At 44.4% G+C, this 144,179-nt stretch overlaps 1 protein-coding gene across 1 annotated transcript; it reads left to right on the forward strand.

Moving 5' to 3' along the window:
- Positions 1–27,358: 27,358 nt before the first annotated feature.
- Positions 27,359–118,219, forward strand: HS3ST3A1 (heparan sulfate-glucosamine 3-sulfotransferase 3A1; the record flags this gene model as incomplete). The annotated part of the gene is made up of 2 exons (XM_080826782.1): positions 27,359–27,957; positions 117,481–118,219. 2 exons carry the CDS (start codon positions 27,359–27,361, stop codon positions 118,100–118,102), a joined length of 1,221 nt encoding a protein of 406 aa, XP_080682908.1. The 3' UTR covers positions 118,103–118,219.
- Between the last annotated feature and the right edge of the window lie 25,960 nt (positions 118,220–144,179).

Raw genomic sequence — 144,179 nt, forward strand, 5'->3', positions numbered from 1 at the left:
CCTGCCTTTCCCAGATCCAGGGCTCAGGTCAAATGGATCCTGGTCATTACCAGATGTCCATTCTCTTTTTTTTTTTTTTAAGATTTTATTTATTTATTTGACAGAGATCTAAGTAGGCAGAGAGACAGGCAGGGGGGGGGGGGGAAGCAGGCTCCCAGCTGCGCAGAGAGCTCGATGCGGGGCTCGATCCCAGGACCCCGGGACCATGACCTGAGCCGAAGGCAGAGGCTTTAACCCACTGAGCCACCCAGGCGCCCCAAGATGTCCATTCTCTTAAGGCTCAGTTCAACTCAGAGTTCATTGCCAGATGCCGGGCTGGGGATACACAGAGACACCATGGGAATTTTTTTTTTTTTTAAGATTTTATTATTTATTTGACAGAGAGAGAGACACAGCGAGAGAGGGAACACAAGCAGAGGGAGTGGGAGAGGGAGAAGCAGGCTTCTCGCTGTCCAGGGACCCCGATGCAGGGCTTGATCTCAGGACCCTGGGATCATGACCTGAGCCAAAGGCAGGTGCTTAATGACTGAGCCACCCAAACGCCCTGCACAGAGGGAATTGAGAGGGAAATGAAGAGGCTGGCAAGTATACAGTGATCGCGCATGGCGGTTGGTAGGGAAGTTCAAGCCCAGCGATGTGGGAATTCAGACAATAGTGTGGTTAGGACGGTCTGGGGAAGGGGGAATGATGGCCAGCAAAGTGTTGAGCACTTCATGTATGTAATCCCATGTAATTCTTAAACCAATTCAAAGAGATAAATACATGTAAATTAATTTCGCAGATGGAGCTTAAATGAAGAAAGTCAGGTACTCAGAAGGCTGCAAGTAGAAACTGGGCCTCTGTGGAAGCAAGAATCCAGAACTTCACTGCTATATTCACATTGCTTCTGAGCATTTATGAAGCGCTAGCTGTGTACCAAGTACTCTGTGATGCATGCTGAACATGCTACCTTATGCAATCCTCAAAGAATCCTTTTGAAATAGATCTTATTAGTCCGATTTCTAGTAAAAGGAAGCTCAGGTAACTTGCCCAAGATCATATAATAAGTAAAAGGGCAAGATTTGAACCTGACTTTGTCTAGCCCCAAAACTTGGTCTCCTTTTACTGCACCCTGATTTTTCCCTTTTTCCCCTATAATTTTTTAACAAAGCATTTCCAAATTTGATCAGGAGTTTAATGATGCATGGCCATCTATGCAAATTAGCATATTTCTCAAAGTCATTACCAGACTTTTCCTTCTTGGGAAACAAATGCTACCTCTCTAACCCATTACAGATGCCTGATCACATCACTTCCTGGGATAGAGGACTCCTGGGTCAAGTAGCTCGGCAATGCCGTGACCTTCACATACCTTTCTCACAACCACCCCCTCCAGTCCAGAGTGAGACTAACCTCCCCTCCACCTGTATCCCACAACCCATTAGCTAACAGATCCCTGACTTTCAAAGGCAAGTCTTCTCTTTTCAGATACTATCTCAGTTTCAGGAACTCCCCCAAACTATATCTCTGTCTCCAATCTCTCCTTTGACCCTAAGATCCATATATAACGTCCTATGGAGCGGCACAGGAGATAAATCTGGACAAAGCAGCACGGTGCCCTAACTAAAATATGTAGAGTGCAGACATGTAGATTTAACTGCTTTAGTGATTCTCTGCTGAGGTTAGAGAAAGGTGACAAGGAATGTACGGTCTCATCCTGAGTCTGGAAAGAAGCTTCTGGGTCTTTTCTTTAAAGGCAGAAAACACTTATTTGTCAAAGGAGACTTTTTTTAAAAATGCAAAATCCTTGGGACTCTTCAAAGTTGCTGTTTTCTTTTTCTTTTTTATTTATTTATTTATTTATTATTATTATTTTTAAAGATTTTATTTATTTATTTGACAGACAGAGATCACAAGTAGGCAGAGAGGCAGGCAGAGAGAGAGGAGGAAGCAGGCTCCCCACTGAGCAGAGAGCCCGATGCGGAACTCGGTCCCAGGACCCTGGGATCATGACCTGAGCCAAAACAGAGGCTTTAACTCACTGAGCCACCCAGGTTCCCTCTTTTTTTTTTTTTTTTTTTATCTCTCTCTTTTTTTCTTTTCTTTTTTTTTAATGGGTTTCTTGTTTATTCCTTTTGTAGCTCTCTGTTGTATTTGCATGATCAAAACTCTCTCTTTGGCACTCTCTCTTTCCTCAACCCAGTAGGTGTTGGGACATCAAGAACAATGCCAGCCAGACAAGAAGGAGAGCAGATCAGTCCAGAATATCCAAATTGGCCCCACGCCTCAGTTAGAGTGACCCGTTTGTCCCAGTTTGCCTCTGGGGAAGTTTCTCAGTTTTAGAATTACAGGACCTGCTCCCTGGGAAACTCCAGGGACTCCGGGCACATCAAGACGGTTGGTCGCCCTATCTTACTGAGATGATAACATACAAGGATCTGGATGCAGAATTCATGTGAAAACTCAAAGTCCTTTGCCAAGATTTTCTTTGGAATGAGGAGAACATCTCCAGATCAGAATGCCCCGGGAAGTGTATCAAAGACACCGATGACTGAACCCGCTCCAGAGTCTGGATTCAGGAGGACAGGGTAGAGCAGAGAACCGACATTCCTGACAAGTGGTCATCCAAGGCTGATGCTGCTGGTCCAGGCGCCAGCCCCTGAGAATCCTCACTCCCCAGTTCCCAGAACTTTCCTGCAGAAAGTGCAGGACTTCTCCAACTGGGATAACGCCGGAACCATCTTGCCACTAAGCCTGACCTTGTACATGCCCAGTGAGCCATTTTATTCTTGCTAAAGTCTTTATTGTTCGCAGACAGAAGAGTGAGAGCTAGACCCGCAACACGGCCGCCATTGATTAATGAGCCCCCTGCCGCCCTTGTGGCTTTGGGAGGCTCTGGCATGAAGCTTTTGCCCTCAGAGCCCTGCATTTGGGGGGAAAGAAAGAAGAGGTCTCTTTAGAAAGGCTTGGGGGTGAAGGCCGGAGGGGCTGGGCAGGGCTACAGCTCACTGGAGAAATACCAACCTGACCCTCTCCAAACCCACAACAAAACCTTTTCTTGAGTGATTAGCCCCAGAGAAAGGTGATTTGTTAAAGCCTTGGGTTCACCGCTTTTGTGTCCTGGGCTTAGGACATCTGGCAGGAGCCAGAGAGCCCTCTGATACTGGGCTCGATCTCCATTCTCATCCACTGGACTGTGCATCATTGAAACACTGGCTACTCATTCTCATGCTAATCCATGAACCCGGAGAGCAGATGTGAAACATTTCATTCTGTTCCTGCTCACTTGTAAAGAACTAATGCCACTTTTTTTTTTTTTTTTAAAGGCAAGGGCTGAGTTGGGCTGAGAGAGGGGTGACGGTGAAAGGGGAGAGGGAAAGGAGGGGACCGGGGTGAATTCCAGAAAGACATAAAAGCTTCCTTTAAATGATGGTCTCTCCTGGTGGGCAAAGCGCTACAGTTTGTGAACTCGGGGCCAGATCCACAGAAGACGGGAAATGCAAATTCATATTCAAGGAGTGGGTACCTCCAGCTTGCGATGAGGGTAATATTTATAAGATACAGAGACAGAAAGATTTCGAAAGTTCTCTGCAATGGGCTCCCATGAGTCTTTTCCTCCCTGCCTTGTCCCAGAGCTTTATCTTGTGGGGCCCGGAGACGTCATTGCCTCCCGCAAAGATTTGCTTGACAAAATACTGGCTCACTTCAACTCTTCTCTATTTCGAGTACCATTTGAGAATGGAGGCAAGTTTAAGTGCAAGGTGGGAGTGGTTCAAAGGAATATATCTATATTTCTCTTTGTCTTTCCTCTTCTCTATGGATAGAAAAACATGTATAGATTTATGAAGAGAGGAACAGATAAATAACTCCTCAAGCCGTCATGCATTTCATACTGTTACTCCTATGCGCTCCATTGGACTGAAGTGCCTATACTATTGATTACATTGTAAATCTGGTAATGACAACATTGATTCAGTGGAATATCTAGATTTGTTTCCGACACTGTCATCAGAAAAATTCTCGGGGAGAAAGACTTATGATACATTTGCTGATGGCAGACTGTCCCTCTTGCCCAGGATTTGTGGCCTGTTTAATGCATGCCACAGACACAGGCTGACATCTGCAGAGCATTGCCAACTCAGAATTGTTTACAGCTCTCACCCGAATGTCCTCTGCACGCTACCCCTTGCATCACTCACTTGAACAGATCCGCTGTGTCAGGAGCCTCTCTGCATGCTAAGTGGCCAGACCTCCACCTTGCACCTTTTGAGAAATCCCTTAAATCAGTGTTGTCCTAACTTCCTTGGGGACAAAAGTAACCCAGAGGGCTTGTGAATCAAAGACCTTCCGCTGGACGTTCTTAGTGGACGTGGGCAGGCAGGGGTTCTAGCTTGTCTAACGAGCGTCCCAGGGGAGTCTGATCAACAGGAAGTTCTGGGTCACATTGTCCACGCTCGTCGAGTGCATTTGTGGACAGCTTCTGGGTGAGCAGCGTTCTAAGCTCCAACCTGAGATGCCCACCCTCTGCCCCTTCTCTCGTGCTGTCTGTCTACCTTGGTAGGTCAGGTGTTTTGGGGATCGCCTTTGACCTTGGATACCTTGGGATGCCCATTTCTGCTGTAGGGTCCTTGCCTGTCCTTCTTGGCTTCTTGTCTCCTGGTACCTGGCGATTTGTTCTTTTTCCTATCGGAGGCCCTATGATTAGAAGGAGAGGCACAGGGACGTTTGATGATTACGTTTGTTCTTCTACTCCGAAGATATGCTTTTGTTTGTTTCGCATTGTTAAATTCCAGAAGGGTCTCAGGTGGTTTAGGCTGTTTCTGTTCTGGATGTATCTGTTCTAGAGAAGACCTCGAGAACACTAAAGATAGACATGATCAGTCTTTCCATTCTTTCTTCTTGGTTTCTTTCATCTTCTTTCTCATATTCTCAATTATGCTTCTTTTTTCTTCCTGCCACCTTGGAATCACTTCTTGACTTTACTCTCAATTTTCTAATTCTATCTTCTTGAGGGATGAATTGCAGGGTTTTGGTATTTTTTCACTTCTGGGAAGCAATGTCCCAAGGAAAGCTACCACCCAGAGAGACCCCAAGAAGAGGGTAATTGGATCACAGTGGGACACGGCTGTTGGAGTCACCACCTCGCGACTGCTCTGTCCCCCAGTGGAGCCCACACATCACAGTCCTTCTTCCCTCATGGTGATTGTCTCTCACTAGCCTCCCTCATCTGTACCTGTAAATTAGGTACACAGACACACACAGACCCCTTCCAAAATTCCAGAATTCTCAGACATTTATAAACAGTTAGCCTTACCCCTGGAACAGGTGCATGCTACTTTTCAAAAGGGCTCTTGGGCTCGTCAAAACCAGAAGATGTAAGATGTTCTCAAAGAACAAAAAGATGCCTAAATTTCAAACACATTTTTAAACAATAAAGAGACTTTCCAGGTGAGCAGTATTATAATTTCTCCCGTTTTATTCCTTCCTTGTTTAAAAGGGTAACGCACACAAGTCAGGGTCCTGTTAACAGCAGGAAGGGGGGAAAAGAGGAAAGATGGCGTGAAAAGCTCACCACCATGAATGGTTATTTCCACTTTGTGGGTGTGTAGAGGACACTGTAATATCATGGAGTGTTTAGGGTCATGGACCCTGGAGCCAGACCGTGGGGCTCAAATTCTGACCACCTCCCCACCGTTTAACCTGCTTGCACCTCCGTGGTCCCATCTCAAAATGGGAACGATGATTATTTCACAAGCATCGTTAATAAAGATCAAAAGACTTGATATGTGTGAACAATCTAGAACAGCCTTAGGTAAATGTAAGTTATTCTTTTATATAACTCCTCAGTTCCTCATCTGTAAAATGGGGATGCTGGATTCAACCTGATATACCCGAGTTTATTTCTCCCATGGGCAGGTGATCAGAAATTCACCTGTGTCTAAGTGCCAAGGATATTTTAAAAAATGATAACTTTACCAAATTGAGAGTGTCTTAGGAATCGAGTATTTGCTATGGCTCAGCCATGATTCAAGTGCACGGGAAGGTACACTTCGTACCTATTTTCCTTCTGCCCACCATCCTTCATTATGTCAGTTTGATGATGTCAGTTGAATGGAGTTAGACTTCAGCCGCTTAAATTTCTTTGAGGAATACCATTGCACTTCCGTTATAATTGCTACCTGATCCAAGTCTGCTAGAGGCACACATGGCAAGGTCAAGCTCTGCACAGGAGCTGTGGGCTGGTGGCACATGCTTCCTGCCCTGTAAACTCAAATGCAGCGGCCAAATGCGTAAAAGAACATTTGCTAACAGGTCTTCTGGGGCACCTCTGTGGTCCTCAGTCTACCGCAGGTGCAGTAGAGGGGAAAGAGCATAGCCAGAAAGACCTGGAACACATCCCAGCTCACCCTGGTTCTATGTCTAGCATTTCCAAGATTCCCGTAAGAGAGCTGTGAGGTTGAGAGTTGGTAAAGAGAGAGTACCTAGCAATACAGCTAATACCTAGTGCATGCTCAGTGCATGGTCCTAGTGTGTGTTAAAGTTAAATGTAATCGTGAATAAATATTAATATCAACAGGAGGTGGGAATTGTGTGGACTTGAGTTTTCGAGTTATCCAACCAGAAGTATGTGTTCAGCTCCACCATTTTCTAGGTCAGTGACTTTGGACAAGTTACGCTAGATAACAAACCCTCAGTATTCTCATCTGCAAACTGGGAATAATCCCTGGAGGGCTTATGGTGAAAAAAAAAGTTGGAAATAATACAGGTAGCATGATTAGCTGAACACGTGTCATAATCAATGTTTAGTAGAAGGAGATGGCCGTCCTTGAGTTTTCTATCTTGTGTTGTCCTTTCCTCTCCAACCTCTGCATATCACTGGTCTATATTATTTTTATTCATAGAACCCATTCAATATTTGAACTTATTTATTTCTTATCTTGTCTTGTATCTTTCTTCATGCCACCTCTTTGGTGAGAGCCAGATTTGCCCACCATGTTCAACATTACTCCCTCCTGAGGACCTCACGTGTGTAAGACACATGATAAATCCTGGCTAAATAAACAAAATAATAATAATAATAATAATAATAACTATTGTTATCGATATAGATACACAAGACTAAAAGAATCCTGCAGATTTTCATATATTTAACTGTTTTTTTGTATTAAAAGGAGTTTTTGACATTTACATGAGGATGATCATCTCAAATATCTTACACTCTAGCACAATGTTGGCATGCCATTTTGCCTAAAATTCAGCAATTCATAATGTATGCATTCTTCTGTAAATAGGTCCTATTAACATAAAATACATCTTAAACATCTGTTCTCATACCTCTGTACTTTAATAATAGTGATCTGCTTTTAATCACTGAACATTGATGACAAAGGGACTCATGAAGGGGGACTTAATCATGGTCATGGATAGATTGGATTAAATAGAAAAACCTAGCTTTGCTTTCAAGAGATTATTGGGCCAATCATCATACCCACCAAGAAATTTAAGTGGAAGTCTTCCTTAAAAGCCTCCTGACTTCTGACTTTGGCAGAGTCGCTAAGAGGCAGAGGACCATGGGAAGGCGAGAATGTACAAAGGAAATGAATAGAAGACATTCCAGTTTTAAATTTATTCCCTGCAGAGAAAATACTATTTGGCATTGAACAGCATCAATTCAGTGACAGTTCGTTTCATTGACCCTTTTTTTGGTCTTTTTATGCCCCCAAATTTCTATAATGTCACATTGAATTTGACCAATAGTAGCATTTGAACTAATTGACCCAAGTGATTGTCCTTAAAACAAGCTCTTTCTCCACCTTATCATGCTAAGCTCATTTTCCTCCAACCCCACTGGTTCTTTCTTCTCAAATTTCTTTTCTGAGTCCCCTTCCTTTACCCAGTCTTTATGGGAAACACCATATGGAACATCAAAAGTCTCTGAGCCTCGTACTCTTCATTTTCTTAATTTATGCTCTTTCTTCAGGCCCTGGTTAAATATACTTCCATAGTTTTAAGTATATTCCATAAGCTAGTGGCTTCCATATTTATGCCTTCAGTCCCAACTTCTCCATTGAGCTCCAGGTATGTGTCTGTTTGACCTCTCCTTGCAGAGGTCCAATGAGCATCTCAAACTTGGCAAGACCAAAACTCTACTCTTGATTCTTGCTTCCAGGCCATTGTGGAATCCTTGTTTCCCCATTTATGTAAGAAAAACAATCAGTCTCTGAGTTGCTTAGGCCAAAGACCTAGAAGCCAAGCTTGATTCCCCCCTTTCCTTTGTGCCCCACATCGAATCCATCAGGAGATCCCATTGGCTCTACCCCCAAAATACATTTCAATGTCTTCTCTTATTAGTACCTTCACCAGTAATACTCCACTCCGCAGAACATGATTTCTGTCCTGGAAAATGATAAGAGTCTCCTCAATGGTATTCATGTGGTTTTTCTTGTCCCCCAGATTTTATTCACCAGGCATCACTTGAGTAATCTTTTAAGTATGTAAATAATATCCTATTACTTTTACTGAAAATTCTCCATGGTTTTTCCTATTGCACCTAGAATGAGCTCCATACTCCTCTCCCTGTCTTAAAAGATGCTAAATGATCTAACCCATACCTCTTCAATGTCATATGCATTCAATGAATGAAAGAGTAGGTAAATAAATAAATGAATAAATAAAAGGAACAGAGTTGGTGGTTATGAGTGTGGGCTCTGGTATTAGATTACCCGTGGTTGTATTTTGGACCCTCCAACTAATAGTTCTGGGGTCTGTGAGATTTAACTCTCCAAGGACTGTTTCTCATTTTAAGTGATAGAAACTAGCTGAAATCACAAAAGAGAATTTATTAGCTTGCTAAATCCGGAAAATTCAAGGGGTTCTCCTGGCTTCGGGTATATTTGGTTATAGGTACTCAGATGCTACCATTAGGAATTTGTCTCTTCTTTGCCATAAACCACCACTGATACCTCATTATTGTCTTCAAACTCAGGCAAACTCTACCCACAATGGGGCAGAGATATCTCTGTTTTCATTTTGTTATGTAGTTGACAATTCTATAGGAAAGACATTTTTTATTTGGGGGGAATTTTAGCAAGTCTTTTGAGTTTTAGAAAAACTCTAATTGGCTTTGGGTCATTTGCTTAATCCTGAATCAATGACTCTGGCTAAGAGATGACTAGTGTTGACTCCTGTACCTATCCCTCAAAATTAGGCTGGATCCATTCTTCCTAAGGATATAAGGGAGGGCCAGCTCCCCAAAGAGCTGTTTTGGGTCCTTCACATGCAAAATAAGGCAAGAGTTCCTCCCTTGTATATATAAGGCTCATAACACAATGCCCCGCATACAGTAAGTAATCCATTAGCCAGATACAAACACCACATAGAAAAACTTTGGGGTGTGGACCAAGTTCTACTTAGATAAAACATTATCGTCCTAAAAACTCCTACCACTGAGCAAGAAAGACGTGAAAATGAATAAATATGATTTCTGTGTTTGCTCCGTGTTCTGGAACATCACCACAAAATGTACCTAAGGAAAGAAGAAAGGAAATAACAAAGTTACAAGCAAAAATCAACAGGTCAGAAAACAGAAAATGGTAGTTGTACTTCTCAGTTGCCTTTCTGAACAAAAGAAATAAATGCACAGAACTCCAGCACACTTAATAAATGGGGGGGGGGGAGAAACAGGGGTGCACTAAGTAAGAATTAGAATTATAATATAAAGAGATACCATGTTTTTTAAAATTAAAATTTCATGTATATACAATTTGAATAACTTGATAAATAGAATAATTTTAGCCTGCTCTTCATGTTTATTACACAAATATCGTACAGATAAAGCTTGAATACATTATCACAAAAGAAATCATTAAGTACATCAAGAAAAAGAATGTCTTCTTTTCACATTTCTTTGCTTGCATTCTTCTTAAAAATAATCACTTTCAGGAGTTGGGTGTTCATTCGTTTCCCCCATGGATCCATTTACAAATGTATGGATTTATGCCTTCTGTGTTATATGGAAAAATCCACATGTGAGTTAATATTATCCATACCGCTCTGAAACGTACTTTTTCGCTTAAGCAAATGAGTTGGTGATAAATCGAGTGCTGACATATGGGTCTATCTCATCCAACATCCCAGCCTTAGAGCGCAACTCAGGAAGGTCTGCCTTTTAAATTATTTAACTGCTTCTCCGTTGATGGACATTTCGGATGTTAACAATTTTGTTATTACAAATAGCATGGAAATCGAGCATCTCTGTGCGTCTTTGCATACAAGTGCAAATACTTATTTAGCATAAATTCCTGGAAGGATTTATCGTTTTTATTTTGATAGAGGGTGGCAACTTGCCTTCATAGAAATCAACACCAATATAGTCTTCGTAGAACTGTTTTAGATTTTCTATTTTCCGCTCATTCTTGAAAACACTTTCTATCACCGATGTTTTCGCTCTGCTAATTGGATGAGGCCACCCCATAATTCATTCTGTGCATTTCCCTGCTCCCCAACAGCAATCTCTACTCCTCATTGATCAGAAGAGACAGGGAGAGAAAGGTGCCCTCCTCCATTGTATTCCCTCCTGACTTGGGAATATTTGTAAAAATTCTCAGGATTATGTCTGTTCACCGGAATGGGTTCTGGGGATTGAAAGGCAGAGACAGGAGCAGAATCAAGCTTTATTACCCTGCGCTGTTCTGAATGAATCAGATTTTTTCTTCCTTCCTTCCTTTCTCTCTCTTTCTTTCTTTCTCTTTCTTTCTTTCATTCTTCCTTTCCTTTCTTCCTTCTTCCCTCCATCTCTCCCTCTCTCCTTTCTTTCTTTCGTTTCTTTCTCTCTTTCTAACTGATGAAGTTTGGAATGGGAGAGAGGTAGGTTGTTCCTTCATTTTTTTACTCATTTCTGCAGGTATTGGGAAAGAGATTTTCTATGAAGACATTTCAATTTTTAAAAAAGATTTTTTAATTTTCTTTATTTGAGAGAGAGCAAGAGCGAGAGAGAAGCAGATTCCCTGCGGAGCAGGGAGCTCGATCCTGGCCTTGATCCCAGGACCCTGGAATGATGACTTGAGCAGAAGACAGACACTTAATGGACTGAGCCACCCAGGGACCCAAGACACTTCAATTTTAAGGCAGAAATCTAGTTGATTTTTTTTCTATGAATGCAGTAGTCTCTTGATCTTCACCGATGGTATTAATTTCCTTTTTCAAAAAAAGATTTTATTTATTTATTTGTTAGAGAGAGAGAGAGAGAGCGAGTGCACAAACACGGGGTATGGGCAGAGGGAGAAGCAAGCCCCCCACCAAGCGGGGATCCCAACGCGGGACTGGATCCCAGGACTCTGGGATCATGACCTGAGCCAAAGGCAGACATCCAACCAACTGAGCCACACAGGCACCCCTTAATTTTAGTTTTTAAAGTGCTTTTCAGGGGCGCCTGGGTGGCTCAGTTAGTAAAGGGACTGACTTTTGATTTCGGCTCAGGTTATGATCTCAGGGTCCTGGGATTGAGCCCTGAGTTGGGCTCCTGCTCCGTGTGGAGTCTGCTTGAGACTCTCTCTCTCTCTCCCTTCTCCCCCACCTCCACCCCAAATACGTAAATCAAGTCTTAAAAAAAAGTAAGAAAGGTCTTTGTAGATATTTCCTTGGTCCACCATTTTACCCACAGATATTGTTTCTTCTTTTAATGTGATTAAGTATTGATCTGTCCCGATGGTTCAAAGCAGGTTAAACCAAATGTCATTACTGATATTCAGCTGTTTTGTAACCTACAAAAATAGCAATTTAAGTCTGGCTTATCTTTAAGAATCTCTGTTTTTCCGCCTAAGCTTTTCTCTGCGGTTTGGCCACCGACGGGGGGGTCAGGAGCTGTTTTCCAGGTGAGGTGGGTTGGCCCTTCTCTGAACCAGAGCCTCTGAGGGCTTCCCCACGGCTGGGCCACACAGCAAGAGTGTGGATGGAAGAGGCAGAGGAAGAAGGTTGAACATCATTTCCCATTTCATCCCCCCGATGAATTGCCCTTCGCTTTTTGAACCCACTTGTTGCCTGTGACATTGGGACTACGGGGGATCACTCTTATCTCCGAAACTATTCTTCCTACAATATTTTGGACTGGCTTGGCTCCACGTAACTAATCTATTTTTCTGTCTTGCTTTCATCCATTCTGCAACATTTCCAGTCTCCTTGTTACATTTTTTCCTTTTCTGGCGGTGGGGATGGTGGGGCAGGGGTGGGGCTTAACGTTATTGATTCACTTTGAGTGGGTGAAAATATGGATGAGCTGCTGTTTACCATCTTGATCTCATTTCTCATGAATGATTTTAAGGAATAACTACTGACTCAAAAAATGCTAGAAATTCTGAATATAACAGCCATGAAGAAAAGTTTGAATCGTCATTGAGTACCCTTTTCTTTTCTTTTTTTTTAAAGATTTTATTTATTTATGTGACACAGAGAGAGAGAGAGAATCACAAGCAGACAGAGAGGCAGGCAGAGGGAGAGGGGGAAGCAGACTCCCTACTGAGCAGAGAGCCTGATGTGGGGCTCGATCCCAGGACCCTGAGACCATGACCTGAGCCGAAGGCAGAGGTTTAACCCATTGAGCCACCCAGGCGCCCCTGAGTACCCTTTTCTATTAGGATCTCGATCTGAATTGTCATATGGATAATTTTGATACTACTTTCAAGAAATATCTAATCTCTAAATGATTTATACTCTCGCAGACCACTTAAAAATATAGAAAGTTTTCATGTCATTTTAGAAATCCAGCTTAGAAACACTAGAAAGCACCTGACAAAAATGGAACACAACAAAAGGCTGGCCTATTTTTTTTTTTAAAGATACTATTTATTGGGGCACCTGGACAGCTCAGTCCATTAAGCAACTGTGTTCAGCTCAGATCATGATCTCAGGGTCCTGGGATCAAGTGCCTGCTGGATCCTCCTTGCTCAGCGGGGAGTCTGCTTCTCCCTCTGCCTCACCCTGCTCATGCTCTCTCTCTCTCTCTCTCCTTCAAATAAATAAATAAAATCTTTAAAAGGAAAAAAAAAGAAGAACTAAAACAGTCTTTAGAAAAAAAAAAAAAAAGATCTAGGGGCACCTGGGTGGCTCCGTCTGTTAAGTTTCTGTCTTCAGCTCAGGTCTTGATCCCACAGTCTCTGGATCCAGACCCACATCACGCTCCCTGCTCAGCGGGGAGTCTGCTTCTCCCTCTGCCCCTCACCCTGCTCATGCTCTCTCTCTCTCTCTCTCCTTCAAATAAATAAATAAAATCTTTAAAAAGGAAAGAAAAAAAAGAACTAAAAGTGCCTTTAAAAAGTTTCTTTATTCATTTTAGAGAGAGAGCATGCACACGAGGGCGGATGGGGACAGAAGAAGAAAGAGGGGGAGAAAGAAATCAAACGCAGATGCCACACTGAGTGTGAAGCCCAACCCGGGGCTCCATCTCCCAACAGCGAGATCATGACCTGAGCCTTCACTTACCGAGCCACCCAGGTGCCCCAAAGGGCTAGACTTTAAAATGACTACAGATGCAAGAAAATAAAACCTTAGCAAAAAACACGCAATAGCAAAATAAAATAAAATAAAAATACCACCACCACCAAGGAGGCAAATGTGAGTACACTTCAACATTAAAACAAATAATGTGGGACGCCTGGGTGGCTCAGTTGGTTAAGCGGCTGCCTTCGGCTCGGGTCATGATCCCAGGGTGCTGGGATCGAGTCCCACATCAGGTTCCTTGCTCAGCAGGGACCCTGCTTCTCCCTCTGCCTCTGCCTGCCACTCTGTCTGCCTGTGCTCACTCTCTCTGACAAATAAATAAATAAAATATTAAAAAAAAAACAAAAACAAATAATGTACCTTAAATATTGCTCAATCACACAAAAATAAATAAATAAACAAAACAAAGCAAGACATTCCCCTCCACCCCACCAAGTATCTTAGTATCTATTTCTTAGTATTAGTATCTGCAAAGGGCCCTAAATAAAATCCAAACCAATTTATAATGAATGTGTGTTTTTAATACTAGAAATGAAGTTAGTTAATTCTTTAATGAGAGGAAAAAAGTGGGAAAAAAGACAAATGCCATACTTAACGATCGAAGTTTAGAAGCATTTCATTAATAACATAAGCAGAAGAAAGATACATGATATTTTTAGTATTATTCCACATTATTCTTAACAGTTTTTTTTTTAAAAACAGTTTTTTTTAAAATCAAGGATTTAATTAGTTAATTAATTTAGTGAGAGGAAGAGAGAGAGTAAGCAAGGCCGGGGGCAGAGGGTGAGGGAGAGAATCTCAAGCAGACTCCACGTTTAGTGTGGAGTCTGATGGGGGCTGCATCCCATGACCTATGAGTTCATGACCTGAGTGGAAATCGGGAATCAGACACTCAACCGAATGAGCCACCCAGATGCACTGTACTGTTAGAGTTTGAACCAATGCAACATGGCAAGAAAAATGAATGAGTTAGATTTTTGGGAAAAAGGATTTAAAAATGTTTACCAACTAGAAATTAGGTCATTGTCTACTGAGAACATTGAAAGTAATAGGTGTGCCCAGTAAAGGTGCCAGTTACTGGAAATATTTGGGAAAGTTCATAGCCTGCATAGATTCGGGGAGGGGGAAAATCATGAAAATATCATGGGGGAAAGATTCATCCCCAGAAGAGTCATTCATCTAAATCACTTAGGAACAACCACAGCAAACAATGCAAGGAATTTTACGAAGGCAAGGAAAAATTGTCCTGTGTCATACAATAGAATAAAGTGTTCCGTGTTCCTTGAAGGGGTCAGAATATATTATATTATAAATAGGTGAATTCCATCCTCTTCCCCCCCAAGCAATTAATAAATGTAATGATAGACCAATAAAAATGTTAACAGTCTGTTTTGGGGGTGACTGACCTAAGAAGCCTAAAACTGGGGGAAAAGAAATATGTGAGAATAATCAAGATACGTGAAATGATAGTATTTGGAGTCTTCGAGTGAAGGTGTATAATAAATACCAATATTGTGTAGTTCCGATGACAGTGACAGATCCATGGACCGAAATAAAATGTCCCAGCACAGATTCGAGTACATATCCATTTAAAGACAAGATAAATGTGTCATTTCAAGTCAGCTGAGGAAAAGAATAAGTATTAGGAAAACTAGTTCATCATTTGGGGGAAAAAAAATTAGATGGTTATGTTATTACAGACAGAGAAATTGCTTAGGTTAGAAGCTCCCTCAGAGGACCTCTTTCTTGGCAACCCTCCTTAGTCTCGCCCTTACTCCCCATCTAGGAACAAAAACAAAGAGATCTAATCATATACAAGCAAAGAAGGGACTGTTTCGGAAATGACTCTACAGCCATGTCTAAAAACATTGTTTTGTCCTGTGTAAAGGGTCTTTAAAAGTCACATTCTTATGTAGGCTGGGATGTGAGTTCTTCTAAGTCCTTTAACAGAGGGACACCTGTGTCATAGGTCAAGCTGTAAAAAGCGTAGAGGTGAGCTTGGACATCCAGTGTTTTAACTAGTAAAAATAAGTAACTTCTTTGCAGTTTCAGCTTATATTATTCCAGCAGTTAAAGGACAGAATGCTAACAGAGAAGAGGCGATCAGATTGGACGCGATGCTCCTTTACCCCCCAGAAAAGTGACATTGGCAAAATCCGTTTCTGTTTCTCATCTTCTCTCTCTCTCTTTCTCTCCCACCTCCCTTCTTTCCTTCTCTCTCTCCCTTCCTGTCCCCACTCTTGTCCTGGAAAGACTGCAAAAATTATGGAGGCGATCAGGGACGCAAGATCATCTTCCAGTCTTAGGAAATGAGAATGATAAGAATGAGCAGAAGCTCCCAGAGGAGAAAGCCTGTAGGAGTTCTAACACCTGAGGACTTTTCTAGAACACTTAACCGTTGTGAACAAGACACAACAACGCCCTTCTGAGCTACACAACTTAGGGCATGTTTCCTCATCTTCCTCAAGCCTCAACCTTTCCATCTGTCAAATAGGACTAATAAAACCCACTCTCACGGGAGAACCAAGGGAAACCCGTTGCGAGTCACTTAACACAGGGTAAGAGCTCATCAGTATTAGCTATTATCAGTAAGCCATTGTCTGCTGTGGTTTGAATTGCGTCCTCCCAAAAGTCATGTTCAAGTCCTAATCCTTAATACCCGTGAACGTGATCTTTTCTAAAAGTAGGGTCTTTACAGCTGTAATTAATATTTCGGAGGGAGTATGGCTCTACTGACACCTTGATTTTGGACTTTTAATCTCCAGAACGAGGAGAAAATAACTTTCTGTTGGTGAAAACTACCCAGTTTGTGGCTATTTGCTGTGGCAGCCCTAGACAAATCATACAGTGTATGGTGATTAATCTTGTGCTTTTATTTGCTTAGTGGTATGACTGAAGAAGCTATGTTATTGTGTAGAAAATAATAATCAGGACTAAAGAGAAAAGGAAAAACCATCTGCGGAAAGACGTGCCGTTCATGGGTGTTTTAAGACATGCCTTCTAGGGTCTCATGAGAAAACCGCAGGTAGGGATCTAGACCCACATCCGTGAGTGCCTCAGGGACAAAAATCTCTGGCTGGGAAGTCAGGTGTGCCAAAGAGAACTTTCCTGTGCCTTTGAAAACTGAACTGAGTTTCCATTCAAGCGCCCATGTTTCTAAGTGGTAGAAATGTACTCTCAGTCCGTTCTCGATTATCTCAGGGTCACTTCCTGTTCCCTTGTCCCCGAACCCTTGTCAATCTCTCAGCTCCTACCCAGTGTCTCCTGTTTGGTCTTGGAGAGCCCCAAGATGTCATAGAGAATATGGGCTTTGGCCATCGTTACCCACTCATGGGGCGACTGATGAGCTGCCCTTTTGCCCTACCTGTCACTAGCCCCTCCCATCAAGGTCATGTTTTATGCCTTGTTCTAGTCAGCCAGCCTTCTCCAGATTCCACTCCCTCCTCCAGACCCTGCTCCTTCTCAGTTATTCTGGGTCCTTCTCCAAGCCTCTAGAGCTTCGAGGGACCCCCAAAGAGTTGTTGTGGGTGCTTTGTGAAAAGGAGCACCAAAGCTTTTCTGAACCCTCCTTTGCTCTCAGAGTCTCAGGCTCATTCCATGTCTCTCCTCCAGGTCCTGCTGAATGGATGCCTTGGAGTGGAAGGGACAGGACATTGGCTCTTGCTCAAAAAGCACCAGCATGTCACTCTTCCTTTCCCTCTGATTTATCCCCCTTAAAGCACAAAGAAAAATTTTGAATCTCCTATACGTGGGGAACCAGGGAAACTCACTCAGACCCCCCCCCCTTACATTTCAGAGGTATTATTTATATCCTACATCCTTCTCAAGTTCACTTAAAAGATTAACTTAATTTTTATCTGCTATGAAAAGTGAATGTTATCTTTAAAATAAAAGAAAGCAGAGCACCTGGGTGGCTCAGTGGGTTAAGCCTCTGCCTTCGGCTTAGGTCATGATCTCAAGGTCCTGGGATCGAGCCCCACATCGGGCTCTCTGCTCAGCAGGGAACCTGCTTCCTCCTCTCTCTCTGCCTGCCTCTCTGCCTGCTTCTGATTTCTGTCTGTCAAATAAATAAATAAAATCTTTAAAACAAAATAAAATGAAAGAAAGCACCGATATTACCATCAAACAAAAAAAAAGTTATGGACTCAGTGTCTTCTACGTTGAGAAAAGAAACTGAGGATGAATAAAATAATCACATAACCTTCCATGAGCCAAATTTTAGCTCCATGTCATTTATTTAAAGAGGTCCCGTTTTTCAGCAAACAGTTGTTTCCTCTGATGCCTTACCAGGATGGTCAGCCTGTAGCACAAATGTCTCCTGACGCTTTTGCGTGCTAATTCAATTTTGGTTGGGTGTATTTTGAAACCTGCACCCCTTTCTTTCCATCTGGGAGAGAATCTGAAATAATTGAGCCAGAACGGAAGCAAGACGCAGGTCGGGGAAATCTTTATGTAATGATCAATCTTCCCTGTTATCTTTGGCCAAATCAATAATTCATGAAAATTACCATTTGTCAAGTCCTTAGATAAAACCCCATCCCTTAGGGGCAGTGGGCCCCTGGAGAAATTACAGAACAAAGGAAATCCCAGATACTTGGTGGAAGTTCCTCCACCTGGTCTCGAAGTAAACCAGGCTCTCACTATAGGCAGCTGAGACCCCGCTATGTTCACAAAACATGTGCCCTCTGAGGTTCCTAACAATATCAGGCTCCATACAGTTTAGGATTATGTTTCTGGACCCGTGTTCCTCAGAATAATGAATGTCACTAGATTGGACATGGGTAAAGGGAATCGTGGTCCTAAGGCTTGAAAACGTGGGATTAAGCGAAATCTGTCTTCTTTACTGAAAAGTCATCTCGGAAACTATAATATGCTAATATTTAACAGGAATCCCCCAGACTTCTTCATAGTGCCCCGTAATAATTTTTGTTTGTTTGTTTCTTGATCTAGAACAACCACTGTGTTCCTCTTCCGGTGCAAAACTCATACTCCTTCTTCAACAAAGACCTTCTAAATTCCACCTACTTTAGGAATTCCTGGTCATCTCTCTATCTGATTTGAACTCTCAATAACTCACAGCGGGGAAATCACAAATTGTTAGTCATCGTCTCACTCGCAATTGAGAAAACCATTTTTCCCCCGGTGTGAGATGAGTGAGGACCACATCTGACTTAGAGGACAATCGAGAGTCCCTGTGACCTCGTTTCCAGCCTGCCTCATCGTTTGCTGAGAACTGACTCGACACCAAGGTTGTATTGTCAATTCTGAATGGGACTTGACCTAGCTTCCATTCCGGCTTGTCCCTTTGACCGCTACCTACCTCACCCCATCTCTCCAGTCCTGCTGGCGCATCTCCAGGTCAATTTAGAGCGAGGAACCAGCCTACATGACTGCAGAGATAGAGAGAAAAGCCAACTGGCAAACAAACACCAGACCAGCCAGGCATGGACCAATTCAATGGCAATACTTCGGGTCGATTCTGACTTCTGTTTCTCCTTCATCTGCTATATCTACTCTATCACGTTTCTTGCTTTATGAGATGTTTCAGATTTTCTCTTCCTCTTTGTGCCCCCTGCAGACACTGTAGTTTGGGATTCTATGATTTTACGGTGAGTATTTATTTAATTTTAGCTTCTTCGCTGACTTGTCTGCTTCAAGCTTTTCTACCTTATCCAGCATTCAGTTCTCAAAGTCATTTTCTAAAATGCTACCTTGATGAGTGCTGGGGCTGCGAACAAGAAATCGGGCACTTGAGTTTGAGGTCTGAAGATCCCGGACCTTTTTTTTTTTTTTTTTTGGTCTCTTTGTTTTTCTCTGTTTTGATTAGAAGTAAGCCCAAGTATGTGGGACCAGGTAGTTTTATGTCCCAAGCAGGGATGTATCAACCTTCTATTCTCTTAATATTGTTGTGATTGAAATCAGTTCTGAGAAGCAAAAGGCTTCCATTCATGAATGATAAAACTTTTAAAAACTGTGTTGGAATGATGTGCACATAAAAGTCAGAACGATCGGTATATTTGTTGCATAAGAGTCATTGATTATTGGGTTTCGAAAGCAAACATTTCTATAGCATAGTAAAAAAAAAGAGAAAAAAAAGTCAGTAATGTGTCAAACCTTTCATCAGGCAAATACAAAGATGACTTAAAATATCCAGATTACCCTACACGTCTGAGCTACACTTTCTGGAATCAGGCTAGGTGGTGAACAGTTGAGGCCTGGCTGGTGTGTGGGGGCAGATGAGGGACAATCCGACACCTAGTAGGTCTCACTTGGCAAGCACACTAGGTACAAGCCGGGGTTATTAGTAAGATCACCAGTGGCACCGTCTGGTCACGTGGCAAGAAATTCTGTATGGTGGAATAGGAAACGAGATCTGACGCTCTTGAGACAAGACACGCTGCCTAAAATCTCAAAGAACATTGGACAGAACAGAATTTACTCCAGTGTGGAGATGAATCAGGACTCGGACCAGTTCTCCGGGAACTGACCTCTCTCCGTGGCTCACCTTTGTTTCCTGTGATAATTTCTTCCTCAGGTATGTTCTTCCCTCCCGGAATAAAGGATGGTGGTCAGCAGCTCCAGATGATCTCTTGTCCACCTAGGGCAAGGGCACAGATTTCCAGGAATCCCACCCAAGTCCTGTCCTTGAACCTCTGGGTCTGGCTTATTTACTTGCATCTTGGAAAACCAGGTGCTGCCCAGACCGGAAGACAGATTGCTCTGACATCAAGAAAGTCGAGGGGTGAGTTTAGCAGTGTTGAGAATTTTATGGCATGAGTGTAAGAAGGGAGTTTTTGCCAGGAGGACAACCCAGATGCTGGTTTGAGAGAAAGGGCAGACAAACATCATAGGTGACCACTGCCTTCCTACCTTTGGTCTGAATGGTTGGAGGTGCTTTCTGGTCCTTCCCAGGACCTCATACATGTCACAGGCAAACTTCATCCTGGAGACTTTCAGCACCCATCTAAGTGCCCATTCACATTGTTCAAGGTGCTTTGTCCCCAAAACACTGTCCTGCCTTCTGACAGAAAATTGTCACCATGAACTACAAAGCGGCAATGACTACCATGCCGATGATGTCTCCTGGGATAAATCAAGGTGGGTCAGACCTCTACACCCAAAGTACGGCCCATTGCTGATACTCCTTCAGTCCTCACGTTCCCCTTTCTGATGAACAGTGCATTTAAAAAAAAAAAAGATTTTATTTATTTATTTGACAGAGAGAGGCACAGCAAGAGAGGGAACACAGGCAGAAGTGGTGGGAGAAGGAGAAGCAGGCTTCCCACAGAGCAGGGAGCCCGATGTGGGGCTCGATCCCAGGACCCAGGAATCACGACCCGAGTGGAAGGCAGATGCCTAACGACTGAACCACGCAGGTGCCCCATAACAGGGACATTTTTTTTGAGGCTGTTTTTGACCAAAGTTGATCCTGAGGGGACTTTAAGATAATTCCTGGATGCAAAATGTCTGATGCAAGTGTTGAGAGGGAGGGAACGGAGGGTAACAGCAGCATTGGGTGAGACGGCGATAAAAGGAACAAGGCCTCTTATCTGGTGACGTCATTCTCAGGAAGGGTGAGTCCCTCAAAGAAAAGACGAGAGATGTGTAGTTAAACAGAGACTAGCCTATTGCCAAAGCCTGAGACAAGTCGTGAGGCTACCGGAAGCACACTTCTGCTTCTAGGAAACTTTTCTCAAGTGAATAGATGAATAGAAATGCTTTCTTGGGGACTAAAATCCGTCTAAATAAAGATTTGTTCCGTTATTAATTAAACATTTACTGCCACCCTTGGTTGTGACCGCCACATTCGTACTTAACGCTCTGCGATCCCCACTCCCAACCAATTCCTCAGGACCTATTTTGAAATCCACCACCTTCCCCAAGCCCCGCTCCTAATTTCCAGCTAATTGTGGACTGTCACAACGGCTCTGTTCTAGGAGGGTTCAGTGACTGGGCTGGCGCAGCCCACCCTCCAGTCTTGACCCTGCTGAGAAAGCTTTTATGGGAAGAAGTCTTCCTAAGAAAGCAAGTGTTTTCCTGTCGATCTCCGCAGATGTCCGATAAAAGTAGACTCTAGAGGAAATCACACAAAGCCCTCAGCATCTGGCTGCTGCTTTCTTCTCTATGGTCATTTCTGGGTCACTTCTGGCTCCCTCCAATGGCTTCCCCAGGCCAAGCCCACACTTCATTCATGCTGAAACACGGTTAACAACACACAGCGCCCTGTCTTGACTTGACCTTTCTGTGAGGTGCTCTCAGACAACTCCATATTTTCCTGGGGTCATTAGTTCGTCCACATACCTTTACTGGGCATCTCCTTATACCAGGTGATACTACAAAGGAATGGTTTTAGGCTCTGTGGGGTGCTTACACTCTCAGGGGGAGACATAGCACAGGCGCGCTCTGATAACGTTACCAAGCCTCATAAAATCTGTAGGGAAACTACTGGGGACTTGGAGAATCTGCCCTAGGAGGTTTGCTCAAAGCAGAGGCGGGGCGTGGACACGAAGGGATCCTTGAAGACGTGTTGTTCCAGCTGATAGCTGAAGGGCGAAGGGGATGTGTATAATAGGCAGAGACACCGTGGACCTTGAGACAGTAAGGGGAGGGCGTAACCAAGCACTGACAATGAATTTGGTGAACACAAAGTCTGGTATGTGAGTTGAACACAACGCCAATTTGCATTCTAAGGACTGTGTGTATGTGTCTCGTCTCATTCAGGTTATAAGCTCCTAAGGCTCCCGTTCCCCCATTTGTGGGACATACTCTGCTCTGTCGGATGCATTTTACCCCCTGTTTCTGTATCTGTGGGCTCCCGGCCTCTCTGGCTTCCATGCTGGTGTGGCGAGTGGGGTTGGAAGGACATGGCAGGAGGGTTGGAAGTAAGGGACAGACAGGAAAAGAATAGGACAATGGAGGGCCATAGGAATGTCTTCTGGGGGTAAGGGGAGGTTAAAAAAAACAAAAGTCCAAATGAGGCACCCAAGTTGAACAGGACCATTCGTGGGTCTGTTATTACAGGCCAAAGGATGCTCTCTGTATTGTCCACAGTGCTAGAAAGTCTTAGTATTTAAAAAAAAATTTTTTTTAAGATTTTATTTATTTGTCAGAGAGAGAGCGTGAGAGACCACGAGCAGGGGGAGGGATAGAAGGAAAAGCAGGCTCCCCACTTAGCAAGGAGCCTGATGTAGAACTCGATCCCAGGACCCCAGGATCATGACCTGAGCCAAAGGCAGACGCTTCATCAACTGAGCCACCCAGCGCCCCAAAAGTTTTAGTATTTTTATTATTTAAAAAAATTTTTTTTAAAGATTTTATTTATTCATTTGACAGATAGAGATCACAAGTAGGCAGAGAGGCAGGCAGAGAGAGAGGAGGAAGCAGGCTTCCGGCGGAGCAGAGAGCCTGATGTGGGGCTCGATCTCAGGACTCTGGGATCATGACCTGAGCTGAAGGCAGAGGCTTTAACCCACTGAGCCACCCAGGCGCCCCATATTTGTAAAGAATTAGTTTTAATTGGGTGCCTGGGTGGCTCAGTGGGTTAGGCGGCTGCCTTCGCCTCAGGTCATGATCCTGGAGTCCCAGGATCCAGTCCTTCATCGGGCTCCCCGCTGGGCGGGGAGTCTGCTTCTCCCTCTGACCTTCCCCCTCTTGTGCTCTCTCTCTCTCATTCTCTCTTTCTCAAATAAATAAACAAAATCTTTTTAAAAAATTATGTTTGTCTGTCTCATACATACCTACATCCACCTCTCTCTCTATATATATTTATCTCCATATAGAGAGAACTTGTGTATATAACATTATATAGAAATGCATATAAATAACGTATATGACATAGAAATAACTAGCCAATATATTAATCACGGTCATCTCTGGGCAATAAAAATGGAAACTGGGGATATGATTTGTTTTATTCTTGGTACTTTTTTATGTACCGCATTTTAAAAATAGCACGCATTCTTGCTTCTGGGGCGCGTAGGAGAAAGGCATCTGTAAAGATTTTCTTCATTCTAAAATGTAAACCCTCTGTGGGTGGGGCATGAGAGAAGATAAGCGGGGGTCCTCTGTACGGTGGAGCGAATGGGTTTGTGGGATCCAGGGCTGGGGGAGGCCTGAGGGTAGGACACTGGGTGAGGATGCTGGTGCAGGGGTGGGTACCCACTAGGGAGAGAGAAGAAGGAGGCTGGAAGTCACCAAACATCAACCTCACCCATTCACCCCTGAATACAAGATCAGCTTCTATGGTAACAAAAGCTTTTCCTAGCAGAACCCTATCACTTTTTTTTTTTTTTAAGATTTTATTTATTTATTTGACAGACACACAGAGAGAGATCACAAGCAGGCGGGGTGGGGGGAAGCAGGCTCCCTTCTGAGTAGAGAGCCTGATGTGGGGCTCGATCCCAGGACCCCGAGATCATGACCTGAGCCGAAAGCAGAGGCTTAACCCACTGAGCCACCCAGGCACCCCCACCTTGTCAATTTTAAGGAGTAGCTATGCACTCTAAGAAGGAAGGATGGAAGAAAGTGAGAAGTAAGGAGAAATTGCAACATAGTCCATTGTGCTCCTTGGTATTTTCATGGCCCTTGTTCCTCTTGGAAAGCACCCGTTTAATAATGATGAGCTGGAATTGTTTTCCACTCTAGTAAATACATCAAGTGGATCAAAGACAAAGCATATTCTAAGGAGTTGTAGGGGAGTATGATTCTCAGTAATGTTATCCAGAGACTTTAATCAGTCTTCTCCATGTTTTTCTCATGATCAGACATAATGCCACATACTTCTCCCCTGATGTTTTGTCAAGAATCTTTCTTTCCCTCTTTCCCTGGGACATTGTACTTCTTTTGCAAATATCTGCCCCCCTCCCCCGAGTTATCCTGATTTGAACGTGCTGTTTTCTGTTTAGATGCTGAGAGATACATGTCTTTCACCAAAAATAACATCCCCGTTGATGTTGCCCAGAATGGCAGCCAGTAGCCACTTGTGGATATCGAGTATCTGAAATGTGGCCAGTCCCAGTAAAGATGTGTTGTGAAGGTAAAATACACACTAGATTTCGAAGCCTTGATAAGAAAAGAAAGAACGTAAAATGATCTCGATCATTTTTGTATTGGCTACAGGTTGAAGTCACGTTTTTAGATATGCCGGAGACATTATTAACATTGACTTCACCTGTTTCTTTTTTACCTTTTTCAAGGTGGCTGGTAGAAATTTCAAAGTTGCCTTTAAGGCTTGGATTTGTGGCTCAGAATTTGTTTGGGAGGCACAGCGCTGCCCTAGACATTGTGCGTGATCCTGAAACCGTGTCTCCTCTACAGTGTAGGTCTTCAACGTCCCCGTAAAGAAAATACCTGTTTGAAATGAGAAAGCATAAATGCATGATCTTGTATCCTGTTGGACCTTTGGAAGGGAACGTGGAGACCATCATTTTCCCAAGGAGGAAACCAAGGCATGTTTGTTGGCACTTATGAGACTCTATAAGCTTTCAGCTTCAATTTAAACTGGTCTTTGTTTTTATGTCTTCCTTCTGCAAATCAGACTGAAATATCTAGAGAAAAACTTCACAATCTATTACAGCGCAAGACCGTATTAACACAGAACTGGTTAGTCGATATCCAATTTTAGGACACAAAGAGACAGCAGACCCTGGCAGTCCTCGCTGTTCATCCTTGTAAAAGTTCATTGCTTTAAGGCATCGGAAGCTAATAAGCTCTTGGCTGCTTTGTAGAATATGGTGGAATTGGTACTTCATAAACATAGAACGACGTCCGGCAAAGGCACAAATACACCAGCGCCACCCGCCTACGGAGTTAGAATCACTGGATGTTCTTTAGAAGGGTCGGTAGGACTCCCCTGACCTCCACTTCCATGGTCAAATAGAACACAGAACGCAGGAAGGCAGGCGAGAAGAAGGTTGGGAAGTCCCAGCAGCGGGCAGCTTAATTCCCTGTGAGGCCCAGGAAGCGGTGCCTGCTCTGGGGACGGGGGGTGGGGGTGGGGAGTCTGGTCAGCGTCTACACTGGGCCCAGAAATCTGCCAGTGTAACTTACACGGGTTGGTGCCCAGCGGTCAGGCTACCGCCCACATTGCCGGGCGTCCTGCTGAGACAAGGAAGCTGAGAAATCAGCAACAAATCGAAATGGAATAAAAAACCCACCCCATGCAGGGTCCACGGGCCACCTCCCTCCATTAAACAGCAAGGTGATTTGTATCCCTTCCTGACCTACTCTCCGAGGAGCGCGTGAAGAGGATATAGGGTCAGGGGAGGCAAGAGAAAGAGGAAACCGCTGTTTGGGAAAGGATATTTAACTCCTTCACCCAGACGCGTGCGCACACGCCCGCGCGCGCGCGCGTCCACACACACCCCTACAAACACACACGTTAGTACAAACAACATAAACAAATTCCTTCATCAAAAGGCATATGGATGCGAAATCGGGGCTAATTTTTTTTTTTCTAAAACTCTTGACGTCTCTCCTTGATTCGTTTATTGGTTTGTTTCTTGAGAGGTTGCTCCTTTCCAGGTCCTGGGGAAACTCTCGATCATCCTAAACGAATACAAGGCAAGACCGGCAGAAGGAAAGACAAAATAAAATACTGCCGAGAGGCTAAAAGGTTTGCCTCCCGACCCGCTGCGGACAGTTGGAGTAGGTGCAAGCCGGAGCGGCCGGGAGGAATTCAGGGCGCCCCCAGACAAACGGGGGCGTGGCGTGCCTCGGGGACTGGCAAAGGCGGCCAACAAAACTTCCAAAGGGCCGGGGAGGTGTCGGGGGCGGGGCGGGGGGGGGCAGGATGGGGCGGCAGAGGCGGGAGCAGGGACTCCGAGGGAGTCGGGGCTGAGCGGAGGCTGCGGGGTGGGTCGGGTGGAAGTCAGGCCCCCGGGGATCCGGCCGGCCCTAGCTGTCACTCAGACTACCCCGGAGCCCCCGCAGACGCCCGGCTCGCCGGAAAGGGGGCGAGGCAGCGGCGGTGCAGGGAGGGCGGAGTGGGGAAGGGGCGTCGCCCCGGTCGCCCCCGCCCTCTCCGATGTCATTGGGCCGACGCTGCGGGGTCCGCGCCACCTTTTCTCCATCCCACCCCGTCCGCTCCGCTGCGCTCGTCCGGGGGCCGGTGCGGCCCGGGCCGTTGACGTCACCGCCAAGTTTGCTGCCCTCCGCGCCCCACGTGTGGCGGCGGCGACGGTCGGGAGGCGGCGGGGGAGCGTCTGCGAGCACAGTGGCGCGGCCGCTGACAGGTCCCGCGCAGCCGGGCTCCGGCACGCCGCTCCCAGGTGGGGACCGAAGGCAGTTTGGAGCAGCCGGGCGCGCGCGAAGAGGGGTGCACGGCCCGCCGCGGGCCTCCGGTTCCCGCTGGGGCAGAGAGAGTCGGTGGGACCTCGCAGCGGGGCGCAGAGGGCGCGCCCGGGCGGCCACGGGCACGAAGGAAAGGACTATCGCTCGCAGCTGTCTGCAGCGCACGGAGCTCCGCGGCCCGGGAGCCTCGAGTGCCCTCCCCGGGACCGAGCGAGGGATGCAGGATCGCTGAGCGGAGACCCGCGCCGAGAGGCCGCTCGGGGCCGGCGCTGAGACCCACGCCTTCGCCGCCGCCGCCAGGACCCCCGATCCGGCGACGCTCCGAGAACCGGGGCGCCGAGGGCGACCCCAAGGCTCGGGACTCGGGCGAGTCTGAGACGATGGTTTCTTAAGCACGGCACCACTACCCCCTCCCGCCCCCTCGACCGGAGGCAGGGACCCCGCGCGGGGCGCCCGGGGCTCGGTCCCCCCGGGGCAGCTCGCACGGCCGCAGGGACGCACGGGCGATGCGGGGCCCCCCGCAGGAGGTCGCGGCGCCCGGCGGAGTCCCGGCCTAGCATGGCCCGCGCGCGGCCCGACGTCGCCTCCGGCTAGGATGGCCCCTCCGGGCCCGGCCGGCGCCCACCCCGCCTCCGCCGAGCCGCTGTCCCGCAGCATCTTCCGGAAGTTCTTGCTCATGCTCTGCTCCCTGCTCACGTCCCTGTACGTCTTCTACTGCCTGGCCGAGCGCTGCCAGAGCCTGGCGGGCCCGGCGGTGCGGCCGTCGGGCGGCGGCGACGAGGCGGGGGCCCCGGGACGCGGCGCCCTGGCGGGAGGCCCGAGGCAGCCGGCGGTGTGGCCGGCGGCGGCGCACAGGAAGCGCCTCCTGCAGCTGCGGCAGTGGCGGGGACGCCGGCCGCCCGCGCCGCGCGACGACGGCGAGGAGGCGGCCTGGGAAGAGGAGCCCCCCGGGCTGGCCGGAGGTCCCGGCGGCTCCGGGGCCGGGAGCAGCGTGGCCGAGGCCCCGCCGGGGACCCTGGCCCTGCTGCTGGACGAAGGCAGCAAGCAGCTGCCGCAGGCCATCATCATCGGCGTGAAGAAGGGCGGCACGCGGGCGCTGCTCGAGTTCCTGCGCGTGCACCCCGACGTGCGCGCCGTGGGCGCCGAGCCCCACTTCTTCGACCGCAGCTACGACAAGGGCCTCGCCTGGTACCGGTGAGCGGGCGCAGGGCACAGCCGGGGGAGGGGTGGGGCGCAGCCGAAGCGCGGGGTGGGGGGGGGACCCCCGCTCCCCTCCCTCCCGGTTTCCTGCAGAGGGCAAAGGGTCCTCAGTGGTTGCTTTTGAGTTGAGGGGTCTCGTCCCCCTCCAACCCCCGTGCCTTCTGCTTCCAGGGAGGGGGGTGTCGAGGAAGGCGGTGGGAGGGAAATTTTGGCCTTCTGTGATTTTTTCTTTAGTCCTGGGGACTTCCTTTCCGTCACACAGCCAATGCCACCTTTTCCTCCTGCTCCCTGAAAGTGACCCTGTTGTTAGCTAAAGGGGGGGAAAAGGAACTTCCTAAGTGAGAAACCTGTTCCTCGATCATTAGCTTTGCAGTCTACTCCATGCGCTCCCCAGAACTCCTAGTTTTTTATTTCTTACTAATCTGCGGAACTAGCCCCTGGGGCTCCCGCAGTCTTTGCGCTCACGTGTTCATTTACCTTGACCCTTGGCCAGATCATTGTCCTGGGTGGTAAGTAATATCGAGACTTAGTAAAAGTGTCAAGAACTCGGTAGAGTCTAGGTAGTTGGGAAATATATGTTCGCACAAGTGCCAACAGCCAGTGAGTGTGCTTTAAGGAGGGGCTTCCTGGATAAAATAACTTTTGTTTGTGGTGAGGAATGAGTTTTGGAAAGTGTTCTCTAAATTGAAAGGGAATGCTACCTTGTGCTTTTGGCCTGGCTGAAACTTTCCTAAAGATCTTCAAACAATTCTCTTTACACAAGAGGTAGCCTTTTTTTTTTTTTTTTTTCTTTAAAAGAAGAAAGGGGGGAAAAATAAGGATACTGGTTACATTGTGAAAAAGCCTCCTAATAAAAGTTTAGGAAACAAGTCTGATTCGGATCTTAATCTTAAATTTGCCAGTCTTCTCAAATTTAGACCACCTTTAGTAATGGAATCAGCCAAACGCCAATAAATCCTGGTGTCACCTGGATTTTATTTGCCATAAAATATTGGCCTGTTTCTTTCCTCTGAGAACAACCCAAAATCACGTGGCCGGAATTTTCATTTTACGAAGTTTCATCTTGTTCATTAAGTATGCATTCTCTGTTATTTTAACTGAAAGAACATTGAGAAAGTGACAGCACAATTTAGGTATATTTCAAAAGTCCACTCAACAAATAATTCATCTCCCAAACAGAAATGAACATGATCTGACAAGTTTATTTACTTGAGGCTGGTCAGGCACACCCCCAGGTTGATTCCGGGAGCCGAATTTATAGTAACCCAACTTAGGAGAAAACATTGGGTCCTAAAAGTCAAGTTCAAACATGAAACACTTTTAAAACAGTAACTTTCCATTTGTTGGAAAGAAAAACAAACAACCTTCCCTCGATATAGAATATATATCATTTAAAATCATCAGGCACTTAAAAAATCCCCCTGTGTTTCTATCATTTATGTTGTATCCTCTGGGAAGTTCTTATAAAAATGACCTGTTGAATCTGAAAACAACAGGTCCTTCTTTTTAGCACAAAGGCAGCTCTGTTTTTTCCATCAAGGACACAAGAAAGAAGTGATTAAAGACCCCTAAAACTCTTATCTATAGCTGTTTGCATTGAATTGGGCCTCGTATAGTGCTGGAAGGGAACACATTTCAAGTCAGTTTCACGAAAGGTCTAAGACAACGTTTGGCTGTGAGGTGCCATTAAATACGGTGAAATATTTAGTACTAAAACCCTTTATTTTTGTTTTGCCATATAGACCCGATTTCCACAAAGTAGGATTGTTTCTTCTTATTCCAGAAATGAGTATTTGAGGGCACAGGATATCTACAGACCTGGATCTTGTTTTCTGTGAGCCTTTCTAAGCTCATGTAAGAGAAGGAAGGTTTCAAGGTAACTAGAAACACAAGTACTAACCAAAAAAAAAAAAAAAAAAAAAAAAGGAAGAAGAAGAAAAGTCATAAACTTTGAGGTCACTCTCTCTTTTGGAAACTGGATGCACGCTGTAAAGTAAATCTCTCCTTGGATTGTTTCTGCTGGATTCCAGCAGAGGAGTGTTATAAAGCAATTTATGGTAGTTACAAAAATAACTGTACGGTAGACTTCATGGTTTGCTGAATTTAATTTTCTAAGTGTCGGAGCAATGTCTTTGTTTTACCATTTGCAATGGTTTTTATTGGATGCATAAATTTAAGTTTAACTCAATTACATATAAAACTCTTACTTTAAAAAAAAAAAACCCTCCACCAATGCAGCCTGGATTGTGCAATTATTTAATGAAATTTTGCCACAGTTCTCTTTCGTCTTGGCTCTGAACTTGGGAGTTTGATGTTTGCGAGAGAAACTGAGGACGAACTATGAAAAAAAAATCTCTTGCACGGAATACTACTTAACCTATATTAAGCGCATGTTACTGCTTGTGTTTAGCTAGTATTTACAGTTAGGGTGAGACCTCCCTGAGTCAGCCCCAAATTTGTAATATGGGATTTTGACCACATACTGCGGACTCCCTGTCCCCCCCGCCGCCCCCCAACAACATGAACAGAAAGAAAACTGCAGCATTTGCACCCTGAAGTGAATTATGGAGGAAAAAAATGTGTAAAATATTTTGTAGATGCTCATTGACATGGGACAATCCTATATGTCCACTCGTGTGTTTTTTCCCCGGGTGACATCTCACAGTTGGCCATAATAGTTCGTTGTGGCAGTGCCCCCTACTGTCCAGACAAAGGGAGAAGTGTGTTGTTAGGAAGGCAGAGGAAAAAGCCATGGAGAATGAGTTTTGAGAATGAAAACAAGGAGGACACCATGGCTGGGATGTTTTGGTAAATTTGCCTCGTAAATTTCCACTGGGAGAAAACATAAAGTACTTTGCAAATTGCACTGGGAGACCAGTATAATCAATTTCTTTCTTCCAACAGGTTGGTAGTGAAGGCAAGAAAGTGAGTTTTTTTCAAAATCCCTTAAGAAAGGAAGTTACTCTGAATTGGTTTAAGATGTCCTAATGTTATTCTAGAACAAATGAAAACAGGCTGATATTTATATGCCAGGAAATTTATTAACGATCACAGGGGATGCTTCACCCCAGTCTTCTGCATGTGAATGAAACTCCACCCTGATAGGGTTTTAAAAAACATTCCACATTACTTAATTTAGCAGACATGATACCAGTGCAACAAATGTTTGTGGCTTGCATGTCATGGGAAAGCAATGCTTTGCAGTGAACAGTCTGCATTTCCATTGTATGGGTGGCGGGTTCATAAAGGAACGTAGGGGATTGTTGCATTTGCTTTAAAACTCTGGATCCTTTCCTGGAATGTCAAATGCCTCTGTGGTAGTTCAAAAGCAGGTTAGAATTCAATAAGAAGACCTCTCTCTCCCTGTGTACTTTTGCGCCAGCAAGGTATGTTGTGTTGGGTTTTTTGTTGTTGTTGTTAGACAAACGATACCTATTTATCAAGTATTAAAGATATATGTGTACACACACGTATATGTGTATGTATAAATAACACTATGTTTTCTGTAACGTTTCCGTCTCGTCTCGAATTTGGGGGCAAGATAGTAAGTGTTCCGTGTTTCTGAAAGTGCTAGTACTTTATGTGTTCATGTGTTTTCTTTAGAATACTGGATAATTTGAGTGGAGAAGAGTATCACTAAAATACTTTCCTCTATAGCATCCAGGAAGATCAAAGATCAATCAACTTGGGGTTTAGGAGTTGGTTCTCTTCTCCCCCACGTCCACCCCAACTTCTTCAAAATTTTAAAATTTTCTGGCCTCTAACGATCTTCGCCTTGTTTTCCAAATCCACTGGGGAGGCAGATGGAACAGAGGAACTTTCGGTTCCTATCAGGAGCAACCGGCCTTTCTTAGCAGCTGGAAACAGCTGCAAAGTACCTCCATGTACAGTTTCCCACCCTCCCGAGCGACGAGCCCCTTCTGCACGAAGGGGTGGAAATGAAATTCGAGCCAAGGGAGCTGCAGAGTCTGGCCACCCATGCAAGGTCATAGGGACTGAAGTCCAAAGAGAGCTCTTCTGTCCTTAGAGCAGTGTTAAGAACAGTGGGACGGGATGTGGGGTGAGGGGGAAAGCGGGCAGAAGTTGCTTTGGACGGCGAGTCTAGGGTGCTCATCTACAGGGGGAGAGGGTGCAGTTTCTCTTGGGCATAAGAGTTCCCAGGAGCTCTCAGAGACGATACACTCTCTATCCTCCCAGAGGCTGCATACAGCCCCCTTGAGAAGCCGCTGCGCTGTCATTTTGTTAGCTGAACGTCTCCCCTCCGGGCTTAGCATCCCAGTAGTTCAGACAGCCCAGTTCCTGTGAGTATGTGTGTGTGTCCAAGTGTGCGGGTAAGAACACGCACCGCATAGGTGTGTAAAGGGATGGAATTAGTAACAGGCAAGTTACTAAGGGCCTGTCGAACTCCGGAGCACTATCAGACACTCAGGATATGCAACAGGCATATGCAAACAGCAGCAACAAAAACCATGTTTGTTATGACCTAGAATGGGGAATACCTCGCATGCTCCAATATTCCTTTATAACAATGAGATTTATCGTGTGCGGATACGTTTCATGTGAAAGGCATAACTGTCTCGGAGCAAAAAACCCTCCATAATATGGTCCTCTGCCCTCCCCTTGAAAAGAGAACTCTCCGGCCAAAATATGTGTCTCGTATACATAAGTCTGTTGATTGGCCAGCAAGGTATACATGCCAGATCTGTGTTTCGGAGGGGGTCATGGGAATAAAATAATAAGCCTGTGCAATTAATGACATGAGGGGGGCTAACCTTACATAGACCAGATGCTCACATTGTGAGGGGAAGAGTGTCACAGAGCAAACAAACCTCCTTGATATAAACAACGAACGGGCCTCCCATCTCTAAGGGGGGAACCATGTGAACAACTGCAAATTGCAATTAACCATCAGTCCAACTGCCGGGTCCCGCTGGGAACTTTACGCACTTAGCACTTTTCCTTAGGGGGAGGACGTCTTCCTCCCCCCAAGTAATAGTAACTTGGCTGATAAAAAGTGTCCTTTCGGGGCGCCTGGGTGGCTCAATGGTTTAAAAAGTGTCCTTTCTTGGTACGTTTCCCGGTGATCCTAGACTTCCCGCTTTTTGAAAGTTGGTTTCTGCTGGGGTGATGAGTTACAGTTGTGAAAATGAGATTTCTTACTGAAGCTATGCCTTTAATAGGGAATCAGAGTGGTACTGTAACTACATAATGTTGTAACTCCCTGTTCCTCGCTTTTGTGACAGTGTCTTAAGGTGCTGCACAGCGCGTTTGCTAGTTTGATACAGTTTTAAGAATCTCTGTGGCAGATCGTGATACAGTTAACAGATAAACCTGTTTGAAACCAGAACTGAGAAACTGAGGAAATGCGGAGTTCAGTGACCTGAAGCCTCTTCCCAGTTGCTGGTCTCTGGTGATGCAACACTCGATTTTTTTTTTTTTTTCCTTGCATTAGTCAGAAAGGTCATGACCAGCGTGCTGCCAGTGATCCCTTGAGGACAGTATCCCAAAAGTTCAGGCTTGACCTGTTTCAGAAGCTGTCAGATGACAGTGAATGTTAAAAAAAAAGAAGAAAAGAAAGAAAAGAGGGAGTGTTCATTATGAATGAAATTTAGTATTTGCCACGAGCCACGTGATTTTCTTGCACAGTTGAAAAATAGAATCCTTTTCTCCTTTTTTTGCAGACGGTGGAGGGCAGCCCACTGTGGAGGGGACATGTAGCGCCACCTAGTGGGAGGGAGAGTCAGCAAGGGACCCAAGCCGCCACCGCTTGAACTTGGAAAAACCTCAGTTATCAGAAAGTGCAGTCTTAATTAGGGAAAGCGGGACAGGTCACCTTGGGTAGCACCTCGAGCGCGGATCGCCTGTCTAGCGTGGCTGAGCTGTGCTTTGCCTGTCTGAGCTCACTCCTTCCAGGCAAGGAGTTTGTTCTTTGGAGAGGAATAAAAGAGACTTGCCTTCACTATAAACCTGGGAAACAAGATAGAAATGATTAGGAGATTTTTATTAGAAATGTGCATGAGTGAAAAGGAACGCCAGATGCCCCAGATTAGTTTCGTTAGTGTGTCTTGCCTCTGTTTCTGAAAGCCGGCTTCAAATGAAAATACTTCCAGATGATTTTATTTTGACAGCGGTAATGCAGACTTATTCCTTCCCCCGTAGTGTACAGGTTCTGGAGGAGGGTCCCCAGATTCCTAACAGGCACCACATAGAAGCATCTTTAATCCCGAATGCACAGAGACAGACTATGAGGATCCCACCCACAGGGGATGGTGTCACGGGAGGTTGCTTTCAGAGTCCCAAAGAGAGAATCCTTCCTGGGACTGCCCCTCCGTGCCTGGGGAGGGCGGGTGGGGGCACAGGGGCGGTGGTCAGGTGAAAGTTATGCAGGGGAGGAGGAGAAAAGTAAGAACACTACAGAGGAGACCCTGGCAGACCCCATTATAGCCAGGTGTTAAGGTTAACACCGCCTTGTTATCACACGGAGATAGTGCAGATCAGAGACAAGAGACTAACCACTAGTGAGTAAAACACTGTGCGGCACCCTTGGTTAGATCCCGATGGAAGAATGGGAATTACAGGGCTAGCCTGTTCATGGAATGATGCCAAGATCAGTTCTGGGGTTTGATCACAGTACGAGAGTAATGTGGGATGCTAACCCTAGGGGAGTCTGGGTGGAGAGGTATCTGAGAATTTTTTGCACGATTTTTTTTTTTTTTTTTTTTGGTAGAGAGAGAGAGAGCACGTGAGCAGGGGGGAGGGGCAGAGGGAACATGCCCAACAGACAGGGGGCTCAATCCCAAGACCCCGGGATCATGACCTGAGCCAAAGGCAGACGTTTCACGACTGAGCCACCCAGGCACTCTGGTGCTATTCTTTTTTTTTTTTTTTTTTAAACAGCCTTACTATCTAATACTACTTTAAAACCAAAGGAAAAACAGCCACAACCACAAAGAAGGGAGGAGATGCCTTATGGCATCACGGGCGAGGGCTCTGATCGCAGGACTCCTCTGCTCTGCCCACCGGCTCCTGTCTCTGCCCTGTCCCTTCTTGCCTTCCGAAGGCCCCTGGCGTGGGCCTGCTGGCGTCCCCTGCCCCTGCCAACACCTGTCGCTTCCAGACATGCTGATCCTTCCCTCCGCCGATCCCCCAGTAGAACCGGCTCACGGCTCCCCTCCTAGTCTCCTGTCCCTGAAACAAACACAAGAGACTGTCTCGTGTCCCCTTGCTTCTTTCTCTTAGGGATGGCACATGTTAACATGAAGACAAAATAAAAAGTCACCCACCCCTGACCGAATCCTGCTTGTTCCGAAACTTTGGTGACGTCCGGGACAGGTTGAGAGAGCACAGAGAACGGCAGTTAGGGGTCAGAGGCAAATCCGCCGTGGGCGTCTGGCTTTTTGGCTGCAACATAGGAGAAGCAGTTGTTGGGTTAGGGAAGCTGGTCATGGGGCGGAATGATTGCTCTCGGGGCTGAGGTCCCGCACGGTTCAGATCTTCTCGCCAGCTTCCCTTTTCTGTCTGCTCACTTGACCTAGTGCCTTTGGTTTACACACTGTGGCTTAGGAGACCATACGTGGGAGCAACACAGACACGGAGTGATCCCGGGGTTCAAGGACGAGGAAGGACCAAAGAAAATCCAGCTTCTAGAACACTGGAGAACCAGGACCTGGGCACCCGGGGGGGGTTCTTCCCACTGGGACTACGGAGCCTGGATGCCCCGTGTCATCTGATTCAAATGTCCCTCCTGGGGGGCACCATGGCATTTTCTGCTTCTGGTTTTAAACACACACAGTTGTGCATTGGAGATTCTGGTTTACCAGAGTAATGAAAATCTCCCTTGAAACATTGCCTTTGATACTTTTAACAACTGTAAAAATAGTGTTATCCACATTACATCTTTACTTAAGCAAAACAAAACCGGGCGCACTGACTCTTGAGACACGAAAACCCCAGGGTTTCCTTTTAGTCGTTATTCTCTTTCCTGATTGGATCAGTTTTTGCACTTTTTAGAGACAGAGAGAGTAGTGCGGAGGGGCAGAGGGAGAGGAAGGGGGAGACTCTTACTAAACAGACTCCATGCCCAGCACAGAGCCCCATGCAAGGCTTGACCTCAAGACCCTGTGACCATGACCTGAGCCAAAATCAAGAGTCAGGAGGCTTAACCATCTGAGCCACCCCGGTGCCCCACTGATTGGATTAGTTTTATGAACCCGTTTTGTGCAAAGAGCAGGCTGCTAATGCTTGTGTAGATAAGACAATTTCTGTGATTTAATACCATTCTCTATTTGGGTGTTTGGCATCTTTCCATCTTAGTCGCTCTACACTTTCTTCGTGCGTTTTGAACCTTTCTTAAAAATAGCAAACTATTTGAACCTTGAAAAGGACATTTGATGAAATATATCCTCCTAGTCTCTGTTCCCTTGATTTCTGCTCTGCTCTTTGTTTCCTTTCTTCTAACTTTGGATGTGGTGGTTGTTTTCCTAGTTTCTTGAGCTGTCAAGTTAGGTTGCTCATTGGAGAACGTTCTTTTAACATAGGCACTCGTTACTCTAATCTTCATCTTAAAACTTCTTTAAGAGCATGTGTTCTATCTCTCCATCTTCATGATATTTCCAGTTCTTCCCCTTGTTATTCATCGCTAGTTTCACACCATTTGGTTGGAAAAGATACTTGACATAGTTTCAGTCTTCTTAAGTTTGTGAATACTTGTGTCACGGACCAGCACGTGATGCGTCCTGGAGGACATTCTGCGTGTGCTGGAGATGAATGTGTATTTTTGGTACTCTGGTTGGAATGATCTGTGTATGTCTGTGAGGTCCAGCTGGTCTAAAGGATTGTCAAGGTCAGTGTTTCCTTCTTGATCTTCTGTCTGGATGGACGATCTTTTATTTTAAATGGACGGGAACGATTAAGTGATGTTCGGTGAGGCCTTACCTTGTGCTGGATGTTACTGCATGTAGTCTGGGTATCTTATTAATATGATGACTGTTATTAGATAAATCCTATCACTTTTTGCCTTCTAGAGATCAGGAAAGAGAGGCCCAGAAAGGTGAAGTAATTTGCCCAAGGTCATACAGCCAAGTCAATGGTAGAGCTGTGCGGGATCCCCGGGCCAGCCCCTCCCCACCAGGGTATTTTGTTGGGTTCTCAGAATTACCCCTGTGTGGTTCTGCCAGTGGCTTCAAGATTGTGGGGATGGAAAGGCTGCCCTTGGGATGGAACATGTCTGATCCTGGTCTTGGACCTTTCGTTCGAAAATTGGGCAACGTACCGACATATGGTTGGAAAAATAAATTTTTCAAGGTAGTTGTAGACTTTTGTGAGTCTGTTGGTCTGTGTGGAAAAACTAAACCACTTGTGCGTTTGCTCAACTTCTCTCTCTCCGTCTCTTTTTTTTACAAAAGTAATCTGATGACAAAATCCATCTTCCTGGGCGCCTGGGTGGCTCGGTGGGTTAAGCCGCTGCCTTCGGCTCAGGTCATGATCTCAGGGTCCTGGGATCGAGTCCCTCATGGGGCTCTCTGCTCGGCAGGGAGCCTGCTTCCTCCTCTCTCTCTCTGCCTGCCTCTCTGCCTATTTGTGATCTCTCTGTGTCAAATAAACAAATAAATTCTTTAAAAAAAAAAAATCCATCTTCCTGAGCGTGGCAAAATCCTGGCCGTTCGCTTGGTCTCCACCCCCCCACCCCCCGTTAAATACAATTTAACTATGGAAAAAAAAAAACCACACACAAAACCTCTTAACCATGAAGTGGTCCAAATGAGTAAGTTTCCTCCTAACTGCTGTATGGGAAAGCCAAGCTGGTGTTGAACGAGCAGTCAGAAGGCTGGGAAGGCTGCTTGCGGGTCGTGGCAGTTGGGGCTGGGTGAGCTGGGGGCTGTGTCTGGTGGCTCCCCTCATCCTGTCATCACATCCTGTCGTTACATCCTGTCATTGCCTGTAAGAATCCACTGAACACGTGCCTGGTCCTTCTGAGTACGGCTGAGTCATGGCCAACATCCTGATTTCTCACTCTTCCCTGTGTGTGTACGTTTTTTCTCCCTCCCTCCCTCCCTCCCCCCTTCCTTCCTTCCTTCCTTCCTTGATTTTATTTATTTGAGAGAGAGACAGAGATAGCAGGGGTCAGGAGCAAGGGGAGAGGGAGAAGCAGACTCCCCATGGAGCAGGGAGCCCAGTGATGCCGATGATGCGGGGGCTCGATCCCAGGACCCTGAGATCATGACCCGAGCTGAAGGCAGATTAACCGACTGAGCCTCCCAGGAGCCCCCCCTATGTACATCTTTTGATTGACGTTTCTTTTTTCTGTTAATTGAGGTATGCTAATACTGCCCATCAGGGCACAGCCTAATTGTCACCCCAAAGCATGATTCTGTCTGTCTTCATTATTATTTTATTAATCACCATCATCTAATTCCCTCGCTGGCAGCCGGTCATCATGAGTACCAAGCCCTTTACTCTAGCGGTCAGGTCATTGCTACGTAAGACATCGCTGGTGATGTGAATTTCCTTTGGTTCCAGCCGTATAGGATCAGACTCTAAAGGTTGCTGGAGTCAGAGGGTATCTGGGAGATAAAGATTGTCTTGCTTACAAAGGGTCCGCCATGTCTTGCTCAGTGTTCTGCTAAAAGACAAGAACCTAGGGCTTCTAATTCCACGGTACCGTTCTGGAGAGTACAATTAAGAAACAATTCCGTGTCCAGAAGATACAAATTCGGTGTTGGAGGCTTGGCAACCGTGACAGAAACATTCGGGAGTATGGAACAAGTTACAGCATTACATTTTGCTCTTTCCAGAATGCGTGATTTAAAGCATTGAATTGAATTGAGTCAACGGTCAATTTGTCTTACAGTGGCTGGTTTTCATCTCAGATGACTTACTTCCCCAATATTTTGGTGCGTATAGATTTGGGGGCCCAGCTAGCATGATTGGCCCATGGATCCTCATGAGTAATTTGTACTTTATGGTTGGTGCCTGCTTGGTAAAGATTAGTAGGGGAAATCCCAGTACAGACAGGAAGAAGTTTGCTTTTTCTTTCTTTTTCTTCTTTTTTTTTAAGTTTGCTTTTTCTCTCTTGAGTGTTCAGAGTAGGAAGTAATCAATCAAATTATGGGAATAAAATTCCTTTACCCTTTTTCAGTGTTCTTACTTGGATTAGATCTCTCCTTTCGATAAGAAATATCAAAGTTGCCAGGCTGGTTTGAAGGACAGAGTCAAAAACGATGGATGTGTTTGGTATGGTCATAAATCTTTGTAGATTCTTACAAAGTTCATGTAGTTTAAAAAAAGAAAACCAAACAAAAAAACGGGTTAAGCTATAACTGAAGCTAATTGTTCGGTTCATCTTTCCAAAGAGGAGCCTCATCTGTTCTACCTTGATAGTTTAGAAAGTTGTGGCTCTAGGAAAATGCTGCAGAGATGACATTATTTCATTTCCCAAACAAAGCTTTTGAGTAAACAAAATCTGGCCTCTGTTTCTTTTTTTTTTTTTTTTTTTAATTTCCTGGTGTACTCTTAATTATTCTTGTTCTTTGATCAAATGCTGTGGGTTTTTCTTTGCTTTCTCTCTTTCTTCTTCTTCTTCTTTTTTTTAGAAGAAGTAAAAGCTACTTGTTTCTCTTTCTAATGAGATCTCACTCTTTCTTCTTGGTGTGGGAGGATTTGGGATACAAAAGTATCTGTTAAAAAACTCTCCCCAAAGCCGAAGGGTTACTAGAAAGCCCTGCTAGGGTTTAATGATGGAAACAAAACAAATTGGATCTGTTTTATATTTATCTTGGGGGGAGGTCATGGGGAGCTAATGCCTGTGATGAAAATTCTTGGGATTTTCAGGTGCATTTGCCCTGTGGCCAAGGGTGGCGAGTTGGCTTTAGCAAGCGGGGGAGAAATCGCATCTCAGCTCTAGCTGGTGGTTACCGAGTAAGAAAGTAGACTCATTATTGCCATGCCCTCTGATTTTTCAAAATAATCTCGGAATACTGACTTTTTAAAAAACGTAATTGAGAAATAACATAGTGATCAGGAGAAACCCAAAACAATGCTAAAAACAAAATTGTGCGTGGGGGGAGCTGATCGGTCTCATCTGAAGGTGAATGGTGGCTAGTTTATAACCTTTGGTCTGTGGTTAAGATGGGAGGAAGACCATCAAAGAAGCTAGGGTTAAACCTAGAGTTTCCTAAACTGTGAATCATAAGACATGAATTTATAATAAAATCCATAGTTTTAAAAAAAAATTTTTTTTTTTAAGATTTTATGTATTTGACAGAGAGAGACACAGCCAGAGAGGGAACACAACCAGGGAAAGTGGGAGAGGGAGAAGCAGGCTCCCTGATCCCAGGACCCTGGAGTCATGACCTGACCCGAAGGCAGGCGCCCAATGACTGAGCCATCCAGGCACCCCCATTGTTAATTTTTTAAATGAAAGTTACTACGATAGGATGAAATAGGAGTGTTGATCCCATGTAGTAATAAGCAAGACAAGGATTATCTTGACAAAGTTGGTTCCGATGTTCACATAGGCATAGATGAGTGGGTGCAGAGAGGGTTAGTTGTAAAATGTATTTGTTACAGTGGCTCTTGATGGGAAAAAAAGTTTGGAAGATGTTGGCTATTGTGAACAGAAGTCCTGTTAGAGAAGTCCAAAATGAATGTGCTTCCGGGTCTCTCAAGAAACGAAGTGGAGTCCTGCTCCGAGCTGTGGAATCACCACCTTCGTCTTCTTCAACCTTGTATCTCCAGGGCGTGAAGCTCTCTGCCTGCCTTGAGAGAGACTGACTGCTAATTTAATGAAAAACTGGCCCTTGGGTCAGAGGTCAGCAATATACTATCAGAGGACCTGATAGTAAATATTTTAGCGCCCCCCCCCCCATGCCACGGGCGCGGAAGGTCTCAACCTTTGAGCCATGCTTTTGTCCCGGAAAAAGCACCCTTAGTTAGTGTGTAAATGAACAGGCTGGGCTGTGTTCCGATAAAACTTTATTTGTCAAAACAGACCTTTGGCTCACTGCCAATAGTTTGCAGCCTTCTAGGGTGGGCGCAAGGCTTCGAAGTGGTTGATTTCCCTTTCTTTACTTAATCTTGTTACTGGCTGGTGAGTGGCCTCTACTGACCTTCATGGCCGCTGTGCACACGTGGTGTGGAAGTTAACCTTGCACCTGAACCCAGTTCAGACGGAGCAGAGCTCCTACCTGCAGAGCAGTGAACTGCGGAAAGTTGGGTGAGATCTGCAGGTTTAGGATGGTGGCATTTCATGTCAATGGGGTTGATCATACACTCGACGACACACGTTCTGTTTTGGAAGAGAGACCACATGAACGAAAATCAAAAGGAAACTTTGGTCGTTTTCCCAAAAAGCTTCGGATTCTGTTCTGATGTTTCCTTGACCTTGTACTTGAGTGCATTTTCGGTTGATAGATCTACCCCTGTGTCTCTGTTTAACCTTTAGTCTTCCGGGTGCCTGGTGCATCCTGCAAAAGCCTTTAGAGGGAGGACCCCAGGAGATCATCCTTCCCCAGCTGATCACTGTTAGGAGAAAGCATCCCGCCGTGTGGTTGAATTCAGCATTGTCTTTGCAAATGAGGGGTAAGACATCACGGCTGGAACCAAGCATGGGGAAAGAGTTGTGAGGATTAGTAATTGGCGTGTGTGAGGAGATGGGCTTTCTCCTAGATCAGAGCTGTCTGATAGAAATATCATGGGAGGGGCGCGTGGGTGGCTCCGTCGGTTAAGCGTCTGATGCTAGGTCTTGATCTCAGGGTCATGAGTTCAAGCCTCACAGTGGGCTCCATGCTGGGTGTGGAGTCTACTTAAAAATATATGTCATATATTTATAACAGTAATTTAATTAATACCAAATTAAGTATTAATTTATCATTTAATTATAAATGATTAATATTACTGATCTTGGTTGATCATTAAATTATTGATAACAATTAATATAAATGCTTGTTAATAATTATAATGTATATTATACATAATATTGTATATATAAATGGGAACCACGTTGGGCATATTAAATTTTCTAGGGGCCACCTTATAAGTAAGACTGAAGAGGTGAAATTAATTTCAGTAATGGTTTGATTGAAAGCCGAGACGTCAGAATTACGATAATTTCAACAGGTGATCAAAAACAAAGCCTTCTAGATGAGATATTTTGCATTTTTCCTGCACAGTCTTCCAAATCTACTGTGTGTTTGATGCTTGCAACATGGCTTCAGGAGCCCCATGAGGCTGGTGGCCACCATATTGGACACTACAGCTCAGGAGAGGCTGGTGGCCGCCATATTGGACACTACAGCTCAGGAGAGGCTGGTGGCCGCCATATTGGACACTACAGGTCGGGAGGGGGGAATGGGGGAGTAGGTAGTGGGGGCTTCCAGTGGAGGACCGAACCCACAGATCGCCTCAGGTTCTGCTGTGGACACCTAGTCCCAGGTGGCATAAGAAAAAGGGGGAAGATTTAGACGGAGCTGGGTGGCTGTCTCGGAATCCAGAGGACAACGGTGGAGGCTTGATCTGGAGCTGGGCAGTGGGTATGGGAAATGGGAGAAAGATTTGTCAGAAATTTTGGTAGTAGGGATTATAAAACTTGGTGTGGATCACAAGGCATGAGGGAAGGAGGAGAAACTGGAGGGTATTTGAAGATTTCTGGCTCTGCGACGGTGGTAAGGAGCATGGAAAGAAGTAACGGGCACCGATGAGAGCAAACATCTGTGTGTTTGGCATGAACAGGAAGGGCTTCAGGGCGATAAGCAGGAGCTCATGAGTGAGGTCGGACTTGGGAGCCACGTGAAGCATGACTGTTGAGGTTTTGTCAGCCGTCACAAAGCCGAGAGGTGAAAATGTGCAGCAGAACACAAGGAGTGGGGCAAAGAGAACAGGACCAGGAAAACGTGTTTATATTTAAAAAAAATTTTTTAAAGATTTTATTTATTTATTTGACAGAGATCACAAGCAGGCAGGGAGGCAGGTAGAGGGGGCAGGGAAGCAGGCTCCCTGCTGAGCAGAGAGCCCGACCTGGGGCTCGATCCCAGGACCCTGGGATCATGACCTGAGCCGAAGGTAGAGGCTTTAACCCGCTGAGCCACCCAGGCGCCCCCGTGTTTATATTTTTATCCCAAGGGCATATAGTTTCTATCATTTATGCCGTGCATGCAGAAAGTGTAGAGTGGGAACCGTGCTGATGTCTATTAATTTCCTTTGAAACACATTAAAAAAGATAAGAGAGTGGATGGATAAGGTGATGATACAAATAGAAATTTTTAAGGAAAATACATATTTAGAATTTAGTTGGAAGGCAGAGGGTGTTTGCTGCAGCATTCCTTCCAGTTTTTGCGGTGTTGAAAATTTTCCCAACAAAATGTTAGCAGTAGAGGGGGCGCGTTTTACGATCAGCGGTATCAGATGCTGTGAAAGGGGGCAGTTGAGGTTTGGGATGATGGAGGAGTGTTTGTCTCGTTAGGTGGGAAGTTACTGGTGACCCTGAGACCTGGTGGGTGGCTGTCACGTGACAGACGCCAGCCAGCGGTGGGTTGATGAGTACACGGAAATACGTCATAAGACACAAGGAAGGTAATGAACTTGGCCCCTGCGTCTGTCTGTCTCCTCCTGTCTGGACTGGAGTCAGCTAGTGGGGTCTTCGTACAAGGCTTTCTGGCCATGACAGAGAGTCCTCATGTAGCTAAAACTGCCCTTTGTGAAAGGAGGGCTTAAAATGTGCTCAGTGGGCTTTTCATTTGGTTGTTGTATTTGTACATCCTGCCTTCTGCCCGTGGTCGCTTAGATGTGGTGACCTGATCACGACTTTCTTTATCAAAGGGTCTTAGCTAGGACTTTTTTTTAAAATTTTTTTAATGGATGCTTGAGGCTCTCAGCATTGATTATGGAACACAGGCAGTGTCGATATGCCTGTTTTCTTGGAAATCTTCGTAGCCTTCCAAGGCAGTGCTGCACCAGCCTGTTCTAAACTCCATTGCAAGTGTGGAAGGGAAAATGGACTTGCTTTACGAGCCTTCTTTTGCACACTCGCTTGAAAGTTCCATGAGAGAAGCAAGACATTTAACTGCTTCATGTTTCCTTGCTTTCTCATCAACGCTGATTTTTTTTAAGTTTCAGCCATCAAATAGCCTTCCCCATCAATGACATCATCTCATTTCTTCACCGCGCACGCCAGGTAACAGACGTTCGTGTCCCGCTCCTGGTACTGTCTCCATGGTCAGATGATGATTCTTTAAGCCAGGGGTTTCCAGGAAATTTCCTGAGACCCTCAATTTACTGCCCTTTCAATTTCCCCCGTAACTGTTGTCCACTCCATCTTTCTCGAAGAGAAACATTGCCCCTGTTTCTGGATACTGAATGGCTACACTGTCTTCATAGGATCTCATGAACTGTGTCATCTATGTACACATTATCAAAGCCCATGCCCGGGGTTATTCTGCATGGCGATGCTAGTTTAAACGTAAGGCGTTTGGAAAGATAGGTGGTATTTCAGATGTGGTTTCTTATAATGATTGATTTCCCAGGGAGAGGAAACACGAAAATTACTAATCAAATGATACGATATATGAGTCACGCACTGCAAATGATAAAAGGTGATGTTTATAAAATGCTTAGAAATCCACTAGACATTAACCTTCTCATTCCACCAGCGGCCCCTTGATCGTGTAGCAAACTGCATCAAATGGATACATTGTAGTTTGGCTCTATTTTTAAAAGCATGCTTACCCTTCATCTATTAAAAAAAAAAACAACCAATAAATAATAGTTCATTTAAAGGACTCTCTCCCCATGTATCGGCTTGAACACGTGAATTGTGTGTGCCTGTTACCATAATGGTTGGAAAGGTTGGGTCAAATCATTGCCCTTCAAAACAGGAAGTTCTTAAAAAATTGAAAAGTAGTGAGCTATGGAAGCAATTTCGGTATATTGATTTGGACATCTGACTTATGTATGCCTGTTATCAGAATGTTGTAGAATATTCTAGCTCCCTGTTGAAGGGTTGGGCAAAATCATTTTCCTTGAAAACAGAAAGTTCTTTTTCTTCCTCCCCAAGGCCTCTAAAAATCTGAACTATTGAACTCAGATTTGAGTAATGATGTACGATACTTTGCCAAATGAGTCGCTTCCCTTTTTATAACATCCATCAGGAAAACGAGGAAGTGTCTCGCTGGACAAACTGTTTCCCAGGAAAGGCCTTTTTGTCAAGGTAACTTTTTAAAATCAAAGGAAAACTTGATATGGTTCTCGGGTGACATTTAGGAAGCGAAAAGGCTGGAGTTTCTGGCTTCTCTTCTGTAGCCACAGAGAAAGTAAGACAGTAGTTAAAGGAAATTAGTGTCGTCTGTAATCAAAAGAAAGCAATTTGCACTGTTTCACAGCATGTGTTCATATAAAAATGACAGAGATAAGAGATACTTCACATATTTGTGGTTATTTAAAACGCTACTTCAACAAAACATCAAATGTATTTTAAATATTTTTGTGTGTATGAAAAATCTGAAATATTTAGGCTCCGAATGGCACGACTGGACTTGACCGTGATTGTATTCAGTTCCTGTTTGGAATGCATGGAGCCCGCTAGTACTAAATCGCCACCCCCTGGAACGTGAGCTTGTTTATTCTTGGTGCCCAAATAAATACCTTGTTATTAAGAAAAAAAGCGTCCTGTCGTAAAATCTCATCATTAGCATTGGAAATGACCCCCGGGTTATCTAGTGCAATAGTTATCTGATAGACCAAAGTTTATTAAAACAGCTTCGGGGCTCTTGTCAAGGAGTGCTGTACAGATAGGGCTTCAAAACGTTGATAAAACACAACTTCTTTGAAGAGCGAAGTATTTAGTCAGTGCGTTGCTGCTTTTGCAGACCCGACTGCCAAGCTGATTCACATCTGTTTATTCTTTGTTCCTGGGACTAGGTGTTTTGAGAGAGTGTAGGGTGTGTAGACGACTTTACAAATAGGATTTTATTAGCTCGTATTAAAGTTTATTTGCCTATTAGCAAGATAATACGGTCCGCTCTGCTGTGAGGCTTGTTTTGGAAACAGGAACGTGTGCCAACAGAATTAATATATTAGGAGCCCATTGTCGGATGATGCCAATCACGTTTGCTTATGCAGATTTTGGGGCGTGAGAAGTGCAGGATGAATGCAGAAAACAGCACTCAGCTGATGGCAGCCGTGCAGGAACGGGTGTGCCCGCGTGCACGCACATGAGCTCAGCTCTCGCCAGCTACATCCCTTCACTGCAGCAGCCCCCTCCCCGAGTCACACCCACCCCTGCCTGGTAACCTGCTAGATGCAGCCCTCTGGTGCCCACTACCACAAGCAAACTTCACGGCTCCGTCAAGGTCAAACGTCCTATTGTAGGACGTATGACTTTCTTAACCATGGAAGTGTGTAAAACTGTACTTCCGTTATTACTGGGTTCGTATCTTTTTAAAAATATGGCACGGATAAAGTTGAGAGCGTAATACCCTAACTCCGCTATCCCCACGGGCCCTGTGGTTTTTACTGTGTGATTTTATATAGTGCGGTGATTTTAGGAATGCGCCTGTTGGAGTTAACAGCGCCCCTGTGTGTGCGCTCACCCATTGCAGAAAATGCAGCAAAGGCACTAAAGACTGTCCTGGTAACCAGTCTGAAGTGTTTGTTGACTTCCAGAATCCCAGACATATTATTCATCATCACGTAGTTTTAAAAAATGGTTTACCTAATTTGGTTCAGGGCGTATGTATAATTTCTTACGATTTTATCATTTACAAGAACAGTTTAAGTATTTTCTTTTAAAGATTTTATTTATTTATTTGGGGGGGGCATGAGCTCTGGGGGTAGGGGCAGAGGGAGAGGGAGAAGCAGACTCCCCACTGAGCAGGGTGCCCAATGTGGGGCCTGATCCCAGGACCCTGAGATCATGACCTGAGCCGAAGGCAGAGGCTTAACCCACTGAGCCACCCAGGTGCCCCTAAGCATTTTCTAACTATATTGTTAGTCCTCTTATAAATACTGTGATGACTTCTAAATCCCCCTTTAAGAACATATCATAGGGGTGCCTGGGTGGCCTGCTCTGTTAAGTGTTAGACTCTTGATTTCGGCTCAGGTCCTGAACTCAGGGTCCTGAGGTTGAGCCCCACCTCTGGCTCCATGCCCAGCGTGAAGTCCGCTTGGGATTCTCTCTTTCCCTGTCCCTTGTCTCTGTCCATGCTTATGCTCATGCTCTTTCTTTCTCTCAAATAAATAAAATAATTTAAAAAGAACACATCATTGACTTGTCCATGCCTCCAGGTACTTTTTAATTTGGGGCTACTATAAATAGCACTGTGATGGCTATCTTTGTTTACTGTGCTATTTGTTACATGCAGTACAAGTTGTTTAGAACAAACTCCCAGAAATAGGATCAAAAGAGGTCAAAGGCTATGGATGTTTGATACATTTTGCTAAGTTGACTTTCAAAGTGATTGCATGGATGGATACTCCCCAACAGTACTAAACAGGTCGAGGGTGGCAAACTTCCCATGTGTCCTCGATTCTCAAACAACAGAGAGAAAAATTTCATTTAAATGGAAAAAGATGTTCAGTTATACAAATGTCTTACATGTATTTTTATAAAAAGAGACACAGTGCTGGGCGTCTGGATATTTTAAAGCATAGAGTTGTGCGGGATGGTCAATGAGTCTCCAACGTATCTAATATTAATATTAAAATATTTTTCTAGGTATTTAGACATCCCACAGCTCATACATTTTGTATACTTAATGTAAATGGTGAATTTCACTACCATAACAATGGAAAATCAATTTTTTTAAAGATTGTATTTATTTATTTGAGAGAGAGAACAAGTGAGAGAGAGTGCATGAGTGGAGGTTGGGGGAGCAGAAGCATAGGGAGAAGCAGGCTTTCCGCTGATCAGGGACCACAATGTAGGGCTCAGTTCCTGGACCCCAAGATCATGACCTGAGCTAAAAGCAGATGCTTAACCGACTGAGCCACCTAGGCGCCCCCAATTTCTATTTTTAATTCATGAATTAATTCAAATGATCGCCATACTTGCAAATAGTTATTTATGTTGCCATGGTGTTAACTCGATTCTGGTATTTTACGATAACAAAATTGTGGTGATTTCTGCTTTACTAAGCCTTGAATGCTTACCCATGATTATTTCCTTAGGATAATTTCTCAGAAGAAAAATGTTGGGTAAAATGGCATATACATTTTTTAAGGGTTTTGGCAGAGAGTGCAGAATTAGCTTTGGGCAGAGTTACACCAAATGTTCCTCGTGGTGGTGTGAGAGAGTACGTTTGATTGGGTTCTAGATTAACGGCCATTCTGAGAAATTCGTGGGTGTGTATACAGAAGAAATACATATATACACAAAAGCTGTTGTCAGTATTTCTTGGGATCTTTACAAGAGTCATTAGACTGTACCTGAACTTGATGTCTATGGCAGTCATACTGACTGGGGTAGAAAAGTATTTTGTGGTGAAGAGGTCTGGGATCTACTCCTGGCTTTGTCATTGATTAGCGAACTCATACCAGGCACTTGATTTCCCTGAGTTTTGTCAAAATAATGTCAAACTGTGTGATTTCTGTTCATTCCCTTGGTCTGCAGTTGTACCATTCTATGGGTATTCTGGACTGTGCTGTGTGAATATAGGGGAAGCTTCTGGATTTTTCTCTCATGACCAGTATTCTCAAGCTTCCGTTCTTCCTTTCTCTTAGGAGGGCACAGTTGCCTTGGCTGGTTCCCTCCACAGCCAGACCTAAAGGTTCTTCAGGGTGAAAGGCTGTGGGGAAGACATCTGGAAAACAACCCTGTGGACCTGTTGGAAACACAGCCCATAGTAGCTTAGAGGATCTCTCGCCTAGTCCAGGCTAGGCTGAATCGGAGTAAGATACCTAAGTTCCACTAATTACCAGCACGCTGGGTGGGCCATTGCCCCAAACACATGCCTGTTCTAGCATCCAGTACTAGACAATGGAAATTGTGTTAGTGGCACTGGTCCATTTAATGGCCAAAAAAGAAAAAAAGAAGAAAAAGTTAAAGTAATTGCTTGTACTCAGAGTAACTGAGTCTTACAGTGTCCCTTGATCTCACATGCTGGAGAGATCTTAATTGAAATGGGTGCTGGGTGCTCTTAATGGTTGTGGGATACGTCCAACACTGCTGTGGTGGTTTTGAAGATAGGTCTACAGATTCTTGATACTCCTTCCTTTAAGAGATGGGGCTTGGTCCTCCTCTTCTTGAATGTGCGCTGGGCCCGGTGACTCACCCACAACAACAAATTCAGTATGGCAGAAGGGATAGAACGCTGCTTCTGGGGTTCCCTCATTCAGAGACAACGCTTTCTAACTTGGGTGTGTTCTTTGTCTCCGATGACTGCCATGCTTTGTGAGTAACCCTGTAGAGATGCCCATGTAGCAGGGAACTGAAACCTCCTGCCAACAGCCCCATTAGTGACTTTAAAATGGATCTTTCAGCATAATTAAGCCTGTGACCTACCACAGCCCCAGCTGGTAACTCACCTACCATCTCAAGAGATACCCTGAGCCAGAATGACCCAGATAAGCTGCCACAGGACTCCTGTCCTGTCAGAAACCATGTGAGATAATCAATCCCTGTTATTCTGAGTCACTGAGTTCTGGAGTCATGTTATGTGGCTGTTCCTAACCCAACCCTCCCTTCCCCGGCACCATTTGTGAAGCCAGGATTTCTCAAATCTAAGTGGGCATCAGAATTATCTAGAGAGTGCATTAAAACACAGATTCCTTTGATGAAAGAAATTAAAGAAGACACAAAGAAGTAGAAAGATAGTCTATGTTCATGGATTGGAAGAATTGATACTGTTAAAATGTCCGTATTACCCAAAGCAATCTGCAGATTCAGTGCATCCCGTATGAAATATCAGTGGCATTTTTCACAGAAATAGAAAAAACAATTCAAAAATTCGTATGTAGCCATGAAAGACCCTGAACTGCAAAAGCAATCTTGAGAAAGAAGACCAAAGGTGGAGGCTTTCCAGCTCACTCTTTACCAATACAGTCTCTCTCCTTTCTTTCCTTTTATTGGCAGGCTCCTTGCTAATCCTTCGCATGGTCTTGCGCCATCCGAGAGTCGCTCAGGCAAATGCAGAAGGAGCTAAAATCTCTGAATGACCCATTGAATAGGCTATCAGGTGCATGGGAGGGAGTTGAAGGTTAGGAAAGGTTTTCTAGGGCACCTGGGTGGCTCAGTCGGTTAAGTGTCCACACTCTTGATTTTGGCTTAAGTCATGATCTCAGGGTTGTGAGATCAAAACCTGCATCAGGCTCTGTGCTCAGTGGAGAATCTGCTTGAGATTCTTTCCCTCTGCCTCCGTCCCTGTCCCCCCGACTCACGCTCTCTCTCAAAAGAAAAAAAAAATCCTACTTTTTTCTCCGACAGAGTCATCATAATTAGAGACAGAGAGAGAGCAAGCGCTCCCTGACTGAACTAGGAATCCACTGGGTGTGAACTCCTTTATACATTTCTGTGGTCTGGCTCCTGAGAGTGCACGCGGTTCCACTTAACGATGTCTTGCAAATTTAGCAAAGGATAAAATCAGAACGGGAGTCTGGGAATTTCATTTCCTTCTGACCTCAAGCGCCATGACCCAACTTTCTGAGCCTCCAAAAGATACCTTCTTCCCCTCAGCACAGGAGCTTGCCATTCAGCGGGGGAATTTGGGAAAGAGCCGCAGTACGGGGTAGCATACGCAGTGTCAGGTGATGGGGAGCAGATGACAAATAGAGAATTTCAGGGCTTGAGTGAGCAGGAGAGATCCCTGTGTGGTGGGGCATCAAGGTAAAGCCTCCTGAAGGAGATGAGATCGTTAAAAATGGGTAGAAAGTAGATAAGCAAGGGGGACGTCGGGAAGAATTCCAGGGTGGGGGAGGGAGGTACACGTGGGCGCTGTTGCACTGAGGAGGCAAGAAGATTCATGTAACTGGGTGGCGTTTTGTTTATGGAGAGGATTACGAGATAAGACAAGAAAGACAAAAATTAGAACCTCATGGTGGGGGATCTGGGACATCAGTTGGAAAGTTCTGAAATTCTTTTCTACGGAAATAGGGAAGCTTCAGAGCAGGGTAATGGTGAATTCCCTTACATGCCTTAGGAAGATGGATAGGGCCGTGAGTGTAGACTGAGTTAATCAAGGGGGTGTTGGGTATGGAATAGATCTCCCACCAAGGAACCACTTCGGTCTTCGGGGCTAGAGCTAGTGAAGCAAGCCGTGGTAGGATACCTGTTGCAAGCAAGAGGGCAAATCATCCCCATTTTAGGGTCTAGTTGGCTTGGGAGAATTACAAGGAATTAAAAGCAACTCTTCCCAATTTTTCATCCTAGAGGTATGGCGACGGGTGAAGGCAAGTGAGCATGGGTAAAGAGTTGTCGTTGTAGATGCACAGAGAGGTCTGGGGGTGAGTTCCGGGGGGAGCCTTCATCAGACAGAGGGGTCACGCTGCAGTGCAGACTTGGAGCGATCTGTTGGAAGTCTGAGAACACATCAGGCATGGATCGCACTTTGAAAAGAGGACGAGCAGGAGGCCTTGTAAGAAGTCTTAGTGGAGCCATTGGGATATTTTAAAATGCATCCAGGAGGTCAGATGGAGGCTCAGTGGGATGCCAGGGAGGACAGTGTTCATCTTAAATGCAGACAGGCGAGAGCAAGGAGAACCAAGAACAATAAAGATCGCATGGGTCTGGCAATTAGGAGGTCAGGGTGAGCAGTCTGAGGGGCATTCAGTATTTTGACTGAAATCCAAGTGTAAGAGGAAAACCTTTAATGGAGCGGGTTGTACTCTTTCCCCAGGACCTCCCGAACTCCAAGGCCACACATAAAAATCCCCTCCTGCCCACTGGGATTGAGCTATTAAATAAGCAGGGTCTTACGAAAAGGGTCATCACTGTTCTGCATTTCAATACATAACCTTTTAACTTATTCTTTTCACGTCTCCTATAGCCTTAACAGGACGGTGAGTTCCTCGAGTCTGTGTTTTGCTCACTTTTTTTTTTTTTTTTTTTAATATGTTTCCTGTGGTTTCTGGCCCAGTGCCTCACACCTGGTAGGAAATCAGAAACTAGCTGTGGAATTCCCTGGCTCCTTTATGCCTGCAAAATAAGAGCTTGGTCTGAAGATCAAGCAGGTGAGGTGACTTGAGCAGATGAAGAGGACCTTAATCACTGCTGGGCAGTCTGGACATGTCCTCTAGGGAGCCCAGCCTCTATGAACAGAAGCCAGAGGTTCAGTAACAGCCCTGTGTCAGCCATAGAATCAAACTCACTGGGGCAGCTCTCCCATCCCCTTGGCTAGCTCGTGGCTTTTCCTCAGCATCCTAACTTGTTTTAAGCCTCCACTGAAAGGTTCCAAACACGTTAGTTCTCCAGTTCCCTTCAGATTAAAGTCCCACAAGAAGGAGGTCCAACAGCTCATCCCCTAGGAAAGAAAGTGTACAGGGACACTGTGTCTTCTGGAACACAGGACACCTGTGTTCTGCTCCTGAACCGGCCTTGGCTTATGCAATGGATTGATTTGGGACAAGTCAGTTCCCCTCCTTAGGACTCACTTTTGTCCTCCCCAAGAAGGGTTTGGCTCAGTACTTAAGGGCCACATTTGGTCATCTTCAGGGACATGGTCCCAAGAGATTCATAGAAGTCAAAAGAACACGGTGAGGGGTGCCTGGGTGGCTCAGTGGGTTAAAGCCTCTGCCTTCGGCTCAGGTCATGATCCCAGCGTCCTGGGATCGAGCCCCGCATCCGGCTCTCTGCTCGGCGGGGAGGCTGCCTCCTCCTCCTCTCTTTCTGCCTACTTGTCTGTCAAATAAATAAATAAAATCTTTAAACAAAAAAAAAGTACACGGTGAGAGGGTGAGGAGAACAAAGCTGAAGAGACATGGAAAAAAAGTACCCAGCAGCATTTTGTTACTTAGGAAAGCATTTTCTTGGGAAGCTCGCTCTCTCCTCTTCTCTTCTCTTCTCTTTTCTTACCTTTTCTTTTAAAGATTTTATTTACTTATTTGTCAGAGAGAGAGAGATAGAGGGGCACAAGAAGGGGGAGCAGCAGGAAGAGAGAGAAGCAGACTCCCTACTGAGCAGAGACCCCGATGTGGGACTTGAACCCAGGACCCTGAGATCATGACCTGAGCCGAAGGCAGAGGCTTAACCCACTGAGCCACCCAGGCGCCCCTTGTTTTCCTTTTTTTAAACAGCATATTAGTATGAAAAATCGCAATATGTAGCAAAGCTGAAAGAATTTTACAGTGTGCATGTACCAACTCATCGTCTAGATTGTCCTTAACATTTTGTTTTACTTGTTGTATCACCTATCTTGCCATCTATTGACCCTCTGTCCAGGGAGTATTCTCTTCCATTTTCATGATCCCTCAGGGCACTGGGAATCCTCAGGGCCATTGGCAAATTAGGGAAAGTTGTCAGTGAACCTCTGAGGCAAACTGGAGTTGGCAGGTGGGTCAGCAGCGCCATCTTGGATGTCCTCCAAGGGAGATTTTCTTCGTGCAATCTTCAGAGGAGAGCGTTTGCTAGAGTAGCGTGTCGACTGTGTAATATAAAACATAAAAGTAAAGACACTGCGTTTTTTATAATTGGTCATTTTAAGTGAGTGAAGTTCACCAAAGCAGCCTCCAGTAGAGAGATATACCTATTCCGATACTGCTGTTATGCAGAATGTTGGGGTGGATTTTTTTCTTCTCAGAACTGGCCAGCTCACAAGAAAACCGGTTTCATTGCTTCTGGATGGGCACACGCTGATTAGATTCGTAATCGACACTTCTCAAAGTCACCCCCCATCCCACCTCTCTCCCCTTGGTCTTGGCGGTGGCTCTCCTCTCACAACCCATGAGTTTGTGTGGGCTGCAGTAGCAAATGTGAGCTCCCTGGGCTTGCAGTTGGCCAAGAAGAGCTTTAATAACAAAGGGACACCTCCTGTCTCTCTCTGATGCTCAGCAAAGGGTCAAATGCCTGCATCTCCGTTTCCTTTTCTGTAAGCTACGGCCAAGAATTTTTACCTTGTTCTAGTTTGAGGGTTGTTGTGATTGAAGAAAGAAAAGACGAAAGGAAGGGAGGGAGGGAGAGGAAGTTTAGGAACCCAAAACTCCTGTAAACACAGAAAAATTTGGACTGTATTGAAATAAAAATTATAAAACAAAAAAATGACTGACATACATTAGGAAACTAGCATGCTAGAATTAGTGGATGAGTGATTATTTCCTCTTCTGGTTTCCAGAATTACTTATAATGTGATGTTATCATTAAAAAAAAAGATAGTGCATTACGACTAAGCATCCTTTTTATCACTTCAGGACAAAAAAGCAAGAAATGATCTCTACAGTAGGTAGTTGAAGAAGAAAATGACCAGCCATTTGGGAGAGAAACTGAAATATTATAGAGATGGACCTTCTTTGCCTAAGAGGAGCAGTGACTGCTGATTTAGGGCTTCCATACCCTAAGAACATTCCTTTACTTCCCACCCTTGCGAAGGGGAAAGAGCTGGAATCTCTCAAATGTGTTGAAAATATTTGAATGTCAAAACTTCTGGCAGATTTTATCACTTTTGAGCTATAAGAAGACTTTTTGAGGTGAGGTTAACTGTGGGGTGACGGGCTAACTGCTGTCTTCTGCCCTGAGCTACTTTCCGAGCAGGATTAGTGGTGACTCCCAGAATAGAATGTCCAGTCTACCCATCTAGGACACAGTTTATGTGAGCAGGAAGGTGGGAGGAATGTGGAATGGCTAAAGATCCAGTTTAGATTTCTAGAACACACAACGCAAAAACCAGGGGAGGTCCCATGGGAGGTGTCATTAAGATTCTTTGGGTGTGTATGATTCAGAAGTTCCATTTTTACCTTTTCCCCCCACTCCCATTTCCAGGGGATTGAATTTCCATCCGAATCTTACTTTCGGTCTGGTCTTCTGCATTAAAGTTTTAGAAGCCAAGAGTTGTGAAAAACGAATGTCTTAAAAATCATGAATGGTTATGGAGGGAGCTAGAAATTGCCGGAGTGGGCAAGGCATAGCTTGGGAACATAAGCAGTGAATCATCTGATTGATTTCATATCATCTCAGAACATCAGGCTTTGTGCACGGAGCTGCTGGACGCTTAGCCTCTCTGCTTCTGAGATGCGGCACAAATATAACCTTGTCTGTAAAACCTTTGACTATCTCAGAAACACTTCTGGCGATGAGATGGACAGAGCGGAGGAAAGATGCGGTCTACTTCCCGCCTCCCTCTGACTATTAACAATAAGCACATAGGAATGTTGCATAAAATAGAACAACAGTCATAATAAAAACAAGTACACCCAGTCAAAGTTTAAAGAAAGGGAATTTTGCCAGAACAGCAAGGGGAGCTCGGGGCTACAGGAACCCACAGAGGATAAGCAGGAAAAAGGACTTGCAGGCAGAAGGCTGGGGTTCTGGGGTTTGACCTGGGTTTGCCAGGAGATACAAATTTTGCCCCACACATAAAAGCAAATGCTTTGACACACTCCATGCTCTTTGACCCCATGGCTCTCCTGTCGGCTCAGACAAAAGTGCCGAGGAAGCTTTCCCTTTCTATAGGATTTTGGACAAAAGAAAAAAAATTCACCCACGTGGAATTAAAACCACAGGTAATAAGTGTTGTATATTTGCATTGTGGTCTGAGTTTATACTTCCTGTAAAGTGATAGAACCACAAGTGGAGAAATCAACTTAAGAACGGGACTCAGGACCATGGAACCACCCCCCCCAGCCCTGCCCCCACATCTTTGGCAGAAGAAAAACTGAAACTATTCTGGATGATTTTCATAACTTGGTTCCCTAACTTCCCCCAGATGAACAACCATGATTGAGGATGCACCATTAGCAATTTCAGTTACTTGAGGAAAGATACCAACCTTGAGGGAGAGGTTGTAGTTCTAACAGATACTCAAGAGCACCTGGGTGACTCAGTCAGTTGGGTGTCTGCCTTCGGCTCAGGTCATGATCCCAGGGTCCTGGGATCGAGTTCCCCATTGAGCTCCCCACTCAGCAGGGAGTCTGCTTCTCCCTCTGCCCCTCTCCCTGGTCATGCATGCACATGCTCTCTCTCTCAAAAAATAAATAAGATCTTTTAAAAACCCAATACACTAAAAGATACAAATATGCTTATTTCAAATTATTCAAGAAATAAAATACAAAAACTGTAATGAAAAAGCTGACAGCACAAAGAGGATTGGAAAAAGAACCAGAGAGAATATGAAACAAGAAGTAGACATGAAATGAACAACTCAATGGATAGGATAAGCTTCAGATTAAAAGAGCAGAAAAACCCAGTAATAATAAAAGATGAGTCTGATAAGTTTTCCAAACAGGAGAGCCAGACTGTTGAAAAATGGGAATAACTGAAAGATTTGATAAAATTATCAAAGAGATAAGGAGCTAGAAACTAACAACGGGCAGTTTAGAGGCAAGAAGAGTAGGCTACATAGATCCAAGATCCATTTAATAAGATTTCCTAGGGACGGGACACAGAGAACATGGACAGGGCATTAACTACACACAGCCGTTGACCGAGACCACTACTAGATGGCATACTTTGGCAAGAAAGACTTGTATCCAGAAGGGAAATGTGATGTCATACAGCAGTGTTAAGGCAAAAAATTGTTAAATGTGGTAGTACGTCTAAATGAACCATGAGTATAAAATGAACAAAGGGAAGAAATTATTTGGATTATTAGTGAGAATGAAAGAAAGTTGAAGTGAGGGTCAGCGTCAAGGCATCTTAAGGTCTTTGTGTTGATTGCAAGAAGGATCGCAATAATTAGCTTTTCGATTTTCTTAAATCCATCATCGTACACAACATTTTGGGTAACCACTAAAAGAATTAGAAGAATTGCCAGCTGGAGAAACAATACAACAAAATACAAATAAACGTGATCGTTTCAATAGAAGTTAAGGAAGGAGCAGAGAAACGGACATAGGAAATAAAAAGCATCAAAGAAGATGGTAGAACACTAGTGCGGATTTATAACATCAAAATAAATGTAAATGGGTTAAACCCAAACATTGAAAGATTCGCAGATTGGGTGATTTCTGTAGAAAAACAGGTCGCTGTCGAAAAGAACCTGGGTCTTTGGGGAAGATCCTTAACATCCTTCACAGTTTGGCAATGCCTTCCACTTCTTGTGTTTTCCACACGGAGGGATAAAAATACATGTTGTGCACAGGCGTAATAAAGTCAGCGTATAGGAAAAAAAAAAAGGCACTAACACATGTCCTGAAGTGTTGCTGATGGAAGAACAGCTTTTCTTGGATTAACATTAAAAACTTCCTAAAACCAATTCCAAACTCAAGCTTCCTACAGAGAAACGGTAAGACAGCTTTTTGGTCAATGGGACGGGTCCAAAAGTTTCTTTGCATAAAAGACGATTGAGCTCCAGCTCTAATAGTTGCCACGTTGTGATTTTCACGTTGCCCTCTGACCGTTAATTAAGAGGATTTAAAAAGGTCACAGACATATATTCAGGAAAGGAAGGAGTTCCAGCCATGTTGTCCAGGGAGAAACATCCAGAAAGGGAGGGAGAAAGAGAACAGTGGTCTTCAGCATCACGGACATATATCTTGAGGGAAGGACATTTCCTCATGCTCTGATGGGCTTTAAAAAAAACCTCTGGACTCCACTTACTGATTCCTAGAGGCAGAGAGCATCGGAGCTGGGAAGAACTTTCTGAATTTCCAACCCATCAAGCTGCTGTTGAGATGAAGAAAACTGTACATCCTCCTACCCCGAATGCAGTCAGCAGAACAGCTGGACATAAATGACATGTTCTTTGTTTGCCCAGATTCCTACTACGAGATGACCTGCAAAAAAGTCCTCCTCGGCTGCCCTGTCTCCAGCTGACCTAAGGTCCTCTAAGGATGCGTAGGGACAGAGTGATCATGACGTTGGTACAGACCAACACACAGACGCTTCAGTTTCCTGAAACAGCAGAGAATTTGCTGCCTCCATTCAAGGGCAGGTGGCACCCCTGTCATGCCCCTGCTCACATTGTGTTTTGATTTTACTCCCTTCGAGTACTCCTGCCACCCTGAAAAGACGATCGTGCGTCTAACCTGCCCCAGGGTTCCAGTGGCATGTTTGAGAAGTCCACAAACTGCCTTTCTTTCTCTCCAATTGGGATCCGTGCCTCCCTGGAGGAAGCGGGGTCGGAAAGGTTGGGGAATGTGTTTCCCCTCCACACCTTCCCTTCTCTCTGCAGCATGCCCAGAACAGGTACATGTTTTCCCCTTTTCCAGCTCAACCCCTGATAATCCGTGGATTCTTGTTGAGGGACCGTTTTACGTCTGACTCTGACTCTGTACCCCAACCAAGTGAGCCAACAGCAGCTGCCTGATGGAGCTTTTCAGGCTCCGTATCTGCTCCTGATACACAGTCTCCTTGTAAAAAGAAGCTAAGGCCTTCCGGGCTTCCGAAGTTCAACAAAAATCATCTTTTTTATGAACTCAAGTACAGTCCTGTCGTAGTAAATCCAAGACGGTTTACGGTCTCAGGGTCCATCGATGGGCTTCATAAACCCTACCTCCCGGAGCCCAGCTGGGTGCGTTGATATTTGACTCTTTGGATGGAGTTAGTTTGGGCCAGTGGAAATGTTTGCCAGCGATTTCCATCAATGTAGAAAAACAGGACTTACAGCCCATAAATTCTCTGCCCGGCTGGGGGTTGGGGTGGGATCGGGGGTGGGGGGGTGGGTAGGTATGGTGGGGCCCCCAGGGAAAGGGCCTGAAGACAGAGGACGTTCAAGGACTGCCATCAGGATAATGTATCTTTGGTTTCTGAATCTGTCTTTCACGCTGGACATTTTTATAGGGTCATTCAATCCCAGGATGTAAGGGAGATCAGAGGGGGTGGGAGGGGGCCACAGTGTCAGGAATCAGATAGGGTTACTGTCCTGGCTCCACTGTTTTCTCTGTGTGTGCCTGGGGCTGTCACACTGGGGACAGGATGTGAGGTGTCACAGAGTGGCCTGGGGGGGTCCCCACCTCTTGCTGCTTGAGGCCACGCCAGGGTCTGACTCATCTCCTGGCCTGTCGCATGGGGCAGAGCTCCCCTTCCCTGGAGAGGGAGCCAATGTTACCACTCGCCCATTCCAGAAAAGACAGTGTGGCCGTGGGGTGGGCAGAAGAGAAAGAAGGGACAGAGTCTGTCTGTCCTGTGTTCTCATTTTTGGGTGTTTGAAACAGCACAAACACGGGTCTTCGCTGGGGGATCCAGCTGTCCGTAAGGGACACTTAGGTGCCTTTGTCAGCTACCGATTTCTCCTGCGGCTGAGCTCCCTGGCCCAGGGACCACCCATCACGGCCAAGGACTTCTCTGTGGAAGCTTCCCCTGGCCCACATTGCCCAGTACACGGCGTCCTCAGTGGGCCCTTGGTTCCTTCTGTTCCCCAGCCCTACGATCTGGGCATTTGTGCTGCATGGCCCCATGTGTGCAAAAGGGCTGCCATCGGCCGCCGTGTCTGTCCATCCTGCTTGAATTCCCCAGAGTCTCCAGCCTGGTGGGAGGTCCGCGGCCAACGTGTAGAGGCATGGCCCCGGCCTGGCAGCCGGTCAGGGTGAATGCTTGGGAGAAAATCAGCAGCAGGGAGAGAAGAATGCAGGCTGGTGTTACGTCCCGAGACGAGAGACTCCACGCTTGTTGGAGATGGATGGAAACGCACAGCTGTGGCCTGCCCGTGCCTGAGCTCCCGTTCCTCCAGGGCCTGGGGTCCCCATGCTGGATGCTTAGTAAAATCCCCCGGGACACCCGTCAATACTGATGTCCTGGCCGGGGACGCCTATCGAACGGGCCAGAGGTGGGCTCCAAGGAGCCTGTGTGTCATTTACAAGATCCCAAGACAGCTCCAGCGCGCATGAGGGATGGGGCGCCTCTGCATAGATGAGTTAGGAACCCAAACAGGGACCTGGCAACGGTTTGCTCCTGACCTCATAATGAATTTGTTACACCCTCATCCCCCCAGTTCAGGTTTGGGGCTCTGCCAGATGATACTGCTGGAATTTCAGTCTGGGTTTCTCTTCAGCCAGTGACCTTGAGGAATGTCACTTTAATTTCCCGAACGTTGGTGTCTTGGTCTGGGAAAAAAACAAAAAACAAACAAAAAAACATTTCCTGAAGTGCGTGAGTTCGAAGTCCATTTCTTCCGTGGGACTTGTGCTGTAGTTGTACTTTGAGTAAGGTAGAATTACAATATTTAATATTATAGATAATATTATTATTATATAATATATAATATTTAATGCTTAAAGGTTCTTCTTCTTGGTATGGAGAGAAGGAGCCGTCTGGTTTTGCCCCAAAAGAGGTCAGCTCACCCTAACGTGGGCAGAATACACAAGAGAATACAGGCTAATGAAAACCCTGTATTCTTTCTGTCTTTTAGTTGTAAATATCAATATTTTTTTTTTATTCTTACGTCCACTTAGCCAGCATATAGGACATCATTAGTCTTGGATGTTCCGACAATTCATTAGTTGTGTGTAACACCCAGTGCTCATCACAACACGTGTCCTCCTTAATGCCCGTCACCCCATTATCCTATAGTCTGAACCCAAATCCAGACACATGTTATGACAAATAATAATAATAATAATAGTAATAAATTGTCTCGATGTTAAATATCCAGAGTAGGATCATGGTGTGGTTGTGTGGGAGAATGTTTCTGTTCTTCAGAGATAGACTCAGGGGACACCTCATGGATGGCTCATGGGGGTCAGTCGGTGAAGCATCTGCCTTTGACTCAGGTCATGATCCCAGCGTCTTGGGATTGAGCCCTACATTGGGCTCCCTGCTCTGCGGGGAACGTGCTTCTTCCTCTGCTGCTCCCCCTGCTTGTGCTCTCTCTCTCTCTCTCAAATAAATAAATAAAATCTTTTAAGATTTAAGAAGAAGATGCACCCAGAAGGATCTAGGGGTGTCTGGGTGGCTCAGCCGGTTAAGCATCCAACTTTCGATTTCAGCTCAGGCCATGATCTCAGGGTCCTGGGATCGAGTCCCGCGTCGGACTCCGTGCTCAGCAGGGAGCCTGCTTCTCCCTCTCCCTCTGCCTGCCCCTCCCCTGTTCACTCACTCTCTTGCTCTAAAAATAAATAAATAAAACTTTAGGAAAAGACCATTAGTGTTGGTGGAATATAGCTTTCCTGAGTCTTCCATACTTTCTCCAGAAATCCTGCCGAAGTCGGATTCCCGGCCTTAACGGCACTTAACGTTGTGACAAAGATGCCTCAGACCATTTGCTGTGTCTTCCTTTCAGATAACTTGTAGGATTCTGTCTTTATTCTTAAAACTCAAAACGTTCACCGGGATACATCGCGTGACTGTCCTTTTTCGGTAAGTGTGCCTCGTCTGTGGCAAATCTCTTCCTCTCTGAGATCCCAGATTGTGAAAGCTTTTTCCAGAACGTGAATTTGGCCTCTGACAATCACCTTTTCCACTTGTTTTGTCTCTTTTAATGATTTTTTTTCACCTATCCCCTTTTTTCTTCCCTTCTTTCTTTCTTTCCTTCCTCCCTCTCTCTCTGTTTCTTTCTTTCTTTCTTTTTTTTTTAAGATTTTATGTATTTATTTGAGAGAGAGCAAGCGACAGAATGAGCAGAAGGGAGAGGGGCAGAATGGAGGGAGAAGCAGGCTCCCTGCTGAGCAGGGAGCCCTACATGGGGCTGGATCCCAGGATCCTGGGATCATGACCCGAGCTGAAGGCAGAGGCTTAACCCACTGAGCCACCCAGGCGCCCCTCACCTATCCCCTTTTCGTTTTTGTCTTTAGTCTGTCTTTAGTCTGAGCGTTTCCCATTTTCTCTCTGCTTTTATAAAGTCCTTCCTCTATCGGGGCACGTCGGGCACCTATCACTTAAATCTCATTTCGGGTTTTGTCGGTTTGCTGTACACTCTTTTTTTCCTTTCCAAAATGTACCTTTGTTGTCTTATTTCTATTTAGGTAGGGCTTTGTTCCTTTCCTTTAATTCTGTGGTTTCTCTTTCTAGAGCTCACGCCAGTGGTTATCTGTTGACTCATACTTGACGGTTGAGCCTTTAATTTGCTCAAAAGACAGGGTGCGTGATTCGCCTCGGATAAACAGGAGGTCCAGTTAATGGAAAACATTCTAATTTGGTGATTCAGCAGCGGTGAGGAGGGGAAGAGAGGCCGCGGCCCAGAGCGCCCACTGGGAAAACATTTCTGGGCTGTGCCTCTGACCCCTGGTCATCTTTGTGACTCTGCTGGACAAGATGATGGGTTTCTGCTCACTGGGGATGTGTGGGTTTTGTTTGACTCGCTTGGCTGAGCCCTGTCCCCTGGGTATACGGTGCCGACTGCCTGATCTTCCTATCCTGGCTGCTACCTTGAATTCCGGGACAGTTTCTGCCATTCTGTGGATTTTCGGCTAGGCGCAGACCCCAATACCATTGTGTTTCTGAGTGTGTGTGTGTGTGTGTGTGTGTGTGTTTTAGGACTTCTCCCTGCGTTCTAACCCTCCCTAAATTGAGGGGGATTCCCCATGTTGTTCTAAGGTAGACTTTGTTCACTGCTGGCCGCAGTCCACTGCTGTTCAGGGAAGGTATGAAGTCCCGTAACCCCACGACCAACCCTTAGCTTGAGTCCATCCGTATCCACTGTGCAGAGGGACCTGGACATTGGCTTTCTATGAGGAGGGAGGTTTCCTGCATTTTGTTCTTCCTGTGGTCATTTTGCCTAGAATGGATGAAGGATGTGAGAAGCAGACGTTTTCACGAAGCCAGAGGTCTCTTCTTCCGTGGCTTGTTTCTGTGCATTTATACTGAGAAAAACTTCTCCGAGAATATCCGCGCCCTCGTCTCTGTTTCCAGGTTCTTGTATGTTAACATGCTACAGGCACATGCGCGTTTAACTCTTCACACACCCGGAACTTAGCTTTGCCGCGTGCTTGGAGGTGCAGATGGAAATTTGTTTCTGATTTCAGAGCTTTATGGTCATCCCAGCACCTTGGGCTGAAAAGAAATATTTTCATTTTCATTATTTCACTAAAAAATGCCACATTTGGGACGCCTGGGAGGCACAGTCGGTGAAGCGTCTGCCTTTGGCTCAGGTCATGCTCCCAGGGTCCTGGGATCGAGCCCCGCATCAGCTTCTTCCTTAGTGGGGAGCCTGCTTCTGCCTCTGCCTCTGCCTCTGCCTCTGCCCCTCCCCCTGCTTGTGCTCGCTGTCTGTCAAAATGAACAAATAAAATCTTTTTTTGTTAAAGTGCCACATATATGTCGTAGGGGATTCATGTCTTGTTGGGGTGTTAGGTCTTAAACTCCGCAGGTAGGGGAAGTTCTTAGAGACTTAGGCACGTACTTGAGACTCTCCTTAAGGTCTCGAGTGCTGGTGCGAGAGGGGATCCCCTCGGAGGGGCCTGCGGGAAGCCAGTGGGCCTACAGAGGAGGCGTGGACAGCATCAGCTCCCCTACCTGACTTCCTAGGGCCTGCACCCCCAGCCGAAGGTCAGTGTGGATCCCCTGCCCTATTTCGCTTGTGCTCTCTTGCTGCCGAGTTGAATCTAAGTGAAACGGGCATTATTTAAGGGGAGGGTAATGCTTCTCTCTCTGCCTGTTCTCATCTCCACACTGCAGGAAGCGGTGGGTTTAGAAGAGCAGGGAGCTGGGGGAGGCTTCCCGGAATGAAATCGGGGGGATGGGGAGCTCCGGGCAGACACAGGGCTCGGCAAAAAAGGAGGGTGAGGGTTCAGTCTTCACTCAGGGAGCCGTAGGTGTTCTAGATCAGCAGAAATGCGGGTCGCATGCTGCGGAGGGGTGTGAGGTAAGACTAGAGAGGGGTAGGCAGTCTGGGGCTCCGCTGGGGATAACGGTGAATTCCAGACTGAAATGTTCCATCAAGATCTGCTCATCACCGAATGGTTTGGAGTAATAATGCCCCCCCCCAGGGGAATTAAGGAAGACAACTTTGACAGAACCCGGATGCAAGACGGACTGGAAAGGGGGGCGGTCTGCATGCAAGGAAGTCACTTAGGAGGATATTGTCATAGTTTTGTTTCAAGATAGTAAGGCGGTCCTGGAGTTGGAGGGATGGGAGGGCAGTGGTACCTCGTAGAACCTCAGGGATGGCATCTTTTCCCACGCTGGCGGGTTTTGAAAATCTGGGTGAACTTTTCCCCCTTCTTGGTTGAAAACTGGCACCCTGGCTCTCTTTCGAAAGAAGGCTGAACGTGCTTCTAACTAGATTGGCATCATCGGTTTGGGACTTGACTAGTTCCTGAGTCGCCTGCGCTCAGCAGGGAAGGCTTTGATCACGGGGCAGGGCTGCTCACTGATCCCTGAGCCTCCTTCCCTCAGGGACCGCACCCCAGTGACATCAGTGCCACGCAGGACCTCGCCTGGCAGGACGGCCGGTCTGGTGGTGGTGGTGGCATCTGGGAGAACTTAGTGGATTCGCCATGTCCCTTGTGATCACTTGTCTTTCTCGTTTTTATTTTTAATAAGCTTGATACGTTTTTTACATTGCTCATTTGCTGCTGAAGTTGGAACCGGTAGAGCAATAACTGGCAATTACCTCTTAGAATGCTGTGAATTTCCCCACTGTTCTTCGGCCATCAGCAGAAGGTTCGGAACTGGCAGACTGCTGTCCTGCCCGGAGCACGGGCTCCAGAATGCCCAGAAACAAAAGCAGAACGAACACCCCCTGCCCACCCTGAAATAAACCTACAGTCAGATGGATAAGATGTCTGTAAGACCAGAAATCCCCTGCTCTGGTTAATTCACCAAGAATGTTGTTTTTCCTTCTGAACCTCTAATTTTCCTTGCAGGGTCCTGCCCCCCATCCTTGCAGACGGTCATGTCAGCCACATCGTGCGTGGATCTTGGGGGCTTCTTTTCCTTGAGATGCTTGCCTAAATTTTTCATAGGAGAATGATTAGGTCATTCATTGCTCTGAAGAGCCTATCTGTAAAGGGCATCAAAGGAATAAAATTCCCTCTGGATATCGTGTTAGGGGAAGTTTGATAAAGATGTGAACAGGTAGGCCAAGAGTCTACTAACAGTTTTAAAAGGAAGTATTTGGGGATCCTGGGTGTCTCAGTCGACAAGCGTCTGCCTTCAGCTCAGGTCATGATCCCGGGGTCCTGAGATCGAGCCCCGCCTCAGGCTCCCTGCTCCGCGGGGAGTCTGCTTTTCCCTTTCCCTCTGCCACTTCCCTCCCCACCCTGTGCTCTCTCTATCAAATAAATAAATAAATCTTTAAAAAAAAAAAAAAAAGGAAGTACTTGAGGGGCACCTGGGTGGCTCAGTCGGTTAAGCATCTTGATTTTGGCTCAGGTCGTGATCTCAGGGTCGTGAGATCAAGCCCCACATTGGGCTCCGTGCTGGGCGTGGAGCCTGCTTGAGATTCTCTCTCTCTTTCTCTCCCTCTGCACCTGCACCTTTGCTTGTGCTCTCTGTCTTTCTAAAAAAAAAAAAAAAAAAAAGAATAAAATAAAATAAAATGAAGTACTTGAATGAGTAAGAGTGGGGGTTAGGGATAAAGAGCTTGATTTTTTATTTTTTAATCTTTTTAGAAATCAGTCCTATTTCATGTGCTTAGAAAGAACTCCGGGAGCACTGAGAATAGCAATGAGCTGTCCAGGGCACCTCGGAGGAAAAGTCTCCAAAGCCAAAGTGCGCTGTGGATGGGAACTTGGAGATGTCATCTCCGAGATTTTTAGGGAAACTTGAACTGCTGCTTAGAATGCTGGTCCACGGGTGGTTTCTTGAGGAAGCAGCCTGACCTGGAGAGGACGCTGCAGCAAGCACAGGAGACAGGATATGAGTTTTGGCAGCTAGGAGAGAAAGCAAGCGTGCAAGGAATCTTCCTCGGAGGGTCTTTACGGGTGGTTTTGTAAAACCACCGAACAGTGATGGCCTGTGGGAGCTCCCGCATCAGCAGGTGCAGGGGCAGAGAGCTGCCCCCCCCGCAAACCGGGGCTGCACCTGCTGGGGGTGGGAGGGCAGCAGCATGTTTCTGGGCCCGGGACTTGCGGTGCCCCCTGCTGACTCTCCTGTCCCACGTGCACGGGGAGTGCCCGGAAGAAGCCAGAGGAACGGGGCTCCAGCTCAACGACAGAAAATCTACTCGTTAACGGGGCTCTGGAATTTGTGTGCGCCTTTGGGCCAATAATCATTCGTGGTTACTGTGTAGACCCTGCCTTGTGGGAATAAAAAAAAAAAAAAGAAGAAGAATTTAAGTTAACTCGACTGTGGAAAGACTAGAAAGTCTTAGACCCTGGGAACCAGAAGTTCCGATGACACTAAAAGGCCTCTTTTAGAGGCAATCGATAGATCACTGTTCTCCCCGATAAAGGGGAAGGATCATGGCAGAGTCAGGAACCATGGAGGGAAGGACTCCTTGACTGGGTTTGCTCAAGGTTCGGATTGTTTGCTTGCTGTGAAAAGGTAACCCGTGGGAAGCCCTCACTCTAACCTACTGTTGTGATTCCCTCTTCTCAAGGACAAGGGCCGCTGATGAGGCTGGAAGATGAAAAGTTTTAGCTACACTTTTCTTTGCTTTCATTTGCATTTGAAAGGGTCCCCCAGACCGGCCCGAGATGTTCCTAACAAATGGTGCACTGAGAAATCCTGAAGGTGAATTTTAACACTGTTCGTCCAGCCAGTAGGCAGAGTTCTGGAGAAAAATGCATTTTGGTACAGATGGGAACTCCTTTTTTCCTTTCTTTTTTAATGTATATAAATACATTTACAAATGAGGTGACAGAACCTAGGAGGAGACAGAAACAGACCCTCCCCCAGTGCACGTATCCCCATTTGACATTGCCCTTGAGAATGCTTTCATGGGGAAGTTGTATCGATCAATGCTGCGATCCTGTTTTCCCTGACGTACCTAGCACTTAGATTATAAGTCCTGTGGCCAGCCAAGGGAAAATGAAAGTGTTCGAGAAGCAAATCTAGCAATTGCCGGTCAGACAACCGTAAAGTGAAGGTGAAATCGAATCAGTACATCCTGGTCAGTGGGCATCTGTGGGTGCGGGAAAAAAAGGAGGACCGAGACCGGATTCTTGACTTTCTCAAAGCCTTCAGCCGAGTTGGATAGAGTAGACTCAGACCTGGAATGTTAAATAGTGATTCCTGAATTCAGTCAGATATGGAAAACATGAAAGCAAGCAAGGAAGTGCCACAAGGCAAAGAGATGATTATGATAAAGTTGCAGTGGAGGCTGGTCCTTCACTGAGGAGGGTTCTGTATGATGGAGAAGGTTAAGAAGGAGAAGCTACGGATGGGAAGCAGTTCACGTACCAAGGTACCACGTAAAGATGGAAGCAAATGCAATTTATTCAATAGAATGTCTTTAAGAAAAAATTTTTTTTTCAGAGAATGAGAGATCTGTGTAAGCAGGAAAAAACAGTTTGGAGCCTGACAGCGAAGGACTCTGGCTAAGCAGTTTACAGTTACCTGGGTGCCCTTTGCACAGGACAGTTAATCTACAGCTGTGTGCACAGTGGGAGAACCCTCTCTTAGTTTGGGAAAGAAGCTGCTGGAGCAAAGAAATGAGTAACCCTGTCTTTCTTTAAAATGTTGATAGTTTGCTCATGATGGGTATTTTTTGGAACCGATTCTGATTTTTAAAAAAAATAATTGCATTCAAATCTTACTTTGATTATGAATTTTGGGGTGCCTCCTCATAGGGTGCACCTGTGGAAAATTGTGCACTCGTCTCAGCCCGGCCCTGGCCTCGAATAAATCCCCAAATTTGATTGTCTGCGTGAACGGGGGTTTATTTTTCACTCAGATGCCTGACAGTGCAGGTGTTTTGAATCAGGCGACTCTGCTCCACACAGTGATTCAGGGACCAAGGTTTCTTATCTGCCACATGCCTCCAGGCTTGCTCTGGGGCTCATCTCCCTTCCAGGAACCAGAAATGGAAGAGCACATGAAGGATAGTGGAGGAGAAGTCTTCACAGGCCAGGCTCGGAAGTGATGCACGCCATCTTTGCTCTCCCGCTGTTGGAGGGAGCTCAGTCACATGCCGTACCATACTGGATTGGGTGGGTGGCAAATGAAGAGTAGCCATATTGTCAAAAAGCAAAGGGGTTCAGCCGGGTGAACTGCTAGCAGACTCCTGTGCCACAAGTTCTAGAAAGATAAGGTAACTGGAAAGGAAGTACAAAATTTCAAGAGCAAACAAAGAAAAGAAAATTTGAACTAACGCTATTCCGAGTTTGGTTCTTGAGTTCTCAGTTTGAAAAAAAAATTCTGCTACCACCAGGTAGTAGTAGTGTCCTGGTAGATTACTAATAAATAGGTTTGAATATCAAATAAACTTCTAAATGTTTTAAGCTGCTGTATCCTTTAGAAGATTCGTAATGCATGTTAGCATTTTGAAGCTGTGAGAATGAATGAAACAAGCTTGTTTTAATGACCTTATGTTCCCCCAAACATATATATGACCATGGAACCTTCTTTTCATAGAATATCTATCGATATCCTTTGGGCATTTTGGGACATGGTGTGTCTAGAAGAAAGGGAAGTTTTCAGATAAAATCAATAAGAAATGAATAGAAGGCCCTCTAAATACCATTAGCCATTAAGAGTCCAGTTACGTTTGTTGAAAAGAATTTATGGAGGGAGCACCTGGCTGGTTCAGTTGGTAGAAAGTGTGACCCTTGATCTCAGGGGTTGTGAGTTTGAGCCCCGTGTTGTGGGTAGAGCATGCATAAAGAAAGAAAAAATAACAAAATCTTTTTTTTTTTAAGATTTTATTTATTTATTTGACAGACAGAGATCACAAGTAGGCAGAGAGGCAGGCAGAGAGAGAGGGAGGAGGAAGCAGGCTCCCTGCCGAGCAGAGAGCCCGATGCGGGGCTCCATCCCAGGACCCCGGGATCATGACCTGAGCCGAAGGCAGAGGCTTTAACCCACTGAGCCACCCAGGCGCCCCAAAATCTTTTTTTTAGAAGAGAATTTATAGTGAGTTAAGATAGGCAAGTTTTGCTACTTTTTGCAGTAAATTTCCTAGAGGCTGGAATGGAAAAAGCAAGTTCCAAGTATGACAACTACTAGAGCAAATACCTAAGTCTTCATGGGGGCTGAGGGGATTTGTGAATGGTAGTGGTAATGAGTCCAGCTACAAAACCCAACAGAATGAGGAACAATGGGGTTGGTTCGTGGAGTGGGATCAGTGTCGGGGAAATCTCCCTAGGTCAGAGGACTGTTGAATGTTGGGGAGCCAAAGGAATGCAGAAAGAGAAAATAACCCCGTAAGAGGCTGAGACTGAGCAGTGCTGTACATTAGCTAAGTTTGTGCCGTTGTTGATGGGTGACAGGTGTAGAGTGGAGGCTGTCAGGGAAGTCTTAGTCAAGATGGTAGACCAAAGGTCAAGGTTGTGTATGGTTTGGTCAACTGAATACTATCTAGGATGTTAAGAAACAAGGCGGTTATATGTTATGGACTGAAGGTTTTCATCGCCCTCCCCCATCCTGTAATTCATATGAGATGATATTTGGAGGGAACCTTTGTGATGTGATTAGGTTTAGATGAGGCCATGATGGGGGAACCACCCAGGTTGGTATTCGTGTCCTTATGAGAAGAGGAAGAGACAGAGCCCTCTGTCCCCGTGCCATGGGAGGATACAGTAAGAAGGTAGGTATCCGCAAAACAGGAAGAGTGCTCTCACTAAACACCAGCTCTCCTAGCACCTTGATTTTGGACCACCCAGCCTGTGTATTTTGTTATAATAGCCTGAACTAATGAGGACAATCTATAAAAAGCAATACAGGTACAAAGTCATTAAAGACGGTGGAAATGACTATTGAAAACCATCAGAGTATGAAAAGGAGACTTGGACTTGTTAGTATAGTTCAATAATAAGAAATTTAAAAGACAAGATGTGGGGTTAAATGCTGAAGGGAGAGATTGAGCTGAGGACTCCTTTCCTTCCTCTGTCATGGATGGGGATGGAGAGGGGACCTCTAGGTGGGAGACGTGGTCGTGGAATCTAATAGAATAAGAAATTTGGTAATCACTGAATCTAATGCAGACTCTGAGAGGGCTCTCTACAAAACTTGCAGAACACGAATTCCCCAGTTCAATATGTTTGCTAAATGTTCCATATCATATGATCTTAGAGTTTCGTGTTGCTTATTAGCCCGCTACGGGGTCTGAACGCCCGAGAGTCAAAATTAAACACATTTATCTCAACTCTCCCCAAACTTATTTGCCTATGAAATCCATTTTTTTTCCCCATGGTACATGTATTTTCACTCATTGAACACATTATTTACCAAACATATAGTCAGCACTATTACTTTGAAAGGCTGGTGTTCTAGAGAACACGGTTGGAGAGATGATGATCTTGTCCAACCTCTCCATGTTTCAGATGAGGAAATTAAGCCTGTGAATAGTCAGTCAAAAGAGAGTTACAGTTCCCTCCCCTAGGGAAGTCAGTGGGCGGGGTGGGGGGGGGAATCAGTGGCACGATAATGGAAATTTGAGACGTGTGATATGGAACCAGTAGAAACAAAATTTGGGAAGCAGCTACTTTTTTTTTTTTTTTCTTAAGATAGAGGGATTAGACGAGGTGAAAGTACATACATCTTAGTGGTGAGAAGAGGGTCTGCCTCTTAGACAGTGTCGTGACCTTAGTGGAAAAGGACTGGTGGAAATTAAGTAGAGAAATATACTTACATGATCGCCCCAAACGGTGAGAAGTTGGAGATGAATATCCATCCACCTGAAACTTTTTGAGTTACTCTGCGTGACAAAGACACGAAGAAGAGAGCATCCCTTCCGTGGAAGAGAGGTCTTTTCTGTGACCTCCTGGAAGATATCATGCAGCCTCAGGTCCAGGCTAGCCCACCTTCTGTGTCCCAAGCACAGCTGGGTCACTGGGGAGATCACCAGCCCCCCCCTCCCCCCCAGTTCTAGGGCTCAGAGGACTGAGACAGAAAGTAAAAAACCTCTCCCTGCAGAGAGATGCTTCGTTCCCGCGTGGAGATAGGCAGAAGGGAGAAAGGGTTTCTCAGGTGGTGAAGGCAACCTGATGGAGGAGAAAATTCGAGAAAGGAAAGCACTGCCATGATGACGGGCAAACCCGGGGACGAGCCACAGGGCGAGCAGAGAGAGTTGACGTCTCCATTCATTGTGCACGGTCCCTCTCGTGGTGCTTTCATTATTTGAACACTATCTGGTGTCATTAAGATATCAGTGTTATTTAGGTATATCTGCATTGGCAGTTTAATTATGTCTGGGCAAGGCTCGGTATTTATTCATGGGGATCTTGGGGAGTTGTCAGACACCAGCCTGGAGATAAAGACGAGGTGCCTGGAGAATGCTAATGCCCCCCAGCTTGCCACTTGACAAACCCACACGCCAGTTATTACCAAACTGATTATTTCGATCATTAACAACCCATACATCAGCCTCCTTCACCCGAGATCGCCACATGCATTCATCTTTTCATAAATGGTTTTCTGACAAGGGCGCTGAGAATTGATGTTCTGGGGGGTGGGGGGATTGCCCGGTGCGGGTCAGCCATGGGGTGCAGCGAGCTAGACACCCTGTTAGCGACATCCTTTCATTAATCAGATTAGGACAATAAACCCGTGGAGGGAGCACCATGTTCCTAAACAATAACCAATCGGGGTGTCTTTGTGTTGCCCGCGGCAACGGCTGCCTTGCCTTTTAAGAGGATGTTGCTTTGCAGATCCCTGTGGAAAACCCGCATCTTTGCTCATCCTATCACTGCCCGCTCGCAATCATTACTCTTGTTCCAAGGAGCGGGGCACCAGGAGAGGCTCCGGGGTTGGGACACACCATCTGCTCCTGATTGCTCACCTGAGTCAGAGCTCCTGACATCACTTCTCTGCAGCAGCGTGAGCCAAGCAGAGCTAATAAAGAGGCTGGGTTTGCACCAGACACTGCGGGGCTTGCGAATGATGAGCGAGAGCCTTGGGGGAGAGCAGAACCGCTCCTGGGCAGGGAGCCCTTTCCTTCGAAGGAAAGGGCAGAGCGGGCGGTTATGCCCAAGTTAGAAAGGACGCCCTGGACCCGTCTCGTGAAGGACTCACGTGTGTTTTCTCTGCGTCTGCATCTGGTTTGGATGGTTCTCAACGGGGAAGAACCCTCTGTCCAATTACATTTACAAGGATGATGTTTTCATTTAGACATTGTTCTGCTAATACGGTCTTTGTTGATTTTCATGAGAATTGGACTTGCTTTAAAAAAAAATTGTTTTTTGGAAACTAAGTTTAAGAGACTTTTATGCAACTTGCCCAAGATGACAGGCTCATTAGTGGTAACCATTCCCGCGAGATCTCCTTAGTCTTCTTTTACCACCTTGACACTATCATGGAGTCCTAGTAGTGCGACATTACAAAATCCTATCTAATAGTGACTCGTGTCAGGGCATCCCACTCCTTTTGGGTATATAGCTCGTTTTTCTTTTGGATACCTTTAACAGTTAAATACTCCTCTTTTATAATAAAGCCAAAGTCGGGGCGCCTGGGTGGCTCAGTGGGTTAAAGCCTCTGCCCTCGGCTCAGGTCATGATCTCAGGGTCCTGGGATCAAACCTCACATCGGGCTCTCTGCTCAGCGGGGAGTCTGCTTCCCTTCCTCTCTCTGCCTGCCTCTCTGCCTACTTGTGATCTCTGTCAAATAAATAAATAAAATCTTTAAAATAATAATAATAATGATAATAAAGCCAAAGTCTTTATCCTTCCCCGCTCCTTCTAGATTTCCTCCGTGGGACACATAGAAAAATCTGCTTCTCCACGTGGTAGCCCCTCAGACATTTAAGGACAAAGATACGAGTCTAGAATTGTCTCCGCTTTAGGCTGATTCCAGGTATAGAAGGACGTGGTGCTGTCTCTGTCTTCTACGGTGGCCATAATGAAATACCACAGAGATCTGTTGTCTCCCGGCTCTGGAGGCTAGAAGTCCAAGTTCAAGGTGTCTCCTCGCAGGGCTGGTTTCACTGTGTCCTCATGTGGTTTTGCCTCTCAGTGTGGCACCCTGGGGGTCTCTCCCCCTTCTTACTAGAAGAGTCTCTAAGTCTTACTAGGACCTCATTTAACTTTAATCACCTCCTTAAAGACCCTATTTCCGAATACGTCACATTGGGGGTTAAGGGTTCAAGACGTGAATGAGGGGCGCCATGACTCCATCGGTAATAGGTACGATTAAGTCAAAGCCTCCCATTTCTTCAGCCTGGTTGGTTACCTGTACAGGAGGCAGAAAGCCAGCCCCATTCACTGGTGGAGAAGGACCTGAGCTGTCTGCCTGTCATGTGAGTCGCCTTCCGGATCTGTGTCCACTGCACGCGTTCTGTGTATAGCCAAGGGATGGCTACTCGGGCGTGACTCCGGAAGGTTCCACCTAAATCAGCGTTGAAAACCGTCACCCCTAAGGAAGGGGGTGTGAGTCAACGAAGGGAAGAGAGCTGTCAAGGAGCACGAGTCTCCCAGAGCGGGAGATTTTGCAGCACAGGATGGAAAAATAGGAAGACTTGCCTTCTCAACTCTCCAAGCAACTAGACGCAGGCCTTGTTTTCTCAGAGTCTGTTTGGGAAGGTGGGGAGGGTAATTTGAGCTACTGGCCCTTCCATTCCCAACGTGGATACCACGAGTGAGTGAGACAGTGATGAATTACCCAAGATGAGGTTAGAATAATTTAATAAAAAGAGGTGGAAATGGGGTCTTTCATTCCTAACCTTTGGAGCCGTGGCTAAAATCCATTAATAGAACATGGATTAAGAAATCCAAAGTAAGATTAGTCAGCATCACCCACCAGTGAATCACTCTGGAGCTCGGGTCAGAATTAACATCTGAAAATTCTTTAAAACTTTACGGCTGAGATTTTTTTTTTCCTCCCCCTTGGCTTGACTTCTTTTGTAGTCTTGGCCTTTTTAGCCGGGGAGATAGAAAATGTTTGGCATCCATTCAAAGCTCATTCAAACCACAGGGTGGAACTATAAAGGAGGCCTTTGGGGATATGTAGGGTCAGTGTGAATAGTTTATATCGTAGCTTTCAGTTAAAAAAAGAAAAAATTCTTTTACAGCATCAGGAGGGAGAATTATATCACAAATATAAGTAGATTTAGCAGAATTTACAAATCCACATGTGTTCCCTTAAGCAGTAGTTTTCAAATATTTGGTGACCTTGGAACTCTTGGCTCAAATGAAATTTTACACTGAAGGAAAACGGAACAAAACTAATACAAAGAAGTTGCTTTGCTCACAGAAGGATGTGGGGTCTCAGAGACCCTAGTGTTTCCGTTGCACTCTTCTGGGTAGACCTTAATGGGAACTAATGCCAAGATCGTCCAAGAAGATAGATTGAATACTTTTTCTCTTGGAGACTCTTACTCTACAGTGAATTTCTCCCCGTGAACCACAGAATATGTGTGAACGACAGCCGATCATTAAATAGTAAGTCACACCTCTCCTTGAGTTTTGAAAAATATTTTGAAAGCGATGTGGTCTTCCAACAAAAATGTAGACATTAAAGGTGATGACTTTTTCCCACAGCAGGAACGTTTAAAATGCAGACTGTTTAAAACAAACTGCTAAAAAAAAAAAAAAAAAGTGAATTTTACCAATCAAGTGTGTATTTTCTTAGATCATCGAATCATATACTGTCAAAGATGAAGGAGACCCTGTATACTGAAATCAAATGAGATAATTACATAAAGGTGCTTTTAACCTATGAAACATTTTGCAAGAGTAAGTGTTGATGGTGATGATATCCATCTCCTTTCCTTTAACCAGGGCTTTCATATTTCTTTCTAAACCCCATCACTGAAGCTCAGAAAAGGCAAAATATTGTGCCCAGCATTAAGCAGCTAGACACAGATAACGCTAGGATGTAGATTTTTGTTTGAGGGCATTTAGATCAAGTCACAAAAGCCTAGTAATCAGGGGCCAGTCAGAAAGTACAATACTTTCTCTTGTGTAAAAATGCATGTTAGGGCACTTTGGTTGGCTCAGTCGGTTAAGCGTCTGCCTTTGGCTCAGGTCACGATGTCAGGGTCCTGGGCTTGAGCCCCACACTGGGCTCTCTGCTCAACAGGGAGTCTGCTTCTCCCTCTCCCTCTCCCTCTGCCTCTCCCCTTGCTTGTGCTCTCTGACTCTCTCTTTCAAATAAATAAGTAAAATCTAGGGGGAAAAAAGGCACTTTATCTATACCTGAGATGGACCCCAAGAAACTGCTTATTATTGGCACACAAAACACAAGCCTATCAGTCTGGACCTGTAAGTTTAAAACATGTTCATGGAGGGAATGAAGGCTTATTTGCCTAACCCCAAATGGCGGGGGCAGAGGGGCACCTCCTCTTTATAGCTCTTAAGTGAAATGTTTGGAGAATACCAAGTGGGCATTCATCTTACATAGTTGGTGGTGTGTTTCTAAAATCAATACAAAAAACTAAAACTAAAAATCAGTATAGGCGCTGGTTCCGTCTCTGGAACATGCGATTCTTGATCTCGGGGTTGCGAGTTCAAGCCCCATGTGGGGCGTGGAGCCTACTTTAAACAATCTTGAACAAAAAAATAAATCTATATTCTTTGCCACAGTGTAAGTGGCGAAGATCCTGCAGAATCAAATCTCCGAGAATCCTTTGGGCTCTTAGGAACTCTAAGACATATCATCTATTACTTTTGTCTTTGGAAATTTGGCTGAGATGTTCCTTTTCCTGTGATGTTGGAAGTCAACGTCTCTTTTGAACCAAGCAACATGGCCTACATATGTTCTGTGTTTTGTTCTGTTTGACCTTGATCGGCTGACTGTGTGGAGGGAATTGCATAAGCTCTGATTCCGCTGTACAGATTTTCTGCTCTAGCCGCCGATTGATGGTGATCGACCTGTCTAGTAACTTAAATAAATTCGAATTCGAAATGAGGACATGATAACAAATACATAGTAATGTTTATGTTTATGTTTAAGTTCTTTGGTAGTATTTCTAACTTGTTAATTGAAATTATGGAGAATCACCATGTCTTCCCCTTCTACCCCCCACAAACTGGCCATTAGTACTCTCCCCTGAGCTAGGATCTGGATTTAGAAGAACACCGAGGATGGTTATGGGTTTTTCTCCAAGGATGGCCACTAGCATTTCCTACCATCCGCATTCGTGCATTCTACTTCTCCTATCAAGAATCGAATTACTGGGGCGCCTGGGTGGCTCAGTGGGTTAAAGCCTCTGCCTTCGGCTCAGGTCATGATCTCAGGGTCCTGGGATGGAGCCCCACATCGGGCTCTCTGGTCAGCGGGGAGCCGGCTTCCCCCTCTCTCTCTGCCTGCCTCTCTGCCTACTTGTGATCTGTCAAATAAATAAATAAAATCTTAAAAAAAAAAAAAGAATCGAATTATTTCCTCCCCCTTGGAGCTGAGCTGGCCTGGGACTTGTGGTGATCCGTAGAATGAGGCAGAGGGAGTGCCGTGTTGGTTCTCGACTTAGCCACATGGAGGCCCGGTGATTTTCCCTTTTGCCCCTTGGAGCCCTGAACCACTGTATGTGGAGGCCGACCACCCTGCTGGAGAGAGAGGCCGGCCATCCCCCAGCTCTTCAGCCTCCCCGCTGAGGCGTCAGATGCACGAGGGAAGCCATCTTGGTCATTCTCACCGCAGCTGAGCTCCAAAGAATAAAGCTCAATGACTACAACGGACATCCCATGGAGCAGAAGAACCACTGGGTCAAGCCTTTCCTACAATACAGAAACATGAGCAAATGAATGTTTTGAATTGTTTCTTACGTTCTGAGTGCTTTTTTAAACAGCAGAAGATCACTGAGACAGTTGGCCAGGAAATTTCTAGTACATTGAGTTTCGTAGACTCTTGCCGGCTATTTTTCCTTCTTCCAGATCGATTCTTCTGCTTTTCTAACCTCTGATGCTGCCCAGACTTTGGGTGAAGAAACGTAAAACAGACAAAACAAAAGAAAACAGAAGGGATTTCCCCGGGATCCTGTAGAAGCTTCCCTTCTGCTCAAACGTGATGGAGCCGGTGGACATGGCTGCCGTGTCTTGATGAGGCCCTCAGCTTTGTAGGGCCCCAGTGCTGGGCGTGGTTTCATAAATTTCACTTTCCATATTATTTTACTGGCGCTTGGTTTTCGATTCCTAGCGTGGAGGGAGACAGGGACAGGTGGCACACAGTTGCTTGCCGAAGGGTTAAAATCCTCGGGGAGAAGGAGGCAGTGATAAGGATCAGAAATGGGAAATTAGACACTTAGAGGGAAAGGAAGGGTAAATGAGTTCCTAGGAAAATAAAGGGCTACCACGAAAATATCAAGAAACAACCTTGCCATGGCTTGCAAAATGGCGTATGCACCTCTCCTGGGCTACTCAGCAGTCCGTCCCGATCGCTGGGAGTCGGTCAGTCACAGAGCCACTCCAGCCAACGATAAAACGTATTTTTTCTTGGGGGGGAGGTGGAAGCACCATCTGTAAACACGAAGGATGGCTTACTCATGCAGGACCCCAGTGAGTTTAAGTCCACGAAACACAGTTGCTGGATGTCTGAAGATTAACTAAGGAGACATGTCACTTCTGCTGGATGGGAAAACACTCCAAAATTGATGTGTCACTTAAAATACACAAATGTAGCACTTACAGGCCAAATAGATATTTCTTGATAGAAAACCTCTTTTAAGAGCTTGGCAGGGCCAAGCAATCCGCCCACGAACGTTTATTGTATTAGTGGGAAACTCTGTCAAATTCAGCCACGTTGTCACCCAAGGAAACACCAAAGCCCAGATTGTAACCTTACTGAAATATTGATGGCATAAAGTGGAGGCTGATAAGATAGATAATTCCTATGACTTTCAGTGCTTTGGAGTAACCTACGTGTGCAGGAGAGGAAAATGTTTCCCTCCCCCTCCCCAGCTCCTCCCCCTCCTCTATATCTGGGGCAAGAGTCTACCCTCTGTGGACAAGTGTCTGGTGGAAATTTTATAAGATTTTTTTTTTAGCAAGGCACCAGTTGTCTTTAATACTTGAAAGAAAATTGAAGAGCCGGGTCCAGGTACTCCTGTGAAAAATGAACGTTCTCCGCAAGCTTTGGCCACTGCTGGTAGGCTTGTTTTAAAACTGAATTATAGGCGTAATACATTTGCCAGAGACACGGGCATTAATTTTTCTCGAGCCGTTCAAGATCGGGAGGACAGAACAGGAGGGAGCAGAGAGAAAATAAGATAATCAGAGTTTCATGTTGATTTATTCATCCGTGTGCAAAGGAACGGGGACACGAGGGAGACCATTCCGGGGGCCTGATGGAGAGAGGGGGGAACTGCAGAGAGAAAGCAGAGCGAGGGACGGCGGGGCGGTCTGCCAAACCCCAAGTCCCATTGTTGTTGTTAGATGATATAAGATTACTTTATTTCTTGAGCTGCTTTATAAAAACCCATATGCATAAAACATGCCACGCTGTGGATCCAGGAAACGACTGTGTTCCTAACCTGCCTGGCTCATTCCTTGAATAAAGATCAAGTGGGTCTGTGCAGAGCTGGGTAGAGGCTACGATTCCAGCGTGTTCAAGAGAGATTGGCTCACAGCCCGCCTGGGGCAGATGGATGGGCTCTTGAGGCCCGAACTTGACGCCACGCAGAAGTCTGTGTGTGTGACCTGTCTCGCAGACCTAATGTCGAATCACTTAGCGGAGGTGGGAGAAGCCCTCAAACCAGGGATGTGTGGCATCCTCCCTCAGTCGGCGATTAGCTCCATGCTGGACCAGGTTTCTAATTCGCAAGCCTCCGTGCACGATGAAAGTGCAGGGCTCCTGGTTAAAAAACTGAATTTCGGGGGAGGGAGGGATGGCAGAGCATGAAATAAAGAGGGGGGCTCTTCCCAGCGTGGAGTCTGAGAGGTGGTATTGGATTCCTGCCCCGAAAGCCCGTCCAGGCTCCAAGACGTTGTGATAAGAATCTTCTCTCTCTCTCTCTCTCTTTTTAAATTTTATTTTATTTTTTAAGTGTTCCAAAATTCATTGTTTATGCACCACACCCAGTGCTCCATGCAACATGTGCCCTCCTTAATACCCACCACCAGGCTCACCCAACCCCCCACCCCTCTCCCCTCCAAAACCCTCAGTTTGTTTCTCAGAGTCCACATTCTCTCATGGTTCGTCTCCCCCTCTGATTTCCCCCAACTCACTTTTCCTTTCCTTCTCCTACTGTCCTCCATGTTATTCCTTATGCTCCACAAATAAGCAAAACCATATGATACTTGACTCTCGCTGATTACTTATTTCACTCAGAACAATCTCTTCCAGTCCCGTCCATGTTGATACAAAAGTTGGGGATTCATCCTTTCTGATGGAGGCATAATACTCCATAGTGTATATGGACCACATCTTCCTTATCCATTTGTCAGTTGAAGGGCATCTCGGTTCTTCCCACAGTTTGGCGACTGTGGCCATTGCTGCTATGAACACTGGGGTACAGATGCCCCTTCTTTTCACTACATCTGTATCTTTGGGGTAAATACCCAATAGGGCAATTGCAGGGTCATAGGGAAGCTCTGTTTTTAATTTCTTGAGGAATCTCCGCACTGTTTTCCAAAGTGGCTGTACCAACTTGCGTTCCCACCAACAGTGTAAGACGGTTCCCATCTGATGTTGTCAGTTTCCATGTGTTAAAATAAACCGATGGCGGTGGGGGAGGGGGCCGTGGTGAAAGCTTGGTGAAGTCAGTTAGCAGTCATACTAAGTTGGATCTTCTCTCCTTTATGGAATTAAGGTCTTTCATTCCAAAGAACCTCCCCATCCTGTTCTTTAAACCATGTGTTTCTGCAGAGAGTTGTGTCTATGGGACCTTCTTGGGTACCCAGGAGGTGGGAAACAGAAAGCTTGTGGCCATTGTTGTCCTGTAGAACAAAGAACTTAGGTTTAAAAAAAAAAAAAAAAAAAGCATTGGGGTGCCTGGGTAGCTGTCGGTGAAGCGTCTGCCTTCAGCTCAGGTCATGGTCCCGGGTTCCTAGGATTGAGCCCCACATTGGGCTCCCTGCTCAGTGAGGAGTCTGCTTCTCCCTCTGCCTCCTGCTCCCCTAATTGTGCTCGCTCTCTCTCTGACAAATAAATAAACAAAACCTTTTTAAAAAATATTTTATCATATCCATAAGATAAAATCAAGTCCATTCACTTTCCTTAAAAATGACTCTTTGCCCTTCTTCTGAGACCATGTAAACCTCTTCTCATCCCTCACACAGAAATTAAAAAAAAAAAAAAAAAGCATAAGTTCATCTGTCTTAGAACTGACTTTGCAGGCAATGTTGGTAAGTTTATCTATTTGAAAAGAGACCTTGAAACCCTAATGCCTTCTTTAAAGCCTGGGTTCTCAAGCTGAACCACGGGGAGATGAGGGAGGGGATTCGAAGTATAACTTTTTTTTCTTGCTCTAGCATAAAAGAATCACTAAACTTGAGCATACCGATTTGGGTTGTGAGTCTGAGAAACACCACTCTGTGTCTGACCGCTGAAAAGTGAGGAACGCTGTGGTTCTCCAGGTCACTTGGGGAGGGTTCTGGGGTCCCCAGAAAAACATGCTGAGTTTTCCATTTCTGGTCTTGAAGAGAGACTAAAACACTTTGTGGATCTGCTCTTTTTCCCCCTTTCTTGCCCGGGAGAATAGACCATGAGGTCACTGAACCCACTGGTTAGCATAAGGAAAGCAGTTTGACATCAACTTGCTATTTTGTAGGAATGGATGTGTTTCTGATCTGTAGCTGTTTTGCCTTTTTTTGCAAGAGGGGAAAACCCGATTTGGAAGAACAGAAGCCCCGCGATACATTGGGTCTACTTTTATGCATTTTTAATTTCTTTTTTCTCTTCTGCTGTCTAATCAATACAGCTGACCTTCACTACCCACAGGTTTGTCTCTGTGAACTCGTCTGCTTGCTAAAATTGATTTGCAACCCCCAAAATTAATACCTATCTATCAGTTTTGGACGTGCCCAGAGCAACAAGAAATTTGAGTCACTTGAATGCACGTTCCCAGATGAGGTCAAACAAAGCAACCTTCTGCCTTCCTGTTTTCAGCTCTCCTATTGTAAATAAGAATCCTTTTCCCCATCTTATGGAGTGCTGTGTTTTCCACATTCTTGTGGGTTTTTGGTTGGTTGTGATTTCACTGTTCAAAGCGTCCCCCCTTCTCCCGCCCCGCCCCGGAGTGCTGAAGGATGCCCTTCTGTTTCTTAGTAAAGGACGGCTGTGTTGTGCTCTATGGAGAAAATACGTGTGTTAGATAAGCTTTGTTCAGCATGAGTTACAGTGCGGTTGGCTGTGAGCTCCATGTTAATGGGTCAGTAGTGCATATTAAATAAGGGGGCTTTAAGCAGAAACTCATACAAGATTTTGTATTAATTGGTTGGCAAAAGTGTGACCACAGGCTCATGGGAACCTAACCCTACCTTTCCCCTGGGATCGATGGTTCAGTATTCACTAATTCAGCATTCCCGGGGACATTATGGAATATAAGGACCTCGGATAATGAGAATAGACTGTATGGGTTGAGAGCCCATCTTTGTCAGGAACTCTAAAGGGCCACAGAATGAATCCCATCCTCAAGGAGTGTGTTTAGTGGCAACGGGGACCATGTTTGACCATTACTTATTCCAGGCACCTGAATACAGTATCTGCTTTAAATTATTTCAGTGATACCGTAAGTTGGGCATTAAACCATCTATAGGAACAAAGACTCAAGCTGGCCCAGCTCCTAAGTTGAACAGCCAGGATTGGGACCCGATTCGATTCATTGACTCCCCAAACTCATTCTCCCACGTGCTTCTATTTAACTAGTCAAGAAGAAGACAAGTCACGTGCGGTCACTCTTGGACCCAGAAAGGGACGGGACCAAAATAGATATTTCTGGTTGGTTTTCTCGACAACACCAAGTCCGTCCTAATTTCTCCCTCTGGCTTGCTTTGAGAGAGCCGCAAAAATGTCCTCAGAGAAGCTTTCTAGAATTTACAGTCCTTATTATAAGTCCTTTGTCTTCTGATTTGTTGCAGTAAATATCAGACAAGAATTTTAAACAAGAAAAGAACTTTATTCTCTAGTCCATGATGCTCTGTTACAATAAATAGATTTAATGGTTTGTTTGGGGCTGTTTTTTTTTTGTTTTTTTTTTTGGTTATTGTTGCCCTGTTCGACCAGTTTATAGACCACATCTAAAGCATTAGGAAGTTGTTTCTGTGAAAGCAACATTTTTTTATTACATACAGATTGATCCTGTTACTTATTATTTTGAATTAACCTGTTTGCGATGGATGTAAGGAAGCTCCAATAACAGATACAGAGTGGTTTCTGCTTTAAGAAAAGTTGAATAACTTTTCAGATTAAGAGTTATTTGGGGGTTTTGCCGTGGTTACTGTTGTTGCCTTGAAAAGTCTGGGAACACTTTTTTTTTTTTTAAGAATTTTTATTTATTTTTATTTATTTATTTGACAGAGAGATAGACAACACAAGCATGGGGAGCAGCAGGCAGAGCAAGAAGCCGACTCCCCACCCAGCGGGGATCCCGATGAGAGACTCGATCCCAGGACCCCGAGATCATGACCTGAGCCGAAGGCAGATACTTAACCAACTGAGCCCCCCAGGCATCCCATGGGGATTTTTTTTAAAGTAGGGTCTGTGTGTCAGACCTTTCCCTTCCAAACAGAAGTTAGGACAATGCCAGTGTTTCCATGTTCTTCAATGGTCTCTGGAAGGACAGAGTGGGATACATAAAAATCACCTTCAGCACTACCCATGTTAATAGTGGGGCGCCCTCCATATTTGTTCCTTTTCTACTCCCCTTATTAAATGGTTTATTTTTCTTTAGGAGTTGGGGTCCTTTATAAGGCTAGTAGTGTACATGAGCAAGCCTATCTCGTACAGCTCTTACCATATATAGTAACTTCACACGTGTAGAATTTTCTATAGCTTACAAAGCCCCCCTCTCACTCTCAGATATATTTCATTCAATGTGATCCTCCCAGTGTCCCTGAGAAAAGAACAGAGCAGGTGCCATTTCCTTCTTCGAGGTAAGATGACCAGGCAGGGGTCTAGAGAGGGAGAGGTTATTGATCGCCGACGTCCCTGAAAATAACTCGGTATCATTCTTCCATGATCGGTATGGGTCCAGGTAAATAATGTCACCATACTGCTCCCTCGCCGCAAATGTTTCTTGGACACACAATCACCAAGACTCTAAAAGCCACCAGCGCTGGACTGTAGCATGCTATGACGGCCCGGATTTCACTCTCCGATTCGAGGACGCCGGAGCACGGCTGTCTCTCCCCATCCTGCATAGCCTGTCGGCAGAACCCCGAGAATTTCTTAATCCTCTCCTACACTCCGAAGACCCAGCTCCCTCTTCTGTGCGGATCGCTGCTTTTCCACGTTCATTCTGACCCCTCGGGCTGTGGAGGCTCCTGGAAAACTTCTTCCCTGCCATTTTATCATCTCCCCATCTCCTCGGTGCCAGGTCTGCTGCCTGCTTCTTCTTGGAATTGGCTTCCAGTCCCCCCCACCCCGGACGACAGCGTGAGGACCGTTGAGTGGCCGGTTTGAGATCTTAACGAGGGCAAGGGAGCGCCGCTGCCCCCCCCCCCCCAGGCTCCCGGGCTCTTGCCAAAGAAGTCACTCCCGCGTCCACACGGTCCATGGCCTTTCCAGTTCAGCGTGGGCTGGCTGGGCTCGCAAAGGAACTTGATTCTGAACTCTAATTACAGCCGCTAATTCAGTCCTGGCCTTCTGATCATTCATCTTTTAAGTGTTCAGCTTCTGAATCCCATTAGGTTCCCTGTCCCCCTCTCTTTCCTACCACCTCCCCTTGATGTGGGCAGAATAGTTAACTCAGACAATTAGTAAATGCTGAATCATTGAGTCAGTGAATAATGCAAGTGTCTGTGTGAGGTATACAACTTCCTGAGTGGGTTTAATGGAAGTCTAAAGAGATTTTTCACAGATTCATGGGTTTTCAAAGGAGAAATTTGCATATTAATAAGAAGCTGTTCAGACTGATTCGCTTAATGTGTTTGGAGTAAGTATAATTAAATGTCAAGGGAGATATATCATGGAGTAATGAAGCTGAAGCCAATTTATCAAAAATAAGGTCTAGGGAGAGACATTTCAAATAATAAACAGTTCTCTAACCTTCCTTTTTAAGGTGATTTGCTTAGTCTGGGCCAAGATTTACATGTTTTCTGAGGCTCGTGCAAACAAAGATTCCGGGAACGGGAGTGGGGGGCGGGGAAGGAGAATGGACATTTTTCCTATTCAAGTTTATAACAGATTCAAGGAGGTCTTTCCTGGCTGAAACCCTTTTTAAAAGGGACCAAATCTATTTAGTTTTTCCCCTCGCGGATCACTGAGATGGGGTTAGGATTGGACCCCCACCCCACCCCCGCACATACGGCTGCCATTTGCAAACCCAGCCGGGGGAAAGGCCAGATACGGGGGTGGCTGGCCGCTCAGAATTGCACCTAAAACGGAAATTGATGGGAAGCGGAAAACCCAACGCTGGGCTCTGGATTCTGAGCCCCGAGCACGTCCGAGGAGTTGGCCGTTCTTGGAACAACGCTCAGTCCACGCTGTGCTCTGAATTCACTTAGGAGAGAAGTCATGATAAAATTACACGGGGCTTCTTTGCATCTTTTATTCCTTAAGTGTTTGATTGAATCGATCTGGAAGTTCAGGCTCGTGCAGGAGATGGAGTCTCTTCAGTCGTCAATGACACTGAAGTGACCTCGGGAGAAGCTGCTTTCAGTCGGGTCCCGTGGAAGTAAATACTCACAAGTGTTTGATTCTGTTGATGTGCATGTGAAAGCCGGTGAGTTGGGTCCCGGGCAGAACGGAGCCATCAGGATGCTCCCCGAGGTCTCCCGGAAAGAGAAGAGGGTTTGAGTCAACGTTGTAAAACCATTGGGTGGAGGAGAGCAGATGCCTCCCTCATGCCCCCTTGTTCCACTGACCACGTGGAAAGTCACATTTCAAAACAGACATTGAGGGGTTCCTGGGTGGTTCCGTGTGTTAAGCATCTGCCTTCGGTTCAGATCATGATCTCAGGGTCCTGGGATCGAGTCCCAAATCAGGCTCCTTGCTCAGCGGGGAGTCTGCTTCTCCCTCTCCCTCTGCCTGCCGCTCCCCCTGCTTGTGCTCTCTCTGTCTCTGTAAAATGAATAAAAAAACTAAAAACAAAACAAAAAGCCAAAACCCTGAGAGATAGTGAGCCGACAATCCATTTTGTCCTATGTCTGGATGGATCATGGTACCCAGGGCTGTCAAAAGCTAGTTAATATGACCCATGACTTTGAAATCTGCCTGGCTTGGGTTTAAGTCCCAACACCCTTCCTGATCCCCCCGGGTAACTCTGGACAAGCGACTTAGCCTCTGCAAAAATGGAAATCGTGATGTCTGCCTTGCTTGGCTTTGGTCAAGAGTAGAGATGGCATATATGAATTACATTGTTTTAATTATGGTGGTTTTTGTCATTTGACCCTTGAGCCCATGAAGCCATCCTTTTTGGACTCACCGTTTGCAAGCATCCTTCCCTCTTAAAGTGACAAGAGACATTGGACCCTGCAAAACTCAACTTATTTTCAGAGTTAAAGTAAGAATAATATTGTAGGTGGGATTGTGTATATGGAACTGGGAGAATTCCTTGGGAACTTTGTTTTGGATCTATTCAGAGCAACGAGAAGGAGGGCATTTCTTTACCAGTGATCAAGCCCCTGGTCACGTCTCTTTTTCCAATGACTGATTTACCTTCCTCTGTGTGTTTGTGTAGATACATAGATTAAAGTTGTGGTTTTCAGTGTCTGTACCACTAGGACTCATTCTTAAAATTAAAAACAAACCCTGTTGCCAGCTCCATACAATAGAATCTGTGCTGGTTGGAGGAAGGAGGGGATGTCTAGAACCCACCTGCTTATCCACTCTCTTCCTTAGTTGGGTTTTCCAAAAATATTTCCAGGAAGCCTCAGCCTGGTTTGAATGCATAGCTCACTGGCTTGCATTTTCCCTAGCTTTCCCTGTGTCGGACAGATTTGTATCACTGTTTTAGTAGTGTGTAATTTTTTAATCACATCACTGAAACTTAAAATGAGCACAAGAATATGGTACTGCAGTCCTAAAAGTCCCTTAATTTTATAGAATAGGGAATTCTTTCCCTAGATGGTTGTTCAGCACCTCAGCAAACTGTAGGCCTGGAACTTCTTCAAAGTGGGCTTCAGCTGTGAGCTTTTCTCTTTTGATCACAGAAACAGTAAATCGAACATTCCTGTCTCACCATTCACTGGCTCTTCCACAACATGACCCGTTGGAAGGACTGTCCTCATATCTAGCTAGAGACAAACCCCTTTAACTCACAAATCCGTGAGTCCAAAGGCAGCAAGTTCAAGAATAAGTTCAATCCTTTTGTTTATTGCCATCCCGTTTTGATATGAAATGCTTTTGAAACCCTCAAAGTCCGCCTACGAAATGTATTCCTTATAATGTTACTTCTATCGTCTTTGTAGGTTTCATGAAGGGAGAGGGATTTTGCGGTCAGATACGCATGGGAAATGAATTCTTTGTTGAATGGATTTTTTTGACAGTGGATTTTTCATAATTGTGTTTTAAGGTTCACTTTGACAAGCCAAAAGGGATTCGTCACGGGCGGTGTTTCCCCAGGACAGTGACCATGCCAGGCATTTGTCATGAAAATCCGTAGGGCTGTCTGTTCCTTGGAACACAGTTTGGGAAATGCTACCTTTTTAAAATTTAGAGCAAGTTGTGATTTGTAAAATCACAGGATGGTTAAACTTCGTTGTTGGAATTTGATGCGGGTCTTCAGGTTAATTTGGGACCGATGCATGTCCTTTTCTTCCCCTGAATAAGTAGACAGAGAGAGGAATATTAACTGCCTATTTCTTTCCTGAAAACATTGGGCCTCGGGACTGAATTTTACATGGTAGATTGGTGTGATGCTATGATTGATTCTTTTGTACCATGGGACAAGCAATTTATTTTCTCCCTAACAAATGGCAGGTGCTGTTCGTTCAAGGAAACCACCTACATAGAAGTAAAATATTTTTTTTTAGGGCTGTCAAAAGTACTATGCTGTGAAATTTTCCGTATTTTTATTGCTTTGGGTGCCTCATTATTCTCCCACAGTTACCATTTCCCTATATCGGAGTCTGCAAACCATTAGGACTGTATCAATAAGGCGGTTGTGACAGCTGTATATCTTGGACCCCTACTTTCCAGCCACATGTCCCCAGCCCACCCTTCTGCCCCCACCACTGCACACAGCCGTCCTCCATTCCTACACATGGCCTGTGACCCCATATCTAGCATCTTTTATATCCTTGTGGCTTTGTGCATGTGTCCATCCCACTGACTGAAACCCCTGTTCTCTTTCTTCTACTCCCCAGCTCCTTCGAAGATAAATTTCGATGCCATTTCCTTCGTGACTTGGCTTGTCCCAGTGTGGGTCCAGTGGTAGGCCTTCCTTTTTGGAGTTGAATGCCCCTTTGTTTATAATTTATGCTTTGTCGCCATTTGGGTTTTCCACGAAGCAGATCCCAAGAGGGAGTGAGGAGTATAAACAATGTCTTGGAACACGGGAACAGGAAAAGGGAAAGGAAGCTGGATTAGGTGGACCCACCTCCGACCTGACCGTCTCTGCGAGCCCCACCTGGAGACCTGGAGGAAAGAGTGCTCCTCAGGGGCGGTCCCAACTCGGGCAGATGGGGCTCAGCTCCTGTGCCGCCATCTTGTTCGGTCACTGACCAAGAGCCGCTTAGAGCAAAGTAGGTGCTCATTGAGACTGGTCCCAAGGAGGGACTCCGGCAGCTGGAATCGGTCAGCTGATTATACCTCCCACAGCTGGGCTACAAGTCCTTTTGTGAAGGGGGATCAGAGTAGCCCATCATTGTCTTCTGTCTTTTTGGTGCCTTACTGGACTTTTTATTCCACGACCCACATACCCAGAATGCGAGCTCTCGAAGGGGCTTTCAAGGTCATGCAGGTGAGGCTCCACATCTTGCAGACAAGGAAACCGAACCCTTTGTCACCCCCACTGGATCATGATTTCCTTCGTTGTATCATCCATTGAATCCCCAGTCAGAAGCTGGTGGGTCAGCCCAGCTAATCCCACTCTGGTGACACCCAAGCATCCATTTATCTGGTCACCCAGGAAGCACCATCCTTTCTTGGGGGCCAAAAGGAATAAATGCTGCTGGATGTCGGGTAGAAAATGAGGAGATTATTAGTGATATCGGTGGTAGGCTGTAGTGATTCCGTAACACATTAAACAAACAAAAAACAGCACCGACGCTTTAAATATTAGGCTTTTATGACTCGAAGTCCCCAAATTACAGATGATGAAGGGACCTGAAACTCACAACAGGTCAGCAGCCGTTGGGAATCTGAACAAATTTTTGTTTGTAGAAGGAAGAAAATCAGTGGGCAGAATGGGAGTAAACGGCAACAGAGCGTCTGTTTTCTTTTCCGTTTATCAGTCGCACTTTCTAGAAGCCGCCGTGGCTCCAAATGCACTTTTCAAGACTCTGCTCTCACTGGCGCTTGGTGCTGTTTGCGGGGGTGGTGGTGGGGAAGGGGGGGCTCCCCTCTCCCACAGGGGTCTGCCCCCCACTATTGGTGACCCATAATGCCTTAATTACCAAACCCAAAGCAGGTGATGTCTGTCTCTTCCGTCCTGGGGGCTCTTGATGACTCAACTCCCTAAAAGGCAACACTTTCCACATCAATAATTAAACAGAGCAATTAGGGGAATTTAAAAAGTATAATTAGACAGAATCAACTCTCCAGTCCCTTGAGCATTCTGTCTTTTTCTTTTTCATGCTCCGTTCCCTCCCTCCCCTTCCCCTAAAGTGTTATTTTGTGGACATAAGAGGCCTCTGTTCTGTGTTTTTAAAGCCCAGGCAGAAAAGGGTGGGGGAAAATGTCGATCGGAAGGGGAGCTGCCGACCCAGCCTGCCCGTTTCCAGTTCTTGCGACTTGTCACTTTCTCCTCCCAGCCGGCCCCAGCTCTTGGGGCTGGAGGAGTGGAAAAGGGGGTAAAGTGTTTCGGGCTGACCTACCCAGTTGTGTCGGAAGTCTCTGTAAGGGGGACCCCCCCACCGTCCTTGGAATAGTGACGCGTACAGCCAGAGCACGGTGTGTGGCCGCCCCAACGGGGCACCCATAAGACACTCACTCTGTTCACAACCTTCCAGTTGACTTTGCTCTGATCTGTCGGGTGTCCTCAGGGGCAGAGAATCCCATTTTAACCCCCTACCTTGAGGTCTTGGAAATCCGTCGTGGGCCAAGCAGATAATATGAAAAGTATGAAAACTGAAGATGTGTCCTCGTTCAATACGTTCATATGGGTGTAAGTTGCCCCTTCTCCTAAGTCCCCAGGGAAGGGGCCAAAGAAATGGTCCAACCTTGTCAGCGATGGAACAAGAGCAGGTCACCAGCAATGCAAATTCATAAACCAGCAAAAAATTCGTAAACTTCTGTAAGATAGAACGTGGGGAAATTGGGATTGGGGAGAGGGCAGCCCATGAAGGGAAGAGAAGGGACCTCGTGGACATCCATGCGCTCAGACACTGGGACTTAAGGGAAGGCGTGATGCTCTGCAGTGACGGGGCAGACCCACGCCTACTCCGGGGACCACTTGGTCTACACCAAGTGCATTCATGTCTGCAGACCACAAAGTCAGCCATGGGACCCTGATCCCGCCCCCCGCCTGTGGCATGTCCCGGCTCAGCACAACTCATTCCTGCTGTTGGCTTCCCCTGACTTGACTTTCCAGTAGACAAAGTAAAGCCCAGATAATATGTAGCATTTCTCTTCTCCCTTCTTCTGGCCCTGGCGGATCTCAACGGGAATCCAGAAAAACAAAAGCCATCTCAGCCCTAACTAGGGACACATACCGATTTCACCTCCAGCTCCCTGTAGGGGCAGCCTGCAGACACAGGATCCAACCCAGGTCTCAGTCTCTTACGAGAATCTAACCAGTTGGGGGAAGGGGAACGAGCGTCTCCCTTCATGATGTAGAGAGCTTTAGCGTGAAGTAGGAAGAGACTTGAAAAAAATCTCTTGCTTATTTTCTCAACAAGATTTTAGTCTTCCGAGGCCATCCACATACCGCACAGAAGTAGTGAACGTGGCCTTACGGGTAACCTGTAAGAAAAGTTTCCCAAAGGATAAAGGGAGAAAACAGAGCAAAACAAAAAATCTTACGATCATCTAACGACAAGCACAGGTTCCCCCAAAAGAAGATAAAAGAAGCTTCGGGGAGACGTCTTCCTTAAAATACCATCTTTCAGAAAGCACTGGACTCCTGCTACAGAATTTTGAGGGAGAAAAAGTTGTGACTTAAGTTTAACCATTCAGATGACCTCAAATGGCTAATGTAAAGACAGTTAAGTTTACAGTAAAAACGAGTGAAGAAAATTGTATAGTAGAAAAGGGAATTGATCATCTGTGATGGCTGTTTGTTGCTTGCAAGAGACGTACGGAAACAGTGTGAAATAATGTTTGCAAAGAGAAGAACAACCAAAGCCGACTCAGATGCATGGGCCGATGCGAAAACACGGGCATGCAGACACCCACGTGTATACATGTGTGTGCGCACACATACATGCGTGCGCACGTGCAGATATACACGCGTGCACACACACACACACTTCCTCAAAGAAGAAAGAGAGAGGAGATAAAAATAAGCAAGCTGGCATCACACAATTCGCATCAGACATGCAAAAATCCAAGAGAAAACACTTAAAATGAAACAAAAAGATCCGTTTTTAATAAGTGTTCAACCCATAGCTTAATTTCCATGAACCTTTATGTACCAGGTGGCGTAACCACGTAGCATCAAGATAAATGAAGGGAAAGCTGTTAGTTATGCGAATAGATGCCATAGTTTGGGTTTTTAAATTTTTTTTATTATGTTTAAAAATTTTTTTTAAAGATTTTATTTATTTATTTGACAGAGACAGTGAGAGAGGGAACACAAGCAAGGCAAGTGGGAGAAGGAGAAGCAGGCTTCCCGCTGAGCAGGGAGCCCAATGCAGGGCTCGATCCCAGGACCCGGGGATCATGACCTGAGCCGAAGGCAGACGCTCGACGACTGAGCCACCCAGGCGCCCCTTTACTTTTTATTTGGAATTAATTATAGATTTGCAGGATTGCAAATAAGTGGACAGAAAAAGTTCTGTGTACCCTTCACCCAGCTTCCCTCAATAGCAACATCTTGTATGTTGTAGTACAATATCATAACCATGACTGACACTGATAAAATTCACAGAACAGAGATTGCTTAAAAGATCACAGTACCGGTGAAATATTCCAACACATCCGTCTGAATCTTTGCCAGAGCAGTTGGGGAAGTATGAATAAACACATGGAACCCTTCAAAATATACTTACTTTTTATTTTAAAAAGAACTATCAGAAGGCTACCTATCCTACAAACAGAAAACAGGTGGTCTTTTCAAAAGCCTGTGAAACATTTGCAGAAATGTTTATATACGTGGCCACAGTAAGTATCCTGAAAGTTGAAATCATATCAAACCACAAGTGAAAAATAATAATAAAGGGGGAAATAAAATTAATAGAATGTCGAGATTAAAAACTACTTTCTTTAAAATCCTTGAATGAGAGAGGAAATCACATCTTTGGTTAAAAGCTGTTGAGATAAAACCCAAATGATAAACTAAATTCCTACCATACTTGTGTAGTCAGTGATGTAAATAGAATGAATTCATGTCTGTGTATTTTAAGATCACACTTGGAAGGAATGAGCAAAATCAGCATTCAAATCCAAGACCTAGAAAAGGAACAGAATAAAATAATGAGCAGAGATACGGCCAGAAATATCAAAGACATTAGAAATCATCCAGCATTAACATTAGAATAATGAATTTTAAATAGACTAGACATAAATTATCTACCAAAAAGACACCCGTCAGCCAAACCGTCTACAGGAAACAGAATGACGTCACCTATTAGTGAAGGACAATCGAAATTCAATTAAAAACAACCACTAAGCTCCAAGGAAACCGTGCTTTCTGAGGGCGACAGCAGTCACCTTCTGTATTATGACTTTGCTGCATTTGGTATTTGACACTTGATCAGAACGAGTTTTTAAAATGCACACTTTTGGTTTTTCCCCCCGGTGACTTCACCTTCCTTCTGTGCTGTCTTCTTCCTGAGTTCACCCCAAGTGGGCCCTCAAAGGTCTGAGCTTCATCCTACCTACCAGTTGTTATGCCCGTTGTCTCAAGGAAACCATCCTGTTTTCCTCCTGAGAAAATAAGGGGACTGGCCTGATTTTTTGTCTCTTCCTTATTACTCACCATTTTCTGTGTAACTACACAACCAGATCTTGAAATCATTTTTTTCTAGAAAGGAACCTACAGAAGGAGGGAATGGACAGAACTTCCCTTGGTCTTTTGCTACAGCCTAGATCTTAGAGGCTGGACCCTTGAGATCAAGTTCCTCCTCTCTCCTTTATGAACCTCCTGGCTTGTGCAACTTCTCATTTTGACCACACCTTCGGCCTCTAGTTCCCATCTACACCCCATTTCTGTTTCATTTCCAAACGCTCAACATTTCTAGTTCATTCCAGATGTCTGTTTCGGCGTAAGAATGTGCTCTACCACTGCCTACAAAACTCCACTTCCGTGTTCTACAGTAATATGGCATAAACCAGGAGTGTCCCTTCTGTACTCACTGTGTGTGTATGTGTTTGTGTGTGTGTGTGTGTACACACATGTGGTCTGTGAAGCTTGACTTGAAACGGCTTTGGTGTTGTTAAACATTATTTGATCATTATACACTTGTTTCAGTGTTTACAGGTTTATGTCCTATGTGCCTAACAGAGTAAAAACCATTTCTTATATGACTCCCAATACTCACCAGCAAATTCTGTGTGATCTCTTGGTAAAATCAGGCATACATACGTGTTACTTACTAGATTTTTATATCGAAATAGATGATAAATCCTGACACAGAGAGGTCTGGCTTCACACATTTTCCTTTAGCACATAGTAAAGACTCACTAAATTGCTAGATGATCTGTGACATTCTGTTTTGGTAATTTTGTGTACCTAAGGTGCACATATATTACCACAGTTGCCTTAATATGTCAGGAAGACTAAATTTCATTCGTTTTGATAGAAAACTGTATTAAATTAAAAACAACTCAAAGCATGCAGTAAACTTGAGAAAAAATTGGAGATTTCTTTTTTTTTTTTTAATTTATTTGACAGAGAGAGAGAGAGAGATCACAAGTAAGCAGAGAGGCAGGCAGAGGGAGAGAGGGAAGCAGGCTCCCTGCTGAGCAGAGAGCCTGATGTGGGGCTCGATCCTAGGACCCTGAGACCATGACCCGAGCTGAAGGCAGAGGCTTAACCCACTGAGCCACCCAAGCGCCCGGAGATTTCTTTTTTTTTAAAGAATTTATTTATTTATTTGACAGAGAGAGAGATCTCAAGTAGGCAGAGAGGCAGGCAGAGAGAGAGGAGGAAGCAGGCTCCCTGCTGAGCAGAGAGCCCGATGCGGGGCTCGATCCCAGGACACTGGGATCGTGATCTGAGCCAAAGGCAGAGGCTTAACCCACTGAGCCACCCAGGTGCCCCAAAATTGGAGATTTCTAAGTGGGAGATGAACATCCATCTCTTAAGCAGTAACACAGATAAATATTTTTTAAGAGTCAAGATACTCTATCTATATTTTTCAGACTTTTAAAATTGTGATTCGTGGGGCACCTGAGTGGCTCAGTGGGTTAAAGCCTCTGCTTTCGGCTCAGGTCATGATCCCAGGGTTCTGGGATCAAGCCCCACATCAGGCTCTCTGCTCAGCAGGGAGCCTGCTTCCTCCTCTCTCTCTCTGTCTACTTGTGAGCTCTCTCTGTCAAATAAATAAATAAAATCTTTAAAAAAAATTTTTTTAAATTGTGATTTGTAAACATCCAAACAAGTATGAAATATATTCATGAAAAAAAACTTACTCTTACTTGATTCTGTCTGATAATTTCTATCCTATCCTATTTTTAAAAAAATTCTGTTCTTTTTAATGCAGGTAATAATCTTGTAAAGCAATGATTCTGAATAGAGGGTGGTTTTGCTTCCCGGAAGGGGACAGTTGGCAGTGTCTGGAGACATTTTTGGTCGTTGTCATGCTCTGGGGATGGGGGGCGGTGGGGAGAAGCAACTGGCTTCGGCTGGGTCGGCTGCTGAAACCCCTCATTAAACCCCACATTACATGGGACAGCCCCACAACAAAGAATGACCCATCCCGAAATGTCAATAACGTAGAGGTTGAGAAACACTGATCGCGAAAGAGTTGTACCCACAAACCTAAAAACACTACTTCGCTAGCGTTAACCAAGAAAGGGGGAACATTGCTTATAATAATACCTCGGGGTTCTTTCCAGGGGAATCATAAGAACAATTTTTGTCTTTATGGGCTCCCCTCAAAGTAGACCCGTTTCTTCTTACCGTAGTGCTCAGTGGATGCTTTTTTAGCATTTATGCCGACTTGTGAGACTTGGGTCCTCAAAGCCACGCAGGGCACTTTGAGGTTAAAACGTTAACAAATGTATCTCTTAAGTGTCCCCGAAAGCTGATTCAGTGTTCGGGGCGATTAGCAGTGTTGGGTCAGAGCTAATGAGCTCTGGGTGCCAGTAATTGGTATTTGAGCTTAAGTGGGGCATTAAGACCCAACGACAGTCAACTTCTTTCTGACCTGCTTGGGCCTCTGTGTCTTCAAAACCCAGTAGGGAGAAAGCCGCTGACATGGCAGTTTATTCCCCATCGGGCTAATTACTTCTTTTCCCAAGATCAAGACTATGGTCTGGCAACGCCGTGACCTCTGAAAGCAGAGAACATCCTGCCTACTGGGGTGGGGAAGCCGAGGCAGGTTTTGTGCCCTTCAAAAGAATCAGGCGATTAGCAAAGAATATGAAAGCGGGGCACACGGTGGAGGGACTTCTAATGTGGTCTGGAGAATGACACGGCCAGCGGGCACATTGTGGCTCTAACCCAGAAGCGTGGGTTTTGGGACCGTGCCACCGCGGACAGCTGCGCCGTGGAGAAAGGGGACAACAGTTCGTGTGTGCACAATGGAGAGTCTGGAAGGAAGCATATGAAGTTGCTTTTATTTGAAAGGTTTGAGGCTGTCTCAACAAGCCCAGTAGAGAGGAATGTTGTTCTAGTGCTTCTGTGAAAAGCAATCTATTTTATTTATCTAAATGGAAATGTTGGGGCGCCTGGGTGGCTCAGCTGGTTAAGCGACTGCCTTCGGCTCAGCTCATGATCCTGGGGTCCTGGGATCAAGTCCTGCGTTGGGCTCCCTGCTGAACAGGGAATTTGCTTCTCCCTCTCCCTCTGTCACTCCTTCCCATTCATGCACTCGCTCTCTTTCTCTAAAATAAATAAGTAAATAAGTTCGTCTGCTCAGTGGGGAGCCTGCTTCTCCCTCTCCCTCTGCCCCTCCCCGATGTGTGCATGCTCTCTCTCTCTAAAATAAACAAATCAAAATTTTTAAAAAATGGAAATATTTTGCATCTTCTTTAGCGTTCTTAGCTCTCATCACTATGGATCGCTTCCGCAGACATACACTGGTTGGGGAATGTTGGAGGAGCTGCTCCGGCCTAGAGGATGGGGTCCTAGACTTTTGTCCCTATTTGATTTCTATCATGTTGGGCAAATTATCTTACGTCTCCTAGTCAGGTACTTGTAAGTATAATTTTACCTTTATGTTTAAATGCAAATGTGAGTGTATGGTTGTGTGGTATCATCCATAAAGGTGTCTTTCCCCTTGACTATATTATGGATTTAAGAGAACTGGGTCTTATGGAACTGTCCTGACTACAGCAGATCTTTTGTATCTCCATTCAAGTGTACACGGAAGATAAAAGCATGGCAGGAAAGGGTCCTTAATAATGAATCAAAACTTTCTGGTTCTAAGAGATAGGGAGAAGGGGCACTTGGGTGGCTCAGTCAGTTGGGCAGCGGATTCTTGATTTTGGCTCAGGTCATGATCTCAGGGTCCTGGGATCGAGCCCCCTAGTGGGCTCCACATTTAGCAGGACATCTGCTGGGGATTGTCTCTCTCTCTCTCTCTCTGTCTGTCCCTCCCCCATCCACACACGTGCTCTCTCTCTAAAATGAATAAATAAATCTTTAAAAAAGAGAGAGAGATGGAGAGTGTCAGTAGCATAGTGTGTTAGTTTTTATTGATTCTTCGCCAGACTTATTTTGAAGGCAGAAGTAAGGAGACGATGGCAAATGAAAATGAATTTGATTTTTATAATGAGAGTACTTTGGTTGTTTCCATTAAATGGATGGGGAAACTGAGCCACAGAGAAATTAAGACACTTATGGGTCACCTGCCTGCTAGAAGATGGGGCCATATACTTTGAGTCCCCAAACCTGACCCATTTCCAAGGTATTTTCCCATCCCACTACCTCTGAGTTCTGTGCTTCTCAACAAGGGATGATCCCCTGAGATTTTGGATTTCTGCAGTTACTTGAAATACCCTGCAGGCAGTTAACTGTACTTGTTGAAGCTTAATGTGGGGGGAGCAATCCAAGCAAATTAATAGTGGTTTGTAATTACTTTCTTTTTTTAAGACATGGTGAGGGTTAAGCATTAACCACATCTTCTTCCGGAGAGTTGGTATGAATGAATGAAATAATGATACACATCAGTATCCAGCCACCTATAAAACATCTGATTTAATTTGATCATCTGAAAGTCCAAACTAGACCAACCTCAAGGAGTTTAAGAGATGAGTTAGTTGACTGTTGCTGGGTCTAAAAATACACATGCCATCCTCATCACCATCATCACCACCATCATCATCACCATCATCACCACCGTCATCATCATCATCATCACCACCATCATCATCATCATCACCATCACCATCATCACCACCATCATCATCATCATCATCATCACCATCATCATCACCATCACCATCATCACCATCATCACCACCATCATCATCACCACCACCATCATCATCACCACCATCACCACCACCCCACCACCACCATCATCATCATCATCGCCATGCTCAATACTCTCAGATTACTTGTTCATTGCTACAGCATTTCAGGTAGCTTTAACAGTTTCTTATCATGGCTTCTCCCATTCATAGCAGAGACTGATGATTATCTTAGTGACCCCACTCCCAGCAGAAGCCACTTGCCTCTTTACAAAAGAAAAATGGGCTAAAAAGTAGAGGTGAGTGGCTCGTTCACTGATGTTCTATTAGTGTTGCAGACGGGAGCTATTCTAACTGTTTTAACACTTTTGCAAATAAAGTAGGCGCTGTAACCATTTAGACTTACTCTTCCAGCAGCTGCCAGAATCAGGACCTAATTTCTTACCTAGCCTACTTTTGACATTGAAAGAACATGTTAAAGAAGGCAAATGAATCAAATCAGGAGTACCAGTTCTGTTTCTTAGAGAGTACAGCAGGCCTTTCAGTGTTTGGAAGTACAGGCTGACTGTCAATTCCATTCCCTAGAAGTAACCACTATTAATAGTTGGGTGTGCATCTGTCCAGTCATTTGGTAAGCCTGTATTATAGACAAATGCAGTGTATTAGTTATCTATGGCTAAAATAATATTCCATGGCATTACCACAAAACCTCAGAGACATAGAGTTCTTTATTTTACAAGGCTGCTGGGTTCCGTGCTTGGTTTGAGATCTGAGCCAGCCTTGTTCATGTGTCTGTGGTCAGCTATGAGTCGGCCAGATGGCTCTTCTGATCTTGACTGGGTCTGGTCACATGTATGGGAATCTGCTGGCTGAAGGCTGATTTAGGGTGGTCTTTGCTTGGATAACTTGGGTGACTCAACTCTGTTCCATTTGTCCTTCATCTTCCAGAAGTCTGGTCCAGACATGTCCTCATAGTGATGGTCAGGCACAAAAGCATGAGTGGAATAGACAAGAGGCTTTTTGAGCCTGTTCTTGAAATAACTATACAGTTGCTGGTGTCCGTTGGCCAAAAGCAGGTCACATGGTTGAACTTAGTATCAGGAATGGGAAAAGAGATTCCACTCATGATAAAAAAGCTGCAGAATCCATGGCAAAAGGCAAGGATTGGAGAAAGGGGCAAAAAATTGGGGCCATCAACACAATCAGCCTAACAATCACTGAAACATATTTAAACACACAAGCATTTTTTTATATTGTATGTTTTTAAAAAATTTATGAGATAATATCCTGTTGCTTTATGGCATATACTATTCTGAAATTTCAGACTCAGATTTTGGTAATCTTTCTTAACTTGAAATTGATTTGAAAAGATCTTAATTTGAAAAGCTGTAACTTGATCTTTTTAACATTGCAAAATGTTCCATTATATGGGTGTACCAGAAGATTCTATCCAGTCTCCTGGTGGTGGACATTTAAGTCATTTCCTGTTTTGGAGACCTTTTTGACAGTGCTGTGGTGGATACCCGTTTGCATTGATGCTTGGGTATTTATACTGGTATTTCTGGAAATTTCTGAACCAATAGGTGTAGAATGGTGGGATCCCTCACACTTAATCCTCCAACAAGACTAAGCCACTTGGAGACCCCCAAACACGCCATGATCTCTTACACCTCTGTGTCTTCAAATGCTTTTCTTCTAGAATCCTCCTGCCTCTCCTACTTGACTTTGATAAACTGTCCTGAAAGCCATAATAAAGAAAGTCTGTATATTAATTGTTGTTGGGTTCCCAGACCCCATATCTTGCTCACTCTTCAATAACCTCAGGTCCCAGCGTTTGCAGTTGAAGGGTTCTTCAGGCCACTTAGAGCTCTGCTGTCATCAACATTCTCATCTGCACTCAAGCACCACTGTATTTGGGGAGTTTTCTCCACAATCTGCAGGCAGATCCAATGCTCCTTCTCTGAACTTAATGAACGGAGACTCCCATTCTGGAGCTTCTCCCACTGAAATACACTTGCTATTACATCTTTCTCCTTGAGAGCAGAAACATTGCCCTTTTGTCCACAGAGTTCTATATTCTACTTGGGTGCTTGGCCAAAGGAGGCACTCAATAAATGCTAAATAAAAATCTTAAGCTTGAGGTCAGACCTAAAGTTTTACTGTATCATAATAGTTCAAGAAACATTTATTTGTTCAGTCATTCAATAAGTATTTATTGAATGTGTACAGTGAGTTGGATATGTTTGAAATGAGAGAATGGGGAGAACATGAGTGTGCCTTCTTGGAATGGAATGGTATTTTTAGAGAGTCTGTTGAGATTTCAGACTTTTTACCCAGGGTAATGCACATATGCTCACGTTCACATTTTTGTACACACTTCACAGTGGTTTCATTACCTCCCAATACTCATTCTTGGAGCTTAGGTTAAACACCTCTGCCTTCGGGTGGTGGGCCTGTGTCGGACTTAGCTACCTGAAGGGCAGATCTGAGGACTTAAGGTTAGACCATCATTGTGACTGACCCACCCATCACAGTCCTCATTCTTACCTCATGCCAAGTGTCCAAGTGGCCAGAATGTATGGATTCTGCCATATCTATATCTTCATCTATATTTTTGATATCTTGCCTACCCCTAAAATGTTTTTTGACACTCACATGTTATTTTTATAATGAGATACATATGAATGGAAACATCTATCACAAATATGTCTCGTGACTTATTTGCCATTACATTACCATAATTCTGTGTAAACACACGATCTGTTCAATTTATTGCAAGAAAGAGATTCGAAAAACATCGCCAAATAAGAAATACGATTTTTGTATCTTCGTAAACATTTTAAGGTAGATTTAGATAAAACGTATAATCAGTAATCCATTTAAAATAGCAAGAAATAGAAGCTGTTCAGGAATAATAGCAACAAGAAGTATACACAACTAGTCTGTAAAAAGCTTTACTGAGGATTCGTAACCAAGAGTTCATAGACCTGGTACCAAAAGCATAATCCACGAAATACATGGGTAAATTGAACTACATCAAAATTAAAACTTTTGGGGACGCCTGGGTGGCTCAGTTGGTTAAGCAGCTGCCTTCGGCTCAGGTCATGATCCCAGCGTCCTGGGATCGAGTCCCACATCGGGCTCCTTGCTTGGCAGGGAGCCTGCTTCTCCCTCTGCCTCTGCCTGTGCTTGCTCTCTCTCTCTCTCCGTCTCTCTCTCTCTCTGACAAATAAATAAATAAAATCTTTAAAAAAAAAAAAATTAAAAATTTTGTTCCGCCAGAGATACTGCTAAAGGAAAGACAAATACTGTGTGGTATCACTTTCATGGGGAATCTAAAAAGAAAAGTCAAAAGTGTGAAACAGAGAGTAGAAAAATAGTTGCCAAGGGCTTGGGTTGGAGAAGTAGGGACAGGCTGGCAAAAGGGTACAAACTCTCACTTACAAGATGAGTAAACTCTGAGACTCTAATGTAAAACATGGTGACTATGGTTGGTAATGCTGTTGAAATTTACTAAGAGAGTACAACTTAAACGTTCTCACCAAAAACCAAAAAGGAGCAGGGGGAGGGGACCCAAAACAGTGTTCAAAATTTAATCATCACAGAATAGTCAAGCAATTACGAAAAAAAAAAAAGAAAAGACAAATTGCAGACTGGGAAAACATTTCAAAATTCTGTTGCCAACAGAGGACTTCTAGTTATAATATACAAAGAACTTTCAAAATTCAGCAGTAAGAAAATTAACAGCCCAATTTAAGAAATGGGCAAAAGGCTTTCACAAACATTCAACAAAGAAGGGTATTAAGTAAAGGAAAAGATGTTCAGTAGCGTTAGCCATTAAGAAGATGTAGATGAAAACCAGTATGAAATGTCACTGCGTATCTATAAGAAAGGCAAAACAAAGAAAGCCTGACAGAACCAAGTGATGACAAGGACTGGAGCAAATGGAACTCTCATACATTGCTTCGGGACTGTGCATGGGAGGGCCACTCTTTAAAAATTGGCAGTATTTTATGAAATTAAATACATAACTCATCGAATAACCCAGGAATACATCTTTTTGCTAGTTACCTGACAGAAAAACTGCTATTCACACAAAAACCTATATGCCAAGTGTTTTTAGAAGTTCTGGTCATGACTGTTGAAAGCTGGAACCAAACCAATTGTCCTCAATGTGTGAATGAATAAAAAACGATGCTATGCCCATACAGTGGAATACTACGCAGCCATGAAAAGGAACAGACTCTTGATGCATGCAGGAGCTTGAATGGATCTCAAAGGCATTAAGCTGAGTGAAAGAAGCCAGGCTCAAAAACTTATGTGTCATAATTCAGGGGCACCTGGGTGGCTCAGTTGGTTGAGCATCCAACTCTTGATTTCAGCTCAGTTCTTGCTTTTAGGGTGGTGAGTTCAGGCTCTGTGTTGGGCTCCATGTTGGCATGGAGCCTACTTCCAAAAAAAAGTTACTTGTCATAATTCCATTTATATGATATTCTCAAGAAGTCAACACTATAGTGTTGGATAATAGATCAACATTTGCCAGGAGGTGGGGAGGAAGAGAGGGTAAGACTACAAAGTGAGAGCACAGTGTGGGAGCGATGGATCTGTTTTACACTCTGATTGAGGTGGTGGCCAAACAGACCTAGATACATACTGAATTTGGTAGAACCCTGCTCCAAAAAAGTCAGTTTTCGTACATGTCCATTTAAACATAATGTAAAGATCTGTGCACATGAAAACCGTGTCGTCTTTCTAGACTGACAGACTCCGTATAGCAAGATGTGCATTCTTCCTGAATCAGTCCTTAGCATGTAATGACATTCCAGTGCCAACTAGAAGTGAAGAGGGGAAGGGGAGTTGATGAAAATATTTTATAATTCCTTCTTTTGGAAGAAAACCCACTTAATAAAAAATACTCAAGAATAGAATACACAGGAAATTTCATGTGAGATTTGAGACATAACCTAAAATTAAGATAATTGAAAAAGTGTTCTCCTGGTGCAAAAATAAACCTAGAACAGATTATAAAACTTTATGCACAATACGAAGGTTACGTAAGAATTTAGTATGTGGAGTAGATGGCCTATCAGGACTGGATAAAAAGCCAATTGTCTGTCATTTTTTAAAAAGGAAAAAAGTCTAGAATTCAGTATCAGCAAGCATTTCAAATGAATTTCAAAATAAAATGAAAATCAGAGGTGAATATTTATTTAATGTTAACTTAGAAAACATCGTGAAGGCAGAGGAAAGGTCGTAAGAAAAAATATGACAGATTTGAGAACATTACAAAAATTTTAAATACTATAGGGGCGCCTGGGTGGCTCAGTGGGTTAAAGCCTCTGCCTTCGGCTCAGGTCATGATCTCAGGGTCCTGGGATCGAGCCCCACATCGGGCTCTCTGCTCAGCAGGGAGCCTGCTTCCCTTCCTCTCTCTCTCTGCCTGCCTCTCTGCCTACTTGTGATCTCTGTCAAAATAAATAAAAAATCTTTAAAAAAAAAAAAAATTTTAAATACTATAAACAAAGAGGACATGAAAAATGATAAACTGGAATTTTTGCTACATTAAAATGTATAAATATTGATAACGTAAAGAAAATTTAATGGTGATTAAATTAAATCTTACTAAACATTTTTGGAAAATTGGAACTATTCTGAAGTCTAGCTTTCCATGTCGGTCTGGCTGCCCAGGGAAAGACTTCAGCGTCATGCTTTTCTGCCTCTTTGACCTTGACCTACACATTTAAAAAGTTTTGCATAGCCCCTTTTGCTTAATAGTACAAAATTCCCTCCACCTCCGGGTGCAACTCTTGTGAGCTGCAAGCTAGTGTGTGAGCACCTCCCATGAATTGGAACAGGAAACAAAGCAAAGGAATGATCGCTCAGTAACACTAGCAAATGATACTTTCATACCAAGAAGGTATGCCATGCTCTCTGATCTGCACTATTTGATAAATGACTTGTAATTTCCCTCCATGACCCACTTCTCTCACCCAGATCTTCCCCCAAACGGATCCGTGTCCCCCCTCCAGTGTCCGCAGCCATGTCCCGTGTCAGCATTCAGACATTTGCTTGGAAGACACAGGGCAAGAGTTTGGGAGAAGCTTTTCCCTGGAACCTGAGTGGGGTTGGTCATGAGAGTGGATGCTTAGGGTCATGGGTTGCCTAAATGGGACCGCAAAGTTGGGTCTGTCACAGGAGGACCTCCTGCATGGCCGGGCCCTGAGCAAGGATGCTTCTCGTCCAAGGGCACTGCTGATGCTGTGCCCCGGGGTGCCTGGTGGAGCGGCGATGGCTTTCCCGAACTTGAGAGTGCCCTATGGCATATCCACGCTGATGGACTGTGTCTAATGGATGCTCATTGATTGCTTTCCTGAAGTTTGTTTTGTCTGCACGCCTCATTTCACGATGAGGTCATATTCTGGAGACTTCTTTATAGCATACAAGTGAGATGATTTGGGAAGTTCCGTTGGCGGGACGGAAGGTGTATCTTTTTCTGCTGTATGAAACCAGGGAAGCTGGGGACTGCGTCACCTGCTGGCAATTTTATCTGTTTGTCTGTTATTTATTTATTATTTATTTATTTGAGAGAGAGAGAGAGAGAGAGAGAGAGATGAGAAAGCACACGGAGAGGGAGAAGCAGGCTCCCCGCTGAGCAGGACCCTGAGCCTGATGCAGGACTCGGGGATCAGGACCTGAGCCAAGGCAGACGCTTAACCAACTGAGCCCCCCAGGCGCACACCTGCTGGCAATTTTAGAAAGACCATCCAGGCAGTCTGGCACCCTGGACCATGTTAAAACCACAGCTTTGAGTCGCCTTGTTTTAAACTTGAAAGACTTACTGACTTAGCAGCTACTCTGCGTCCAGAACCTAAAAACAAAAACAAAAACAATACCAGAAGGAAAAAAAAAATCAGACACCAAAAGAAGCACACGCGCCACTGTTTCCAAAATGTAACAAAGGACCTTCCTTCAAGTTTCTCTGCACCTGTCTTAGCATCCCCCACTGTCCTTAGTTTCCATTCCCAGGCAAGGAAAGCACGATTCTTCCCTTATCTCCAGCAACACATCTGCAAAGAGCTGATAATTCCGGGTTAGGAGAGGGCTCTGCTCGGAAGCAGCTGTCCACAGTAGCACAGAGCTGATAGCCCCGCTCTCCCACGAATCATTTATAAAACTCCCGTCATGGCCAAGAGGAGCCTTGATGGGGCTTTGTGGGGGCGGCCGCCACAGAGCGGGGAGGGGGTGCCCACCCTCAGCCCACGGCTGACCACGTCCATTAGGAACTCCCATCTTCACCTTCTAGACGGTTCATCTTCTAACGTCGGTTAAAGTACCAGATAGGACGAAGAAAACCCGATTCTCCTCCTAATCAGGGCTCGGGTTCAATGTCACTTTCTGGTGTCAGACACAATGGAAGGGAATTCACCGTCCGTGAGGGAAGTTTCTTTTCCAGGGGCTTGAAATGTGGAGGTGGTCCAGCCCTGCACATCTTCTATTTCTAGAAACAGGGAAGAAAGCTCTGTCACAGAAAGAGAGTGAACCGGTGGCCGCGGAGGGTGGCCAGTGGACCAGAATCTAAGCTAAGCTTTGTGTCCTCTGGGTGGCCTGACTTCTCAGACCTTTTGCATCTGAAATGAAGGGGCTGGATTAGGGGATTTCTGAGGCTCCTCCCATTCTCACATCCAGGGGTTCTGCTGCCTAGCAGCGTGGTCCTCGCACTTTTCTTTATCCAGAACTTTCTTCTTTTAATCCCACCCTCGACTTCTCTTCGCTGTAACCAGTCTCTTCCCCTACCCACCCCACACCTCCCTTTCCTCTCCCTCTCTCTCTTTTTCTCTCTCTCTCACACACACAAACACTCATCTAAGGGTTTGTAAATATTTATCAGACTTCCGATCCCGACTAATTTAATTATACTTCATCTCTGCTATTTGTAGTCATTTTTTTATAACTAGCTGCCGAGTCATTCTTTAAGACTTATTTCTATTCTGATTGTAGATGTCCCCTCGGTTTCTTATACGTGGACTTCTTTATTCTTGAGCTTTTAATTTTGCTCTGTTATTCAACCGAAGTGAAACTTCAGGGTTTTTTCCCCAAGGTCACGTCAATGCTAAGATTTCTGAATCATTGCATATCTGAAAATGTTACATTGATATGACTTTACATGAAACACAGCTTAGCTCAGGATAGGAGTTCTTCTCTTTTTAATCTTTAACAACTTTCGGGCACTTCCTACGGAAGTGTAATTTCAACCCTCCCCCCCGCCCTTGACCTTTGTTTTTCAAGTAGCTAGTTCTAGTGTTACCGCGTTTGCCTTTCTATATGAATGCCTATGAAATGCTTTCTTTATTTTCAAACACCCAGAATTTTGCAAATAATTTTCAAAGCGTGGATCTCTAGGAGGGCTTTTTGTGATAGTTGCCACTTTTTAGTTTGGTGCCTCGGGAGTGTCTAAGGTTCAGGCTCCTTGGTGGCTTAGCCGGTTGAGCATCTGACCGGTGATTTTGACTCGGGTCATGATTTCATGGGTAGTGGGACTGAGCCCCTTTTCTGTGTGTATGTGGGCGGTGTGTGTGTGTGGGGGGGGTCCATGCTTGGTGGGGGGTCTGCTTGGAATTCTTTCTTGCCCCTTCCCTCTGCCTCCCCCCCACCGGAATAAATAAATAAATCTTTAAAAAATATATTTAAAAAAGAAAAGAATGTCTAAAGTTCAGGGACAGACGCACTGTGGAGAGGCATGACAGGTTCCTGTCTTTCTCTAGATGATTTCTTAGAAAAAGAGTTGTATGTGAATTTCAGTTTTTAATGTTGTTAGGTTTCTGTTTGTGTTTTTTTTTAATATTTTATTTGTTTTTTTTTATTTTTTTTTAATTTATTTATTTGTTAGAGAGAGCGAGCGAGCGAGCACAGGCAGACAGTGGTAGGCAGAGGCAGAGGGAGAGGGAGAAGCAGGCTCCCCGTGGAGCAAGGAGCCCGATGTGGGACTCGATCCCAGGACGCTGAGATCATGACCTGAGCCGAAGGCAGCCGCTTAACCAACTGAGCCACCCAGGCATCCCTTTGTTTGTGTTTTTATTCCACCCCCCGATACTTTTTGGCATCTTGATAGGACATTGGGAGAAGCACATCAGTTCCCAAGAGCCAGACCTCTTTTTAAAACAGAATTTGGGATCCATGGATATAGAGTTAAAAATTATATTTAAAATCTTACAAATGCACAAATTCCCCCAATGGAGTAAACTTGGAAGGAGAAAATCAGGGTGAGGCATGGAGCCTTGGAAAACACTGGTCTATTTCTGTATTTGCTCAGAGTCCATGAATGAGATAATTCGTGGCCTGGCTTGGGGAAACTAAGGCCTGCAGAGACATAAAGGATTCGTGCTTGAATCGATGATGTAAGATAACTCTTGTTCCTTCCCTGTCAGGGTTCTTCTCCTCTCTGACCCAGATACAGATGTATTTTCTGCCCTATTATGATGTCTCCCCCCACCCCCCCCAAAAAAAACAATCAACCAAGAATGCTTGACTTCTCTCTCCTCCCCTGGAGCACCAAGGAACATAATGGGGCTTTGTTTGGTTGGTTGGTTGGTTTTTTTCAAAGAAGCTTTCTTCCTTTGTCATAGAGCCTAGGGAGAGTTAGAATGCTTTCTCTTTCTTTACTTGATCGTTCAGTTTTACCGGGAGTCGCCCATCAACAGCCCTGGGACACGTACCAGCCTTTACGCGTGACGTTGACGTACCTTGACGAGGGTTGGGTTATTAGAATCGTACATCTAGACTGGGTCAGCGTGGGGGCTGGTTCAAAAACATAAGCCTTCCTCCCCCACCGAAGCCAACTCAAACAACTCAAGGGAGTTTTCCTTCCAGCCTTGCAAGTCACGTTTGGAGTGGGGTCCCACATCACAACAGCAGGAAAAGAAATACTGATGCGGTTGGACCTTGGCCCGAGGGATGGAGGGCTGACAGCACTGGGAGTTTGCTGGAAACTTCCCCTGCTCCAGGCTCACGCCGTCGGGGACCCCTGGGAGTCACCTTCACGCCAGGGCCATGCAAAGAGCGTGTTTTTCCTAGAATTTCCTGCTGCCAGAGGCTTCCAAAAACAGACATGTTGTTTCTGTTGGGTTGTATAGACAAAGCAAATGTGTGCTTGCGAGAGCCAGATTTATTGACTCCTCAAGGTAAATTACCTCTGTGTTACGACTCCGGGGACTTTTCCTTGCAGCGTGTCCTTCCCTGACGGAAGAAAGCCTTTGACAAACATGTTCCGTCTCTTGCCTGTTTGCAAGATTCCAAGCGGAATGATTTACACTCTGCGATGCATAGAGAAGTGAGTGCATTGAATGCTCATATGTTTTGACAGAATATCGAAGATGGCCAATAACCCCCACCGCAGGGGTCCTCCTACTCGTGCCGCCTGGGTGTCTGGGGAGGTTCAAAGAAGACGCACATGAGAGCTAACAAACCTAGATTTTCATTCTGTCTCTTTCCCTCGTTGCTGTGTGTCTTCGGACAAGTCGCATGACCTTTCTGAACCTATCTCTGCAGCTGTGCAATTATGTTAGTAATTCCAGCTTTTCCCTGCTGTTAATGACGCGAGAAATCTACATCAGATCCGGGTCTGTGGTAAATGCTTGGTGAGTGTCCATTGGCTTCTGTCTCCAGACACCTCCGTTTGAATTCTTGGTTGCCCCTGCTTTGAGACCACTCATCTCCTGGACTTCCTGCTCTTTCTTCTGCCTCCAAGCACCAAGGGAACAGCAAGGGAATCTTCATTGGGACTAACCCCATTCTTTGAGTCAAAATCTCATTGATTTTGAATGAATTCTGTTGATGCGGATTTGTCCTAACGATTTATACAAATCTTTTTTTTTTTTTTTCAGATTTTTATTTATTTATTTGATAGAGAACAAGAGAGATCACAGAGGGAGAAACAGACCTGCAGCTGAGCAGGGAGCCCCATGTGGGGCTCAGTCCCATTATCCCTAGATCATGACCTGAACCAAAGGCAGATGCTTAACCGACGGAGCCATCCAGGCGCCCCTGATTTATACAAATCTTTTGATGTGATTGGTGGGGTCACACTTCAGAACAGAGCAGTTGTGAGGCTGTGCAGAGTCGTAAGCCTGACAAATTAACAGTGAATTTAAGTTCTGAGCCATACATGGACTCTTGGAGGTGGGAAGGTCCTAGAGACCTGGAGGACTGTTTTGCTTATGAAGAAGCCAAGGCCCAGAGAATGAAAGTGATTTGCTCAAGATCACACAGTTTAGGAACAGCAAAATCAACATCGGTCCACATTCCTATTCCCAGTTTTGAGTTTCCTATAAAATGATGTTGTCTTTATGGAGACATAGATGATCCCCTCGGTATTATATTTTATAATAAAATCAGTAATGTTTTGCCCTCATCAGAATTCTTAGGCAGAAATCTTAACTTTAAAAAAAAAATAGCCTCTTGGCACCTGGGTGGCTCAGTCGGTTAAGCGGCTGCCTTTGACCCAGATCATGATCCTGGGGTCCTTCAGTCAAGCCCCACGTCAGGGTCCTTCCTCGGCAGGGTCCTTGCTCCCTCTCCTTTTGCTGTTTCCCCTCCTTGTGCTCGCTCTCTCTTTGCCAAATAAATAAATAAAATCTTTTTAAAAATTAAAAAAATATATAAAAATTAGTCTCAACTCTCCTTAAAGAGAAACATTCCCTCCCCCCCTTTTTTTAGAGGAAGGGGAGCATCCTCCTTTCTTCAAAACAACTTTTTATTGAAGGATAACCAAATTCAGAAAAGAACACAAATCGCACGTTACGGAGTGGGACATGCCCACCTCTCCAGAAGCACCTTGTGCCCACTTCCAGTCACTCATTCCCCTAAGGGTAGCCACTGTCCCTGACATCTAACACTGTAGGTGGGTTAGGGCTGTTTTTGAAATTTTATAAAAGAAATCATACAGTACATACATTTTTGTGATTGGCTATGTATGTCAACATTGTGTTTATGGGATTCATTCACAAATGGTGAGTCATTCATGCCAATTCTGTATTTCATATATATCTTATTTATATATACATATATGTATGTAATACATTGTTTATGTCATCAAAAAAGATATACACACATATATATAGACACGTATCTACATATACATACATAAATATATACATACATCCTTCTGGTTTTTTAAAAAATATTTTTACTTATTTATTTGACAGAGATCACAAGTAGGCAGAGAGGCAGGCAAAGATAGAGAGGAAGGGAAGCAGACTTCCCGCCGAGCAGAGAGCCCGATGCGGGGCTCGATCCCAGGACCCTGGGATCATGACCTGAACCGAAGGCAGAGGCTTTAACCCACTGAGCCACCCAGGCGCCCCCATCCTTCTGTTTCTGATGGGTCTTTAGGGAGCTTGCCTTTGGGGCTGTGATAATTAATTATGAGCATTCATGACCATGTCTTTTGATGAGCATATGTATGATGTCTGTTGCATATATTCCTGGGAGCAAAATAGCTGGGACATATGTGTATATATATGTGCAGCTTTGGTAGATCGTTCCAAATAGTTTTCCAAAAGTCATTATGCCAGTTTATACTCAGACCAACAAAGAGTCAGTTGTTCCACATCTTCACCACATTTGGAATTCACTGTGGTTTTTATTTTAAGCCATTCAGGTGGGTGTAGGTTATTGTGTTTTAATTTGCAGTCCCTTGAGGACTAATGAAGTACAGTACGTTTTCATACGTTGATGGACTCTTTGATACTGCTTTTCGTGTGCAGTGCCTATTCAAGAAATTTGCCCATTTCTCTTTCCTGTTGTCTAGTTTTTTAACTCATTCATTTGTAGGAACTCTTTACGTGTGATGGATGTAAATCTCTAGCCAGGTATATGTATTTTAAGTATTTTCTATCATTCTAATGCTTGCCTTTTGACTCTCTTATTGGTATCATTTGGTGAATGACATTCTTATTTTTAATATACTCCAATTCATTATTCTTTTCTTTGTGGTTCTTCCTTTAAGAAACTTAAGATGCTCTCCTAGGTCTCCTTCCAAAAGTTTTATTATTTTATCATTCTTATTTATATGTACCAGCCATCTGGAGTTGATTTTTCCATATGGTGAGATATCAAGATTTATTTTTCCATGTGGATAACCATGATGGATAACGCAATGAAGGAGGGTAATTTTTTAAGGAAGAAGTACCTCCACAGAGGGCTACTAGCAGTTACGGTGGAAGGGTACAGGCACGGGAGGACAGTATGAGGACAGAGGGAATTTGGAACAAAGGAGTTTGAAGGGTGAAGCACATGAGGTTGGATCTTTCTTACCCTTCCTTGAGTGTGCGGTATGTGCAACAAATATGTGTTGTTCATTGCCATCGGGGGCTGCCTCTTGGTGGAGTCCCTGACCGTGCAAGTGGTGGTGATGCAGACAGTGGTGACCTCGTCTCTGGGACTATCAGTGGGGTGCTGTCATGGAGGCAGATCTGTCCTGTCCACAGTGTGGAAGGAGGAACGCCTTCTGGGTCACCTTAATACTCCTACCATGAAGTATTCAGTCGACTTAGGGCTTAAGTAAAAATAAATTATTTGGCAGGTGTCTCATGGTTCATACTTGGCCATTTCCTATACCATAGACCACTAGAAAACTGTTCGAGTAACTGTAGGCCCACAACGATTCAGCCCAATGTGATTGGTTGGATCCAAAATGAAACCCCCAGGATATCCAGGAAGCACAGTATCCTGAGTCACATGGAAGTGTTACCAAGCAGTTCCCTTCCGGAAATAACTGTGCCACAGGGCATGGGGAGAAATTGATTCCCCTTAAAAACTGAGCTCCCCTCTCTCCCACCGTAATAGGCAAATAACTTAGTTTTGCCAGTTTTTGGCCTTCAAATCAGGCACTCTCACTGCTGGAATGTCGTACATACAGGGTCTCTAATGGACATGTGTGTGGATGTTCCAGGAACATGTCAGGGGGGCTCTGACCTCCTCTGGACCCTTGTGATCTGGACTAGATGGGGTTCTCCTGGCAGCTGGAAATTCTAAACACCAGGCATCACCTTCTTAAGAACAGTTCTTGGTATGCTCCTTACCCTAATGGTCATGTCAGCTCTACTTATGGTCCAGACTGCCCAGCCCCTTGGCTTGATTTTTCGGGTGAGGTGAGTTGAGATTCGAGAGGTTGGATGACTAGCTCACGGTCACCCAGCCAGTGGTGGGCAGATGCAGGATAAAGAACATTATTTCCTAATCAGACAGTTTCATAATAGCACATAAATTATTATACTCCCCTTTGGTCCAGCAAGAGGAAAGCAAAACTGTAGCCTCTTTCAGTACCTTGTGCTAAATGTTTAATTATCTGCAAAACCAAAGAGGCTCTTTTGTCTAATTAAATTCTGCTGATGCAATTGAAGACCTTGTCTTCTTGGGGAGTTGTTTTTTTTTCCCCTTAATAAATGATAATACAATAAAAATAGACATAACATAATGTTTACCATTTTTAAGTGTACCACTCAGTAGTGCTGAGTGCATTCACACTGTGGAGCAATCATTTTCCAGAACTCTTCCTCTCGTAAAACTAAAACTTCATTCCATTCAACAACTCCCTCCCCATCTCCCAGCCCCTGGTAACGGCCATTCTACTTTCTGTCTTTCCAAACGTGACGACTCTAGGGGCCTCATGCATGTGAAGTCACATAATGTTTGTCCTTCTGTGACGGGCTAGTTTCTCAGAGCAGAATGTCCTCAGGGTTCCCCCATGTTGGAGCAGGTGTCAGAATTCCCTTCCTTTTTAATGACCGAATACTATTCCATTGTGCGATATGGACCATATTTTGTTTATCTGTTCATCTGCTTATGAACTCTTGTGTTGCTTCTACTTTTGGGCTGTTGTGTTCTTCCGGGAGAAGGAGCACATGTGTGCAGCCCACTTTGTAATAATCCTTAATTTGCTTGTGAGATCCCTTCTTAACCCTTGCCTTCCTTCGGAGCAAAAAACAAATAAGTTTTCCTGATTTTTCCTTATCATTCTGGTTTCTACCCATTTCCACATCCCCATACCTACTCTTAACATCTCCAGATCCTCGTCACTATTTAGAGGTGAAGTTATGTTAGCATCAACTGCTTAGCGGGAAATTAGGGCCTCCTAGGAGCCACCCCGCCCATCGTCCAATCAGATTTCTCACTTCCCACCCACCCCAGCTTGTCCCATATTTAGGGAAACTTGATGTATCTTACTATACACACCTTTCTTCTCCCTTAGCCTGTATGGAATCTCTCCCAAGCTTTCACGATACTGGGATGGCTTTTTCTCTGCCCATTCCGGCCAACATCCTGGCACAGAGTAGAGTCACAGTGTGTGTCTCACTCAGGTAAGGAAGGACGATTTGCAAGTTCTCAACACTTTGAAAAACGGTATTCCAAATTACACATGCATTTCGGTTTTTGTGATAGATGAGCTCTACTCTGAACATGGAAATTCAAATTGCGGTAAGAAAATGAATAAAGTAATGAAAAAGGAGATGACAATTTAAGGAATCCTATTGTGAGTCCTTCTACAATATAAGCTTCATTGAGGATTTATTTAGACTATCACTTCCTTTTTGAAAAAAACGGCTTGCAGGCAGCTTCCGGTTTGCTGGGACTCCCCGCTGTCACCCTCTCCCCCCACCACCCAATGCCAAACCAGTCCGTTTTCCGCATCCCAGAGATGACAGTCATTAATGTGTTTTTCTTCTGAAATCTTATTTTAGCTGTTTCCTCTTCAAATGTCTATTTTAGATTGCTCTTTCTCCCACTCTATTGAAAGGGTGGAAAATATGGTTTCTTTTTTCAGAGATGTTAGTGGGATTTCCTCTCGTGCAGCACAATCTCCAGCCAGAATCTGGGCTGTAAAGGGCTGCTGGAGATCTCTGTGTTCCTCTGAGACAGGAGAGAGGAAGATTGAGATCCCCAACCAGTAGCTTCTGAGCGAAGTATGTTCTATCTTATGGGCCAAAAAAGGAGGTTGAGTAGTTAAAAGTCAGAGATCACAGGAAAAGAGGCAAGAATGTGGACTTTTTTTTTCTGTTTTAATCACCAAATATTCTTTCTTATCACTTTGCTGGTATTTAGTGTTTGCTTTTGCTATCCCAGACTTTTTTCACACAGTTGATCAAATTTCCTTCACCAAATTATTCCAACAATGTCTGGATGGATCTCCTGGCTCATCTCGTAAAGGTGTAAGCTAAGCTTCCAGAGTGGGTTGGCCTCGCCAGTTTCTCAGTTCTCTGTGGGGAGAGGCACAGTGATGAGGCCATGAATTCAAGTCGTGCAGTGACACCAGTGTGAGCATGGGCAGTGACCACTACCTGGGTCTGCTTTGCGGCAACACTGAATTTTTGTTGCTGCTTGGTCTTCCCCAGACCCAAAGGTATATTTAGGGAGTGGGGGATGGGTGACATGAAAGGTTCTTTTGCAAAAAGAATTGCAGGTTTCTGGAAACAACAACAAAGCGCAAGAGAAATCAGATATCTAATTATCATGTCCTTCCCTACGGAAAAAAGCAAACATAACCAGACTAAAATATCAAAGACGACAAAAATCTGAGAATCCCAGCATCACTGAACTAGCCAAGGGTCAATGGCTTATTGCTACAGATGTTGAGGAATTTGTGCCAAAAATAATGACAATGGGAAGAAGAATGGGTCTTTTTAAAAGTTCTTACATAAATTCCAGTTAGGTAACATATGGTGTAATATTCGTTTCAGGGGTACGCGAGAGTGATACAGCACTGCCGTAGGATACCCTCTGCTCATCACAAGTGGCTCCTTAATCCCCATCACCTGTTTCATCCGCCGCCCCCCACCCACCTCCCCTTTCAGTTTGTTCTCTATATTTAAGAGTCTGTTTCTCAGTTTGTCTCCCTCTCTTTTTCCTTTGCTCATTTGTTTTGTTTCTTAAATTCTGCATGTGAGTGAAATCATGTAGTATTTGTCTTTCTCTGATTGGCTTATCTCCCTCAGCATAATCCTTTCTGGCTCCATCTACATCACTGCAAATGTCACGATTCCATTCTTTTTGATGGCTGCATAATATTCCACTATGTGTATAGATCACATCTTTAGCCATTCAGCAGAGGACATTGGGCTGCTTCCATCATTTGGCTATAAGCATGGGCATGCATGTATCTCTTTGAAAATTAGCACTTTTGTATTCTTGGGGTAAATACCTAGTAGTGCAGTTGCTGGGTCTTAGGGTAGTTCTATTATTAACTTCTGGAGGAACCTCTATTCTGTTTTCCAGAGTGGCTGCACCAGTTTCCATTCCCACCAACGGTGCAAGAGGGTTCCCCTTTCTCCGCATCCTCACTAACACCCGTTGGGGGACCAAAATGTCTATGAACCAGTTGATGTGATGTCTGAGACAGACTTGAAAGTAGCTCATTTGTGGAGGAGGGAGTAGAAATGGAGGGGATTATGAATGAAATGAAATTGGCCACCGGTTGTTTTTTGAAGTTGGATGTAAAGTACACGAGATTTACATTACAATTCTCTCTACTTGGAGTTGTGTCTGAAATTTTTCTTAATATAAAGTTAGCAAATAGTGTAAGTGGGACTAAATTATAGGAAGTCAAAAAGGGAAATTCACATAACACAAAGTACATTATTTTCCAACCATTAGAATTAAAAGTAAAAACAAAAGCAATTCTAGATCACACCGGGGCTATAAAGGAGATAAAAGGTACACAACAAAATTAACTAAGTAAATATTTATGAAAATGACAACAGTACATGTCAAAACATGAAGTTTGACCAAGTTTGTAGGTAAAGAGGTAAATAATAGCTTCAAAATGCTTTTGGTACTTGCAAAAAGGGATTGAAAATAAATGAAGCATCCTGCTAAATAAATTAGGAGAACAGCAGATCGTTAAGTAGAAGAAGACTAAAGGGGAGCATTAGGAAGGTAAAATGCAAATAAGTGAATTTAAAAAGATAACAGAATAGGGCGCCTGGGTGGCTCCGTGGGTTAAGCCTCTGCCTCTGCGGCTCAGGTCATGATCTCAGGGTCCTGGGATCGAGCCCCACATCAGGCTCTCTGCTCAGCAGGGAGCCTGCTTCCCTCTTCCCCTCTGCCTGCCTCTCTGCCTACTTGTGATCTCTGTCTGTCAAATAAATAAATAAAATCTTAAAAAAAAAAAAAAGAAAGAAAGAAAATTATTTTTCCAGGCGCTTAGGTGGCTCAATCGGTTAAGCGTCTGACTCTTGATTTCAGCTCAGGTCATGATCTCACCGTCTTGAGACCAAACCCCAGGTTGGGCTCCGAGCTCAGCTGGGAATCTGCTTCTCTCTCTCTCCCTCTGCCCGTCCCCCAATCTCTCTCTCTTAAGGAAATAAATTTTAAAAATCTTTTAAAAAATTATTTTGCTACTTATACTTCTCTAGGATAGAGAAAAATGTGAAACATTTCTCAACTCATTTTATTGGCGGAATAATTCATATTCTAGCCAATGATTAAGCTATTGATCACAGGAAAAACTACAGGAACATCCCATTAGTGAATATGAATGAAAAATCTGGAACAAAATAATGATGAACCAAATCCAGGATGATATTAGAAGAAAAATCTATCAGAATCAAACGGAAATGGCTTGTATTCCAGGAATAAAAGTGAATCCTGTATAAGAACATGTAGAAGTTTGATTCTTCTCACAATGGATCAGAGGACAAACTTAGTGTGGTTATTGAAGTAAGTCCCCAGCTATATTTATTCTAATACTGATTTGAGCCAGAGCTGTTTCTTATAAAACTTGGGATTAGAAAGACAGTGGGGAAGTATTGAATAGTGGATGTAATGGTAGTACATTTAAATTGGAAGAGTAAATAGGTTTTGTCTCTCTGGCTCATCCTTTTTGACTGGCTCTGACACCCACCGGTTCTCAGTAGGTACTGTTTGCTTGACCTAGGTGGGAACGTCTGCTCCGTCAAGCCCCCAGTGGTGTATTTTTCTTTCCACGGGGCAAAGTGATCCTAACGATCGTTCATCAGGAAAAATAAGCAGACAAGAATCAAGAACGTTTGGAACGGCAAAGAGCCACTTTGTCATGGGGAAAATACATGATAACAACAACAACTGGGCCCAGGTCGAGAGGAACCAAGATCTGTAGACTGTTGCAATGATGTCGTTTCTAGTTCAATAAATGATGGATTGTTTAATAAGTCTTGTTTGTTAACAGGAAAATTCAGAAATTCTAAAGAGAAATAGTGTCGCTTACCAGGCAGTGGCTTTATGTTAAATAGAACTGCTTTGTTTGTAAGGAAAGCACAGAATAGGGGGCGCCTGGGTGGCTCCGTGGGTTCAGCCTCTGCCTTCGTTCGGCTCAGGTCATGATATCAGGGTCCTGGGATTGAGCCCCGCATCAGGCTCTCTGATCAGTGGGGAGCCTGCTTCCCCCTCCCCCTCTGCCTGCCTCTCTGCCTACCTGTGATCTCTGTCTGTCAAGTAAGTAAATAAATAAAATCTTTAAAAAATATATTAAAAAAAAGAAAACTGGGATGCCTGGGTGGCTCAGTTGGTTGAGCGGCTGCCTTCGGCTCAGGTCGTGATCCCAGCATCCTGGGATCGAGTCCTGGCTCCTTGCTCGGCAGGGAGCCTGCTTCTCCCTCTGCCTCTGCCTGCCACTCTGTCTGCCTGTGCTCACTCTCTCTGACAAATAAATTTTAAAAATCTTTTAAAAAAAAAAATAAATAAAAAAGAAAACTGTAGAATAGGCTCAGGGTATTTTAATACCGTCTCCTAGTAGTGTGATCGTGTTATTATCAGGATAGTCTAATTGACCTAAAGAATTTGATGAAGGTGATTTTCTTTTTTTTTTTTTTAAAGATTTTATTTATTTATTTGTCAGAGAGAGAGAGAGCGAGTGAGCGAGCACAGGCAGACAGAGTGGCAGAGGGAGAAGCAGGCTCCCTGCCGAGCAAGGAGCCCGATGTGGGACTCGATCCCAGGACGCTGGGATCATGACCAGAGCCGAAAGCAGCCGCTCAACCAACTGAGCCACCCAGGCATCCCTGAAGGTGATTTTCTGACAGCAGTGTGGGTTATCGATAAAAATAAAATAAAAAATTACATAGTACTTTAATTCTGTGCCAGGCCCCCTTCTGAAGTATTGAAGGATATTATATTAACTGGCTTAATCGTCCCAACAATCGTATGAGATGAATATTACTATTTCCCTTTAAATACCCAAGGAATGGGCGCCTGGGGGTGCTGGGTGGGCCGAGCGTCTGCCTTGGGCTCAGGTCCTCATCCCAGTGTCCTGGGATCGAGCCCCATGTAGGGCTCCCCACTCAGTGGGGGAACTTGTTTCTCCCTCTCCTCTTGGCTGGTGTGCTCGCTCGCTCGCTCTCAAATAAATAAATAAATAAAATCCTAAAAAAATAAACGAATACACGAGGAACCTGAGAAATCTGTGCAGCTTCTCCATCTAGGAAGCGGGAGGGTGGGCGCCGCAGCTCAGGCACCCCCCAGGCTCGAGTCTGGAGGACACGCCCCTCCCTGCAGTGAGCTCGCTCTCTGCTCTCTGTGCAGCGGGGAAGGTTGCTCCCTTTGCAGCCTCTAACCGGCCCTTTTGCTTTCCCCAGAGACCTGATGCCGAGGACCCTGGAGGGCCAGATCACCATGGAGAAGACCCCCAGCTACTTCGTCACCCGCGAAGCGCCCGCGCGCATCTCGGCCATGTCCAGGGACACCAAGCTCATCGTGGTGGTGCGGGACCCGGTGACCCGCGCCATCTCGGACTACACGCAGACGCTGTCCAAGCGGCCCGACATCCCCCCCTTCGAGAGCCTGACGTTCAAGAACCGCACGACGGGCCTCATCGACACGTCGTGGAGCGCCATCCAGATCGGCATCTACGCCAAGCACCTGGAGCACTGGCTGCGCCACTTCCCCATCGGCCAGATGCTCTTCGTGAGCGGCGAGCGGCTCATCAGCGACCCGGCCGGCGAGCTGGGCCGCGTGCAGGACTTCCTGGGCCTCAAGCGCATCATCACGGACAAGCACTTCTACTTCAACAAGACCAAGGGCTTCCCCTGCCTGAAGAAGGCCGAGGGCAGCAGCAAGCCCCACTGCCTGGGCCAGACCAAGGGCAGGACCCACCCCGAGATCGACCGCGAGGTGGTGCGCAGGCTGCGCGAGTTCTACCGGCCGTTCAACCTGAAGTTCTACCAGATGACCGGCCAGGACTTCGGCTGGGATGGATGACCGTCTAATTTAAAAAGAAAAAAAAAATATCAAAATATAATATATTTTTTTACCGATCGGTAGAGGAAAGGCAGTTTAATATTTGTGCTGAAAATGTTTGTTTCAGTATTTTTTTGTTTTTGTTTTTTTTTCCCAGTGAATGTTAAGAGTGTTCTCACCTCTGCCCCCATCTTCCTGGGTCACGGGCACTGAACATTTGGATAAACAAAAAAGGAAAACCTCACGCATCGAAATACTTGCAGTTTTCGATTTCTGTTTTATGTTTTATATGCACAGTTATAGACTCTGAGCTTCGGTCGCCGTGAAAACTTTCAAAGAAGTCCTAAGGGTAAATGAGTCTCTGTCTCCGCTTCTCTCTTCTGTCTCTTTTCACAGGTCCCAGATAAAACTCTCTCTCCTTATATTTCCTCCCTTTCATTTTTTTTCCTGTTCTTGAAAACCATTTCCCAGTCAATAATACTGCACGTTTGCCCACCATCTCACAGTTAACCATGGTGTTTTCAAATGAAACACCTCCTTCCATCTGTGTGCGATGCGGTAGAAGAACGTAGCAGAGATGATGATCCCCATTTTACAGATAAGGAAACCGAGTCTCAGGGAGGTTGGGCAAAAACCCCATCTTCATTTGTTCCCTTTCCCGTGCCCCTTCTTTCAGAGAGAATGAGAAGTAACACAGCTCTACTTTTAGAAACAGATCGCTAGTTTGGGGATGGTTGTGGAGACAGGACAGAGAGGGTTTCCTGTTACCTTCGAAAAGTTCCTGGCCAGCCCTATGATGCTCTGTCATGAGGAGTCACCAGGGTTCAAGGACATCTGGGCACAGTATCTTTTAAGAGCCAATCTTGGCCAGTTGAAATGCCCTGAGCTTGGAACTCTCGGCTTGGTTGAGGCTCAGAGAAATTACTGGATTCTTATTTGGAGAACGAGATGGACAGTCACACGAGGAACAGGACAAAAAGTATTAGGAACATAACCTGGTTGTGGTTTTGACTTTTTTTTTTTTTCCCCAAGAAGAACCCACTTCGGTAAGAGCTTACTGAATGAATCTCATTTTCCTTTACCTCTTTTTTTAACAAAAAAAATCTGCTTCTCTTTGTAATATCTCATTTCTGATCTTGGAGCTAATACTAAAAAGATGAATAAATGTTATTATTTTTCATGGGCGGAGGACTGTCACTTTGTCACTTTATTTTTCCCCACTTCCTGTTCGCACCAAGAATAACAGAATATTCACGAATATTTGGAAAATATTCTAAGAAATACAGATGTGGGTAAAACGGAGGTTTTTCTTCTCCTTTCTAGTTCTCTCATCCCCCATTTAAATAGCTCAAATAAATCAATAGTTTATTAACAGTATTCCTTTCCTCTCTGAGTGGGCATTAACGAGATTAGCATTAATGGGAATTAAATTGGTTTAGAGAGAAGCACATATGCACGAAATATATAAAACATTTATAATTAGTCTGTCAGCAACATTTTATTACAGGTTTAAACCCAAGAGGAAAACATCTCCTATCTCGTGGAAGTTTTCCATATCTGCCGAAAATTTAAAGGCGCAGACCCTATGGTATTCTTAAGTAATTATTCTTCATTTCTCCGGGGTTGTCAGTCCAAGGAAACTAAAGTTGCTGGAAAACACGCAGAGTGCAAATGTGCATCAACCCTAAAAGCCACATCAGGTGAAATAAGTCTTTCCTGAGAGGGCTAACACAGGATTCAATGCAGGGAAAAAAGGAAAAATTTTCTTAAATGTCTAGATATTCCAACATTGCTCCAAACCCTTGAATTTCTGTGTGACTATTCCGTTTATGAGAATTAAAAAGAAAAATAATTCCCAGGTCTCCTTTGCCCAGTAGATTTTCTTCCCTTCTGGTGCCCTTAGTTTTCCAGTGCAACACCCTGTTTTCACTGTGCTGAAATCATCACTTCCAGAAACAAGATACTCATCTTAAACTCTTTGCATTTTTTTTCTCTTAACTCGTTTTGTTTGTGCCTCTGATCCTTTTGTAAGCATTTGCTTGGCAATAAGCAGAAGAGGCTTGCACAAGGAAAGGATTGTTACAATCTAACAATTGTATTGGGCAATCTTCCTCTTTCTGTGTGAAGAAATAATAAAAGAACGGAATTGAGTTCAAAGCACCTCTTCTTGCATGTAGATTTTTTTTAATTCTTATTTTTTAAATAACGAATGACTCTAGAGCCTCCTAGGAAAGCTTTGTAACTTAAAGTTCGTTAGAGTGTCGAAAGTTCTAGATCGCAGCAAAATATCTAGAGATCTAGAGTCCATACACTCGAGTTCTTCCGGAACAGGACTTCTACTTAGTCCTGCAATGTGTGGCTTCAGATTTCTTTTGTCCATGTAGCTGTACCAATTAAAAGGTGTGGTTCTTGATTTGAACGTCTTAGCCATGCTTCCTCTGAGCCATCGGCTCCTTGGCCACGCCACTGACCTACATTCTTGGTAGGGGTAGAGCATTCTTCCTCTCTAGAAGGTCTGGAGTTTTATCCTGAACAGTTTGCCCTCGAAGCCCCGTCTATGGTGTAAAAATTTCTCTCAGTCACTTAGTAACTTTTAGGGGAAATTCAGTTATTCTAAGGACTGGAGGTTAATAAGCTGCTAGAGAATGGATATTTATTTCCCAAGAAGTATTACTCCTCCCTACTTTCCTTAATTTCCAACATCTTCAAAGTCAGAATACACCTAGTGGATCACACCGCCATTTGGCCCTCAAATCCTTTCTTTAACCAGTCGCACAGGGGTTTCGAACATGAACGTGTCTGGGAATTCTCCTCTCTTGATTTTGCTGTTGTTGTAAAGAGGATCAGTTTCTCCTCAATACCGTCATCCGGTTCCGTGGGCTGAGATCAGCCAAATCTGTTACACATGAAGATACTTATAACTCAATGTGTGGATACCTACAGGTGCACGTATAATAATGGTGCATTACATTCACCTAGCAAATTACCCTTTCATTGCCCCTTAAACCGACAGCCACTCTCCACTAGTTGTACTTTCCTGACACTTAGGAGAACAGTGGTTCCCCACCAAAGACCACTCTGCCTCCCAAGGGGATCTCTGGAAATACTTTGGTTTTCCCAACGCTGGTGGAGTGTAGGGTGCTTCTAATGGGCGGTGATGCCCAGTAGAGCCCCCGTGGCACAAATCATCCTACACTCCACCAGCTAGTGCGTGTCTGAAACAGGTCTACAAACCAGATTCTAATGAATGCTTGGCTGGGAATTCTTTCCCTCATCACCTTAAGTTTTTCCCTTGCAACCTTTCTTTCTCCCTCTCACTCCGTGACTGATTCCATCATAGTAAGCAGATGAGTGTTTACCGTCAGGTCTTGCCAAGAGGAGCGCTAACAAGAAACTTCATTGAACTGGGTTTTTACAGCCAAGATCCAGGAGCCGCTTCCAACGAATGGATAATTGAGTTTGTGAAGTGGAATCTGTCAACTTCGAGTGGGAACCTCACAGACCGATAAAACATTTCTAAAGGTATTTTCAAGTTCAAGTCCTGCAGTTTCAATTTGCCTCCACGACAGTGCCGTTGACCGTATTTCTTGTTACCTGACACAGCCACCGTGTAGAGAGAGTGAGAAGTAAATGGGTCCCACTTCGGTTGAACAGCAGAATTCAGATGGATGTATTAGGGCTTACAAAGGGCCCCGACCTGCTGAGTAAATGGCAGAGAAAGGCAAATTCTTTCTGCCGTATTTTCCAGAAATCCCAGAACTTTTTGTCTAATTTCCATTGAATCAGGGAAGGGGAAGAGCTTATTATCGCCAAACATGGGGAAGTGCGACTGGGATTCGGTCCAAGAAAATTCTTCTTGTAGAAATAAAAGACCCTACCTATTCTCCTGGTGTATCCTGTAATCACGGAAGAAAAATGACTTTTTTCAAACTCAAACCTCCAGCCCCGTTGGGGAAACATCCCCATTATCATAGCCTGTCTGGTCCTTGAAACATCTTCAATGTGCAAACGGATTTGCATTTTAGAGTCTCAATTCTCTGGATGAAAAACAGAGAGGGAGAAATGTATAAATCTGTGTGTCCCATCATGGAATGTTGGAATGGTAGGTCTTACCTTTAAAGCTTGAAGAAAGGGTGAATTTGGAGAGTTCACGAGGCAGTGCAACTTTATATGCAGTCGTAAAATTGTGGATTTTAGCTATGCCAGGAGGAAAGAAAACTGAAAATAGAAATTGCTTCTAATATATGGACCCATTGTGGGGTATTGGGAAATGTCAGTATGTCTCAGACTCTTTTCAGTTCCTTTTAACTGTCCATTGTGTTCTTTTAATAGCTATACACTCAACAACTTAGCCTCCTTTTCCATTTTACTGTCAAAATAAAAGCTAGCAATAAATGGGGACCATGCTTTCTGTTAGGAATCCTTTCCATCCCACAATTCCTGGGTCTGATGTTTTAGGTGGTTCTGGAGGACCGGATGTGACCGGGCTGGATTTTTAGCGTGATGTTAGCTGATGACTCAGAAAACGTGTAGGGCACCGTCTGGTTCACGTACGGACAAGCACTAGTCTCTGCTTCACGTCCCTCCCAAAGTCACTTTCTAGTGAGCCCCAAGCATTTAGATACCCCTGGGGGGTTGTCTTCATTGAAAACAGGACTGATGGGCCTTTTGCCCTTCCCACTTCCTCTCCGTGCTTCCTACACTTTCTAGTGCCTTCTTTCCGTGTCCTGCCTGTGTCCTGTGATTGCTTGTATCCCAGCCTCTACCGACCTAAGCCCTTCTGTCTTCAAACGCACCGTGCTCTATGGTGTCCACTTCCTACCTCAGATTCTGGGGGGAATTGCTCTCAGCTCCGGCAGCTCTGAAGGACAGGGTTGGCACCTTGGCTCTCCACTTCTGAGGGCCTGTTTGCCTCCGGTCTGGGCAGTGGCATTTTTCTCCCACCTGTTTTCCGAGAAGTCTTATCCAAGCTCATATTTCCTTATTTCAAGCCTACAACAGCTGGTCAGCCAAAGACCAGGAGGAAGCAAGAAAACCTTCACCACCATTTTTCAGCATGAACCAAAGTTCTTGGCCGCCTCCCATCAACTGATGCCTTTAGAGCTCCAACCCAATTCTCCTCTCAGACTATTCGATATTCCTTTTCGAATCCCAGATCAGTGCTCTGTTAGGAAAGACGCGACGAACTAGTCTATCAGAGCAACAACTTACTTTGAATAAAATGATTCAAAGCATTTTTGCATCCAACTTTAGCCTGGGATATCTTTTCTTTTGTTGGTTTTCCTCTGTTTTCCAGATGAGAAAAAAAGAGTTTATAATGATCACATTTTCTCATCTCTAACAAACCACATTTCCCCTCAACTGAACGACTTGCAAATCCTATCATTTCTTCCAACTGTATCATTTTTCCTCTGCCTGAAATTTTACCCTTTAACATCTTCATATTTTCCTGTACTCAAATCCTTCAGTGAAAAGCCATCTTGCGCCTTTATTTTAGTGTATTCCTCTTTGCTTTTCAACGAGACCAGGAATTGTACCTTCCCCCACTTTTTGCTAACCATCTGGCCCCAGAATTATACCTTATTTTTCATTTCAAAAGTTGGCCATCATTCTATCTGCTTTGATTCCCCTTTACTTTTTCTCAGATGGTGCCTCTCCATTTTAGGGAAAGTTCTCTTTAGAGAACCCTCTCCTTTCCACCAGCCTTCCAGCCTATGGCATTTGGAACTCTCTGGGGCTGGACATGCGTGACCCCCTCCTTACCCACGAAAGCACAGAAGAAGCAAACAGCATTGGCTTCCAGCTGTAAAATGATTTCCGTTATTGAACACCCTCCACTCTTCTACCTAGCCATAAATAATGAGCTCTTTTTCAGGACTCTTAAGCCCCTGCTATTTAAGGAGGCCATCAAAAAGAAATTCTGTATCAAAAGAATGATAAACCCTACTTGCCCAAGCCATATATAATGAATATCCAGAAAAAAATTGGAAGCAGATCTGGTTTTACCAGCTGCATCTTGTCCTCTAACTTGGGTTGCAAATCTCCCACCTGCTATGGATGCCCAGTGTCTGGTTTTCAAGTCAGTCCTTCAATGTGTGTGCCAAGGTTTCCCAACCAGTCTTCTGTGCTTTTCCATGTCCATTTATTCCCACCATGTTTTCACTGATTTTACTCTAGCTCTCATTTCTCCAGCCTAATGATCATCCATTTCAGAATCATTGCTTTATTTCTACTCTTACCACTATGACAACTTTTTAGGTGTCTGTTCTGTGCTGAGAGTGCCTTTCCCCGACGCTCTCGCATCCTCACCAACACCTCCTTCATCAACATCAAATAAATAAAGTATTTAAAATGTTCGTCCGTTTGCCGAGTCCTGGGATCCAACCACATGATAAATCATGTGATCATGTATTCATTAGACTTTCCTGGCACGTCCACCTCTATGTACCTCGAAAAGAAGCCATACTTTGTCCAAACCACCCATTTTCTTGATCCTACTTACTTTTTTTTTTTTTCAAAAGATGATGTTCCTTTAATCTGTCAGCTCTTACTGTGCCTTAATGATGAAACCCTGTATCTTGTGGATAAATTGGGGAATAGTCTTAATTTGACCACAAATCAGGAAGTCTTACATGAATCACTCAGACTGCTGAACTTCAGTGTGTGTGTGTTTGTTTTTTTTTAACTAAATAAAAAAATGCAAAAAATAAACTGTGTTCATTGCAATCAAAATGTCTGGAAACATTTTATGGCAGGGGGCGTCACTAATTATTTTTCTTCTCTCTTAAAATGGTTATCATTAGATCAATCACTTTACCTATTTACCATAGGCCACTGGAAACTATAGCCAAAATGTGTTTTTATTAGTAAGATTTAGTGCTGGCTGGCCACCAAAATTTTCTTCCCTCTGCCACTTGGGTCACGTTTGTCAACTTTGGAGGAGTGGTCACTGCATTGGAATTGTGAGTTTCTTCCTACTTTCCTTAAAGTCCAGGCGTTATCATTCCTTCTCAACTCTGAGACTGTATCTTTTCCGGGTTTTGAAAAAGTTCTGTTGGGAAAAAAAAAAAAAAAAAAGTCCTTAATCACAGTTTCTAAATCCATCCATTTTAGCCTCTTTAATTTACAGACTACGTCCCACCTGGAACAGTAAAATACAAAGAAACTCATTCATTCTTGTGCTAACCATTGCTTCCATCATTACTTTGATCTGGTCCAGATAAAACATGTATTCCCTTGGACATCAGCTATTTTCTGCAAATTTTTATACCATGTTTTCCCCACCCCCTGCTCCCTTCCTTGCTTTTGCAGAGGATATAGCTCTCTTTCTCTTTTATAACCATTTATAACCACTTGAAATTGGAGAGAGTGCTTCTGGCCTCCTGGTCAACCATCAAAACGCCTTCTGAGTCTAGGATTTGCACAAGGAGTGTCATCGAATAACAGAAAAGGCAATCATATGTTGCCTTGGGTCCTTGCCTATATGGTCCTTACAATGAAATCCAGCCAGCTTTCATTTGTGGGAATTTATTTAGGACCCAATGTGTCTCTTGAACTCCCTTTTCCAAAAAAAGGAGGGTCATTTAAAAAAATTTTGGTAAAATAGACATCCCATAAAATTTACCCTCTTAACCATTAAGTGTATAATTCAGTGACATTAAGTACATTCACCATGTGGTTCTGCAAATGTCACCCCCATCCATCGCTAGATCTTTTTCGTCATCCCTAACAGAAATTTTGTACCCATTGGACAATGACTCCCCATCCCCGGCTTTTGGCCCCAGGTAATTTCTATTCTACTTTCTAACCCTAACCCTTCCTTCCTTCCTTCCTTCCCTCCCTCCCTCCAAAATAATTGTCATCATTCTAGTAGGTGTGAAGAAAAAAGGTGTTTTTGTTTTTGTTTGTTTTCTGTTCTTTCTTCCTTAACTTAAAATCTTTGGATGCCCCTTTACTTCCTCTTCTTCTTCTTGATTGTTTTTCCAAAAATAATAATAGCCAGACTCACCTCTCATTTTTCTTGCCTTTTTGTGTCCTCCTTCCCCTTCCCGCAGATGAAATAAGCATCTCCTTTTTCTTTCAACAGCAGGAAACTGCAGCTGCTCTACTTTCTAAAAACTGCTTCCTCCATTTTTTCTCACACTTCCCACACCTTGCAAACCGCCCTGGTCATCTATCACGAAAGCATGTGGTGGCTTCATTTGGATGGACCCTGATTTCACCCCATTCTGGACTCTTGAAGCTGACCAACTTGTCCCTTTCTCCTTCTCATCACAGTAAGCCCGTGGTAAGGGTACCCACATTCAAGAGCCCACACACAGCCTTCCCTCAAAGACCACGTTCAGTCTCACTTTTACTCCAAGTACTGCCAGATTCTTGTTTTGAACATTAGAGATAATTTTTTTTGGTATAAAACACTCAAGAGACCTCTTCAACCTCCTCTGGACATTGAGTCCATTAATGAGTGAGAGGTCCAGGTCTTTGACTACCAGCCATGACCAAGCAAGTTCCAGAGAACAGACATGATTTCCTTCCTGCCACATTCCTTTTGCACATAATACATTCATCAATACAGTCTCGGGGATGACTTGTGGATCTCACCAGAATCGTAAACACAGTCAGTGCTTCTTTCCTGGGTCACAATTTCTCCTTTATTGTGAAGGGATAAGCAAAATTTAAGCCTACTTAGTAGGATCACTATGAGTAAAAGTGATTCACCATTTTCACTTAAAAACAACCAAGTATTACCATGAATAAAGAATCTGCATGAAGGGTGCCTGGGTGGCTCAGTGGGTTAAACATCTGCCTTCGGCTCAGGTGATGATCTCAGGGTCCTGGGATTGAGCCTCGCATTGGGCTCTCTGCTCAGCAGGAATACTGCTTCCCCGCCCCCCCCCCCCGCCTCTGCCTACTGCTCTCCTAATTGTGATCTGTCAAATAAATAAATAAAATCTTCAAAAAAAATATGCATGAATTCTTGCTGCTGTCTCTTGAAAAATGCATCTCAGAAAAATACCACTAGGGACAAATTCAGAGCCACCCCAGGTTCATAGCCCAATCCTGTCTTCAGATGGGAATAGATGCCTACATCCTAACTATGCAGCCACACCCACTGAGGTCCCACCTGCCTTGACATTTTGCTCAACTTCTAACAAGTAGGCTCATTTTGATTTTCTGTAGTCAAGCTTCCAATCTCAAAATTCAGCCTAGTACCTAAGTGTTGTCTTCTACCTCTACAGTTTCTTCTGCCTTTCTACCCTCTTCCTCCAGTTAGTTCAGGCTCAGGAGGTGTGTCCAAGTCTGTCTCTTTGACCACATTCCTGATGTCACCTTCCTGGCTTTATCTACCTAGGCAGGTCAGGTGACGGGACGGTAAATTTCCACTTGAGTTTGCCGGGGCACCTGACCTGTGCCTTTAGTATTCTCTATTTATTTGATTATCTTAGTGATGTCACTGTTGACCTATGCTAAATTAAGGAAGCCTAATTCTAAAGAGCATGTTTCAATGTCCATGGCTCATTTCCTTTTTCATACATTTTCTAAGGCAAACCTGTTTTCGCTCTCAAGTTGAATGTTTCTTGTAGGACTTTGAAGGGAAGCTTATGTGGCTTTAGCTCCTTCCAAGTTCATTGATATCCCCTGGGAGGCTGTTGATTCTCTTGAAGCGTGTTCTTGCAGAAAGCTCCTGTCTACCTGGGTGCACAGACCGCAGTGCTTTCTGTCCTCTCCTACCTTTACTCTCGAGCGGGTGAATTTACCACGAAGGAAATGGAGCTCAAGCTTCAGGTCCCTCACTGGTGGTAAGACCCTTAAAGAGTCTTTACCCGACTTCAGATCTATAGAATTGTCTGAGTTCCAGGCCCTATGAAACCTGTCTCCACTTCTGCCTGTGTGATTCTGGGGGAGGATACATTTGCCGCATCAGGCGGATGTGATTTCTTTCCCTTCACTCCCCTCTTGATAGAACACCTCAAATTCAACCCTCCCTCAACCCCTCATCCTCTCTCTACAGCACCTGGATGTAGCTCTGACTTACAGAGAGACCTATGGATCCATGTTAGAAACAATGCCAATGGGCTCCTGGGTGGCTCAGTTGGTTAGGCAACTGCATTTAGCTCAGGTCATGATCCCAGGGTGCTGGGATTGAGTCCTGCATCAGGTTCCCTGCTCAGCGGGGAGTCTGCTTCTCCCTCTCCCTCTATGATCTCTCTTGCTCTCTTCAAATAAATAAATGAATCTTTTAAAAAAAAAAGCGTGTGGGCTTTTGATTTGAATTCTAAATTTGCCAGTCTCTAGCTGTGTGACTTTGGGAAGGATATTAATCTCTCTGATCCTCAGTCTTCTAACGTGTAAAGAAGGGGTGATAATAGTAACATGCACAGAATAAGGTTGTTAGGAGGACTGAAGTGTTAGGAGAAGTGCTTATATCAATGCCTGGGACACAGTAAACAAGATATTAGTTTCAGCTTTTATTTAGAAGATTTATGCACTCACTCTGTGGGTTCCAGAAAATGACTGTAGTTTGCATGAATATATTTACACACACAAGCATCCTATCTTCCTGTTGCACTCCCAGGCCTCTTCGTATGGAGATTACGCAACTAGGAATCACTGCATTACACTTTAATATTGTTTTCCCTTGAATTAAAAGGCAGCTCAGATATGCACCAAAAGGTTCCAAATCTTAAATCTGCCTAATAACTAAGTAGAAATCAAAAGGAGCAGGAAGGGCAGCGGGGCGGGGGTGGGGGAGGGGGGAGAACAGGAGCAAGGAATAATTTAAATTCACAACAGAGTTGATGTTTGTCATTCTGTATTTGCATCCCCATATTTTGCAGAAACAAGTCACGGGCAGGAAAGACACCAGCTAGGCTTCTTCATCAAGTCACCCAATAGAAGGGGAACACCTAAGGCCTCTGGCTAGTTCCGTGGGGAGAACATGTGACTCTGGATCTCAGAGTTGTGAGTTTGAGCCCCACCAGAGGGGTACCATTTATTTTTAATTAAAAAAAAAAAAGGCAAACGCTCGGGGTTACTTGGTAGAGTGACCCACGGTTCTCCCCACTGCGAAGCTGTGAGGCTCTGGATGGAGCAGCCCATAACCAGCCCTGGAGTTTTGCTCTGTCTGGCATGATCCTGTGACTTTCCATAAATCCTCAGAGTTTCCGTTTGCTCATCAGGGAGTAGATTAAATAGTTTCGAAGGTCCCTTCCAGCGGTGAGCAAATATAAATGCAAGTTTCATCAAACTGTTTGCTTGGGGAATTCTAGTTGATGACACATTTCATTTGTAGAACACTTCAGGGTTTGCACAAGTCTTTTAATGGCACAGGCTACACTTTTTTCTTTTTTTAAAAAGATTTTATTTATGGGGCGCCTGGGTGGCTCAGTGGGTTAAAGCCTCTGCCTTCAGCTCAGGTCATGATCCCAGGGTCCTGGGATTGAGCCCCACATCCGGCTCTCTGCTCAGTGGGGAGTTTGCTTCCTCCTCTCTCTCTACCTGCCTTTCTGCCTACTTGTGATCTCTGTCGAATAAATAAATAAAATCTTAAAAAAAAAAGAATGTATTTGTTTATTTAAGAGAGAGCATGCATGAGCAGAGGGAGAGGGAGAAGCAGACTTCCCACTGAGTGGAGAGCCTGATGCAGGGCTCCATCCCTGGGATCATGACCTGAGCCAAAGGCAGATGCCTAACCAACTGAGCCACCCAGGCAACCCCCACTCCCTTTTTATCTTTCACAGTCAGTGTCCCTAAAGGTGGGATATTTCCATCTCCCTCACTCTACACTCCTAAAACACCTGAGTTCAATATTTCCCAGCAACACCTTGGTAGCAATATAGCAGAGTATTTTCTTTACTTAAAAAATCACTTCATGGGCACAGCGATCAGGTAGATTAAACCATCCATGCCACACCGTAGTTCCAAAATCATCTAGTCTAGAAACAACTTAAATGCAGATTGTATACGTTGGTTAGCAGAGGAAGAAAGATGGTGATACTGAAGTTAAAAATCTGTTGATTTTTCAAGTGATAAGCTTTAGGGGAAAAATGAGTGATGGGATGTGATTCATACTCTGGCAAGGGTGCTGTTCAACCCCAACTACTATAAAAACTACCTTAATCGAGGTGCCTGGGTGGCTCAGCAGATTAAGTGACAGATGCTTGATTTCAACTCGTCATGATCCAGGGTCCTGCAATGGAGCACGCATCCTTACGTCGGACTCTATGATCAGTGGAGAGCCTGTTTCTCCCTCTGCCCCTCCCCCTGCTTGTGCTTACTGTCTCTCTCTCTCTCTCACAAATAAATAAATAGAAATCTTTAAAACTAGGTTATTCAAATACGGATGCTCTGTTTGTCGGAATGTTTTGAGGTTAGGGAACAAATTCACGCCTACAGTTGCACAACTTCCACAGGATGAAAATAGTTGTTAGCAGTGGTTTCATAAGATGACAATATTTACCATGAAGTCGGACTTCTATGCCATGAAATAAAGCTTTACAAGGCTCCCAGCTTTATAGACTAGGGCGATTGGCATTTTATGTATCTATCAAGTTGGTTAAACAGTTTTAGCTTCCCTCCCTTTTTTTAAATTAAAAGTTACAGCTTTCCAAGGGCAAATGTGGGCTTCCCAGGGATTTTTGCAAATATATTAAAGTTCATAAAAAACAAGCAAATTAATAGTTTCCCTTAATGGTTTGGTTCAGTTAAACCAATTGTACATTTTTGTTTATTTTCTTCCCCCTGTAGTGGAAAAGGAACTGAAAGATCGTTTGTGGTGGTGGATGGTGATTTGATGCAATTTGTTTTCTCATATTTGTTGAAGTAGTAATTATATTTATGCATATGCTATATTAAGGAGGCACTGTATTTGAAGTTCCAAGTTGTTTGACCATATTTGATGATCGTTTACATTTTTAAAAAGCTCTTTTCAAAACTCCTTTAAAATATTTTTCTATGACTAAGTCATCAAAAAGGTAGCTTTAATGTGTTTCAAGTCTTTGATTTTTTTTTTTTAAGTATTGCAAATTTTGTCCCATCTGAGAGAACTCCCCAGTTTCTTTCTCTGAGGAAAAATAAATTCTTCTCCTGTTTTATGTCGATCATTCTTGATTATTTCTTACAATAGTTGCAAAGGTCTTTTATTCAAAATGGTTCTCTGAGAATGTTCTTAATTCTGTTACTTTTCCACTCTAGTAATTTAAACTGGGAACTGTTTCATCTATTAAATGTAAATTCACTGTGACAAAACTACCAAGAAAAGTATAGACAATAACAACAAATTACAAATTTAAACTTAAAATTGGAAAAATCCCATTTTAAATGTATTTATTAAATTGCATCATGACACCAGGTTTTCTGTCTCCTCTTATGTAAACAAAAATATGTATGTTTTCTATGATAAAGGTTTAAAGAGTTTAAAACATGTGTCTTAATATAATGTTTTGTTGGACATTTTCCCTCAGTGTTATTTCTGTTTAAGAAGATAAATTTGTCTTGTGTTTTTATTTTACTTAATAAAAGGCACCTGTTTAATACAACACAGTTTAGTGTTCTCATCTATTGATGCCTGTTTATACAACGTAATGCTTAAGGATCCTAATATTACTGCTGGGGTAAACATTATTTCAAAATTAAAATTAATCTTATGTTCTTTTTTTTTAAATTTTTTATTTCTTTTCAGCGTAACAGTATTCATTGTTTTTTCACCACACCCAGTGCTCCATGCAATCCGTGCCCTCCCTAATACCCACCACCTGGTTCCTCCGACTCCTACCCCCCCGCCCTTTCAAAACTATGTTCTTTGAAATGAAAATTACCAGAACTTTAGCCTTGCATATATTCCTATCCTTCCTTAAAATCAACGTCTAATTTTCCTTTGACCCAAAAGCAAGACATGGGAGGGTTTGGGGTTTTTGATAAAGCAAAAATTAATGTTAGTTTATTTATTTTTTGTTCATGTTATTCTCTCGGATTCCAAAAATACTTTTTAACAGCTCTATTGAAATACAGTTGAATGTAATAAACTATACATATTTAAAGCATTTGACCTGATACGTTTTGAGACATGTAAAAACCCATGAAACCATCACCATACTCAAAATAAAAAAATAGACCTGACATCCCAAAAAGTTTTTTATTTCTTCTTATAGTTCAATCAGATTTTGTTTTATACACTTTGAAGTTCTGTTATTAGGTATATGCGCATTTAAGATTATTATATACCTTTGATGAATTGACCTTTTTTCCATTATGAAATAGCTTTCTTTATCCCTGGTAATATTATTTTCTTGGAAATATATTTTGTCTAAAATTAATAGTCATTCAAGTTTTATTTTTATTAGCTTGGTAAGCCTTCCCCCCACCCCAATCTTTTTCTTTTAATCCATTTGTGTCAAAATATTTCAAATATTTGTCTTGTAGGTAGCATATCATTGGGTCTTCCTTTTTTAGCCATTATGACAGTCTCTGGAGTTTAACTGAGGTAGTTAAACCATTTACATTTAATGTGATTATTGATATAGTTAGGTTTAAATCTATCCTCTTGATAGTTGTTTATTATTTGACTTTTCTTTATGTAGTTATACCTTCTTTTGGATTAACTATTTTTTTATGATGCCGTCTTGTCTTTGTTGGCTTTTGGAGTGGATTATTTAACATAATGAGTCTTGCTTTCTTCTTATGTGAGATGTCCAAGAAATGGGATTGTCACATTGTCTAGTCTTTATAGTTTCATAACAAAAATGTTTCTTCCATGTGACATCTGGCATTAAATCCTACCTTCCCATCTGCTCCTTATTGAGGTTGATCGCATGTGGTTTAAATGAACATGTGTACATACACACACACACACATACACACACACACACTCTTTATCTCTCCACTGCTCTCATTTGGTCTTGCACACCTCTACTCTACCCTGGGATTTCATCACCTTAAGGAACTCGGACTAAGGAACCTTGAGAATTTGGGTCAATAAGCTTACTACCAAAGTATTAGGGCTGCCCTAACAAATTACCACAAAATGAATAGCTTAAAACAACAAAAATTTATTCTCTTATACCTGAGGAGTCCAGAAGCCTGAAACCAAAGTTTTGGCAGAATTAATTCCTTCTGTAGACTCTGAAGGAGAATCTGTTCCATGCCACTCCTAGCTTCTGGTGGTTTCAAGAATCCATGTCATTCCTTGGTGTATCATTGAAATTTCTGTTTCTGTCTTCATATAGCCATCTTCCCTCTCTCTGTGTCTGTATCCCCTCTTTGTCAAAATTGCCCTATCCTTAAAATACGAGTCATTATATTCAGGGCCCACCCTAATTTAGTATGCCCTTAGCTTTTCTTTTTTTAATTGAAGTATAATTGATGTATAACATTATATTAGTTTTAGGTATACACCATAATTATTCAATAATTGTATATATTGTGAAATGATCACCACAGTCAGCTAACATCCAACCGTTATCAGTTAATCTAGCTAACATCCATCATCATACACAGTTACAATTTTTCTTATGATAAGAACTTTTAAGATCTACTCTCCTAGCCAACTTTTAAATATATAATACAGTATGATTAACTTAGTCACCATGCTGTAAGTTACACCTCCATAACTTATTTATTTTATAACTAGAAGTTTGTACCTTTTGATCACCTTCATCCATTTCACTTACTCCCCACCCCCTGGCCTTGGCAACCACCAATCTGGTCTCTGTATCTGTGGGCTTATTTTTTGTTTATTTGTTTGCTTGCTTGCTTAGATTCCACATATAAATGAAATTATATGGTATTTGCCCTTCTCTGTCTGACTTATTTCATAATGCCCACTAGGTGCATCCGTATGGCCAGAAATGGCAAGATTTCATTCTTTTTTAGGGCCAGAGAGCATCCATTGTGCACGTCATCTACGTTTGCTTTATCCACCCATCCATCAATGGACACTTAGGTTGTTTCCATATCTCGGCCATTATAAATAACGTTGCAATGAACACGGAGTTGCACATATTGTTTGGAGTTAGTGTTTTCGTTTTCTTCAGCTAAATACCTAGAGGTGGAATTTCTGGATCATATGGTGGTTCTCTTTCAAATTTTCATCATTTTTAAATAGGATTACCTCATCTTAACTTGATTATATTCTCAAAGACCAAAGAGTCCTATTCACAGGTAAGTGGATTTCATCAGATCTCGATGGGGAACCATAATTCAGTCCCAAGCAGTCCCATAAATTCAGAGGACTTAAAGTAAATATTTACTGAGTTACACTGAATTCACCATAGGCTAATGATTTATTCTTTGGGGCTGTGTGTTTGTGTGTGTGTGTGTGTGTGTTATCTATTGCTGCAGAACAAGTTGTCACAAGTTTATTATCTCATAGTTTCTATGGATCAGAAGTCCAAGTACAGCTTAGTTGGGTCTTCTGACTGGGGTCTCACAAAGCAGTAATCAAGCAGGCTGCCCTCTTATCTGGAGGCCAGTCTGAGAAAGGATCTTCTTCCAAACTCATACAAGGTGTTGGCAGAATTTTTTTTAGGTGCACCAAGGACCCAGTTCTTGCAGTCGGCTGGAAGTCACTCAGCTCTTAGAAGCCACCACAGTTTCTTGCCATGAAGATTTTCTCAACATGCCTGTGTAGTTCATCAAGTCAGCAAGGAGAGTCTCAAGAGTGAGTCAGCTAGCAAGGTGAAATCTGATATCGTGTAACGTAATGACAGGAAGGAGATCCGTAACCTTTGCCATAGTCTGTTGGCTAGAAGGAAGTCCTGACCACACTCGAGGGGAGGGGATTACCAAAGGCATGTACACCAGGAAGTGGGGGTCTTGGGGGACCCCTTAGAGTCTGCCATGTGTTTCCTCACCTGATGAATGAAGGGACTAAAGTTGGTGTGAAGATTTCCTTCAGCCCTTGTATCTAAATGTCTAGGGAGATCCTTCACCCCTAAGTTTGCATCTGCTGGTAACCTCTTCCTCCATCCATCACGTCCTGCTTTTGACTTCTAAGCACAGAGCCATTCATAACCGTGTCCGTGTTTTCATCAATAAAAGACTCAGACTTCTCAGCTATATTTGCTAAGACGGGTAAGCATTCATAAAGGCTTCTTCAACCAACATACGAGGATTTTTAATTCCTGCATAAAACAAGACTTTCACTTTCCTCTGACTGAGTGGAATAACTTAAATTTAGAGCACTCTTGACTTGTTTATTTTTTTCTTGATACGCTCTCTTGTGTAGTCTCTTGAATAAGAGCACTTTCTTTGCTGATCTGAGGTTATCCTCAAATCCCTTGCTTCTGAAAAGGTGAATTACAGAACTACGACTTTTTGAAATAACTTACTGATGGCCAAGAAGGTCATTATCATATTGTTTTTCCTCTCCGTGGGCTGTTTTTAATCAGACCTGGTCTCCACGTGACTCTTGTTTAGAAGGCTTGTTTCATAATCCTCCTCTGGTCACTTGCCACCAGATTCCCTTTGCTTACTCTGCTACCTTCTTTCCTCCTATTTTCTCTTCTCTCCAGCTACAGCATTCAAATAAAAACAGTAGCAAAATAACACACACACACACACACACACACACACACACACACACACACGATCCTGAAGTGCCCACTGCCTTTCTTTATCTTTTCTTATATCTGTGTTGGTGCCCTTAATCTTCATCCTTTCCCAGCACTAATCCACTCTCCTTTTTACTATAGCCTTTCTGAGTTTCAGTGATGCTCTCTTGGAGAGAAGAGCTCAGAACTGACATGTCCCCACCCCCACCCAGGACACTAGGTTCTTTAGTGCCTGGTTTAAGTTGACAGGGCAGTTCCTGAAGCCCTAATACCCTCTTCTCTCCTCCTCAACCTGCTCTACACTCCATGCTCACCCCCAACCTATCTCTTGCCTCACTAGTAGGAGAAAGACATTCTCAAACCTGAGATACAACAATACAGAGCTGGATCAGTTTTACCTCGAGATTTCAGTTAAATACTTCCAACTGGGGGGGGGGCAGTATCTGCTGAAACTCTTCTTTGAATCGCCAGCCTTACAACAGTGAACCTATTCCTCAGTGTAGTAGTATATGAGAGTACCTTCATAGGATTGATAGGATTATCTTTTTAAAGAAGTATTTATTTATCTTAGAGACAGAGAGTGGGGGGAGGGGCAGAGGGAGAGGAAGAGAGAGAATCTCGAGCAGACTCCCCACTGAGTGTGGAGCCCAACGTGGGGCTCGGTCTCACAACCCTGAGACCACGACCTGAGCCAAAGTCAAGAGTTGGACGCTTAACCAACTGAGCCACCCAGGTGCCCCTGGATAGGATTATTTTTGGTGGTATGAGGGCAGGAGACAGCATAGTATCACCACAGAGAAGTTTTTCAGAATACACAAATTAATAAATGAGTTTATTATCTCAGGTCACTAGTGAACCATCAACAGAGATACAATGACACCACTGTGCGAATGGAGATTACCTGGGTCACCTGCGTCGTATTTTTCCTCCATGCCCGCAGAACACTTTGCTAATTGATCACAGTACTTTGACATACCGAACCCCTGATTTGCCCCGAAAATCCTCCCCTGCCACATACTTTGGGAAACTACTACCAATTGATTAAAGCTGGCGTGCACGATGAAATCTCTTTGCCATCCTTGCTCTACAGCTCACGGTATATAAAGGGATAAAATGCAGAAGGAGACTTATAAAGGAAAATGAACAGGATTATAGGGATCTCAAATGACAGCTTACTCTTTCTTATAGTATGATTAACTTCACCGCACTTCAGCCTCCCAGCCCTGCAACTGAAATACAGGTACCCAGAAGATATCTGAGTTCATGGAGACCGCAGAGCCAGATTATAGTGTTTTGCTTCATTTTCCTTTGCATCAAAGAAGTAACAATGGTTTCAAATCAAGAATTATTGAAATCATCCAATCAAATTATGTACATCAGGTTCTTAAGAGTAGTGCCTGGTACGGAGTAGGTACTTAATATATATACTACCGATATACATTATACTGATATTACTTAAGATTTCCAAGAAGTTACCCTTTCGATGAGGCTTAGGAAGTCTTTTTTCCCCACCAACACAGCCTCCCTTGTGTGGGCTGGGAGGAATTCTGCCTCTGCCTCAGGGACCAGCCATGGGAAGGAACTGGCAATCTTGCTTACCTCTACATTCACCGTGTCCCAGCAAAGTGGCTATGTCGGCCAGGTCCACAGTGTTGTGTGAATCATAATAAACTTCCCGAATGCAACCTGACCCTGGCCCCTCACTGTGCTTCCCGTTAACTTTTACTTCACCTCAGAAAGACCTTCGTGGGAAATGTGGTTTTAAAAGTGCTGGAGGAATTTGTCATGAGGGACCTCTTTCGTTACAGAGCCCGAGTGAAGTAACCAGGGCAGGAAATACATCTGTTCCGCAGGGCCAGGTTGCCCCAGTGGGTGCACAGCCCTCCAACTCCAAGGGAACTTTTCCTAGCGGCATCCCACGTCACAACCATCTGCCCCAATAAATCCTGCACCTAGGGCTAGTTAAAACCCATGGTATCCAGGGACGGAATGCTCGATTCATTAGCTACCGATGAGGCTAAGAGTCGAAATCCTTCTTGGAAATCCTTCCCTTTTCTGCTGCATTGCATTCAAGAGCCATTAAGAAAAGTAATTTTGTCATCGCGCTCTTGGTGACTCATGGCAGTTTTGGTGGGCTTAGCTGTAGCCTTGAAGCAAAAAAGAGTCCTGGGTTTCTATCACATGTTCAGGGTAGAATGGATGATGGTCATTGCCTCAACCTCTTTGCCTATCTTTGTCTCCATGTCACTGCCTAAGACTAAAAAGAATGGATGAACACCATTTCATTGCTCTTTTCAAAAAAGCAATGAAAGTTGGAGCCAGCTGGCCCTCAGAGACCTTCTTTTGGCAAAATGGGGTCATGCTACTGGTGTGAGAGGCTTGGAGGCAAGGTGCTATTCAATCTGGCTGAGGGATTGGAGACTAAGTGTTGCCAACAGGCATAAGAGAGAACCACCTCCCCCCCACCCCGATTTATGAAGTGTCCTGAGATTTCAACTTCCATTCCAGACCTGGAAGGAACATCATTCCCTCCTCCTTGTTCCCTTGGGCCACTCACTGTAACATTCCGAAGGGCCATAATAGGAAAGGTGGATTGATATTAAAGAATTCGGCAAATCACAGTGTCTGCATGTGTGTGCGTGCTCTAAATAAAATATATATATATATATATTTGAAAACAATGAAAAAAAAAACTCAATGAACTCATTGATTCCAATTATTGCCACTAAAAATGTTCTGTTTAGATCCTAATTATATCCACAACCTATACTACTCTCTTTCAGGAAAAACAGAAGATGCATTAACTTTTAAAGTTTTCCAACAACTTAGAATTTTAAAGGCAGCAAAACAATCTGATCTTTTCCCCAACCCCCTGGACCCAAATCCAAGAATTCAATATGATTAGCCAGGGGCATCAACAAATGCACAGAACTGTCAATAAAATGTCAACAGCAATACAAAAAATCTTAATTAATTTTCAATTCAATTTAATCTTGGAACTCAAAGAGATCTTTGGGGTTAGCCATTCCAGCTTTGTTAAGACCTACACAATTCCCCCCACCAAGGGTCTATCTTAGTTCTTTTCTCCAGTGGTCACATCCTGATTCTCTCAACCTTCTAAGAGAACAGAGGAAGAAATCCTTTCAGCCCCTCTTGCTCTATTAACTATTCCAAATAAAGGGAGATCCTAGATGCACCCTCCATGACAGAATAGGAGATTTTAACTGTATTTCTGCAACTTTGAACACTGCATCCAATAGCACCATGGAAACTTTTTTTTTTTTTTTAGATTAGAAGGGGTGGGGAGGGGAGAACACAGTACTTCCAGTGGAAGTTGCTGGTTACCACAAACAATTCCATCCTTCAGTCACTCTTGGCTTTGCCCTCTGGGTGTACATCCAGACCTGCTTTGGTGGGCTCTATAATTTGTCCAAGTAATACCATTTGGTCTGACTTTCTTGCTAATCACATGTTTAGCTCCTTGCCCCTTCTCCTGGCAGCTATGCTCCTAGCTATAATGTCTGCAGCCTGGAAGTTACTTAAGCTGTCTGCTCAGTTCTAGGTTCTTTCTGACTTATCTTGGGACTCAACACAGAAAGCATCAGAGCATTCACCCGCAGGAAGTGGAGCTTCAGAGTCGGAGGGGAGAAATGAAACCACTGCATTGTGTAGCATGCTGGGCTCAGCTCAAGGGTTGGCATGAGACATTCTTACTGATATTAACACAAACCACATGTGGGATAGGGACAGAGAGAGGTCTGATCCAATTCATAGAGCCAGAGTCTAGTTATAGCAATCAGAACGCTCAAAGTTTGAAGGAAATCTACTGCATGCCAAACTCGCTCTGATAAGGAATGGCACGAGTTAGGTGAGAGAAAGCCAAGAACAAATAAAGATATGACAGTGCACAAAGAGCATTCCCCAAAGGGACTCGGGAAGAGATGAGAAGATCAAGATCGTGACATGTGAGTTGATTTCATCAGTAAGGCTCTACTCCTTAACTCCTGGCATATTCCAGAAGGATATCCTCTCCAGCCACAGGATGTCACCCCAATAATCCCAGAAGTTCCTGGCAGATGGAATGACTAAGGTCTCTCTGCAAAGAGTCATCCATAGAAGAAATGAGTGTACTGCCCAACTGAGGAAATTAGGAAATTGCATTTCTTTTCAAACTATCCACACAAGTATTGCAAGGAGTTGTAGTAGTAAACCTTGGTAGATGGGAGACTGGCCTTATTTTTAACACTTTACCTACCTCTAGAATAATCATTAATACTCTTGAGTTCTGACCCTAGCGGATGTGTGGCTGGTTTCTTTTGTGAGTTCTCTGCAGTTTATTTCTGGCTTCAGTCTACACTCCACTCATGACACCCTAACACATGACTATCCTAAAGGATATCACTCTCTGGTGGTGGCAGCTATCATCCCAGGCACAGTCCCCAGAGGCCACACCCCCATTCCAGGAAATGTGCCCACCCACAGTGCCTTCTGCAAACCTTTAATCCCAAGCTATTGAGCTATCGTGCTGCAGAAAGCTGAGTATGAACCACTAGCAAGCCTTTTGGGAGATGACATAATATCCGATTTCTGCGTTTACTTTCCCACACATCAAAACCTTCATTTCTCTGGTTCTGTAACTTGATCTACCTTCTGATTACTCTTTTAGCCCCAACATTTTCTTGAACTATAAATTCTCACTTCAGTGAATCCCATCACCATGTCTCTGAAGGGAGAAACCGAGCTGATTCCTTTATAACATCAGTGAAATGAAAGGGGTTATCAATGACAACTCATGGGATTCTGAAATGGTTCATGTCAACGCTCTTTGGCACCAAAGGACGCATGTGAGAGGTTCCCCGACTCCCGTCCCCCTCCATCCCCTCCAGCGTCTGTCTGATGTTCCCCCCTTATCTGGGCTGGTGGTGGTACTGGGGCATCGCACGGGCAAGGAGGAGACAGAGACTGGGCGAAGGTCTCAGAGTCTAGCTAAATGTCCTTCATGGTGAGCAGTCACAAGATGAGAAAATTAGAGGCTCATCATTGACCAAAGATGCCATGTTTGGTGCAAAGGATAAATTCTTGGAAGACCTGCATACCATAAGGCAAGAGGAATACACCCCTGGATTCCACAAATCTACAATCACTGGAAAAGGTTTTGTTGTCATGTTTCCAGTACTCCTCCAGTATTATCGAGTATTCTGTAAAGGTCTTTTTCTGAGTAACAGCTTGACGTAGCACAGGGCCTATCTGGCCTGTATCATAGCAATGTGTACCATTTAAATTCCACACCTAACCTACTGATTTTCATGTGCGATTTTTGGAATAGCATTAGGACTACCACTTAATGAATGTTCAAATGACACCTTCATGAGATTAAAAAGGATTTGGGGTTGTACTTACATTGCATGCTAAAACGGAGGCACACCAGTTACCAGTATCGCTTTAGAAGTTTCCAGGCACAGAAACAACAACAGCAAAGCACAAAGAACGTGGACAGAAAGTGCCACAAATGTCTGTTTACGGGTGAAACGGGACTGCTCATCGTTACGGGGATGGTACATGGGGGCTTTCGGGGTGATGTGGGTCTTCATTTGATTTCTCCTGTGATTTTTCAAAATTCGGCTTTTCAATTCATTTTTTCCAAATAAAGTGCAACTAGATCAGTAATGTGTTCATAGGCTATCTCAATTTGCACAAATGGGAGATGCTCTGCCTTCCGTGACAGGGAATAATGTTCAACAGGGAAGATGGGAGAATCCTAAGGCACTGACTCAACTCCCAACACCCCTCTGCTCTTGGGAGAAAGTGCCCCTGGTGGTCCTCTGCCTGGTCTAGCCCGCCCTCCAAGCAAGGAGTCTCTCCTTTCTTAAGCATCTCTTTGGATATGCTCTGCAATCCTGGGATGCTTGTCTAGTAACTCCTCTTTTGTCGTTGTTTTCATTTCTGTTTTGGCTCATAAACTTTATTTTTTTTTAAAGATTTTATTTATTTATTTGACAGACAGAGATCACAAGCAGGCAGAGAGGAAGGCAGAGAGAGAGGAGGAAGCAGGCTCCCCGTTGAGCAGAGAGCCCGATGCGGGACTCGATCCCAGGACCCTGGGATCATGACCTGAGCCGAAGGCAGAGGCTTTAACCCACTGAGCCACCCAGGTTCCCGCTCATAAACTTTATTGATGCAAAAATGAATTCTCTTCCAAGAGCAAGACAATGCTGTACCAAATATGCTCAGAAAAGCAGAAAAACACATGGAATGTTCTGACCTTTTACAGCGAGAAGCAAATGAACTTGAATTTAGTCCTCGATGAGAGGAACATCTTAGAAGAGAATTCAAAACTCCTCTCTCTCTTTCCTGTCTGTATCAGTCCAGAAAAATTTCAATCTAATTTGGTGAAAATCCTTCTCCTTTCTCTCCCCTCTATACCCTCATCAAACTGTTTGGGCTATACCCATGGATCACATGTATCTGAATATCACCCTAACCCTGCTAGCATTCCAGAAGGTAATGGAACTTAGAAAGGCGTTCTAACCTCTGGGGAAGGGCAGTGAGAGGGGTAATGGATGACCAGAGCAATTTTCCAGTGGTATCCTGACAACCTATTGGGAGCGGGCCATGTACAGTAGTTCACACCACTATGCTTTGCCGGGGGAAATTGCCAAATGAAGTCAGAGAAACTCTTAGAAGGAGTGTCCTACATTCTGTATTCTTTAGAACTCCTATCTGCATGGGGCAGGGGTTAGGGAGGAGAAGAGAACCTTATAATGCATTGTTTTTGCTCCCGTCCCGTTTTGCATTCCACACATCCTAAGCCTGCCTCCCACTCTGTGAATTATCCATGGTACACCTATTACTTTGGTCTTTTTTGAAAAACATATTTAGGAAACTATTAAAAAAGAGAGAGAGATGAGACTTACTTTGGACTATGGGGAATTTCTGGAAGAAAATTCTCCTATCCTCATTCTCCCTGGAACTGGAGAATGACATTTAATTCTGACCCTACCCCCGTTTTAGTGATTATATAATTGACATATAACTTCATATTAGTTTAAGGTGTAACATAACGATTTGATAAATACCTATATGATGAAGAAATCACCATAGCAAGTCTAGTTAACACCCATCACCCCACATAGTTACAATTTGCTTTTTGGTGATGAAAACTTTCAAGATCTGTCATACACTATTGTTAACTATAGTCACCAGCTGTGTTTTACGTTCCCATGACTTATTTATCTTAAAATTGCACGAATGGCAGGCATTTTTGAAGAAAGCTGGACTGAGTTGGAAGGTTCTAGGGGTAAGTGAGAGATAGCACATTTTGAGTGAGGAGCAAGTAGATAAAATGAAGTCTTCTCATGAATTGTATATGCACATTGGTTTGAGAGAGAGAGAGAGAGAGAGAGAGAGAGAGCAAGAGAGCGCAAATATATATATATTGTCCTGGAGTAAAATCATCTGCAGAATAGAAAGTATTATGGATTGGAGGTGAGAAAAGACACCCAAAGTTCTTCCATAGGCATGCTGTTGGGCCATCCAGTAGCCATGGAGATGGGGCTACTCTGTAGATCTCTTCGTGTTTTTCATGCTCAGTAAGACACACCAGCACACAACGAAGCATCTTTAAAGTTTTGTTTAAAACCCCATTACAGATGTTGGAGGTGACCTACAAATGTAAAAGAAGGAGGAGGAGAATGAGGAAGAGGAGGAGGAGGACGAGAACGAGGGAAAGGAGGAGGAGGAGCAGGAGAAGAGAAAGAAACAAAGGAGGAGGGGAAAAGGCAGGCAGGCAGGCTCTAGCTGCATTTAAAGGCCCACTTAGACAAGAAAGGAGAGATGTTCTTGGAAGAAAGAGGTAAAGACTCAGGAATTCTTTATGCTCCTGTTAAATAACGTGCTTCCAAATGCATTCTCATTCCATCTTCCCATCTGCCCGTGCGGTGCGGGGAGGATTTTAGCTTTGCACGGTATAGGGGAAGGGCATGCTCAGTGGTCTAGAGCAATTCAGAAGACCTTCTGGGAGTCTAAAGGCTCCAGAAAGACATTCAAGGATTACTTTGACAAGAGAGCAATTAAAAGCCTTTATTGTCCACAGACGGAAGTGGGCATCCATTAGACAACTTCTCTTACGAGCATCAGCACTGCCGCAGATAGAATCTGGAGGTGTGAACGCGCCCCGCCTCCATTCTGGATGTTTCAGGATATTAAGAAATGTCCAGCTGATATAAACAAAGGTAAACATTCAGTAAAGAGACGTTGATAGGTATCACTGGCTAATATTTATTAAGTGCTTATTATGTATTAGGTTCTATTCTAATTTCACATGTGGGTTCACTTAGCACTCCCAGCACCTCAGCATGAGTTTCTGGAAGAGGAAACTGAGTCATTGAGTAGCTTGGTGCGTGTTTAAGTTTCCAAAGGATGCAAGCGATAGCAAACCAGACAGTCCGGCTCCAAAGCCTTCACTTGTAGCCCATTGCTCCCCGACCCCTGGTACATGACGGGTACCTCATCACAGAGGACTTTGTACTTGAAAGTTTCAAAGTCAAATG

This window comes from Martes martes (assembly GCF_963455335.1).
Source record: "Martes martes genome assembly, chromosome: 16".
Classification (NCBI taxonomy): domain Eukaryota; kingdom Metazoa; phylum Chordata; class Mammalia; order Carnivora; family Mustelidae; genus Martes; species Martes martes.